This window comes from Gobio gobio, assembly GCF_949357685.1.
Source record: "Gobio gobio genome assembly, chromosome: 6".
Classification (NCBI taxonomy): domain Eukaryota; kingdom Metazoa; phylum Chordata; class Actinopteri; order Cypriniformes; family Gobionidae; genus Gobio; species Gobio gobio.
The window spans coordinates 40,611,963-40,756,141 of NC_137102.1; the positions used below are offsets into that span (position 1 = coordinate 40,611,963).

The 144,179-nt window shown below is 40.8% G+C and overlaps 2 protein-coding genes across 3 annotated transcripts; both read left to right on the plus strand.

The window, feature by feature from the left end:
• Positions 1–1,039: 1,039 nt before the first annotated feature.
• On the plus strand, positions 1,040–47,663 carry tns3 (tensin 3). Of its 2 annotated transcripts, XM_079819777.1 has the most exons (28): positions 1,040–1,296; positions 11,699–11,848; positions 11,938–11,988; positions 12,321–12,443; positions 12,608–12,672; positions 13,051–13,134; positions 13,504–13,607; positions 13,846–13,906; positions 15,102–15,177; positions 15,553–15,679; positions 17,122–17,187; positions 17,500–17,598; positions 20,111–20,827; positions 22,032–22,283; positions 24,328–24,434; positions 26,093–26,210; positions 26,329–26,406; positions 35,293–35,416; positions 40,971–41,338; positions 41,411–41,497; positions 41,583–41,714; positions 43,142–43,234; positions 43,355–43,432; positions 46,122–46,199; positions 46,367–46,535; positions 46,698–46,766; positions 46,864–46,893; positions 47,026–47,663. In XM_079819777.1, the coding sequence occupies exons 2-28, from the start codon at positions 11,699–11,701 to the stop codon at positions 47,165–47,167; spliced, it is 3,648 nt and encodes a 1,215-aa protein (XP_079675903.1). In that variant the 5' UTR covers positions 1,040–1,296; the 3' UTR covers positions 47,168–47,663. The 2 variants fall into 2 exon arrangements, with proteins under 2 accessions (XP_079675903.1, XP_079675902.1); XM_079819776.1 differs by having other exon boundaries at positions 40,971–41,497; positions 47,026–47,415.
• An 8,858-nt stretch (positions 47,664–56,521) lies between these two features.
• On the plus strand, positions 56,522–59,154 carry LOC307127748 (uncharacterized protein). Its single transcript, XM_079819169.1, has 2 exons — positions 56,522–57,001; positions 57,724–59,154. Exons 1-2 carry the CDS (start codon positions 56,688–56,690, stop codon positions 58,616–58,618), a joined length of 1,209 nt encoding a protein of 402 aa, XP_079675295.1. The 5' UTR covers positions 56,522–56,687; the 3' UTR covers positions 58,619–59,154.
• The last annotated feature ends 85,025 nt before the right edge of the window (positions 59,155–144,179 follow it).

Here is a 144,179-nt window from a genome sequence, read left to right on the forward strand (position 1 = left end):
TTTCAAAACACAAAACCCAATAAAGAATGTTTAGATATCTGTACTGTAAAATAGACAAAAATACTGAAGAAGGAATTTTTTTTTTCAGTGCATAGAGCAAAATGAGTCTCATTCTCATTTGATGGGAAATGTTTGAGCAGTGAGTTTTGAATATGAGCACAGATTGAGACACTGTTGAGATCTTCTGAAACGTGAGATTATTTGAGTCATTTTCATAAGAAACATCTGAGATTTCCATATGATCTCAGTGATGAGAAGCAACTTAAATGTTAACGAGAACTAATTTCTTGATTTTCTTATTTGTAGTGTTATTTAATTTAATTTATATTTTTTATTTTGTAAAAATATATATATATTTTTAAATGTGTTGTTACATTTTTATTCTTAATGCACACACACACATACACATGTATATATATAAATATGTTGTTATACTTTTTGTTATAATTTTTTTTATTTTTTAAATATATATTTTTATTATGTTGTTATATATATATATATATATATATATATATATATATATATATATATATATATATTAGTTATTAGTTTCCTTTTAGTTACAGTGTGTACATTTTTTAAGTAATTACAATGTTATTAGTTTGTTTCCTTGTAGTTACAGCGTGTACAATTTTAAAATAATATTTACCAAAAAAAACCTTTTAGTTATATGGTACTTTTGGTTTCCTGTTAGTTTCATCTAAGTTTTGATGTGTTGCTGAAATTATAACAGCTTCTGTGAGATTGTTCCTTGTTGAATGATGTGACAATGAGAGCTTGTGTGTTTCTAAGCACATCATATTGATGGTTCAGTGAGTTTGTGTTTGACTTGAACATCTCATTCGGCCAATCAGTGTGTGTGTGTGTGTGTGTGTGTGTGTGTGTGTGTGTGTGTGTGTGTGTGTGTGTGTGTGTGTGTGTGTGTGTGTGTGTGTGTGGAGGAATCTGTTGGTATTGTTGGAGTCCCTTCCCCCATCCTCATGTGTGTGTGTGTGTGTGTGTGTGTGTGTGTTTGAGGGAGGGAGGGAGGGAGGCTCATGGGAACAGCCAGGGAACAGCAGTGGAGGGAGAACGAGAGCGGAGGGAGGATCCGTCTTTCTTTTCACTAACTCTGGATCCTAGTTGAGAAGAGACTAATGAGAAAGCAATGAGCTGCTCGGAGATCCTGGACTAAAGTTTGAGTCCCTTTCCTGCAGCCTGCAGCAGATTTATAACTAAACTATGACACCGTGAAGTGAGTTTCCTCTCCCTCTCATCTCACGAACACAAGACCAACTAACTCTCCAGCCAGCCAAGGTAAGCAGCAGCTCTCTCACTCTCTCTGTTCTCATGAATCAGTCTTCACACTGCGTTCAGAGGTTTTATTGATTCTGATGACAGCTGTATTGAATGATCTGTGTCTGCTCAGATGTGTGTGTGTGTGTGTGTGTGTGTGTTGTAGGAGCAGTTTTCACACAGCTTTCTCTTCCAGAGCTTCATGGGTTTCTCACTTACGTCTCATTCAAGTATCAGAGGGTTTCCCCCCTAAAATCCCAAGACACAAATGAGTCCGTAGTGTCCCAACTAACAAACATATGTTCTAAGAACGTTTTGCTAACATTCCCATTAAGTTATGAAAACCTTATTTCATTTTTTTTTTTTTATGTTTTAAACATGTTTTTTTGTATTGGTTGTGTGAACGTTAAGGGAACATTCCATTGTATCATTCTTCAACCATTATAGGAATGTTACTTTTGAATGTTCTCTGAATGTTCTGAAAGTAGTATCACTAAAAAACTAGGCGAACACCCAACTGAAACATTTCAGAAAAAGCACTCCATGAAGGATGTATAAATAATGTGTATGTACTAATGTTTTGAGAACATTGTTAAAGATCAGATAATACTGAACGAACGTTCTATTAACATTACAGGAAGAATGTTTGTTCATAACTTTGAGAGAACCTTGACAGAACGTGAGCTAATGTAAGAGTTCTGTTAGAGTTCTGATTGCGCTCATTGAGATCTTGGTGAATCTGAGCACAGTGTGTTTGTTTGTAGACTCTCTAGGAGGCAAGCTTCTGTTCATCAGGAGCATCCTCTGAGACACTCGTAGAAGTCTCTGTTTGAGCTCACTGAATCTCACTGCTGTGCAGGAGGAATAATGGAGGCTTGGTTGTTGATCTGTGTGTCTGAAGTGTCTGCTGTCCTCAGGGTTGGGCATTTAATGACAAGTGCTGCGTGAAGCTTTACTCCAGGAATGTTCAGTGTGTCTCCACCCATCCACACACACACACACACACCCTTCACTGCCATCACAGTCACTTTCATTGATAATTCTCACTGCAGATCCTCAGTTTGACCCAAGAAGAAGTGGCTGTGTCGAGTCTTTGTGTTGTAGTAATAAATCACACATAAACGAGGAACACATGTACACCAATACAGCGGGACGGAGAGGAACGCTTCAGACAAAAGCCAGACAGATGAACTGCAGCGGATGTGAAAGAAAGAGTTTGACGCAGAGAACAAAGGGTTAAAGAGCTCTTGAGATGCAGTGATTTAACAACAGGACGTTTTCCACTCATGCTCTGTGTCTGAGAGGCTTCAGAGTCAGACCTCCATGTGTTCAGACTGAACTCGGATTGCACATCTGCAAGTTCACTATGGGAAGAAACAAGAAAATAAGTGACCAATGAATTAATTTTATACACAAAACAGTCAGAACTTGCCTCACCTGTATTCCATCAGTGATGCTCTACAGAATGATCAATGAATGAAGCTTTGATTGAGCGTCTGTTAGCCCATGAGCCCCATATACTGAAAGACATTAAACAGTTATGACAGGCTCATTCATATTAAGAAGCAAAGTTGTAATTATTCAGTTATTCTACAAACACTTCCAGTGTCAGTCCCTAAAACAACAAATGGAGTGATCTGCACTGGCCAACATTGATTATAATCATAAATGTTTCTTGAGCATCAAATCATATTAGAATGATTTCTAAAGGATCATGTGACACTGAATACTAGAGTAATGATGCTGAAAATCCAGCTTTGATCATAGGAATAAATTACACTTACTATATATTCACATAGAAAATGGCTGTTTTACATTGGAATAATATTTCACTTTTTTTTTACTGTATTATTTATCAGCCTTGGTGAGCAGAAGACACCTTTTTCAGAAACACATTAAAATCTTACTGACCCCGAACTGTTGACCGCTAGTGTGAGTAAGTGTGTGTCCAGGCGTCTGTCAGAGGCACAGATGTAAACAGTGTGTGTGTGTGTGTGTGTGTGTGTGTGTGTTCACCTGTCCTCTCAGCTGCTTCAGGTGTGGGATGGCAGGATTGCGAGCTGTCAATCACAGGTTGTTGTGTGTGATCTGGCCATCTGCTCCTCTGCCGTTTCTTATGAATATAAATCTTGTCTGAAGCATCCAGGTGTGTTTGCATTATGTTGTCCTCTTTTCTTTATGGTTCTGCCTTGGTCTTCTTGGAAGTCCCAGCTAACAAAAATACATTCTAGGAACGTTTTTATTAAGTTACGGAAACGCTTTTTATGTATGTTCTCTGAACGTTCATAACGTCCAGTTTTTAAATGTCTTAAAATGTGTTTTCTTGGTTATGTAAACGTAAAGGGAACATTCCATTGTTTTCTTAAAACATTATGGGAACGTTACTTTTGAATGTTCTCTGAACGTTCTGAAACAATAGTAACATTAAAAATCATTACATTAATGTCTGAATAAAACATTTTTAAAGACCAGATAACTGAACAAACGTTTCATAACTTTGAGAGAACGCTCTGGGAATGTTCCCTGCCGTCTGTGATGTCGTGGTGTTGTTTGCTGGGTTGGACTCTCATCTGCTCATTCGTGTGTGGGTTTGTTCCAGTCCTGTGCGTTTTATCTTGCTGAAGGCTACAGAAACCTGATCCAGCAGCAGCTTGTTTTTACAGGCCCGGATCTCCGCCACACGTGGTCTGCTGTTTCTCGTGCCTGCAGGAGGTGAATCTCTTCCTGAGGCCGACACACCTTCATCAAGGCATGTGCAGCTCATGGCAGGCCTGTGGAGGCACGTCTGAGGCTGCGTCATAGAACACACTCAGTTCAGACCACTCAGATCAATGAAACAACACAGTCGATGTGCGTTTGGGAAGTGTTATGCTGAACACAGTCCTTCAGATCAGTCTTCCTTTTTAATTTCATCTGCATCATATACAAATGCCAGGACATCAGGCTGCCGATCAGGTGATGATCTTGGGCTTTCAGATCAAATAGATCCGCTTTAGTCTCCTCAAGGCACAAATATTTTCAAGGCAAAGTTCTTATTCGTTCTTCTCTTAGGAGTAAAAAGGAATTTGAAATACTTTTGCACTGTGATATACTGTTAGCAAACATCCCGATGGTGTCCACATTGAGATGAACATGTAAATATGTGCTGCATGCTTTCCTCTCGATAACAAAATAAACACAACAAAAAAGCCAGCGGTGAGAAAGCAGCTGTTCAGAAAGCATCATAGTGATGTGTCACATTCATTTATAAAGCACTTTAGGCAATAGATCACTTTAACGCTGCAGCTTTAAACATGATAAACAGTGTAAGTTAGAATCACAGCTTCAGTTTCTGCTATAAATCGACTCTAAGTGTGTTCATGTTTTTACTCGCATCTGAACAGAAGAAATGAGCCAGAGAAGATTTACTCCTCAAAGAAGGTGGAGCCTCAGAGCCACACCCACCTATTACATCATCTCCTCAGTTCAGTGGTGTTTAGCAGCCGGAGAGAACTTTACTGCAAAGTGTTTCAAACTCCTAACGAACTTAGCAGCCTGATTTTGTTCGAAATTATGTCACAGCAGTTAATTCTTTGATTTCACTTAAAGTATATCAGAGTCTTCAGACTGTAAATGTTCTGTTGAAGGTTTTCAGGTCATTCACACGGTCCAGCTCTAAATGAGCCGCTCTTGTCTGGTTTCCTCAATCTCTGGCCTTATTGTCACACCACTCATAGGGATGTTAAAGGGTTAGTTCACCCAAAAAATGTAATTCTGTTATTAATTACTCACCCTCATATTGTTCCAAACCCATAAGACTTCCGTTCATCAGAACACAAATGAAGATCTTTTTGAACAAATCTGAGAGATTTCTGACCCTTCACTGACAGCTATGCAACTGAAACTTTGACGCTTCACAAAGTTCATAGAGAGATCATAAAACGAATCCATATGAATTGAGCAGTTTCATCCAAATTCTGACGAGACTTGATCGCTTTATATGATGAACATTGAATCTAGGCCTTTATTCACACATAAACATTGATCAGTGAGCATAAACAGAAGCTGAAATAACCTTGTGTTGTGCTGTCAGTGGACTCGTCTTCTGTTCTTTTGAATGATTTGTCCTACAGTGTTTTGATCATGAGTTATTGGTTTTCATAAAATATCTAATTCAGTCATGAAACTCTAGAGGGCGCAGGCTGATGGGCCTTTACATGCCGTACTGCAAGCAACCTTATCATTACTGCATGACACAAGCTGATGGCCTCTGCTGATCCTGCAGCCAATGAGAGGCTTTCTCAATATCAACTAGTCTGGTTAAGTGTTTGCAGTAAACTGGTCCTGCAGTTCCTCTGAACCCCTCCACCTCCCCAGCTCCAACTGCCTACATCTGATACAGTATTTCTGTGTGTCAATATGTGCAGCAACAGAAGATCTTACACGCTCATTGCAATGTCTCTGTGTGTCAATTAGCAGTAGCAATAATCAACAGTCTACCAAGACCAACTGAATAAAAGTTTTGGAATAAAAGCCAAGTAATAGTAATTGTGCCGGTATGAGGTGCTGTCAGTCTTACTTCTGATTTAATCACATGCTACAAAAGCAAAATCCTTGTTTAATTTGCAAGCCACAGATAATGGTCTGGTGTTGTTACATTTGAATGACCTCTTGACCCCAACACACACACACACACACACACACACATGTTTACTCAGCTATCTAAATGAAGACATTCCACAGGCTTCTATTATCTTTATATAGAGCTAGTAAAAACTAACCCTAACCCACACATTAACCCCTTACAGAAAACCTGCATTTTTACAATTACTGTTTTTGTAATACTTTTGTTTGTCACTTTTGTCAATACAAATTTGTCCCCAAAAAAGTGGGTACAAAGTGGTTCTCTCCGTTGCCTTTGATTGTTTTCTGACCCTAAACCTAACCCTTCACCAAAACCCTTTTACATTTTTAGACATTAGTTAAAAAATTATTTAGTAAGTTTACTCTGCTGTCCTCGTATGGTCTGATTTCATGTTTTCTGAAGCCCTCAGTTTACACTCCAAAAAATGTTGGTGTAAATTTAAGTTTTATGTATTTAAATTACATTACAATTGTCCATTCATTTGGATTACATAGTTTTTACATAAACAAATTCATAAACTTAATGCGATTCATATTTGTCAGTCATACATAAATTAAATAGGTAAGTTTTATGTAATAGTACACAGCAAAATGCCCATGATAAATTAACACGGCCTAGTGTTCATGTGTGTGCACACTAGAGAATTAAAGTACCATTGAAGCAGTGTTGAAGTTAATGAGATAATTAAATGACGATTGAGCATTATCGATGAATACCTGCTGTTAACTAGCAGAATAACTGAATCAAAGAAAACCAAGAACAGAAAAGAGAGAAAAACTTCCAGCCACAGCCGAAATCAACTGAAGATAAAAGAAGACATTAGATCTCTGAAGATCTCAGCAGAGAAGGATTAAACAACTCCACATACAGCATTACCAGCTTCACTTATTATTACTAGTTTGACTTTATTTCTGTCATTCGTCTACAGAAGCTCTTATTGAGATTAATAGAGGTTTTGATGATGATGATTTATTAAGTTTAATTTGTAGTTACCATTATCGAGATCAGTGTTTTAGTTGGGCTCTTGACCCTTGACTTTATAAGTGTTTTGTTATGTGTCATAATTCACCAGTGTGAGTGTCCGTGATTACCAGCAGAGGGCACTCCACCCCGGACTGTCACTCCTTCATAGACTACATTACCCATAATCCTTTGCCCGGACTCATTAGCACTCACTGTTTCCACCTGTGTCTCATTTGCCTGTTCACTTCACGCTATAATAGCCTGTTTATCTCAGTCATTCATTGCGAAGTCTTGTCTAGTGTACAACTGCATTGCTGAGCGTTTTCCCTGGTTTCTTGTCTCTTGGTTTTGTGGATTTCTTGCCTGTTCCGTGGATTACCTGTTTGCCTGTCTCTCCTGTTTTGTTTGCCTGTTTGGACTGCTTGCATGTGTATTTGTCTTTTGACTACTATTGTGGATTACCCTCTCAATAAATACTGCGCTTGGATCCTCAGGCTCTTGTCTCAGAGCAGTAACGTTACAGGATGGGACAAAAGTCAAGAGAAAATATGGTCATGTGTTGATGATTATCATTTAATGACCTGATACACTGATCTCATTCCGAGTTTAATATCTGATTAAATGGGTGATGTGTTATTAGTTGGTATTATTCATTATAGTAGAACTGTGATTCTACAACATTAGAGCCAGCAGTGATAACAATCAGATAAGAAGGATTTTACATAGTTTGTGTACGGCAAGTTTTCATCTGGTATCACTCGGACATCAAGAATCAGGATATGAATCTCAAAAATGGTGCAGTCAAAAATGTCTCATACTGCAATGGATTCTGGGAGCCAGCATAGCACAAAACTCATCCGTGGCTCCCAGCGTGCATTGCGGCATGAAGCATTTTTTGATTGTCACCATTGTTGAGATTCATTTGCTGATTATTCAAAATAATTAAAATATTTCATATTATTCAATTGTCACACTGCTTGATCTCATGCTGTAGAATCACAGTTATACTATAATGAACCAAGCTAATAACGTATCACTCATTTCATCGTATATTAAACTCTGAATGAGATCAGTGTATCAGGTCACTAAATAATAACCATAAACACGTGACCATATTTTCACTAATCTTTTGTCCCATAACAAATGTATTTTATATACACACAGTTACAGCAGTCAGAGAAAAGCTAATGTTATAAAGTCAAGGGTCAAGAGTCCAACTTAAGCAAACACTAATCTTGATAATGGTAACTACAAATTAAACTCAATAAATCATCATCATCTAAACCTCTGGTAATTCTCATAAGAACTAGATGTCTAACAGAAATCAAGTAAATCTGGTTAGTAATAAGTGAAGCTGGTAGTATTGTGTGTGGAGTTGTTTAATCCTCCTCTGCTGAGATCTTTTATCTTCAGTTGATTTCGGCTGTGACTGGAAGTTTCTCTCTCTCTTTTCTGTTCTTGGTTTTCTTTCATTCAGTGATTATGCTTGTTAACAGCAGGTGTTCATCATTAATGCTCAATCCTCACTTAATTATCTTATTAACTTCAACACTGCTTCAATGGTACTTTAAGTCTGTAATGTGCACACACATGAACACTAGGCAGTGTTAATTTATTATGGGCATTTTGATGTGTACTATTACATAAAACGTACCTATTTAATTTACATTTACGTATGACTGGCAAATATGAATCACATTAATTTTATTAATTTATGTTAAAACTATGTAATCCAAATTAATGGGACATTTTTATGAAATTAAAATACACAAAACTTAAATTTAGACCAACATATTTTTGGAGTGTAAGTTACAAACAATCACTGAGGCTGTTGATCTCTCATCTCATCTGATCTGTGTGTCCAGTGATCTCCTCATGATCTCCTCTCACTGATGTCCAGTGGTTTCATGAGCCTCTCCATGTCCTGCATGTGTGGAGATTCAACTGACACACACCAGCTAGAGAAGTGTGTGTAAACTAGTGCACGACTCTCCTGGTGAAACCAGGGGTTTTCATGCACTGGTCAGTTTTGAGTTCTTGGTCTTTTTTGCTTCAATAGCACATTTTATTTCAGTCTAGTGGAAAGAAAACATCCAGAATACACATTTAAATGTTTATTTTATTGCACATTGGCCCAGTTTCACAGACAGGGTTTAGATTAAGCCAGGATTAGGCCTTAGTTCAATTAAGTAGCTTTTATAAAGGTACCTTTAAAAAAAAACACATTACTGTTGTGGATACTGAGACAAAACAATGGCACTGACACACACACACACACACACACACACACACACACACACACACACACACACACACACACACACACACACACACACACACACACACACACACACACACACACACACACACACACACACACACACACACACACACTTATATATATATATATATATATGCTTTCAGTTAAAACAGATCAAACTTGAGTTTTAGTCTGGGACAAGTTTAAGCTTTGTCATATAGCGTCTGTAGATTTCAATCTCAATCCATCTCGTTGAAGACAATGAGTTTGAGTAAGAAATCCTCATTTCAGCAGTTTTACACACACCAAATTTTACAGTTTTATTCATATCTATATTCTGAAGGTTTGATCAGATATCATTCACCTGATTTATACAGCGTTTTACTCCTTAAAACATGGTGAAAATGTATTTGTTTTTTATGTTACTAATGAAATTATAAAAAGATAAATCTAGAATCCCCTCAGGAAAAACCTTTAATATGTCACAAAATCAAACAGGAATTATAAATCTGGCTTTATCCAATGTTTTGATTTCAGTTCTGGAAATATATGCAAAGCATAAGTGCATATTTAATTGGATAATGCCTCATTTACATATTTAAACATAACATTTCTCAAAACACAAAACAATTATTGTAATGTGTGATTAATCCGCTGGTGAACCCTACATTAACCTGTGAATAAACCCTGAAAATGGGATCATAACTCTGATGCTCAATCTGCAAGTGTATCTTGTCTGTAAAACTGTAAATTTAATTGAATGCAGGAAAGGGGGAATCTATGCAGAAATAATAGATATGTATGTATCATGTGTATTGTATACTCATCAAAAAGTTGTAAATCATGTCTCCCGCTTCAGATGAACAAGCTATTTCTGCATCTGAATTCTGAATGCTGTGCAGTTACTCTGAAAGTAATCAGAGGCACACACATTCATCTGCTCATGATGGCGATAGATCAGTAAATATCTAGATGATATATCTAGTGTTCGTCAGAATGATCTTTGAACCAGATGCTCAGAAGATCAGATATAAAGCTCAGCTCCAGACACACTGAAGTCCAATATTTATATTGGTTTCCATTTATTAACACACAGCCCTTTTGAATATTATTTGGATTGGTTGAAAGAATCACAAATTAATCCGTTCTGTTCTACCCAATCGGTCAAACGGGTTTGCAGAAAGGTCTGAAATCATGAATCAATCTTCATTCAAGCAGTTCACTCACACACTGATTCATTTGCAGTGGTTTCTCACGCCGAAATAGAAATGGGATACTTTATAAACCTGAGACTGAAAGATATTCTGGAAACAAAACAGGGAAATGTCTCCTATCATTTGTTAACCTACTTATTACAGAAATAATATAGTGCGATGTGAATGTAATGCTTTTGGACACTTAATTGCATGTTATTTACAACTAAATTAACATGTACATCTCATGTCATTTCAATTTAATTACTTATATTGTCTTTGAATATGCTGACAAGCATTTATGGTAAGCTAAAATATGCTTCAATGTCAATTCTATTGAAACTTGTGTGTGTCATGCATTTAAATAAATTTGGAATGATAAAGTTGCAATGTAGTACTACATTTAACATTTATTAACTTATCAGATAACAATATAGTTAAAATTATAATCAAGTTCTTTATATGTGCTTTAGGATGTTAGTCAGCACATCTAGTGTACTTTAGATTATTAAACTAAATGCTGCTCGGTCATTTTTGACCAAATTACTTCTTTTTCTTGCATTTTGTATTTCATCGGAATTGTACAGAAACTGGTAAAGGTTTCGGCACTTGCTGTGTGAACACAAAAAAACCATGGACATGATTGGAAAAGGTTAAATGGTCCTGAAAAAAATGTGTCACTTGTATTGTTTGAGGTTAAAAATGAGTGCATTGGAAATTAATGGGAATTCCTAGTGGAAGCGTTTGGTACAAACTCTCACTGGCCCAAACAAACTCTCACTGAAAGCTAATTATTTGAGATATCAACCTCAAATTTGGAACACAACTTGTTTAGATTTATGGCTTTGAGTTTGTCTGAGTTTTCTCTGAGTTTTCTCAGGGTAAAACGTATTTTGGAAAATATATAATTCATATAAAAATGTAAAATAGTATTTTTGTGTATTTTTCATTACAATAAACGTAAAATTCTATAATTTAAAGTTCACTTTTTTAAACTTTTTTCACTTCAGCAATAATCTGCCAAGTGTCATCTTTGAAAACAGACCAAACTTCAGTCTGATCCTTGATTTTCAGGTCAAAAAGTGAATAAATGGATTATAACTACTGCATGAATATCATAAAAATCCGCTAAAAATACAAAATATTAAATAAAAAACATTATTCAACTAAAATATGGTACAATAATTTAATTGAAAAACAAATTCAGTCATTTTGCAAAAAAAAAGTATAGGCTACTTAAGTGTGTGAAGAAACATTGATGAAAGTGTTCTCTCTTTGAGTGGCCTTTGGTATGAACACATACGATCAGATGCTGAACATCAGTGTTCTCCTGAGTGTTCATGAGTTCAGCTGAGGCTCAATCCTCCGTCTCTCTGTTTGCAGATGGAGGAGGGATACGAGCTTGACCTCACCTATGTGACGGAGCGCATCATCGCGGTGTCCTTCCCTCAGGACGGCTTTGAGGAGACATACCTGCGCAACCTGAGAGACGTCACACGCATGCTCAAGTCCAAACACGCAGACAACTATCTGGTGAGAGCAGCCATGATACGCTTTCTCTCATTACCTTCAGAGCATACACATGGTCTGGGTGTCTTAACTCTCTGTCGTTGGGTTTCCAGGTGATTAACCTGTCGGAGAGAAAGCAGGAGCTCACTAAGATGAACCCTAAGGTAGTGTGAGGATCCGCTTCACTACATGCTCATACTGAATTCACACACACTCTTAAAAGGGGGAGATGCCATAGAAGAGCCATATCAGCTTCCCTAAAGAACCTTTCAGTGATCAGTTTAAAAAAATTAAAATAAAAATCTTAGTGCAAATAACATTTTAAGAACCCTTTTTCCACTTTAACCTTGGAAAGTTTCCATGGATGTTGAAGGTTCTTCATGGAACCATTGATGCCAATAAAGAGCCTTTATTTTTGAATAACAGTGCTGATGTCAAAGGCACGTGTATAAATGAACTGTAAACACAGTGTTTGTGTGTGTGATGGTCTCCTCAGACTCTGGACACGGGGTGGCCAGACTTCCACGCGCCACCTCTGGATAAGATCTGCACCATCTGTAAGGCCATCGAGAACTGGCTGAACGCCGACCCGCTGCACGTGGTGGTCATTCACTGCAGGGTGAGACGCCTCTCACACACACACACACACACACACACACACACACACACACACACACACACACACACACACACACACACACACACACACACACACACGTGATGCTGTGCAGATCAGTGTGTGTGTAAGTAACTCTTTGGCTTCACCTCTCTCTCATTCACCAGGGTGGGAAGGGTAGGATCGGAGTCGTCATCTCCTCCTTCGTTCACTTCACAGATGTCTCTGCCAGGTACTAGTGCTCTTCACACGCCTCTCGCTCACAGGCTGTTTCACACTATGAGCACTGCCATGGGGAAAACACAGGAATCCAGTCATAAAATCTGAATTTACTGTAACAGAATGTCACAGAATTTGGCAACATTTGGATGAATGAATCAGATGTGGGATGCACACTTAATCAAGTGGGGATATACTAGAAAAGTTTGTATGAATACGAACAACTGCTGTGTACACAAACTTTTCTTTTTTTAGATTTCAGTTTATCAACGTGTTCTACTAACTACAAACAAACAAACACAAAGTCACACAGTCTTGACAGTAGATGGCGTTTGCTGTGATGTTTAGTGATGGCGCAGATGTACTGATGTGAATGGTCTCATCCTGACAGTGCAGATCAGGCGTTGGACCGCTTCGCCATGAGGAAGTTCTACGACGACAAGGTTTCTACGCAGATAACGCCGTCTCAGAAGAGGTGATTACCTTCAGACACCTGTCATCAGATCCAGTTTCTGTGATGATGGGACGTCTCACAAACCTGTCTTTCTATTGTTTTTCTGAAATCAGCAGTGTTTCTTTTTGTCAGTAACATTTCTGCAACTATACTAAAATACTTTTACTTGATAAAAGAGTCTAAATTATCAATCAGATGACAGAAGGACAGGAGGAGATTGTGTGAGACAGGTTTATCAGAGCATGTTGATCATTTAGAGGCTTTATAGGACCAGGGACGTGTGTGTGAGTAAACAGGAAGCATTTTGAGAAGGACAGAAGAGCTGTGATCTCCATCATCACCCACACACACAGGATTATATGCTGTGTGTTTCTGCTGGTGTTTGTTCAGGTACGTTTGGATCCTCAACAGTCTCCTGAGCGGCTCCATCAAGATGAACACATCTCCTCTGTTCCTGCACTGCGTCATCCTTCATGGAGTCCCCGCGGGGCAGTGTGAGTCTCAGAATTATCACACTGTAGAGCGGCTTGACAGACCGATCTGAATTTGTCTCATATTTGACTTGACTTGTGTTGTCTTAGGTTACGGTTAATTCACGAGAGAAAGTGCCGAAAAACTGTGTCTTAATCTAACGTGACTGCTGCTAGATTTGACTTCAGTAAAACACCTGAATCAGCTCAACACTTGTTTTCCAAAGTGATTCTCAATCTAATCCTGTTGTTTCTCCTGCAGTGTGTCAGCCATATGTGAAGGTGTATCAGGCGATGCAGGTGGTCTACGTCTCAGGAATATAGTGAGTTTATTGACATCAGCTGAATGTCATCATCACTGCATACCAGGGCCATAACGACCATAGACATTGAGGGGGACAAGTCCCCCCGAATAATTAGAAATGGACAAATTGTCCCCCCAATATTTGATATTGTTGATGCTGTTCAGCTATACTCCATTACACACTGCTCTGTTTGTTGCTAGGATGACAAAAGTAAAATGTTACATTTTGAGGTTGGTCTTTCTCAGTGGTTTAACAACTCTCGTCACTGTCAGAATGAGTGAGATGGCCAATCAAATCAAATAAGGCGGGGCTTACTGTTAGTGAGATTTCCAACACAACACTTTAGTTATAGCAGCGAAAGAGTGTCGTAAGATGTAAGTGGCTAAACATTTAATATTTGAATAACTGTTTTAGGATAAAAACTTTCAGTGACCAACAGTAATATCCAGTGATGCAAAACTACTTGACATTTTTTAATGAAATGTTATAATTTTGAATTGAAAATAGGACATTATTTATGTAAATCATAACTTAATTTGATGTGAAAAGAAACTTTTTGCATTTTTACATATTAGGCTGACGAAAATAAGAGTGAATGTGTGCATATTTAAAAAAAGATTTATATTTGCCTATAGTATAATAACAATAGAACTGGAACTTTGACTATTCTTATTTATTTTTCTTTATTTCCTAAATCCCTTTTAATCATTTAATCATTTAATTCCTTTAAATAAGACTTATGTTAGTGTATGGGTTTTCACTGAAAATTATAAGTATTGTATTTTACTTCTAAAAACTGTAAAATTATATGAAATGTCCCGTTAGATTCATTAGTGTTTCCCCACTTACTGTTAACCAATTACCTTTTTACAGTTTTACCATCAACATTACAATACATTTGTGTATATCTACAGGTTTGATTTAAAGGATTAGTTCACTTCAAAATGAAAATTTCCTGATAATTGACTCACCCCCATCTCATCCAAGATCATGTCTTTCTTTCTTCAGTGGAAAAGAAATTTTTATTTTTTTATTTTTAGGAAAACATTCCACAAAATGGACTTCAATGGCAACCAACGGGTTGGAGATCTTTGAAACTGCATTGATTTGGACCTTCAACCCATTGGTTGCAATTGAAGTTGATAGCTGAGGTTTGACTGACATGTATTGACATGTGTTGTTGACATGACATATGATATTTGATATTTCCCAGTCACATTGGAGCTGGTCACAGAGACAGGATCTGTATGGCCCTGGAGCCGGCACAGCTGCTGAAGGGAGACATCATGGTACAGATAAACACCAAACACACCTTTAGCATGTCAGACATTGAGTGACTGTGAGTTATAGAAAGAATCCATGCACAATAACCCAAAGTAGATTATTCCAAAATATAAGAACATTACAGAGAATAAACAGACAAATGGATAGTTTCAAACACATCGCTGAGTGCTTGTGATGATGAGCGCTTCGGATAAAGGAGGGTACATTTTTTCTATGGACACTGGAGCAGAACCAGCTGAAGAATAAAGTGATCTTCAGTGATTTGGTAGTTCATGAACGTATGGAGATTGTGCATTAGAGTAGCACTGCATCCCATCAGACAAGACAGATGACTGTGTTTTTTCTCATGACGGTGTATTAATATTGCTCTATGTCTGCAGGTGAAGTGCTTCCATCATAGCAGCCGGTCTGAGCGAGACGTTATATTCAGAGTTCAGTTTCACACAGGAGCGGTTCAGGCCTACAGCCTTGTGTTTCAGAAGGACGACATGGAGCACGCCAACAAAGGTCAGCGCGAGTCACCTGACCACAGACGCTCGCTGTAGACATGAGTTTGTCTGGAATTACAATCTAATATAAAAACATTATATGGAAACTTTGGCTACAATTTATTTTGATGGTCCACTTTATACATTCTACTAACTACATGTAAATTTGCAACTACATGTCAACTAACTCTCATTTGAATATTAGTAGACTGTTATGTTCGGGTTAGTAGAATAAGTGGACATTTACTTGCGAAGTTACTTATAGTGAGTTAAATGTCTAAAAGTGTAAAGTGTTACCATGACTTTTTATCACACAGTTCTGATATATTAGATATAAATTTGCAATTGTGAAAAATAAAAGTCGCAATTACCTTTTTTTTATTTTTGTGGCATAAACCAGCATCTATAGGATTGTCATAAACAGTACAAAGCCTGAAGGCCTAAAACTAAATTATAAACGTATTAATTATGCCTATAAAGCATTTATACAACGTCTTCATATAAATGTGAAAGCGAGTGTCTTCTTAGTAAAGCGTAATTTGTCCGGCAGCCGCTATTTGCATAGTGAAAATAGCATATTTGGTAACACTTTATTTTACAGTTTCATTTTTGCATATGTTTCATGTACTTTACCAGAAAATGTATGCATAACTACATGCAACTAACCCTCAACCAAACCCTAATCCTACCATAAGTACATGTAGTTAATTATTATTCCTCAGTACTTAAATATATAATTACACTGTAACAATGTCACCTTAAAATAAAGTGTAACCGCATATTTTCTTAGCGATAGCTGCTATTTACACTAAGTTTAAATAGCAATAGATTCTATTTACACTATGAAAAAACAGCAGTATTTTCTTTGAAATAAGTGTATATAGTAGTTAGATGCGATTTATACTCATAAATAGTGGCAGAAACGATTTGCACCTCAGTGCTGTTGTACATTAAACGGTATATTATATTTATTAAAATTATTATATGGATGCCACCTTATTGGGACAATAAAGCCCTCCCTACACCTAGCCCTAACCGATAGACACTTTATAATTAGACACACATTAGACACATTATCCACTTTTCATTTTTATTGAATATAAATGCCTTTCCAATCTGAAATGTGATGGGAAAAGGGAGTAAAGCAAGTTCGGCAAAAGACGGATTCAAACTAAAATCGATTTGCATCAAAACTATCTACCTCACGCCTTACTCCTACACTACTGCTACTGTTGATAGACCAGCGTCTTCCATAGCTTTATCTGGCCCAATCAGACGTCAGTGGGCGGAGTTAGTGTACATAGACCCTCCAAATTAGTCCTAGGTCTTAAATGAGGTATGAGTTCAGTTCAGTACACACGGCTATAGACTGAAGGCGATATCATCAGATAGTTTCAGGACAGTTTCTTTGTGTTTCAGCATGTGTTGTGTTGTGTTGATATTCTGATGTTTCCATTTTAGATGCCAGGTTTCCAGATTATGGCAAAGTGGAGCTAGTGTTCTCTGATGGCCCTGAACGAATTTCAGGTTCGTTTTTTATGTATTGTTGTCAGCTAATGCTAAAATTGTTGAATGCTAACATTTCAACATCTGCACTTCATGTCCTAAACAAAACTGAATTGATCTGAATAATTACACTATTGTTTTCTGTAGAGCTGCTTTACGGCTGAATTAGAATGATGAACTTTGCAACATTAATTCCTTTATTTTCCTGTTTATTATTGTAAAATTGCTTTGAACCCATTTGTATAGTATAAAGCGATATAGAAATAAAGCTGACTTGACAATGTCGACGTGTACGTCTTAGGGACAGCTGTTAAACGTTTCTTTATCTGACAGGTTCAGAACGCTGGCTGAACGGTCCAGATGTGACCATCGACTACACCAGCACAGATTCTCTCTCTAAATGGGACTCCTATGGGAACATCTGCAGTGATGGTAGGATCCGAATACTTATTTGTAAAGGACATGTACTTGAGATGATGCTGAAGGAGCTCTGGCTACGCAAACACACTCATTGGTTGAGTGAATGATTCAATTACTTACCAATAAAGACATTCTTCTTTTTTTGTGAATGAATCAGTTTAGTCAATGATTTGTTTACTGAGACTTTTACTGAGGGTCTTTTTATTTGATATTTATTTAAGGTGTAATTCCTGATACCAGTATTGTTTCTGTTACTCAAGTTGACTTAGCCTCATGCTTTATAGTGCATGTGCTGCCTCGATATGTTGTTTTGCATAGTTGGGCAAAACTCAGTCTGTGTCTTTTTCTGTACTGTGGCTATGCTGTTGCACACACACACACACGCACGCACGCACACACACACGCACGCACGCACGCACACACACACACACACACACACACACACACACACACACACACACACACACACACACACACACACACACACACACACACACACACACTGAAACCACCCCAGAAGTCCAGGCATCTTTTTCTGACTGTGGTGAGGCATATGGCAGGACTTCCATGTCCCGCAGAATTCACACCCTTCTTAAACTGGCAAACACAGGAATAGTTTGCCCAAAATCACAGGTCCCCCACAGCTGTTTTGCATAAAACATATTCATGGAAACTAGTTCCAGCACCTTTAATAAAGAGGGTTTCATCAAGCACAAACAACAACTGTGCATTCCTGCGGCAGATTCAGGCCTTGTTTTCACACGCAAACGCTCAAAGCTCACAGGAATTCAACATCTCCGTACCGTCTCTGTCCTGAGGTTTGCATCTGTTTATATGCCGATGGGTTAGAGGAAATAACACAGGAAAATGTATAGTTTGATTTTAGTGCTGCTTTCTCAGGCAAGTGCACTACTATTGCTCATAGTTACTGAAGTGATTTGAACAAGTATGCAACCTAATATTAAGTATTGGAGATAATATTGGAGCCGTATTGCAACACAGACATAAGGACACCGTATTTCCATGTAATGCAACGTTTGCTCTGGCTTGTTTCATACAGAGAGAGCAGTGTGTTCATCGGCGCAGTGTTGGTTTAGCTGAACTGTGGCCGGTGTTGTTGACTCACACGGTTGTGTTGCGGAGGCTTTGGCAGGAAGAGCGACTGGAATTGTAATTACAGTGTTTTGTTTTTGCTTGCTAATTCTGGCTGCTTCGGATGACAAAACACAGGAAAAACACCATATAACTTCCTCCCATGGCCTCCCTCAAGATGCATCTGAAAAGCAAATTTAGGTGAAATGCTAGACTGACCTTGACTGAACGCTGATGAGATTTCTACAGTGAGTACTTCTGGAATATTCTGGGTTCAATCCCAGCAAACCTAAATATGTTCTATATGTTCTAAAAATCTGAGCTTCACATTCCTACTTTGAAAGCCTCAGAGTTGCTGAGCTTGCATTCTTCAGCTGTCAGTGGCTTGTTTGCAGACTGATGGACAGTCAGAGGTATTTTCTGTGTTAATGAACACTGATGGAGCTGAACTCACACTGAACCCGGGCATTCCTCCAAGCGTCGAGCACATCTGCTCCTCTGAGTGACTATAGGGTCTGTTAATTGAAGGCCTGTATGATGTGTTTGTTGGGGAAGAAGTTTGCTTTCATCTTCGGATTGAAGAACTTCTACTTTGTCATTTTGCATCCCATTGTTTTTTTCATCTCAACTTTACGGGACAGTCCCATTGAGTGACGTCTGATTCACGAACCTATCAATGTTTTGAACCAATTCTTTTGAAAGATCCGCTGCACTATAAGGAATTACTTTATTATAGTAAATCAACAGTCAAGGTAGCTATTGGATGGCATATTGATGTCTGATGTACTGATGATTTTTTTCCATAACCATAACACCAAAAGTTATAAGTATGGTTATTACAATATATTTCATTAATTTATATAATGTTGGTAGCCGTGTTGGTAAAATTGGTAGCCGTCTCCTTGATCAATGTACTGATAACCATTATAATAATACAGGTGGTACAGTAGAAACCATAATGAATTAGAGTTCATCAAAAGTTGCCTGCCCATAAAACAAGGCCAGTACTTGTGCAATATATAGAAACAAACACGGATAAAACATCTAATATAATATAAATAAATATTACTGTTTAATGTTACTTAGAAAAAATGAATTTCTCAGAATACACAGAAACTTTGACTAGCTATCAATGGAGAAATGTACCAGTCTAACCCTGATTCTCTGAAATGAGCTGTACGTCTCAGCACTTTCAGTGTTTTAACCCTCATGCACCGTTCATTTCTCCAGAGACCCCAGGCAATAAAATGGGATTTTGTTACATAATAATGTTGAAACAAATTGAAATGAAAACAGAAAATGTAAAAAAATACATTTAATTACAAATATTAACAAAATGCCATGAACATCATGAGTTGTCATATTGCTTGTTTCCTTCATGCTGTGTTTAGCTTGTCAATCAGTGAGTCACGTCTGTTTTTTTCTTCCCCAGTGGCTCCAACCCTGGACAGATGCTTGCTGAAGAGAGACAGCAGCAGAGGCTCTATTCCCTCCAGAGCCCAGCGGAGCCCCGATCACACGCTCTCGGCCAGCACCGACTCTGGCCTCTCCAGCGTCTCACTGCGCACCGACTGCTGGCCCGTGCCAGGGCCGAAAGCGCCGCAGCCCAGCCAGCAGGAGCGAGTGGAGCTCAAGCGACTGCTCAGTGGCTTCGGTCTGGACGAGGCGAGCCGAGGCGGTGCGCTGACCACCGGCCCTCCGCAGATCCACATGAACGGACGCTCACGGCCGAAAGAGCGCGAGACGGACATCTTGGATGACGAAGTCCTGACCTCACGGCACGACCTGTACAGCGTGGACAGTCTGGGCACACTCTCCTCGTCCTATCACAAGAGCAGCCAGAACTCGCTGCTGTCCGACGGCTTCGGCAGCCCCGGCCGTACAGACGAGTCCGTGCAGCAGCAGCAGCAGCACACGACGGCCATGGATGAGTATGAGCGGAGAGCCGGCTTCGCTCACAGAGGCGCGTCCCTCCCCATCAGCTCTCCAGGTCCCAGGCATCTGTTCCAGCACGGCGGGTACTCCACGCAGACCTGGGTCCATCAGCAGCAGCTGGTCGCTGCGCAGCAGTATCTGTACCTGCCAGAAGAGGACGGAGTTGAGCGGCGCTTCCAAAGCGACATGCAGGAGCTTCTGCCCAAACCCGCCGGTGAGCACACTAGTTTTTCAGGAAAAAAAATAAATAAATAGATTCGTATGGAATATCAAATGCAACACATGCTGATACATGAAGACTGAAAAACAGTGGTAAAAAGAGGAAAACAAGAGGTTAAAAAGGGTACAGGTGAGGCTGATTAATTGTCATAGTAACAAATAAGGGTAACTATGGTAACAAAGGCAGACAGGGGCTGCGTCCGAAATCTGGAACAGACACAGGACACATTTCAAGGCAGGAAGGCATCAAGACACGTCCAAATCTAATGTTAGCTTCACTTCCTGTTTCCTGAGATACCTTCATCTGATCGATTTTTAAAGGCAGCATAAATGTATCCTTCGCTGCTTTTGATATCCCACAATCCTGTGCTTTCCATTCTGTGACAGTTGAGCTGGGAAAAAAAGATGGCGTCCAAAAGTTGCGTTTGCTGGTCAGTTTGGTTGTAAATGTACGTTTTTTTTTTTTACCAACATTTTCCACTTTTGATGTCATTTCTAGCAAGAAATTACTAATGTAGTAATTAAATATTTGTTTAATTTTCATCAAAGCTCTCTCTATTTTGCTGTAGATCATTAAACGGTTACACTGCCTAAGAAGTCTGTCCGAAATTAGTTTTGTGAAGTGCCTTCAAGCACAAACACTGTCTTACAAGCCATTGTCTGATAAGGCAGCGAGGCAACGAGTCAGCTGCCTAGGTTTTCAGACGCAATGAGGGACTAAATGCAGGAAGAGAACATGGGCACAGCAAGACAAAAGAATATCAAAATAAAAGTCTAAGAACTCTAAACACAGGGACAGTTACTTAATGCAGGTCAGTATAATAATTGTTTGGCTTTTTACAACTGAATGTAACCATAAACTGAAGCTAAATTAGCTGTAAAACAAAGATTAACCTTAGAAGAAGAAAAAAGTTTGCTTATTATAAATAAAGTTAATGTTTGTTGTGATGTCTTCTCAAAATATGCTTCACATTTTTGGTTATTGGCTAACAAAAAAGGAAAATCATAAAAACAAATAAAGTCAGTAAAGCTGCCAATGTGTTCTGCACATCAAGACAAAAAAATATTTAAAGAAAGTTGTTTATTTTACTTTTTTCTATGGGGAGTGTTAATTTGCTTTTTGACAAACTGAACAAAACAGGTTTAAACCCTGATTTAGCTTAGACCAATATAAATGACGGTCATTTGTCTGTTTTCAGAGCAGAACAAACCTCCAGCGAGGCCTGAAACCCCTCAAAGCCGTGAGCCCGAACAGAAACATGACGAGGAGTTCAGCTCACTGACGCTGGACATCGACAACTCCATTCATCAGCTCAACCAGCTCATTCTGGACCTGGACCCCACTTTTGTGCCCGTTTCCACCAAATCCAGCTCATTGAAGAGAGCCGGAGCTCCGGACAGTAACGGTAACATGCAAAAGGATGGTGGCAGAGAGAGGAGTCATCAGATGGGTAAGATCTTACTGATCACACGCTGCCTTTCTGTAACATTCGTAGACTGGATCAGATTAGTGAAATATACCTCGCCATTAAACTGGAAACCTTTGAGTAGCAGCTCAGATCTTTAACCAGTAAACCGGTGTATTGGAGTGTAACACAAATAAGCACACAGAAAAATTCATATTCATCTGGTTATCATAAAATCAGCCTGAAAGAGTTATTGGGAACATGAAGCAGATGAATTCCATTAATAATTATTATATAATGATTTTTATTCTGTGTGAAGAATTGACCAGTCAAGTCAAGTCACCTTTATTTATATAGCGCTTTTTACAATGCAGATTGTATGGTGACCCATACTTGGAATTTGTGCTCTACATTTAACTCATCCAAGTGCACACACACCATGAACACACACCCAGAGCAGTGGACAGCCATATTGCTGTGGCGCCCGGGGAGCAGTTGGGGGTTCGGTGCCTTGCTCAAAGATCTCACCTCAGTCGTGGTATTGAGGGTGGAGGAGAGCACTGGTTATTCACTCCCCCGACCGACAATTCCTGCCAGACCTGACACTCCAACCCGCAGCCTTCGGGTTACAAGTCCGACTCTCTAACCATAGGCCACAACTCCATCCCAAACTCCATCAGGTGACATAATGGAGAGAAAAAAAACATTGGGAGCACAGTGTATGTTTATGATTCATGCAAGCATTACAAGTCAGAAGTCATATTAGATCGGAACATTCAGAATAGCTTGTTATCAAAGGTCCTGATTACACCTGGTATTAAGATGTGTTTTGGTCGATCGGATCACAGGTGTAAACGGGGTCTAAAACGTTTTGAGCTTGTCCACTTTCGACCATTTCCAGAGGTAGCAGAAAATCGTTCTGTGTGGTCTTGTCTGTCAGAGCAGAAACGAAAGCTGATGTTCTCTGTGTGTTTTTCTATCGTGAGCTTATTTTGTCCATTAGATCAAACGATCTGAAAAAGCCCATACATTTACCTGCCCATAGACCATCTCCTTGAAGATATCAGGACAGTGGTTGAAAGTGGACAGAAGAGACAGATTACAACACTAGGTGTAACCGGGAATGTGTCTCCCTCGTCTACTTGTGATCCGATCAACTAAAATACCAGGTGTAAACAGGGCCTCAGAGCTTGTTTTCAGTGATTGTCTGAGGCTCAATGTGTTTCGAAGGTCGTTCACACAATATACATCAATCAGGCATAACATTATGACCTAATACACTATTGTCTTGGTGCCCCTTTTGCTGCCAAAACAGCCCTGACCCGTCGACCCCTGAAGGTGTGCTGTGGTATCTGGCACAAAGATCCTTTAAGTCCTGTGAGTTGTGAGGTGGGGTCTCCATGGATCGGACTTGTTTGTTCAGCACATCCCACAGATGCTTGATTGGATTGAGATCTGGGGAATTTGGAGGCCAAGTCAACACCTCAAACTCGTTGTTGTGCTCCTCAAACCATTCCTGAACCATCCATTTTTGCTTCGTGGCAGGGCGCATTATCCTTCTGAAATAGGCCACAGCCATCAGGGAATACCAGAACATCAGAGTCCACACCACAACTATAATGATAATGACACTGAGAAATAATATCACAATATCACCACGATTTTTTCCAGCTGACGATAAAGACATTGACAGCCAACCAGAATCCATCCTGCTCTAAAGAGCTTGAGCATTTGAAGTGGCAGGCGACAAAACTGCAGCGCACTTATAATAAACAGAATTATATTGTCTGCTGGTGTGACGCTAATATAGTTAGCCTGTCTTTACAGTTATGTTTCTTGGTGTGAACAGGCCTTTGCTCTCAATACAGTTGAAGATCATCTTCGAAGACCTGTTAGAGGAGTCGAGTTGGCTGTGGCTGTTATTACTCCACAGTCTCCTCTTTATTCGTGATACTCTATGATCCAAAGAAATCAAACGATGATTGATGCCAGATGAATGTTTAGTGTGATCAGTCTCGTCCTCATTGTGTGTTGATGGTTGATAATTACGGGGCAGGACTGTGACTGTGTTTCCTTTGTGTTTCCTCAGAGGCCGGTGTTGTGTCGGAGCTCAGTGGAGCTCGTGAACACTCGTCCTGGACTCTGGATCACAGACACGCACTGACGCCGAGCACTGACCGTGAGCCTCACACACAGGTAGAACTCCTCCTGTCTGCGGATGCTTGTCCTGTGTCTAATGCCCTTCAGTTTTTATCAGATTTAGTCAACCTATGTTTAGTCAAGCTTTAGTTTGCTAAAATGCATTTTACTAGTCAGTGAAACTTTTAAACACGCTATATAACGGTTAAAAAGCCCTGATTCGGAGATTTAAACTTGTGAGATCTGGCAACCAATAGCATGAACGCTTTTCTGCTCTTTTTTGTTGAAGAAAATATAGAGGGGTTTTGGTCCCCTCTTTTTTTGTCAACAATATTGCATGTTGATTTAGTCTCAGATCGTGTTTAATGATGTCTATGTCATCTCGTCATCGTCTTGTTTTCGTTAATTACATTAACACTATGCACAGGAGACTCAACACACTCTGTGATTCACTACTAACAGAATCACATTCTAGTTCAGGGATGGGCAACTTGTGGCCCGTATAGGGCCTGTAATGTCTTTGAATACGGCCCGCTGGACAACTTGGATGATTCATTTGATACATTTGAAAAGTAAGTAATGAAAAGATTGAATTCAGATTATGATGTTAATACTAAATCAAACCAGAAGATTTCCAGTCAAGATATACAGCGTAGGATGTGCACACTAATGTTAAAGTTTACTAAAATTAGCAAAAATAAATGGAAAATTGACAATGAAAATTGTGTTTTCCTGTCAAGAAGGTAAATGGCCTGTCTTTACCAAGTTCAAGGGGTCACCTATATGTTTGGTTTGTTTGAAAATTAAATCTGTAATGAAAGATTTTAATGTAAATTGCCATTTCGCCACTGCTCTGTTCACAAAAGTGCTTTTCCACTGTCGGGCCGAAAAAGTGAATGGTAAGGAACAGTTCCAGTTGTATTTCCACTTGAGCCTGGTACGGCACGTTTACAAACTAAACATGCTATTTGAGCAACATGAACACACATTAATAATACAATTTAAAGAAATATCTGATATTTTCCATGACACATTCATGATTTACATCACCTATCGTGTGTAAACTCTTGCATTATCAAGACAACGAATGGCTCCTTTGTATTGCATTCCAAAGATCTCCGTTATCAGCCCCACAGTGGAAAACCTTTTTGCCATATGCATGACAGAAATATATGCACATATTTTTATATTATTATGTTCTTAAACATTTTTTAAAATAGTATTTTTATTCATGGTAATATGTGGATGTGGATTATGGTAATTCCATTTGGAACAACTATTATTTGAATAAGCATTTTTCTGTTCTCTGAGGTTGAGATGAGTATTCTCTAGGCTTGGAAACAAAATTAGGACATCTGCACATTTGTTGCAAACTTAAAGACAATGCATTTGAGATGTTTATATTTGCTTTTGGGGGGATATTGCCTGTCAACTGACAACAAAGTTTTCCATTTGTATTAGCATAATTGCATAATTTTTATATTTAATAAAATCTTATTGTTGGCAAATACATTGATTTCCCTTACTAAAAAGTATATTGCGTAAAGCGGTGTAAAAGGTGGGAGTGTGGATTAGTAATCTGGCCCCTTGGTATGTTGCCCATCAAACTATCGAAGTTGCCCATCCCTGCACTAGTTCAAAGCAATTTAGAAAATACTATTCCTGCATTAGGTGATTTGGCCATTAACTCGAGTGATTGTGTTTGTGTGTGTCAGTCTGCATCAGTGTTCAGAACAGATGGTGTTCAGTACTCATCTCACACTGCACTAGACGCTAGCAGTGACGTGATGCCCTCAACCCCAGCTTTCCCCATCTCACCAACCACTCCATACGGTAACACACACGCGCGCACACACACACACCATCCATATCTGCACACATCCAGGGTTCATATGTTGACTGTGTGTACTGTAAGTGTGATTGATCTGTTGTTATGTGTGTGTTGATCCAGTGAAGAACATGATGATGAACTATTCACCATTCAGACAGACTCCGTCTCCTTCATTTGGATCCTATCGAGTTGAACACGGTAAATCACACCTTTGTTTTAAGATGAGATGTTTTGTTCCAGTCGTTTTCTTTTTTCTAAAATGCTCGTTAATTTTATCGTGTTGGACTAAAACTCAAGACCTTGCTCGGACAGGGTATAACAACTTCCCCATCTTTTTGTCAACTTGTTTTCTTTCAAGTAGCACAGGTTTCGTATTTCTTTGATCTGATTGATCATATGCCTGAGATCATGCTCTTCTGTGTTTTTGAGGAGAATAAGCTTGAATGAACTGTTTTACCTCAAACACTGAGGTGAATGAGCTTAGATCAATGAGGCCTGTTACTAGTATGATGTTTTGGATGTGTTATGTACGCATGTGCGGGATGCGGGGGGGGGGGGGGGGGGGGTGTTTAGTAAAGCTTCCATGTTATAAGCACACTGTCTACTGTCCGTTCCTTACTAATAATATAACATCGTGTCAGAAGCGGACTTACCTCACTTTAGTGTTAATTTCGTCAGACGAGACGAGACTAAATATGTTCGTTTACGACCTTTTTTTCCATGACAAAGACGAGACGGAGACTGCACCAATGTCCAAAAACACTGACTAAGACTAAATTAACAGGCATTATTGTTGACGAAAAAGGATGAGACTAAAATGTTTTGCATAAAATAAAAACTAAGATAAAATCTCTCTTCATTTTCGTCTACAATTGTCTCTATTTTTTCTCATGAGATGAATATTCAGCTGTTCAAAATATTCCGAAAGAGTTCGCGCTGTTGCTCGAGTAGGCTACAGGTCTCTCTCATACTCCGCCTGCGCGCATGGTCACGTGGTTCCCGGAGCGCTCAATACTTCTAGCGCTGTGTCCTTACATGTGAATGGCTTAAGGCCAATTTATACTTCTGCGTCGAGTGTACGCCGTAGGCTACGCGCGTAGCCGATGCCGTCGTGAGCATTTATACTTCTGCGCTGTTGTCTGCGTCAATGTGCAATTACACATGCAGACGCTAGGAGGCAGTGTCCTCGGGCATGTTGGTGTAATCAAGACAACAGCCGAAGAAGAAGCAGCTTGATGTGTAGAATCTGTACATTCATGTCGGAATATCAGCAGCAGTGAGAGAGCGGCTTTTCTTGCAGCTTGAGTTGTTGTATCTAATACAAATTTAGCATCTCTAGTTGATTAGTAAAGTTAAATAAGGCGATCTGGCGCTGGAATGCATTTGTGAAACTATGCGGAGCTCGTGGCCGCTGTTTTCAGCAGCAGTGGCTCAGCAAGCGATTGTTGTTGCGGAGACTTCATAATATACCCTAATGTGTCCCTGTTCTTGATATACAATTACTGATTAACATGTTTGGTTTTAATGAGAAAATAAATAAACTATATTCAGCGGATCTATGTATTTATTTACTACCATAAAGAATCGCTGGACTGCAAAATAGTGTGTTATAGCAGACGTAAGGAACTATCATCCAATTTCTGGACACACACACACACACACTCCTATCGCAGATTTTTTATTTATTTATTGACCTGAGGGAAGGGTTCTGGCAGACCAATCACAGCGCTTGCGGTCCGCGTAGAATTGACGCGTTGTTACATTTTTGGAGAGGTGCGCGTCAGGCTACGGCGTAGGGTACGGCGTATCCAACGCGTCTATGCGTAGGGTACGCCGTACCCTCTGCGTGCACTCGACGCAGAAGTATAAATTGGCCTTTAAGCCGCGAAAGTTACACAACAGCTTCACTATACAGGTGTTTGCAGCAATTTTTGGTAAACCATACAGCATAGTGTGCGTCAGCCACATTTACAGTATCATTTTATTTTGGAGAGTGGTAGAGATGCAACATTGTTAACATTAATATTAATGTTTTTCTTGTATTTAGCCCTCAGGTATTCCTTACTAATTAAGTCACACTTGCTCATTGATGGTCAAATGTGACCATACACCTTAACTATTTTAAAAATAAATAGCCTACATTTTAATTCAATAATATTTATTGAATATTTTGAGGAGATCTTTTGGTACTAAATACTATTTGTGCAATACTTATGGTCCATTAATGACCACTTAAAATATTTTTCTTCTAATATTTTTATTATTTATATTACAATTACTGTGTTAATTAAGGTTAAAATAGAGAATTCCACTGCAAAGAGGCAAATTAGAGCCATTTTGTGGCTGGAAAAATAAAAAAATTCACTTGTAATGCCATTACCCACTGGTGCCTGTATGGCTCTTTAATAAATATACATGTAGTCTAGTTGCTCAAAAAAGTATTGCAGATCATAACTGCTTACTTATTTGTGAAATTTTGAAATGTTAATAATAGTGAATAGTAAAGAATGCAAGCAAATATAATATAACCCCAAAAAAGTGTAAAAAAAACGTATTTTTCCTTATATGTACAGTCGGCTATGTACATATGAATTCATACTGAATCAAGATCAAAAATCAATATTTGTGCCCATCATATCATAAGCTAATGCTGATTTTAGGCATCTATGCTGTAAATCAACCAGTTAGCTATGGTGTTGTGGCACATTATGCAGGTTATTTTATGTAACTTATTTTGCCACAAAATATATTGAGTTTTCCTTTGACTAAGGCTAGACTAAAATGACTAGACTTTTGGTCGACTAAAACTTGACTAAGATACCTTGAGTTGTCTTTTGACTAAAACTAGACTAAAATGACAAGACTTTTAGTCGACTAAAACTTGACTAACAAAAAAAGATATGTGAATGACTAAATATGACTAAAACTAACAAGGACATTTGGCACAAGACTAAGACTAAGACTAAATTAAAAATAGGTGACAAAATTAACACTACCTCACTTTCCAAGAGATGACAGTCATCCACACCAGCTCGGCAAGTATAAGAGTTTGTAAGTGTAACGTACTGCTCCGAGAGACACAGGTAGTGGATCCAAACGCAGCTTTATTGAAAGGATAATACACAGTCAAAACACAGTCAGGCAGTCCAAACAAACAAACAAACACAACAAGGCAGGGAACACGGGCAAAAGAGTAATCCAAGAACAGGCAGGTAATCCAAAAACCGACAGACAAGAAACCAGGGAGAATGCTCAGAATTGCAAAGAATGACTGAGATAACCAGGCTTATGTAGGTTGAAGTAAACAGGGTAATGAGACACAGGTGAATGTGATCAGGGATGATAAATCCGGGCAAAGGATTATGGAAAATATAGTCTGAGATAGTATGGCAATAGTCCGGGGTGGAGTGCCCTTTGGTGGTAAATCACGGGTACTCTCACTGGTGATCATGACATAGCCCCCCTCCTAAGGAGCGGCTTCTTCCTGTGGAGCGGAAGAGGGCCTGGAGACTGAGGCAAAGCAGGAGGCCAAGGCAGAGCAGGCTGGGCAGATGACCAGGGTGGCGCAGGCCGGGCAGGCGGCAAGGGCGAAAAAGGCTGGGCAGATGACCAGGGTAGAAGGGCTGACCACCATGGCGGAACAGACAAGCCCCACAGCAGTGCAGATGGAATTGAAGACCCCCATGGCGGAGCAGACGACACCACAGCAGTGCAGACGGTCTTGAAAACCCCCACGGCGGAGCAGACGGCCACCACAGCAGCGCAGACGGGTTTGAAGACACCCACGGCGGAGCAGGTGGCCCGGTCGGAGTCCTCTCTGGACTCAGGGCAGGAGACGGAGTCTTCTCTGGATTCGGGGCAGGTGGCGGAGTCCTCTCTGGACTCGTGACAGGAGGCAGAGTCCTCACTGGACTCGTAACAGAAGGAGGCGGAGTCCTCTCTGGACTCGTGATGTAAAGAGGAGGAGCTCTCTCTGGACTCTAGCCACGGGGTGGGACTGGAGCCTTCTCTGGGCTCTGGTCAGGGGCTGGAGCCCTCTCTGGACGCTGGTCAGGGGCTGGAGCCCTCTCTGGACGCTGGTCAGGGGCTGGAGCCCTCACTGGACACTGGTCAGGGGCTGGAGCTGGAGCCATCTATGGGCACTGGTCAGGGGCTAGAGCCATCTCTGGATGCTGGTCAGGGGCTGGAGCCATCTCTGGACGCTGGTCAGGGGCTGGAGCCATCTCTGGACGCTGGTCAGGGGCTGGGGCCATCTCTGGATGCTGGTCAGTGGCTGGAGCCATCTCTGGACTCAGGGCAGGAGACGGAGTCTTCTCTGGACTCGGGGCAGGTGGCGGAGTCCTCTCTGGACTCATGACAGGAGGCAGAGTCCTCACTGGACTCGTAACAGAAGGAGGCGGAGTCCTCTCTGAACTCGTGATGGAAGGAGGCGGAGTCCTCACTGGACTCGTGACAGAAGAAGGCGGAGTCCTCTCTGGACTCCTGACGGAAGAAGGCAGTGCCCTCTCTGGACTCATGATGGAATGAGGCGGAGCCCTCTCTGGACTCGTGACGGAAGGAGACAGAGCCCTTTCTGGACTCGTGATGGAAGGAGGCGGAGCCCTCTCTGGACTCGTGATGTAAAGAGGTGGAGCTCTCTCTGGACTCTAGCCACGGGGTGGGACTGGAGCCTTCTCTGCGCTCTGGTCAGGGGCTGGAGCCCTCTCTGGACGCTGGTCAGGGGCTGGAGCCCTCACTGGACGCTGGTCAGGGGCTGGAGCCATCTATGGGCACTGGTCAGGGACTGGAGCCATCTCTGGATGCTGGTCAGGGGCTGGAGCCCTCTCTGGACGCTGGTCAGGGGCTGGAGCCCTCACTGGACACTGGTCAGGGGCTGGAGCCATCTATGGGCACTGGTCAGGGACTGGAGCCATCTCTGGACGCTGGTCAGGGGCTGGAGCCATTTCTGGATGCTGGTCAGGGGCTGGAGCCATCTCTGGACGCTGGTCAGGGGCTGGGGCCATCTCTGGATGCTGGTCAGTGGCTGGAGCCATCTCTGGACACTGGTCTGTAGCTGGAGCCATCTCTAGGCCATCTCTCATAAACTAACAGACAATTGCCAGAATGGAGTCCTTCAAGACGAAATGATAAGAGACATACCGGTAGTTGGAATACGAGATCACAGACCTTCAGAGAGACTACGGCTTGACCCTGAGCTCACACTCAGTAAAGCAATCACAAAGATAAGACAAAGTGAAAAAAAAGCAGCAGACGATCTTAAGACAAGCAAGTGGTGACTCAAATGAGGTAAACATGGACATGCTAAATACAAAGTAAAACCAAAATTCGGGCCGCAAAGATGACCAGACTGTATAACATACAATGAAGCCAGCAAGGGATGTGGCAGATGTGGAAAGCCACAAGCACACTCACTTTTCAACTGTCCAGCGAGGGAGGTTGAGTGCAGGAAGTGCAAGAAAAAAGGCCACTTAGCAGAAAGAAAGAAATGACTGGATGAAATATATAATTGTGATGAGACAGAGAGCATAGAGAATGTGTTCTTGGGAGTTGTAAAGGCTGTTAATTCAACGGATATCTGGCAAAAGTCCATTGCAGTGAACGGTGAGCAAATTATTTTCTAACTGGCTACAGGAGCAGCAGCAACAGCCATCCCAGAAAGTATGTACTCATAGTGGAGCCACAGTGTTCTCAAAAAAATCTGTGTGGACCAAGCAACATGTCAATACAGGTGAGAGGGCAGTCTGAAGCATTAATTTGTCATCAGGGAAAAGTGATAAAACACCCAGTGTTTGTGATACCAAGACTTGTGTCCCCTCTCCTTGGACTACCTGCCATAAAAGAGCTGGACTTACTTCACACAGTAGATGCAATTCAAACATCTGACACAAACTACAAAGATCGGTTCCCCAAAGTATTCACAGGACTTGGAATACAGGAAGGAGCATGCAAAATCAAACTCAGAGTCAACCACTATATTTGCTCTGTGGGTCCCTCGTTGACTGCCCTTGCCCTTGATGAATAAAGTCAAAGAGGAGCTGATAAGAAGTCATAGCACCCATCGAAGAAGCAACAGAGTGGTGTTCAGGTATGGTGATAGTGCCGAAACCAAATGGCAATATTTGAATCTGCATTGATTTAACACATCTGAACAACAATGTCTGCAGAGAAAGACATATTCTTCCTGCAGTTGATGAAACACTGGCTAAACTATCAGGCACAAAGTGTTCACTAAAATGGATGCTTCTGCTGGATTCTGGCAGATTCCGTTGCAGAAAGATTCGGTCCCACCTTCATTATGCCTTATGGAAGATACTGTTTTCACTGCCTTCCGTTTGGCATTTCCTCAGCACCTGAACACTTTCTGAAACGTCTGCCACAGCTGCACGAGGGCCTGGAGGGCAAGTTGTGCCATGGAGATGACATCCTGGTGTTCGGTGCTACATGCAAAGAACATAATGCAAGGCTTCTCAAGGTGCTGAGCGTTTGGAACGGAAAGGTTTGACACTGAAGGAAAAATATCAATTTGCAGTGCCTCAAGTTAGGTTCTTAGGACACATCGTCAGTGCAGAAGGCATACGAGCGGACCCAGACAAAATAAAAGCTATCAAAGAAATGCCAGAGCCTAAAAATATGGCTGATGTCAAGAGATTCCTCGGCATGGTGAATTACATCAGAAAATTTTCACCCAACATTGCAGAGCTTACTGGACCCAAAAGAGACCTGCTCAAAGCTGAAAATGTCTGGGCGTGGGGGAGTCCATAACAACAAGCTTTTGAAAAAGTCCGGCACAAACTCAGCTCTTCGGAAGTATTAGCACAGTACTGTCCAGATCGACAGACCAGAGTTTCAGCTGGTGCTTCTTTCTTTGGATTAGGTGGAGGACTATCTCAGCTGCAGCCTACAGGTGAATTGAGACCTGTTGCCTTCATTTCAAGGAGTATGACACCTACGGAGAAAAAGTTTGCACAAATTGAGAAGCAGGCCCTTGCAATCACTTAGCCTTGTGAAAGATTCCAAACCTATCTTCTTGGACTGGATTTTGAGGTCAGGACTGACCACAAGCCACTAGTCATTCTACTAGGCTCGAAACCGCTGGATGACCTACCTACACGATCATGCACATTGCTGGGAAAAATCTGATCACAGCAGACACGCTCTCCAGAGCTCCACTCAAAGGAAATTCATCTGAAGCAGACATAAAAAGAGAGGAAGAGGTCAAAGTGTATGTTGATCATATCATCCAACAATTGCCAGCAACAAGCTTGCTCAAATAAAGAGGGCTCAGGAAGAGGACTAAGTTTGCAGACTGGGAAGTTCTCTTGTTCGCATGGGCTGAGATGGACAAAAAAAGTATTCCACCACACCTAGCATTGTTTTGGCACCACAGACATGACCTGCTCATTGCAGAGGGCTTGCTGATGAAAGGAAAGAGACTTGTGATACGTAGCAGTATGCAAAAAAAAGTCCTAGAGAAGTTGCACCAGGGACATCAAGGCATCATGCTTGGCAAGAGTACTTGGCCAGGTATAATAAAGCAAATCAAAGACAAAGTGTGAAACAGGTATAAAAAAACAGCTACAATCACCCAGAAATCCTGTTGACGATTCCTTTACCTTCATGACCAAGGCAGAGAGTGGCAGCAGATATTTTCCACTGGAAAAAGGGTAATTACATTCTACTGATTTAATTTTACACACTCTACATAGAAATTGCTTCACTCACTTCAACAACAACAAAACAAACAATGGAGAAACTTAAATCGATGTTTGCTTGCCACAGGGTCCCAGAAGTCCTAGTTACAGACAATGGGCCACAGTATGCAGCATCAGACTTTGCAAAAGACTATGATTTCCATTATGTGACCAGCAGCCCACACTATCCTCAAAGCAACTGGGAAGCAGCAGGAGCAGTGAGAACTGTTAAAACACTACTGAGTAAAAGCGAGGACCCTCACAAAGAACTTATGGCTTACAGAGCTACGCCATTAGCATCAGGAGCTTCACCTGCTCAACTCTTGATGGGACGGAAAAGCAGAACTTCTCTCCCAGTGAGTCCTTCCACAGTGAAACCAGCCTGGCCGAACCTCAGCACCTTCAAGAGTAAGGACAAAGAGTTGAAGTAAAACAGTCTATGTGGTACAATAAACGCCACAGAGCACATACAAAACCAGCTCTACAGACTGGGCAATCTGTCTGGATTAAAAATGTACCAAATTCAGGTAGAGTCACAACTCCTGCTGATACTCCACGTTCATACATCGTAGAAGGGCAGACCGGTAATCTGAGAAGACATCATTCCCATCTGAGAGCAGTTCCTTCACAGCCATGAGAGATTTGGAACTGTGTTAGAAGCAGAGTGGGTAGTTGAAAGAAAAGAAGTTGACAAGAAGATTGAATAATTTAGCATAATGAAAGATTTATAAGTATTTTAAAAGGTCTGTCATTTTTGACCCAGAACAAATGGTACCAAATGGTTACTCTCAACAATAAGGTTTCATTTGTTAACATTATTTAACATGAAATAACAATGTAAAACACTTCTAAAATGTATTATTCTTAGTTAATGTTATTCTGAACATTTACTGATACATTATTAAAATAAAAGTCGTATGTGTTAATATTATTTAATGGACCTATGCCAACATGATCTAACAGTTGTGTTTTTATTAGCTAACGTTAAAAAATATTAATTAAAAAAAAAATACTGTAACAAATGTTTTGCTCATTGTTAATGTGGCAGGGTCATCAGGTAATGGAGAAGACGAGGGTACACTCTGCTACATTAATATTAGTTAATGCATTAACTAATGTTACAGCCAGTTTAAACATGCTTTTAAACAGAAGCCAACAAATGGCTCCGCCCCACCCTCACCTCATTGGCCGGGCTGCCAAAAGATGGCTCCGCCTCACCCTCACCTCATTGGTCAGGCTGATTGTGACACTCAAACAAATGAAAGTGTGCATGGAGTAACAGAGAGGCAGTGTCACAGTGATGCTAATGTACAGCTGTGATTTCACTGTTGACACCACATTTAATTGTTTTATAAGCAGATGTGAAAGAGCAGTGCACATGTTATTCTTTCAGACACAAGAGAGAATGCAGGATTTATGGGACACACAGCTTCAGATGAAACTTTACAGCATCCCAATCACAGAGCGTACGTCCAGCCCGCCATCTGTGAGATCATGTCATTCTCCGACAGCTACAGGTACATTCATTCATTCATCATTATCTTATCTTATCTTATCTTATCTTATCTTATCTTATCTTATCTTATCTTATCTTATCTTATCTTATCTTATCTTATCTTATCTTATATTATCGTCATTGCACAGCTACAAATTCAAGTGCAACTCCTTGTGGTAAAAGTAGCACACAACAAGCAAACTCGACATTGCAGCAAGAATAGATAAATAAATAAGCAGTTAAAAGTATATTGCACAATCCCATGTGTAATATGTATTGCACAGTCAAATGTATTACTCAGTCTCTTAAATAATTATGAGTTTAGTTCTTTTATGGTACTTGGATAAAAACTGTTCATAAGTCTAGAGGTGCGGGCCCGAATGGACCTGTAGTGTCTCCCCGAGTGAGAACAGTCCTTGATTATGACTGCTGCATGGCACAGACATCTGGCTCTGTATCAGTCACTCTCCTCATTGTCCTCAAAAAGTACAGTCGCTGCTGTTCTTCTTTCACAAGGGCATTGGTGTTCACAGACCATGTGAGGTCCTGAGAGATGTATTTTCCCAGGAATTTAAAATCATTGACCCTCTCCACAATGCCCCATTGGATGTAAAGAGGGGTAGGTTCCTCCTTCTTCCTCCTAAAATATATCACCAGCTCCTGTTTTTGAGTAGTTGAGTGCCTGATTGTTGTCAGAGCACCAGGCAGTGAGTTTTTAGACTTCCATCTCTGTAGGGAAACTCATCGTTATTATATCAGTCCCAATACGGTAGTGCCGTCTGCAAACTTGATGATAATGTTGCTATCATGGATTGGTGCACAGTCATGGGTGTATAGAGTGTATAGCAGAGGACTCAGTGCATAGCCCTGAGGGACCCCAGTGCTGAGGGCCAGGACCGAGGAGTGATGGGACCCCATCCTTGATCCATCTGTAAGTGTGGTGGCTGGCACCCAGACTGTGGAGTTTGGACACCATTCTGCTAGTGGGTGATGATATTAAATGCAGAGCTAAATACACAAACAGCTTTCTCGCATATGAGCCGGGTTGCTCCAGATGTGTTAACACAGTGTTGATGGCATCTCCTGCTGACCTATTGGCTCTATATGTGAACTGGTGCTGATCCAAACTAAGAGGGAGCAAGCACTTAGGGATAGTTCACCCAAAAATGAAAATTGCCCCGTAATTTACTCACCCTCAAGCCATCCTAGATGTATATGTATATTATCTTCTTTCAGACTAACACAAACATGGCAATCCTGATTTTGAAGTCCAAAAAAGCACATCAATCCATCATAAAAGTAAACCATACAACTCCATGGGGTTAATAAAGGCCTTCAGAAGCGAAGCCATGTGTTTGTGTAAGAAAACGACAAAGTATTTAGGAGTAGTGTAAGCTTTGAAGCCTCTCGCTGTTCAAACAAACTCAAGCTTCTCTTATCTAATATCGAAAACCTCCAATATTTCTCAGAAAAAAATCTCCTTTTAAACTTCTAATTTGTGACTGGTGTTTTGTTTTGCTCTATCCTCTGCGCTTCTGCGTTCGTCAATCCGTCATTCGTCGGGTCAGGGGGTCGCTTTTGGCTATGGATATGTTTCTTACACAAACGCATTGTTCCACTTCAGAAGGCCTTTATTAACCCCCTGGAGCCGTATGGATTACTTTTATTATAGATGGATGCACTTTTTTGAATTTCAAAATCTTGCATTATCTTGCAAAATCTTGGATTAGCCAGGATATTTTTTTTACAAACTCTGATTGTATTCGTCTGAAAGAAGAATGTCATATACACCTAGGATGGCCTGAGGGTGAGTAAATCATGGGGTAATTTTTCACTTTCGGGTGAACTATCCCTTTAATGTGCATTAACACCAACCTTTTAACAACTGAAGAAGTGTGTATCTCCATGTCTGCTACATTTTGGCTGGTGACTCAGAATATTTTTGTGTTGTTTGTTTGGGAGCGGAGCATGCACAGCTCTTGAGGGGGCTGACTGCATGCATTGTGAGTGTCTCTCTGTGAGAGTGCTTGGCTCTTTTCTCTGAAAAAGCTCATGTTCCCATGGTTTGAGTCAGGCAGACACGGCGTCTCAGATCAAGGGGGTCAGAAATGGAGTTGGCGGAAGAACTTGAGATGGGCTCTGCCTTTTCGCTGTCACCTGCCAACCCAGAATTCTTTGTTTAAGATCCAGAAGCACGCCTGGCAGTTTCTTCTAATCTGAACGAGGGCCCTGTGTTGCCTATGTCTGGCTCTTCCCTCTCCCCACTTATGCTGAGTTATTGGAGGTTGTGACTCGAGGTATGGTTACATTGAGTCTTGACTGGCTAGCCAAGGAGCATTAGCGTCATCGAGAAAGTAAATTAGATGAACACTTCCTCTGGCAGAGCACATACTCCGCTCTAGAGCCTGACATTTTTTCCTGCATCTCAGAGCTCTGTTCACAGTAAATGCTGCTCCACACAAACTCTCTCTTCATGTGCCATTTGTTTGTTTTACCAATAATGTGCATTTTGGAATGGATATAAAGTCAGACGTGCTTTGTTTCACTTTGCGCAAAGTGTTGCACTGTTATCATTTACATGCGTGGACTGGAGCATCTCAGCAGCTCAGTTAACAAACTGCTGTGAGTTTGTGTTGCTTGTAACATTAATTTGGACACAAAACGAGTGCCATTTCACCAGATTTGTAACATAAATCATAAAAAATCGCCAACACAGGAGAATACAGCCATATGTTTCTAAATATGCAAATTGTTGTTCATCGCGATTTCAAAATAAAAGTTTAAACCCTCGCTCTGAGTTTGCCATGTTTTGATGTCCACATGTTCTTGTTCAAGAAATTATAGTGGCTTTAGGATTTCTATTGTAAAGAAGTGGCCAAATATTAAAGATTAAGTGAAAATTTGAATTAAATGTTGTTTGGCCAATATTAAGAATTTGATCTGCTGTAAGGTGTGACAACAATCACCAGGTTGTTGGCGCCCTCTGCAGGTATTTGTTATAATACATACATAAGATGATTGTTTACATTATGTATATTACATTATATATTTTAACAGTGTTGTTCAATAAACCACATGATTATTTCCTTTTGACAGGGCCGTAACCACAAAGTCCCCCTCAATAATTGGAAATGGCCAAATTGTCCCAAAATTTGATATTTTTAATGCTGCTCCCCTTTACGCACCGCTCTGTTTGTTGTAGTCTAACAGCACTTGTCAATTTTAAAATTATGGCCAATCAGGTCAAAGAAGGCGGGGTTTAATGTTCACTGAATATGTGTGACTTCCAATGCCACGCTTTTAGCTTTTCCAGTGAAAGAGTGTGTGCGTGGTAAGATATAAGTAGCTAAACATTTAATATTTGACAACTTTTTTTACGATGGATATGTTTAACGACTCACAATAACATACAGTGATGCAAATTACTCAACTTGTTTAATGTAATTTCGCTATTTTGAATTGAAAATATAATTTAAAAGATGTCTTTCATCAATGATGTCATTCATCAATTTTTGACCTATTAGACATAGAAACAAGTGAATATGTGCATATTTTTAAATAGATAGATGCTATTTACACCAAGTGCAAATAGTAATAGATGCTATTTACACCAAGTGTTAATAGCAACTAGATTCTATTTACACTCAGTAAAAATAGCATATTTTCTTAATGATAATTGCTGTTTACACTAAGTGCAAATAGCAATAGATGCTATTCACACCAAATGCAAATAGCGATAGATGCTATTTACACCAAGTGTTAATAGCAACTAGATTCTATTTAACATATTTTCTTAGTGATAGATGATATTTACACTAAGTGCAAATAGCTGTAGATGCTATTTACTAAGTGAAATAGCATACTAAGTTGATATACTCTATTTACACCATATAGCAGTTATTTGCAACATGTGTAAATACACTCTAAAAAATGCTGGGTTAAAAATAACCCAAGTTGGGTTAAAAATGGACTAACCCAGCAATTGGGTTGTTTTATCCCAGCAATTGGGTTGTTTTAAGCAAACATTTAACCCCACCGCTGGGTTAAAACTACCCAATTGCTGGGTTAGTCAATTTTCAACCCAGCTTGGGTTATTTTTAACCCAACATTTTTTAGAGTGTAGTAATTACATGTAATTTATACTTTATTTTGACAGATACATACTATTTGCACATCAGTATTGTTGTACATTAACAGGAAGCAATAATAACACAGAGTGTAAAGATTATATTTATTAAAATTATTAAATGGGACAATAAAAGGCCTCCCTACACCTACCCCTAACCAATAAATGATTTTATTATTATTAAACATTTCGTCAGGCACTTTATTTCCACATTTAGAACATTTTCTTAATTTGTATTAATAGTAAATGCATTTCTGGTTGGGTTTGTCTTGAGAAAATAACAAACTCTGCAAAAGGCGGATTCAAACCCAGTCAATCGCGTCAAAATCAAGATCCATTAGCCATACACTTCACTGATTGCACCCCTGAAGACGTTGAAATCGAATCGCTATTTTAAATCTTGTTTGTCCCAACCAGGCATTGTTAGGCAGAGCTATTTGCACTTGATGTGAATAGACACTCCGTTTTAGATAAAGGATTATTTGCTTTAATTTACAACTATATAGGCTATATTTTGAGCTAGAACTTATTTTACGGTTCTATTTCTCTTTATTCCAATAAATCCCTTTTAATACTTTAATTAATTAATTTCTTTAAATAAAAAGTAGTTTGAACCAATGTTCAAGACATGGTTATGGCCTCGATGCTTTATTTTGATAATACAAACTGATTATCATTGCCTTATTGTTATTATATTATATATGTATTTTAAAGGCTATTGTTCACAGGTCTATTACAAAAAAAAGACCTTCAGATCACTCGATTACCAAAATAATCGTTAGTGACAGCTTTACAGTCAATACAGTCATCGAGAGGTTTCAGGAAGCTAAAAAGCAGTTGGCCGTTTTCTCATAGTTTATCCTTGCCGTGTCCAGGCACCCGGGTCTGTTTCCCAACCTGAGTGGCAGGTGTACACAACAAAAAGAGAGCAAGGGTCCTTGAAGCCCCCTCAGAGAGCCTGGGGGTCGAGACAATGCTCTCAGCCGCAGTCTTCCTGGGGAAGGCTCTGAGGAGTGTCATTACTTCTTGAAGCTCTGCTGGCAAGAAGCCCTGACTCCACCATGCTAAGGGCTTCGAAGGCTGGTCCCCCGAGAGCAGTTGGCCCACAGCAAGTTTCAGTGTGCCAATCACTCTCGGTGCCTCGAGAAAATCTGTCTCCTAACCATCGGGCACAGTGGTTTCCAGCAGGCCAGTTACCCAGTATCTGCCCGAGAACAAGGCAGAACTGGGATGCCTGCTTCTTCTGAGAATTATATTCGTCCATGCTGGCACGTCGTTTCAGGGCACACAATGTATTACTTGCACTAAGGTTGCACTTGCAGCGATTTTATGCCTTAAAAGAAAATTGCAGCTCTGAATGATTTGAAGTGTCAAAATGAGGTAACAAAATATCCCCAGTAGTGCTTGTTTCGTAGTGTGATATCAATAGTGTGTCTTGTGGTTGATGTAGGTCTCCACAGTCGATCTCTGCTCCTCCCTCGGACTCTGTGAGCTTCGCTGTCCCGTCACAACACTCTCTTCCTGCTCCGAACGCCCACAGCTCTCCTCTCAGCTTTCAGAGAGCCAAAGTCTTTCAGCAGATGTTTGAGGAGAAGTTCAGCCTCGGTCCAGCGCTGGAGGGACTTGACTACCAGCCGCCGACACAAAATCCCCTGCTCGTGGCGTTTGACGGCGAGAACTCGCAGGGTTCAGAGTCTACGTCTCCCAGCGGCTTCTCCAGTCCTCACAGCGGGAGCTCATTGAGTATCCCGTTTCCCAGTGTGCTGCCGGAGCTGCAGACCCGAGCCAACGGCAGCAGCTCTTCCCTGGCTCTTCCAGGTGAGCAGATGCGGTTGCTGGACCTCACGTGTGCACTCGATATCCGAGCTGAACGCTGTGTTGATGTTGCAGATGTGCTCTCAAGCAAGCAGTTGACGGTGAAGTTCGTCCAGGACACCTCCAAATACTGGTACAAGCCAGACATTGCGCGGGACCAAGGTACCGATCGAATCCTGTGACATCTGACTTCTGTTTTTGACTCTCATCTGATTTCTGGCTTGTGAATTCCCCCTTTCTCACACAGCTATAGCGGTGCTGAAGGACACAGAGCCCGGCTCCTTCATTGTTCGGGACAGTCACTCTTTCCGCGGTGCTTACGGGCTGGCCATGAAAGTGGCCACAGCGCCTCCATCGGCACTGCAGCAGAGCAAGAAAGGTGAGCAGAGACCAGGACAGTCAAACCCAGCGTTTCCTAACATGTGCTGTCTTTACTTGCTCATGCTGAACATATGAATATGCTAGTCATAACTGATGTGTGAATATACAGTGTTTACCAAAAGTTATGTACAGAGGGGGTATTTGTCTTTTAATGACCCTACAATTTAAATAAAAATATGAGGAAAATATTGTATATTTTTTATTATGAGGGGAGAACAAAACACTAAACTTACTTAACTTAACAAAGGTATTTATCTGACAAAATTATTTGGCAAAAAATGGCAAACTACACCTACAGGTTTTATTTTACTATACAATTTTTTTTTTTAAATAATGCATAGAAAACCAAAAAGCTGACAGGAAAAAGCATACATTGACAACAACAGAATTAGTTATTAATATTCCGTTGATTCTTTCTTGTTTTTGCACGTTCATAATTTCTGGACAAAAATTATGTCACAATTTGTCATGTTTCATTGCATTATTATCACAAATAAAACAACTGACTCCAAGCGCAACTGCGCTGTATGCTTACAAAACATGTACTCATGATGGAAAAATATACATTTAAACATAATAATAATAATACACATTTGTACTGTAGTGCAAATTGAATGTAATGATTTTAAACACTTAATTGTGCATTAACTGCAATTAAATTATAATGTTTTATAATTCTATTTATATTAAATGTCATTTTAACTTTAGTTCTTTTTCACCCACTTATGTACATCTTTATCCGTAATTTCAAAAGCACTTCTATTGTCTTTAAAATATTGTTAAAGTGTACTACAGTATGTAGTGACAAGCATTTAGGGTAAACTAAAATATACTGTAATGTAATTTCTATTGAAACTGGTATCATGTATTTAAATACATTTGTAAAATTATAATCAAGTACTTTACATGTGCTTTACTGTTAATCAACACATCGAAATAAGTCCACTTCTTTACAGCACAACAAAAGATTATTAAAATGTAATAATTTAAAATGTACTTTAAAGTAAAACTTTTGATATTACTGCAAAGTGCACTTTGTAAAAGTATATTTAAGTATGTTAAGAAACAGTCATGAAAGTGTACTCTCTTCAAATGGCCTTTTATTACATTATTATGCTATCTGAAAGTACTGTTTAAAAAAATATATACTTATAAAATTTGAAGTACACTACAAGTGCCCATGCAGTACAGTTAAGCACACTTGATGGCTGTCCTGATGGAGCCTTGAGTGTATTTGAGCTGTAATGACAGACTCCAGATTTGTGTCTGCTTCAGAAGGGTTTCTGTGAGTGTGAAGTTAAAGCCCTCCATTACTGTGTCTCTCCTCTGTAAACCCTTCTGAAGAACGCTGTAATTCCTCACAGCCTTCTGAAATCTGAGCTCTGAGTTGCTGTTGGGTCACATGTGATGTATGTGATGTTTCAGGAGACCCGTCCAGCGAGCTGGTGCGGCACTTCCTCATCGAGTGCACACAGAGGGGCGTTCGGCTCAAGGGATGCCCTAATGAACCCTACTTCGGTAAGTCTATGAAACCTGCCCCTGATGGTCACTCTGAGCGTCCTACTGTGGGAATCAATCATTCATATTGATATATGAGTACTGTTCACGTCAGCTGTGCGTGTGTGTGTTACTCTACAGGCAGTCTGACGGCTCTGGTCTGTCAGCACTCCATCACTCCTCTGGCTCTTCCATGCAAACTCATCATACCTGACAGAGGTACAGTAGGACAGCTTAATTTATATGTTATAAAACTATAACAAAAATTGTGTCTGATTGAAATAAAGTCTAAATAAATGAAACATTAAATGGAAACTTAAACTTAAAAAAGAGAGAGAGAGAAAGAGAGAGATAGACGTTGGCTGCGTCTCATTTCACATTGTGCATCTTGGTCCATCTTAAATAGTATGCAGTGCGTCCCAAATATACTACACTCAACTATTGCACTGATGTACTGTTTCAGCGGTGTTTGTAAAGTTTAATTTGAGCATCACTAGAATTGAGGAGTCTCTTCCCTTCACAACTGAAGTACTTTTAATGTGCAGTGGAAGTGAATTCAGATGCAGTGTTTTTTACTATATCAAAAGTTAAATATTTGGTCATGTAAATTGGATGCTGTCCAGGACTGTTCACATTCAGATGCAAGCACTGATGTTAAATACTGATCAGTTTGTTCTAGTGACGTTATGACTCACCACTTTGCTATCCATGATTATAATATGACATGATTCTCAGACTAACAGAGAGCCTGGAGAGAGGGACTGTGAAACCCTGGACTAGTGATGGGAGAACGTGTTGGTTACTGCTGTAACCTCCAGTCCCTGATGGAGGGAATGAGACGTTGTGTCGAATGAGTTAGAAACTAGGTGTCACTATTGGGAGCCACAAACACCTCTGATGAATTCTGAAAAGGCCAGTGGAATTTGCATGCCGGACCACTCCCCGGACACAGGGGTATTAAAGGAGGCCAGTGTGCACCACACACTCTGGTTTGTGATGAGGAGCCGAGGCGGTGTCTCGACCACTTCAGCGGTAGTTCAGTTTACTAGAGCTCTGGTAGTGAATTCCTCCACCGAATCACCACAGATGAGTGCTAGGAGGTTGTCAAACCTGGGGAACTCTCTGGGGGCATATTACCTCCTCAGAAAGGGGAAGGGCACCGATGCAAGCATTAAACCCGACCAGTTGTCAGAGTTGCACCCAAGACTTGAGACAAAACTGGTTCCCTGCGGAGATGATAAAATCTTGCGAATGCGTTGGGTGTGGCCCATGAAAGTGACCATAAAAGTGACGTTGGCCATATGGCGTCTGGTTCCTGGTTGTCTGCTGGAGACCCCTTGCCAAGGCAAAATGTGCTTAATAGCCTCTGCCTGCTTTTTTTTACTGTTGAGAACTGCTGAGCATAGTCCTCGACAGTGTCGCCGAATAGGCCACCTTGTGCAATGGGTGCGTAGAGAAAGCGCACTTTCTCTGCATCCCACATCTCCATAAGGTTCAGCCATAGGTGGCGTTCCTGAACCAAAAGTGTGGACATCGCCTGACCCAGTGCCTATGACCTTCGTAGTCCGTAGGGCATAGTCTGTCACTGAGTGCAGTTCCTGCATTACCTCTGGATCTGTGCTACCCTTGTGCAGATCTTTCAATACTTTGGCCAGATATACTTGCAGGAGGACCAACGAACAAGGGGCAGAGGAGGAAATTACCTCTTCTAGATTGCCACTGATGCACCCATGGGAAGCCCCTGCACTTATCTGTCTAAAGAGAGAGAGACTATGGTATGTGCTCAGGATCCAGCAGTGTGTTTTCAGAAGTGGATGGAAATGTGCTTTTCTTATGCAGAAGAGACGCAGTGCTTGGGCTCCAAAGAACAAAGCTAAATGTGTGGTGCCCTTTTATACCCGTATGCCCAGGGAGTGGCCAGGCATGTATTCTGAATATGTCAGAGGTATTTGGGTCTCCCAAGAGTGGAAGTGAGCGACAGAAAGGGAAACAAAGCTTTCAAAACATTGAATCAGTTGAACCAATTGTTTCACAAAGCAATTAACTGTTTTGAAGCATTTAAAACTCCACAGGCTGGTGACCTCTGCTGGTCGGAACTGTGTAAATGCAGCAAAAACACATTAAACACCTTTTACAAACCAATGGAAAATATTTTGCGGACAGTGTAATCTTTAAAAATGCAATTAAAGGATTAGATCACCCAAAAATGAAAATAATGTAATTTATTACTCACCCTCATGCCGTTCCCCTCCCGCAAGACCTCCGTTCATCTTCAGAACACAAATTAAGATATTTTTGTCGAAATCCGAAGGCTCAGTGAGGCCTGCATAGGCATCAATGTAATTTACACTCTCAAGACCGATTAATGTAGTGTTTTGAAATCGGTTATCACTATATAAGTCGTTATTTAGTTTTTATTGGTGCGTGAAAAATATTCTCTTCGCTTTATAATATTAATATTGAACATTGCACAATAAAATATGAAGTGTCTGTTTAATGTGTTCTTGTATTAAATTGTAGGGCTTGTTTTGTTTGTTTTGCGGAAAGCCTGATTAATCAGCCCAATAAGAGGCTACTACAACTCTTCCATTTTATTATACAAATGTGTCATTAAATGTTGAAAACATGTTTTTGAAATCCAAAATAAGCTAATAAAAATCATACATTGACATGACATGACATGGTTCATTGGTTCACAGAGATCATCGCCCCTAGTGGCGAACCTAACTTGACTTTTTAAAATGTTTCGTAACAATTTCTTGTTTACTGAAATCAAATGACTTTGGCAGTTTGATACACATTCCGAATCACTGGTTTCAAACAAATGATTTGCAAAGGTTTCAAAGCTTCACAGAGCACCCATCACTGCTCTGGATGGTTTGATCACATGACTGTTGTCTCTCTTCAGATCCTCTAGAGGATGCTGTTAGTGCATCTTCACAATCCATCACCAATTCTGCAGCTGAACTCTTGAAACAAGGAGCAGGTACGTCCAAAACACATCCACAACCGCAAACAATTTGCAGTAATGTTAACTGAGTGATATCCACCACTGACAACATCGATCAGTGATCGATTCCTCTGTCAGACAGATGACTGCCAAAGTCTCTCTGACTTCACCTACAGATTGCTTGTGTGATGTGTGTTTTCCAGCCTGTAACGTGTGGTTTCTGGGTTCGGTGGAGATGGAGTCTCTGACGGGTTATCAGGCGGTGCAGAAGGCCGCCAGTGAGATCCTGAGTGCAGACTCGCTCCCGTGCTCCACCGTAGTGCACTTTAAAGTCTCCTCGCAGGGAATCACGCTCACCGACAACCAGAGAAAGTAACTCACTCTTACTTTACTTTACATTCTTTGAGTTTGAGAAGGTCATATAAACAAACAAACACTTGCTTTGCTTTGATCCATTGATTTGTGCGGGTTTCAGCCCTTGTGAATAATATTCATGCATGTCGATGGAGCTGATGAAACCTGTTGTCTTTCTAGACTGTTCTTCAGAAGACACTATGCTGTCAGCACAGTCATATTCTGTGCTCTGGACCCTCAGGACAGGAAGTGAGTCCGTCCTGCTCGATCAGGACACTTTCATATAATTCACAGTGATCTTGTGTTTCTATAAGTATTTTCATTGCTTCTCTGTGTTCATTTACAGATGGAAACGAGATGGCTGCACCTTGGCAAAGTGAGTATGGCCTTCATGTGACTGTGTCTTAGGTGTAACCCAGAACTGTTCGGAAATTCAGTTGACATTTATTATGGGACTATTTAGGTGGTCTGTCCTCTAGCCTTTCTGAACTACTTCCTTCCATGGCAGGATCTTTGGATTTGTGGCACGGAAATCAGGCCATGGCATGGAGAACGTGTGCCACCTGTTTGCTGAGCACGACCCTGAGCAGCCTGCCAGCGCCATCGTCAATTTTGTCTCCAAAGTCATGATTGGCTCACAGAAGATGTGATGTCATTAAGAGGGCGTGGTCTGTCGAGCAGCTCAGGACTAGTATTGATCAACAGATTTCCTCCAATGAGCTGAAAGCCAGGGTGATGCTGGACTCTGGGACTGTTTTTGATCAAATGACAAACCTTCTGAAATTAAACATGTACAGTATTTTGTATATTTATGTATTGAATGTGTATGTATCATGTGCACAGACTCAAAAGAATTATTCTTATTGAAAATAAATCTCCATATATGTGTATGAACAGTAATGCTTATTTTAAATATTATTACATTTTTCTGGGATTTACTGTTTTCTACTGCTGGATGACGTAAACCAAGAATGTCTTTATAATGTCATTGCATTTTAGATATCTATATATTTCGTATTTTATTAACTTTTTTACGCGTAAACTTCTATTTGCCAAGTTGTTTTCTAGAGGGGGAAAAAAAATCTAAATAGTTTATACTACATAGCTAAAAGAAAACGTTATGTATATTAAATATTTTTAAATGTCTATGGTTTCTCAATGCAAGTCTTTCCTAATGTCTTCAGTATTGACGTTCAGCATACTTACAGAATCAGTCCTCACAACATCTGCTTAATTTCATCTGATTTCTCACTTTGATCAAAGTGCAGGTCAATTAATATTTGGGATTGAAAACTCTGATTTTAGTCTTACAGCTCAAAAGGCATTTGTGTATCCTTATCTTTTCTTCTTATATGCCGTTTTTATATGAAGTGATAACAGTAGTGAAGGAGAGGCGGCTGCATTTTCACAGTCATGTAGCTTCGGTTATGGGATGTAAAGGAATATCTATATTAAGTTTGTTGAGAATTGGGCTTGGATTTATGATTTGTATTCTTCTGTTGACTAATGGATTCTTTACATTAGCTGACATAGAATTGAGCCAGTGAGCAGCTGTCATATATAAAATATAAATATTTTTTTCAGTCTGTTAATATATAAACAGGATGCATTAATGTACTGACTACATTGACACACTACAGTGAGACAAACAACTTTTAAGGGCTCTCTGAAAGTCACTGAAACACACACACACACACACACACACACAATCTTTGAGTATTGAACAGAAATAAATATGGATCAATGGATTAATTAATCTTTGTCATTAGGATATGTTCCAAACATTTTTAAGTTGGCTATTATTAAACCACTTATTAAAAAAACGCAACTTGATCCTACAGAATTAGTCAATTACAAGCCAATCTCAAATCTACCCTTTCTGTTAAAAATACTAGAAAAGGCAGTGTCTTCACAACTATGCTCCTTTTTAGAAAGAAATGGTATCTGTGAGGATTTCCAGTCAGTATTTAGACCGTATCATAGTACTGAGACTGCTCTCATTAGAATTACAAATGATTTGCTCTTATCATCCGATCGTGGCTGTATCTCTCTATTAGTGTTACTCAATCTTAGAGCTGCATTCGATACTATTGACCACAACATTCTTCTGAATAGACTCAAAAATGATGTTGGCATTAGTGGAATTGCATTGGCATGGTTCAAATCATACTTATCTGACCGTTATCAGTTTGTAGCAGTAAATGAAGAGATGTCACACCGATCACTAGTTAAGTATGCAGTACCGCAAGGCTCAGTGCTTGGACCGTAGCTTTTCACCCTGTACATGCTACCAATGGGAGATATCATTAGGAAGCATGGCGTTAGTTTTCATTGTTATGCTGACGATACTCAGCTCTATATTCCTTTGCGCCCTGACAAAATTTACCAATTGATTGGTACACAAGATTGACGGAATTCATTGTTGATATAAAACATTGGATGACTAGTAATTTCCTACAACTTAATTCTGAAAAAAACCTAAGTTCCTCCCTATCTAACGGAGAATTCATCCTAATTCATACGAATGTATTAAATCGTACGATATCCTAAGATTTTGTACATCTCATTCAAGAAGCCAACTCTCGTTTCAAAACATTGCAATATTTTTCAGCAGTTTACCCGCGCTCGCGCTACAACTTGGTGAGTACTAGTACTAGAGTCAGGTGTGCCTTTTGATGTTCGATATAAAGTCCATTATATGTTCTTTAATAAACAGTTTGGCTCCTTAATGTTACGTCGCTGCATTTTATCTGTCAGCTCTACTTATGCTTTAGACTTTCTATTCGTCCCAAAAATTTTACACCAACAAATATTATTACTAGCAAGAATTATAGCGTCAGCTTTCACGTAACGTGACATCTTCGACCATGTATCATATTCATATTAGGTTAAAGGAAGTCATAATTATCACTTTAGTTCCTCTGTGGTGTGGTAGTAAAAGCACAGCAAATGCAACCCTCACCATGATTTTACCACATTAACTGTTGTTCGACTCTTTTATGTATAGTAAAAGCACAGCTACCACAAAATTCCCATGCTCTTAATACATTTTATGTAAAATCCAAAAGTTGTTCATTAATTCATTTTTTTTTTGTCGTGCAGTTACTTCACATACATCAAAAATATTGCTGAAAATATTCAGCAATACTGCTGAAAAATATTGCAATGTTTTGAAATGAGAGTTGGCTTCTTGAATGAGATGTACAAAATCGTAGGATATCGTGGTAGAATGCAATTTTACAGATGCTATAAATGTGGCTTTCAAACGAAAGATTGGTATCAAAGAGCACACTCAGGTTCCTCACTGATGACAAGGACTTGACAGAGCAGCCATCAAGTGTTAGACAGTATTCTAGGTTACTACTTGTGGAGCTTTTTTGTCCAATAATTATTATTATTATTTTTTTCTGAATTGAGTTGCAGGAAATTATTGGTCATCCAATGTTTTATATCAGCTATGCATTCCGTTAATCTTGTGAATTGGTAAGTTTCTTCAGGGCGTGAAGCAATATAGAGCTGAGTATTGTCAGCATAACAATGAAAATTAACACCTAATGCTTCCTAATGATATCTCCCAGTGGTAGCATGTACAGGGTGAAAAGCAACAGTCCTAGCACTGAACCCTGCGGTACTCCATACTGAACTTGTGATCGTGTGACATCTCTTCATTTACTGCTACAAACTGATAACGGTCACATAGGTATGATTTAAACCATGCCAATGCAATTCCACTAATGCCTACATAATTTTCGAGTCTATTCAAAAGAATGTTGTGGTCGATAGTATCGAATGCAGCGCTAAGATCGAGTAACACTAATAGAGAGATACAGCCACGATCTGATGATAAGAGTAAATCATTTGTAACTCCGATGAGAGCAGTCTCAGTACTATGATACGGTCTAAATCCTGACTGGAAATCCTCACAAATACCGGACCAAGAGATGTCTTAAAGATAGAGTATCAGAGCACAAAAATGCTATCAAAAAAGCCAATTTGGATTATCCTATGGCAAAACACTTCCAAAATGCACATAACAGCAATCCAGAAGGCCTAATGGTTGAGGGTTTAGAAATTATCAAAAAGAACATTCGGGGTGGTGACCGATTAAAATTACTTTTACAGAGAGAAACATTTTATATATACGAATTACAGGCCACAGTATACCCGGGGTTGAATGAAGAAATAGATTTAAGTCCTTTCTTGTGATCATTGTATTTTGTTTTTGTTTTTTTTCTCTCTCTGTATATGTATCGATTTGGGCTTAACTTGTAATGTAGCCACCTAGTGGACTCTCTGTTTGTGGACATTCACGACGTATGTCCACCTAGTGGATTGTTGTTCTTTATTATTGTCTTTCGTTCTTTATTTTGCATGTGAACATTTACAGCCTGCCACCTAGAGGTTTGTTTTGTCATGATTCATGTGGTAATTTACCATGTCACTCAGGTGTTTCTAATTAGTGCACACAAAAGGGGAAATTGTTTGTTTGGGAAGCACACCCTGAAGAAGGCTGTCTGTGCCGCTACGCGTGGGTTGTGTTTCCCCCCTCCCCATGTCTTTTAAATTTTCTATTATGAAATAGCCAGTAAAATAAAGGCTTTTTAATATTATGAAGAAGAGTGCCTTGGATTTTCCTTTTTTTCCACATTCATTTGAATTCCCGACCCCAAAGAGCACCTTCATACGTCTTATTGAACTCCCTGAGCACCCTGGACTTCTTTGCCTTTCCTCACAGATACCATTTCTTTCCAAAAAGGAACATAATTGTGAAGACACTGCCTTTTCAAGTATTTTTGACAGAAAGGGTAGATTTGAGAATGGCCTGTATTGACTAATTCTGTAGGATCAAGTTGCGTTTTTTTAATAAGTGGTTTAATAATGGCCAACTTAAAAGTTTTCGGTACATATCCTAATGACAAAGATGAATTAATGATATTAAGAATAGGATCTATGATCTCTGGTAGCATCTAGTTATAATAGCCTAGTTGGTACAGGGTCGAGCATACATGTTGTTGATTTTGATGATTTAACGAGTTTAGCAAATTCTTCTTCTCCTATAGCAGTGAATGAGTGTAATTTTTCCTCAGTGACACTACAATGCTCTGTCTGATGTGATACTGTAGTAGACAGCTGCATGGTTAACATTTTCTTCCTAATATTATCAATCTTACATGTAAAGAAGTTCATAAAGTCATTACTGCTGTGCTGTTTACAAACATCAGAAGTTGAAGCTTTATTTTTGGTTAATTTTGCTACTGTATCGAATAAATACCTAGGGTTGTGTAATGTGTTTGTTTTCTTCCAAGAGAAAGAACATCTCTTAATTTACTGCTACAAACTGATAACGGTCACATAGGTATGATTCAAACCATGCCAATGCAATTCCACTAATGCCTACATAATTTTCGAGTCTATTCAAAAGAATGTTGTGGTCGATAGTATCGAATGCAGCGCTAAGATCGAGTAACACTAATAGAGAGATACAGCCATGATCGGATGATAAGAGTAAATCATTTGTAACTCCGATGAGAGCAGTCTCAGTACTATGATACGGCCTAAATCCTGACTGGAAATCCTCACAGATACCATTTCTTTCTAAAAAAGGAACATAATTGTGAAGACACTGCCTTTTCAAGTATTTTCGACAGAAAGGGTAGATTTGAGAATGGCCTGTATTGACTAATTCTGTAGGATCAAGTTGCGTTTTTTTAATAAGTGGTTTAATAATGGCCAACTTAAAAGTTTTCGGTACATATCCTAATGACAAATATGAATTAATGATATTAAGAAGAGGATCTATGATCTCTGGTAGCATCTAGTTATAATAGCCTAGTTGGTACAGGGTCGAGCATACATGTTGTTGATTTTGATGATTTAACGAGTTTAGCCAATTCTTCTTCTCCTATTGCAGTGAATGAGTGTAATTTTTCCTCAGTGACACTACAATGCTCTGTCTGATGTGATACTGTAGTAGACAGCTGCATGGTTAAAATTTTCTTCCTAATATTATCAATCTTACATGTAAAGAAGTTCATAAAGTCATTACTGCTGTGCTGTTTACAAACATCAGAAGTTGAAGCTTTATTTTTGGTTAATTTAGCTACTGTATCGAATAAATACCTAGGGTTGTGTTTGTTTTCTTCCAAGAGAGTCGAGAAATAAGCAGATCTAGCAGTTTTTACGGCCTTTCTGTATGTGATCATGCGCTCTTTCCACGAATTACGAAATACCTCTAGTTTTGTTATCTTCCAGCTGCGCTCCATTTTTCTGGCTGCTGTTTTAAGGGCCCGAGTGTGCTCGTTGTACCACGGCGTTGGACTATTTTCTTTAATCTTCTTTAAGTGCAGGGAAGCAACTGTGTCTAAAGTACTGGAAAAGAGAGATTCAATAGTTTCTGTTGCAACATTGAGTTCTTCTAAGCTATCTGGGATGCTGAGGAGATGATACTGATGAGGAAGATTATTTAAAAAGCAATCTTTAGTGGCGGCAGTGATTTTCCTGCCATTTTTTTAAATGAGGGGGCGGCTTTGCAACCTTAACTAAATTAAGTATACATGATACTAGGTAATGATCTGAGATGTCATCGCTCTGCTGCAGAATTTCAACGGTATCAACATTTATTCCATATGACAATCTTAGGTCTAAAGTATGATTATGGCGATGAGTGGGTCCTAACACGTGTTGCCTATCTCCAATAGAGTTTAGAATGTCTTTAAATGCTAATCCCAATGCGTCTTTTTCATTGTCTACCGGGATATTAAAATCACCAACAATTAGTAATTTATCTACGGCCAGTACTAACTCTGATAAAAATCAGTAAATTCCTTCATAAAGTCTGTATTGTGCCCTGGTGGCCTGTATACAGTAGCTAACACAAACGTTAAACAGGTTTTATCATGTATTCTACATAACGTTACATAAAGCACCAAAACTTCGAAGGAATTCTATTTGGACTAGAATTCTGAGTAATACTGAAGATATTATTATAAATTACAGCAACCCCTCCCCCTTTACCTTTCAGATGTGGCTCGTGTTTATAACAATAATCTTGGGGGGTGGACTCATTTAAAGTAATGTAGTCGTCAGGTTTTAGCCAGGTTTCTGTCAAACACAGCACATCTAGATTATTATCTGTAATGATATCATTAACAATAAGCGCTTTTGGGGAAAGGGATCGAATATTCAGCAACCCAAGCTTTATCAATTGTTTATCTGTATTATATCTATTGTTTATTTGTTGGACTTTGATCAATAAAAAATGTAATGTTGAATGGTTTTGATGTTTTTTTGTATTTACTAATTCGGGGAACAGACACAGTCTCTATGTGATAATATCTAGGTGAAAGAGTCTCTATGTGCTGGGATTTATCTGACTCCGGTGACGTGAGACAGCTAGCAGATGGTCGGTTTAGCCAGTTTGTCTGCTTCCTGACCTGGGCCCTAGTGAGTCAAGGTTTAGCTCTAATGTGCCAAATTACTAGAAAGAAGAGCACCCCAGGAGGGATGGATGCCATCCTTCTTCAACAGGTCAGGTCTGCCCCAAAAGCTTTTCCAATTGTCTATGAACCCTATGTTATTTTGAGAACACCACTTAGACAACCAGCCATTGAGTGATGATAGCCTGCTAACTATCTCATCACTCCTTTTAACGGGGTGCGGACCAGAACAAAAAACTGCATTTGACATCGTTCTAGCGAGTTCACACACCTCTTTAATGTTAATTTTGGTGATCTCCGACTGGCGAAGTTGAACATCATTAGTGCCGACGTGAATAATAATCTTAGAGAATTTACAATTAGCTTTAGCCAGCACTTTTAAATTTGCTTTGATGTCAGGCGTTCTGGCTCCCAGTAAACATGTGACTATGGTGGCTGGTGTCTCTATTTTCACGTTTCGTGTAATAGAATCGCCAATGAACTAGGGCACTTTCAACATGCCGTCTCACCGTCACCCAGTTTCCCTGCTGCGGGGGCCCTGCAGCCGGAACCGAAGAATGTACAGAGTTCCCTAAGCTATTCGCATCCAAATCAGTGTCTAAAGCTGTTACATCCCCACTACTCTCAGATAAAGAATGGATGCGTGTTTCTAATTCTGAAATCTTCTCTGTCAGCCTAACTATCTCCTTACATTTATCACATGTGAAGCCCTGTTCGCCAACGGAGAAGCCTATACTAAACATGTAGCATGCAGTACAAGTGACAATGACAGGAGATGACATGGCTTACCGTGTTTGTTGATTAATCCAACTCACCACGGTTGTTTCATGAACTCAGAAAACAGGAGACCCGGGTGCAGAGATGACAAGCTAACAGGCTAGCGAAATACTAACGTGTGATGGTGATTTAGATTAAAAGCTAGCAATGTCAAATTTAAAGTGATAGGCAATATTTAAACAATATATGGTGATGAGTAAGTTATATTTAGCAGTAGGCTAGAACAAAGAAAATATATCAAAATAGAGATTCAAAAGCAAGACTGTACAGAGCTACAAACACTAGCAGGAGGCAGACAGGAGCAATCGATCGAAGATTCACTTCAAATTATTTAGCAAAAGACAAATATTTGTTCCAGAATTTAAAATTGATCTGTAAGAGCCTTCTCATTTGTGTTGTTTCACCTCTAGGTGGCAGCATGCTCTAACATTGCAAGCTGTCATTCCCATTAAGTGACTAATAAATCAGCTTTGTGTGCTTGTTCTGGGTGAGTTGGAGTGAACTGCGGTACTAATAGTCTCACGAACAGTCAAGCACAGAATACAGCCAAGATCATAATTTTTGTTAAATAATTCTTAAAATTTCGGTTTGTTTTTTATCAAACCCCATCGTAAACTAGCCTGGCTCCGCCCTCCTACGTACTTCTGCTAAATTTTCATTTTCCTTCAGTACTCAGTATATTCTTAGGTTTTCTCTGAAAAAATGTTTACCGGTCCAATCAGCGAACAGAGTGAGTGGCTGAGAATGATGACGTTGATGTTGTGCGCTAGTTTGAGTTGTAGTTTAGTAATGGTGGCTGAGAAAGATGCAAGCGAAGCCATTCATTCCGTTGTGGCACCGCTGCCAAATATCCAGAAGATAAAGCCTTTCCAGCTCGCTCCGTTAGTGGTGAAGAAGTTGGCTGAAGCCCTATTCAGACGGTAATTGTTTCTCGTGGGGTCGGAAGGAATTGTCATCATTTACAGGGGCTAGTCAGTGATTTTATTGCCGTCCGTCTCCCCAGGGCTGGCGTTTGCTATAGGCGAGCTAGGCGGTTGCCTAGGGCGACAAATTTGTTGGGGGCGCAGCCAGGTGCCCTCTAGTGGCGCCTTTAAACTTACTTCCCATTAAGCATAGAATTAAAACAAGCGAAATAAAACATACTGTTTATTAAACATGATCATCCTTGGGCGCCCCCTCAGCCACACGTTTAATTACTTAACCTGATTATTAGATTGAATTGATCAGGCGTTCAGGCAAGTGTTCATCACTGGCGCGTTCTTCAAAAAAGAAGCGGTCAAAACCCTCGAGTGCACAGGGACGGAAAAAGAGAAAGGCAGACGATCAAAAGAAAGCCCAGTATAGAGGTAAGTCTTCTCATCTCAGTCATAAAGGTGTCAAACTAAATAAATTTACTTCGTATTATCGATATTATCAACTAATATTGGACAGCATTGGACGTTTCATTGCTGTCACTAAGGTATCACTAGCTAGCTGGTTATCTACATATTACTACCCATTTCACTGACAATAAGGAAATCCAGACGAGCCAAATTTTAATGCTGCGTCAATTTTGAAGGTGAATAGAAATGCCAGAAACAACTGTTCATCTTTTATTATTTAAGATAGGGATAGAGCTACAAGAACTTGTATATTTTAATTTTGTAGTGGTAAGTACAGTGTATCCATAATAGCACTTTTGTTTGTAGAGGGTATAGTTAATCCAGTTTATGGGTCATAATTTGCTTAAGTGTCTTTACAGGTGCTTGATGCTGCGTTCACACCAAACGCGAATTGAGCGTCAAAATCGCGCGTACCGCGTCTAGTTTCACGCGCGAACATTTTGAATGCATTCGCGCGTCAGCCGAGAATTGGACGCGCGTAGAAATCGAGCGCTGGAACCGAAATTGACGCGCGTTCGAGGCGGAATTCGCTTCTTGTAGGAGGGGCAAGTGCTAGGTGCTTGTCTGTTTGCAAGATGGCGGATGTCGATCGCGCTTTCGTCGAGAGAGTGACCGCTCTGTATTTGCTCTGGAGAGTAGAACAGCGGCGTAGGGGTCAGCGTCGCCGTACTTGGGTCCACCAGACCCTCCGGAGGCGTACCCAGTTTGGCGAGTTTCACCATTTGCTCCAGGAGCTGCGTCTGGATGACGGCCGCTTTCAGCGGTACTTCCGCCTGTCCCGCGGTCAGTTTGATGACCTGTTGATCCGCATCGGAGCGAGGATCACCCTCCAGGACACCAACTACAGGCGCTCTATCCCAGCAGCGGAGCGCCTGTCCATCTGTCTTCGGTTAGTAAATGTATATGACATTTTAAATACAGTATATGAAATATATGCTATCCCACATGAAAAAAGAGTGTAGTATATTGTAGTAAAATGTATTTTATAAATACTAATGTTTTTTAAACATACTACAGTACATTTTCGTATTTGCTACAATTTGTTACTTTACTGTGGTACAGTTACTAAAGTATGGCTCAAAAACACCATAGTATTACTATAAATGTACTGTGATATACTACATTACTTTTACATGTGGGAATATATGCTATTAATGTTTCTCAAACTGTGCTACGGATGACACTGTTGGTGACTCAGGAGGTGTTTGTATTAAGTCCTCATTTGCACCTCATTTTGTTCTGGTGTTTAATCGTGGTTTAACCCTGATTTCTGGTTTACACCCTGATCAGTCACAGTTTAATCCATGTCAACTTTTCATGTAGGCTTCCTAAAATATAAATAAGTTGTACTATTGCAGTTAACGGGTAAGCTAAAAAATACAATATTCTCTTGGCAGTCGTGAGACTGTCATGTGTCTGTCTGTAAGCAATATGGATTGGTTGCTTATTGGCTATTGGCTCAGTAGTGATTTTAATAAACAGATTCAAAACTGTCAGACGACAAGCAAACCAACACATATGGTGCATTTCAGTGAAACAGACTGCTTATTTTATGTAATTGAATATGTAACTACAAGTGTACTTCTAATAATATTTATAATAATGTTTTAGGTTTCTTGCCACTGGGGACTCATTCAGGACCATAGCGTCCAGCTATAGGGTTGGAGTGTCAACGGTGTGCCAGATCGTCCCCCAGGTTGTGACTGCCATCTGGGACTGCCTTGTGGAGGACTACATGGCTGTGCCCAACACCGATGACTGGAGGTCCATCGCAGAGGGATTCCAGGAGCGGTGGAACTTCCCTCTGTGCTGTGGGGCGCTGGACGGGAAGCATGTCGTGATCAAGGCACCCCCCAACTCCGGATCCCAGTTCCACAATTACAAGGGAACCTTCTCCATCGTTCTTCTTGCAGTTGTGGATGCAAAGTATCGCTTCCGGGTGATCGATGTTGGGGGGTACGGCAGGACCAGCGACGGTGGGATTCTGGCCCACTCCACCTTTGGACAGGCTCTCCGGGCTGGCACACTTCATCTGCCTCCTGACCAGCCTCTACCCGGTGCTGAAGAAAGAGGACCCCAGCCCCATGTCTTCGTGGCTGATGAGGCGTTCCCGCTGCGGAGGAACCTCATGCGGCCCTTCCCTGGACGCACCCTTCCTCCAGAGAGGCGTGTGTTCAATTACCGGCTGTCCAGAGCCCGGCTGGTGGTGGAGAACGCCTTTGGCATCCTCTGCTCACAGTGGAGGATGTACCGCCGCCTCATCGAGGTCCACCCTGAAGTTGCGGAGAAATGTGTGAAGGCGACGTGTGTTCTCCACAATTTTATGAGGTCTTCAGAGGGGAGAGAGGCACCTGCTGTGAGGGGCGCGGGACATGCTGGAGAGGAGCCACTGCCAGGTCTGGGTCGGCTTGCAGCAAACAACTCCTCCAGAGAGGCACTCCGGGTGAGGGATGTGTTCATGGCACACTTCTCGGCGGAGGGAGCAGTTCCATGGCAGCCACAATAGTAACATTTGAAGTCCTTCTCATGACTTCCCCACAACGGCTCTTTTAAGAGCCACCCACAAACCTATAAAGAGCATGACTACCAAAAAATAGTTCTCCTTTATTAATATTATTATTAGTATTTTTGCTATTATTATCATGAATACTATTATTTCTTTAAATTACATGGTATGTGTCATAATTATGTACAACTATTGGTTTGTATGTTGTTTGCTTCTGCCTCTGTTTGCAGGTCATGGCTGGTCTATCTGCACCTGCACTGCTGATGCCTTGATGCTGCCTGCTGCTGCACTCCTATTGTTAATATAACATGCTAAAGAATCACATAGGTGGACTTTCTTCATCTCATTCAGAAATCGATGACTGCAAGTGCTTAGCGTCACATTCATAGTTCACATAGCTGAACAATGTCATTCCTCCTTTGATGTACTGATTAATTGTATAGGTCTGTGCCATGTCTGGGGTCCGGTTATTACTGTAAAATATTCTGTCATTTATTTTGGTTTTGATGATAAATGGAGGCAGCTTTGAAAAGTTATTACCTGGTACTGTTTTTTTTTCTCTTTGTTTCTTCGCACACAACACTGTACACACACAAAGTATGTTCACCTACACCAAAGTATGTTTTTTTTTTTAGATTTTACTAATGTGTCGTATAATCTATCTGTAGATATGGAATAAATAGCATTCAATACAAATTTCATCTGTCATACATTCAAAGAAATATTCAAAAAATGTGCTTTGTTGTGCATTACCACCACACCAGGCATTTTTACTGATTAACACAATTTATTGAGGCAACACACAAAATACAATATAAAATGTACAATATGTACAAACTATTTACATATAAAATGAAATGTAGTGACATACATGTGCACAAAGTATATTTCAATAATAAAATCATATTAAGTTACAAATGTGTACAAACTAAACTGTGCATACAGACACAGGAATGAAAAGGACCTCGCTTGGAAGGTGGAACAGCCGCAAGGAAGGAGGGCATTCTGAGTTTCCTGCAGAGCCTGCTGCCTCATTTTTTTAAAGGTTACTGTGGGGGGGGGTCCAATTGATCCAAATTTAGCACAATGGTGCTGTTTTCCATAGCCAATTTGTACATTTGAAATTTTATTATTTCCTTTCTCTGAGGCGGCATGCTCTGCAGAAAAGGCAGAAGGCTGAGGAGGAAGTGCTCATCAGCGGACTGTGGTGGGTGTGGTGGGGGTGGAGGTCGCCTCAGGAGCTCCATCAGGGTCTGCTCCACCTCCGATGGAGCATCCTGGGGCCGCACACGAGTCCGCCGGGGTGCTCTCCTCCTCTGTTGCCCTGTAAAATAAACAAACACAACACAGTGCATTGAGAAGGCAGAACAAAGATACGTGCTTGTCATGGTCACAGTGACGGCTCAAAATTTCAATTGAAACATCACATTTATCTACATATTGCCCGAATAATATGTCTGCCTGCGTGAGTGACGTGCTTACATCCAAGTGTGAATTGGTTTCAACTTGCATTAACATACATTAACTAATTACAGTTATACTTCACACATACATATAAGCATTTAAATGAACTAGCTAAACAGTATGCAGATGATTGGTGGCATACACTGCAATGGAATTGTATTGCTATTTACAAAAACAATGAGGGGACTCATTCACCAGCTTCTGTGACTTTGTGTGAATGATGAGTGGATACTGTACTAATGTTGAAATATTGCTTGTACTATTTCCTTCACACACCTCTGGGTTCAGCAGCAGGGGCAGAGGGACCAGGGAGTGGGGAGACAGGAGAAGAGGCAGGGGATGTTGGATCAGGTTGTTCATCATCATTTGCCTCTGGCAAGACATTATGGAATGTTAAAACAACACACTGGTAACAATAGTCATACACAGAGTACATTATACTGTTGATCTGTAAACAATGACAGCATATATGCCTTGTAATGTGCCTTCACTGGGAACACACCTGCCTCCGTCTCCCCTGTTATTGGTTCAGACTCTCCCTGGTCCTCGGGGTGGCTGTCCTCTCTGATCTGGGCCTCGACCCCCCCCATGTTACTGGTGGTCTCACGTGGGGTGACGAAGGGGTCAAGGAATCCCAGGATCGTGGAGTATTTCCACCTCTTCCCCGACCCTGCTGCTGACCCACTCCTCTTCTCCATGTCCTTCCTCTTCTCCTTCAGGTACGTGTCCCTGAGGCTTTTCCACTTTTTCCTGCAATAGTCCTCTGAATAAACACATTATGTGGTTAGCGAAAAATAGCTGTATATTACTGGGAAATTAGTTGTAAAATAGCGTCAAGCCAGCTTGCTGGTTAAGCAGGGTCTATAACAAAAGTTTAATGTGTAATTAACTTACCAGGTTGCCCAATCTCCTCACTGACAGTCTTCCAAGCGAGGTCCTTTTTATTCCTGTCTCTGTAGAAATATGAAGTGCTATCATAAAGCTCAGTGTGACTGGTCACCGCCAAAATCAAACGCTCCTCCATGATTCCTTCAATGAATGACGAATTAATTAATGAATGAGTCCAGGCGGCCCTGCCCCCGTGAATCACGAGCAGGCTCCTGATTGGTTAACGCGGCGCGAATTTGACGCCAAAGTTCAGATTTTTCAACTCGGGCGTCAGACGCGAATTCGCTTCAAACGCGTGAATCAACAAAATGCACAAAAAGCACCACTCGCGCGTAACGCGCGTAACGCCCAAGACGCTCAATTCGCGAGCAATTCGCGTCATTCGCGCGAACTGGACGCGCGAATGAGGCGGATTCGCGTCCTTCGCGCCGCGCGTAACGCGCCTTCCGCGCCGCGGGACCTCCAGACGCGCGTCAACGCGCCTTTCCATTGACTTAACATTGAAATCACTCGCGCCTGACGCTCAATTCGCGTCCGGTGTGAACGCACCATGAGAGAGTTTTTGCACAGTTTATGGAGTTAATATTTGGTAAATATCCTTGAACATTCTTTCTAGCATTTGTGTATGACCAATTTATTGCAGTTGATCCTTCAAGTCTTAATTTTCTTGATTAAGTGTTGGAGTGACTATAAAAGCATTTTTGTTTGTTCATCCATAGTTTGAGTCATAATTTGTTAAATATCCTCCAACGTTCTTTGTAGCATTTTTGTATGTGCAATTTATTAGAGGGTATCATTTAAGTCATAATTAGCTTTTTAAGTCTTGGAGTAACTATAGGAGCATTTTTGTTTGTATAGTTTTTATAAATACTTAACCCATTTGTGCCCAATTTTTTCTGAATGGCATGTTCTGCATTTATTTTCCCCAGGTTTTTGTATTTTTTCTTGAAAATCGTATTTGAATCTGTGGCAACTATAGTTGCCGGTGGGCAAATATGTTGTATGCACCCCTTCAATGTCAAATATGAATAAGAGGAGAACATTTAGCATCTAACTCAAAATAACTGCTTTCAACAGAAATCAACAGCGCAAAACTCAATCTCGCCTAGGGCAACCAAAGAGCTAGAGCCGGCCCTGCGTCTCCCACCACCCCGCGTAAAAATCCCAGGCCGAATTTCCTACTGTTTTAGACAAACACCAAGGTCGTGTGGTAATTTAATTGCTGTCCAAATCCACATCTCTGAGTTTTCAAGAATATATCACTTCAAAATGCACTGTTTATATCCTTTTTGACCACTGCAGACCACCGTGCAGTTGCTCTGTAATTTGGATGCATTTCTAGACTTGTATTTCTTTAAATGCTGGCAAGTATTTACAAGACCAATATATTTCATCACCGCCCAAAAAATAAAAAGAAGAAAAGCACGTAAACATTTGAATTGGGCCGTTATTTTTCAGCAGCCTTTATTCTTATCATACCAAGCATATGACATTTTATTTACAGCATACAATCATGTTACGGACCACATGAGCAGTGTGTTCCCGATCACAAAACTCTCCCCTCCACTGTGAATAAATCACAATCCGAATGCAAAGTTTTAGGTTTTATCACTGAGGTGGCGTGCACAATCTGAACAGTTATTTTTACGGATTGCCATGTGAGAAACAGAGGCAAATGGTACATGAAAGACGTCACGACCAAACGTTAGCGATTGGTTATGGCAGATCGTAAGTGGCTCTTGGCAGATCCAATAGTTTTAAACTTCAACAGAGTACCCGCCTTTAAGGAAGTTAACTCGTGTCAATGGAGAGTGGCCAGAGTCTCTGTACAAATGAAATTTATGAGAGTCTGGTCAGACCAGGCTAACCGTGAACCCCCAAAACACTTGAAACATATACATGATCATTCTGTGATACTTACATTCTGTGAACTCTCCCTTTAAAGCCAGTTATCTGCAATGCTTTGTGGTGCAGTTTAGAAATGTACAATTCATTCCAACAGTGTTGAGGTGCTGTGATATATGGTGCATATTTATCTGGACCTGGAAAGACAATCAAGGTATATTGTTTAGACCTACAAAAATGTGAAAACAAAAGCATAAGGATGTTTGTGAAGTTTACTGATACAAAGATACAGAATCCAATTCATTCTTATCTGAAATATGGCAATCTGCAAGTGCTGCTGCTCACACCCTTTCCTCCTTTCTGCATTTGGTGACTAAGCTTGCAATATCCATGACTCATTGCCATCAATGAATCAGGCATTTCACATGACCAAAGTACATCCTCAAATTTTCTTTTCTGTGAAAAATAACTGCATCACTGACTGAGGGTCTTTCCTTTCACCAGTTTCTTAAGCAAACGATTGTGTAGGAGCCATTTTAAAGCAATGCATGTTTTGTCCATGGGGTGTCGCTCTAGTAATGCTGTATATGTAAAGCACTGGGTTAATGAGACGACAGGTGTGTTTGGTGGCAGGAAGGTAAACAGTTTTTGACCGTGCTTTAACGCACAGATGGGTGCTTACCAGTGATGGGAATAACGGCGTTATAGATAAACGGCGTTACTAACGGAATTATTTTTTTCAGTAACGAGTAATCAAACCAATTACTGTTTCTCCCGTTACAACGCCGTTAGCGTTACTGAGAAAAAAAAATGCAGCGTTACTATAATTGAGCTCACTGAAGCGGTTTTCATCCGAACAGGCTCTCTGTCAGTCGGACCTGCAACGTTTTTTTTTCTCTGGTTGGTGTGTGTGTGTGTGCGGGCGTGCATGCCATGCATGTTGGGGAGTGGGTGGGGTGGTACACATAACTGATGATGATTGGTGGGTGGGAGACAAAGTTGAGGTTGATAGGTTGAGTTCACACGCACGCATATGCACAGTCACACACACCAAGCAGAGTCCTGCACGGGTCCGATTTTGAAAACCCGCACCCGCCCGTACCCGCAGTGCTTAAACCCGCATCCGACCCGTTTTCCGACAACAGCACTAATTAAAATCCGCACCCGACCCGCTTAAAATAGAACCGACACCCGACCTGCACCCGCAATAAAATCAGTTTAGCATATCACATTATGGACACACTTACAAAAATGTTTATTGCCAGCATACAGAAGTTATTACACGACCATTAACACAAGGACAACTTCTGCCGGGAGCTTAACATGGCTTAATGTACTGTTATTAAGAGACCAAACTCAGTAAACATAATACTAATAACGTATACTATGTACAAAAAATCAGATGAGCCCAGAATATGAATGCAACGCGTATAATTACACGTTAAACGTTTTCCTACCATAGAAAACCATTATAAAAAACACTTAACGTGGCTTATATGTAGGCCTACTAAGACAGTGTTATTAAGAGACCAAACTCAGGAAATATAACACAAATACTGTTCGATAGAACTGCTTGTGCTTGGTTTGTTACCACAGTTATCTGCGTGCTTCCTCAGCGATGAAGTTCCACATTTGCGGCTATCTTTTCTTCAACTCCTCATGATCCATCTTGACGGCTGCAGTGCAGGCAGAGCGCGCGCGCGCGCGGTTGTGATTCTTCTGTGAGGGCACGCGCGCGCCGTGCGGCCACAGATGAACTGATGTGGATTTGAAATTATTTTATCAACTTGGAATACAGGCAAGGCATATTTTTTTTAGGAACACATCTACAATATACATGCATATATTGTTTATATATAGGCCTATATTCGTTTGCACGTGACTGTTTAAAAACCGTGTTTAGACCCGTGCTTCTCCCTTGTCCGACCCGACCCGCACCCGCATCCGACACAGTAGGATGTTTTTCACCCGTTTCAGCAATATTCGCGGGTCACCCGTCGGGTACCCGCGGGTACCCGCACCCGTGCAGCACTCTGACACCAAGTCCAACGACTTAAAAGGTAGCTTTCGCTAACTGGAAGTATAAGCGCTACTTTTCCCTCGTTGAGGAGAAAGGTAAGAAGTTTTATGTAACTTGCAACTTATGCCCAGGAAGAAAGAGTCTCTCCACGTCGGTGGCAAGTAATTCCAATCTAATGAAGCCTCACATCATCACATGCCGTCACAGAATTAGTGGCTAAAAACCCAGGTGATAACGTGAGCTCCACTACCAAAGGAATAGTATAGTACTGATAATATTTACACAATATTTACACTATAGTAGGTCTACTGATAATATTTACACTATAGTAGGTCTACTGGGAATATTATTTTCAATAATGTATTGAATTTGATAGGTGTCTCTCACATTGTCCCACAGCAACATTACAATAGTGTACATTAATGTACAATGTTTTATAATAATAATGTATTCTATTTAGTGTCCAATTCATTAATTTAACATATTTAATATTAGGGGCATCCAAGTTTTGAAAAAAAAAAAAGTAACTCAGTAGTTACTTTCACTGGTAATTAGTTACTTTTATAATGATGCAACTCAGTTACTAACTCAGTTACTATTTGTAAGAAGTAGCTATAACTAATTACTTTTTTAAAGTAACGTGCCCAACACTGGTGCTTACTGACCGTGTCAATGGATTATGGACAAGTGTTTGTTCTGGCTGCAAGGTATGAACTTCACAAACTTTGCTCGTGTATCATGAATAATAAAGAACGAGAGCTCACGGTTGAAGTTAACTGGAATTGATTATTGATTGGAATAAAATAAAGAGACACTTTTTTAGAGAGTCTGCATTTAACATCGGTGTGTATGGACTTCATTTGCACGCGTACTTTACTTGCTTACTTCTGTCACTGACACCAGCGGCTTAATGGAAGGCGTAATATTAGTGAAAAACTTAGCTTCACAAGTGAGCATTGTAGTAAAAGATCTGCTACTAGGATCGGCAAATTCGCTCCAAAATGAACTGAGAGCTGGATGCGAACGACACTTTGAATACGAAGGCTTCGTTGATTTCAACGCAATGTGTACCTGCTTCGTGGACATTGGATTTCGTTGTGGAAACCCGAGGACGAACTGTGGATTATCTGTTGTTCCTGTTGGATTCGTGCTGGATTTACTTCACTGTCCCTGGATGAACAGTTGCTGTTGGGACATTGCATCGGCACTGGATTAAAGGTACTGTTACAGCAAAAACGTTTAATGGCCATTAACTCTGTGTGCACACAAAGCTCGCGTAAATCCAATGCATTGGTGGCAAACAGGTTAAAAACATTTCTTTCTCCTGCTTGGTGTAAATGCGTGTAAAATGGATGAACAGTGTTTGGCCGCAGAGAAATCCGCTGTGGCAAAACAAGAGCGTTGTGATGAAAATTAGCCTTAAAGGCAAAGGAGGACAATTAAACCCTCAGTAAAGGCTTTGGTGGAAAAAATGTATTCACTACAAAGGCTTAGAAAAGCAAAACTGAATAAAACGCACAAGATGACTGAGACTATTAAAAGGTTGATGCCAGATAAAGAATATAAATCTGAAGTACGAAATTTGTATGATAACTTCAATGAGTTGTGTTTGGAGGCTAAGAATGCACATGAATCATTGTTGACTGTGTTACCTGACAATGAAATTGAGAAACATGATATATGGTTCAAGGCAAAGATGGTTACAATTAATGAGTTTTTAATGAGAACATGTAAATGTATGGCTGTCTAAACCTGTAACATCTGAAAGGGTTGATGTAAACGTTAATGATGATGATATTCCAGAGGACAGTGTTTCAAATGTATCCAAGGGAGTTTCTGGGTTAAGTAAGCGTAGTTTAGGCAGCATTTATTCATCCACTGTTTCGGCACGTATACAGGCCGAGGCAGAGAGGGCTGCACTCAGACTCAGACTTCAAGGGATGTGACAAGAAAGGAAGTTATTGATTCTACAAGACCAAAGGTGTTGAATCCACAAGCTACGGAATACGTGCCAACGAGTCAAATGTCAACAGGGATCACAACTACAGCTGGAGTCATCAGCAGTGTTCCATTACAGTCAGTTGGTGCTTCTTGTACTGGCATAACACAATCAACATTTAATAACTCACCCCAATAGGGTTCTAATGGCATATGGTCCATTACCATAACTATTACCTCCCATGGCTCCATCACCTTGGATGCATTAGCTCCAATAAGCAAATCAACATTAGCCTCAATGTGTGGGATCTTTACTCTGTCCAGATATAGCCATTTGGATATTTCCTCCTGTGTTATGATGTTGTCTGAATTGACAGGCATTTTATTTTGTGTGTACACTTCGGAAGGGAAAAGAAACTATCGCTGTTAAGTCCACCAACCTTTAATCCAGTAACAACATTACAAGATACAGCCTGCTCTTGTCCCATGGTACGCAGACAAATGTTGACCCCTTTACCTCTAATGTTCAGCTCATTCATCAACTGTTCCGAGCAAAAAGTAGCTGTACTCCCAGGATCCAGAAAAGCATATGTTTGAATCAGTTTGTCTCCATTGGCTGATTTTACTTGCACTGGAATAATTGAAAGCAAGTACATCTCATTACCGGCCCCTGTATGTCCACAAGTTTGTGCAGAAATTAAACTTCTCCTTTGTCCCCCTCAGCTGGTTTGCGATGTATGTGCAACACTGAAGGACGTGTCTGATTGCAAACTTTACACACAAGGCAGTTGTCACATTCCATGCTTACATGTCCAGTCTCCAAACAGCGGAAACAAACCCCTTTTGTTCTTAAAAAGTTAAGCTTTTCTCGTTGTAACCTTCTTTCAAAAGCATCACACCTTTCCAACACATGATTGCCAGACCAGAACAAGTGAGATCTTTTGTCCTTTGGTTTATACACTGAATGATCCCTCAGTTGTGATGTTACATATCTCCTTGGACCTTCAGTAACAACATTTGTAGCAAAACGATTTCCTTTAAAGGGGTTGCTTACATTCATTGCACTTGGTTGTTTGTCTTGAATACATCCAAATACAGGATCTGATACCATCTTTGCTTGTCGTTCAATAAACTCCACAACATGTGAGAATTGGGCTCCACCTTGATTCCGCTCCATAATCTCACAAGCCATTTCTCTCCAGCATTCTCTCAATTTGAAAGGTAACTTCATTACCACAGTTCTCATATTGTTTGGCATGTTAAGCTCTTGCATACGAGAATTCTCATCATGAATGTTACTGCATGCACGTGAAAACAATGAATATGCACGTAAACCTTGGGCGTCCTCGTTCTTTAATGATGGCCAACTCAAAGCTTTTTCCATATACGCAGCAGCAATCTTAAACTCATTACCGAATTACTCTTTCAAGAACTTCTTGGCTAATGAATAACTCACGTCTGGATCACAATGCTGACAACTCCGAACCAGCTCTTTAGGTTGTCCTATGGTGAATTGCTCCAGAAAATACAAGCAGTCTCTTTTATTGCGAGTCTTTTCTTCAACACAATACTCAAATGCTCAGATGAATGGTACGTTCTGAAGCAGATTACCATCAAAGATTGAGATTTCTCTTCTAGGAAGCATATGAGGTTGATGGACCTTCAGAAAAGAACAGTGATTTTGAGAAGGATACTCGTACACCTTCTGTTTCAGTCAATAGGATTTCTATTGGAAGGCTTGAGGAATTGCTTCAATATCAGTACAATCATGATTTTAGTGAAAACAAGGTTGTTGAGAAGGAAATGTCCAGAGAGGATCATAGGTTTCTAAAAATAATGGACAAGTCCCGTAAGGTACAAGATGGACATTATAGTCTCAAGTTACCCTTTCGAACTGATGATGTGTTAATGCCCATCAACTTGTGTGTCGCAAAGCAACGGTGCAATGGCTTGAAATGAAAACTTGAAAGGAACACACAGTTTTATGAGGAATATACACGTTTCCTTTCTGATGTTCTGGATGAAGGGTATGCTGAAAGGGTGGCCGAAGACCAGGTCGACTGTGATGATGGTAAGGTGTGGTATGTGTCACATCATGGAGTCTTCCATCCAAAAAAAGGATAATTGAGAGTTGTATTTGACTGTGGGGCAACATTTAAGGATACGTCACTCAATAAACAACTATTGCAAGGTCCTAACCTTACAAATTCACTGCTGGGAGTTTTAATATAATTCAGACATGAACCTATAGCCTTAATGGCTGATATTCAAGCTATGTTTCACCAGGTCAAGGTGTCAGAAGAGGATGTTCATTTTCTCTGATTTCTATGGTGGCCTGATGGAGACTTGGGACAGCAACTGTCTACTTACCGGATGACAGTTCACCTGTTTGGGGCTGTATCCTCTCCAAGTTGTGCATGTTATGCATTGAGACAAAATGCAACAGACAATCAAACACTCTTTTCAAAATAAGTGATTAAGACAGTCTTCAAAAGTTTCTACGTAGATGATTGTTTAAAGAGTGTCTCCTAGGAGGAGGTAGCTGTTGCTATGGTACAGATACTGATACTGCTCTTTGTCAAAAGGGTGGGTTTTGTTTGACCAAGTGGAGCAGTAACAGTCGAAAGGTATTGCAATCAACAATCCGGAAGCAAGGATATTCAGTGTTCGGATTTAGTTCAAGATAAGTTACCTGTGTAAAGGACTTTGGGTCTTCAACGGTGTACAGAAGTTGATCCATTTCAATTTGGACAAGTGTACAAGAAGAGGAATTTTGTCTACAGTTTGTTCCGTGTATGATCCAATGGGGTTTCTTGCCCCTGTTATGTTACCTGCTACGTTACTTTTACAAGAGTTATGTAGACTAAATCTGAGCTGGGATGATACCCCCGATACTTCAAACACAATGGAATTGCTAGTTGGATTTACAATGTGGATAAGTGTTGTGGCAAAATTTCAACTATCGCCGCATTACTGAATAAGAGACAAAACCTTGCCCAATTGTCTTTATAAAGATTTAGGGTGCTTTCACACTAGCAGTTTTGGTGCGCACCCCGGTTCGATTGATGTCAGAGTTCGCTACATTTGGATGATGTGAACGCGGTCTTCCGAACTCGGGTGCGCACCCGCGAACCGTACCAGAGTCCGCATAAAAAGGGTGGTCTGGGGTACAGTTCATGTGAACTCCGGTACGGTTCGCTGCTGATGTGAACGCAATCCTACTAAATCGCGGAAGTGAACCGCTATTAATGACGTATGATTTGATAAAGAGGTGTGTTTGTGTGTGTTTCACTCATTTTCCTGACAAGCATGACTGACATACTGCAAGCAGAGAGCTGTAAATCTCATTTCGGCTCGTCTTCAGCGTTTTTGCGGCATATAGACGCAAGTGCCATTACGTACTGAAGCTTTAGAAACAAAACCAACAGTTAAAAAACTAAAATATAAAAGTGAGGTGAGCAACACTATGCATTTCGCCGCCTTCACGCTCGCTGTCGTTACTAAGCAACCGGGTAAACAGCTGCTGCTTTGATGACGCAAACGCACCCCGGTTCGGAACCAAATAATATAATATGAACACAGTCCAGCGGGGGCACGGGGAGGGGGGAGCAATCGAACTCGGGTTCGGTCCAGGCAATCGAACCAAGTGTGAAAGCACCCTTAATTTCTTGCAAGAAATGAGTCACAGTCATACAGCCATCTTCAATGTCTGCAGAGTGCACTAACTAGACATAACAGCACTCAGCTTTTATCAGTTTCCCAAACAAAGTCACTCCTCCTGTAAATTTCCACACATGACAAGAAAAGCAGCACTTGCTCAAATCCCAAGTGTGCTGTTCATTTTAACTCTGATCCCTACGTTTAGGCCATCCTGACCCCTGAGTGTCAAATCCCAGTCCTCATGTCTCCTGTACAAAACATGTTTTCCATGTGTAAGTGTAGAACGTGTTCTCTATATTCTGTATATGACCTTTTACCTAGTAAGCTGGTTCTGTATGAATATATGCAAATCATTAAACATTTCATGCGCAATATTTAATGTATAGCTATGATAAAAATTTCCCATAACAATAAGTTAACCGAGTTTCAAGTGGATCGATGCATAAAACCTAAAGATTTTGGACAAATAATGCATGCCTGTTTACATCATTTTTCAGATGCGTGCGAAAAGGGATATGGTGTGGTTACTTAACTTAAGTTGATCAACTGTAAAGATTAAGTGCATGTGACATTCTTGCTCAGTAAGGCCAGAGTGGTGCCTCTTAAACCGATAACCATTCCTCGTCTGGAACTAGCAGCAGCTGTACTTGCAGTAAAAGTGGACAACATGGTGAGAAAGGAACTTGGACATGTCAATTTTTTGGACTGACAGTCAGACTATGCTTAAATACATCAAAAATGAGAATAAGCGCTTTCAAACCTTTGTGGCAAATAGGGTCTCTTACATAAGAGACAGGACACTACCTCATCAATGGAGATATGTGTCCACAAAGGAGAATCCTGTGGACGATGCTTCACGTGGAATGCAGATAAAGACCTTTATGCAGAACAAACGATGGATTAAAGGTCCTAGTTACAGTACAGAGTACAGAGGGCTATCAGCCACAAAGGAATTAAATTAGTATTCAAGAAGATGATCCAGAGATCAAATGAGAGCATAAGGTAAATGCTGTTGTTCTGCAAATGACACAAAATCCAACCAAGTATTTAATTTTTTCTTCTTCCCCCAATGTGGCCCACCTGCCCTTAATATCATTCATTGAGCCTAAGGAAAAAGTAGATGCACAGAAAACTTAACACTTTAGAGTCAGTAATGAACTCTTGTAATAAAGTAGCAGTGGCTGGGACTTATTTTAAGTATCACCTCAAGATGCAATCTAATCCTGTTTACATTAAATAAGTCTGCTCCCGAGCAGGTTTAAGCTTACGGACCTGTTGCTATGAGTGGAAGCTCCATATCTTCTCTTTCCTGCTGCACTATACACTGTGACAATTAAGTTTTCATCAACACGTTACAAACACGCTCAGTTTTTCCTGTTGTAAAATACATTTGGCCAAAATCTCTTTTTATAAAAGATGAAATGCTACTGTTGCTATGCACAAGCTATTTAAGTGTAGGCTATTAGCTAATGCCTCTCTCTCCGGTCCCACATGTCTCAGAAACTCAAATACAGAAAATATGAGCCTTTATAGACATAGTGTTTCTTGCGTAAAGAAAACGCTGTACTTATTCAAACAACAAGATCTTTATCTACCCTTGCACGATTTTGTTCAGCTGCTGCAGATCTTCAGTTCATTATATAGGGAGGGGGGAGTTATGAGGTTTACTGACAGTTCGAGGATCCAACTAGAACAAGCTCTTTTTTTTCCCTAACCTTTCATTGGCTAAACTTTTGTAAAACAGACGACATACGTAAAGGGTGACCAATAGCATTGATTTATTGAAGAAGGGGAAGAAAAAAAACACCACCACCAAAAAAGGGCACTTGGGAGTGTAAGGGCAAAAAGGGCATGTGCTCTGCACAGGTTGAGCCCTACCTGTGCACGTGCCTGCCTGGGTTGTAGCGGTGCAACACAAAAACATCACCGTTGCAAACATATCTCTGTTTATGAATGTTCGCTCCAACTTACTTCAGTCAGCTCATTTGGATCTATGTTCTGAATGGATGACAATTTCTCCAAATAACGGTCCCTGGCATCTTTATTGAGTTTATCGCGGTACGGCTTTTTCTAATTTTTCGTGTGCTTCTCCAGTTTTGTGAGTTATTTATTTGTTATCTCTACTCATATAATCTTTTCAATAAGAGTCAGTCAGTTAGACTGGGTAAACCCAGCCTGATCTGCCGGTGATTTGATTTCGCCCTGCAACTGGAAACCTGTACATTCATTTCTACTGCTTCTGTTACACATTTGCGGGAACCAATCACAGACGGGCTTATCCACCTGGCGCGCTATAGAGCTCCAGAGGTCACGTGACCCGTTCTGTTTACGACGCCATTTTGGCAGGCAAGAACAGCCTGCGCCAGCATGAGTTTCAAGGCAACGGAGTTCACTGCACACTTTAATTCAAAAGACATAGGGTGAGTTGCACCAACAAGGATTAAATTAAACTCAGTTTAGAGCTAATCTAGGATTTGTTGATCTAGGCTTTATTTTAAATAATATTAAATTTCCTTCTTTATTGACCACCATAAACTCTCTCTGACATAAGTAGCTCTTGCCAATAAAGGAAATAAACTTGTAAAATGTCAGCTGTCTTTATAAAGCGCTATGTAGAGAGACCGTTACTGATTAAGCAATGAAAACAGCGCGTGCGTAAATATATATATAGTATCAATTAATAATGGAGTAGGCTATATTGTGGCAGCGTAATTTATGACAAAACAACTGTCATGATTGGACGAAGTGACTATCTCCGCTCTTGACAGCGCCGCCCATCCCGTTTGATCGCCAGCGCTCACCTCAACTTCACCACTGCCTCAGTTCTAAATATACTCCTCTTCTTTTGTTTGTCCGACACCCAGGTGCACCTACAATTCACCTACCGTGAGTTTACGCCTGCTATCGAGTCCGGGATGGGGATCCGTCACTCATCTCGGGATCGCCACGACCCTCACACTCCGGCTCAATTCGCTTTATTTTTCATTTTTATTAGTAATAAACACCTCTCTGAGACCTGACGACACACCCACTGTTTCTATCTCTGTTCAATCATATGCATAGTTCAATTGTAGGTGCACTTTATTTTATTTAAACCTCCTCACATGTAAGTTTAAAATTAATCCATAATTGAGATTTAAATCTGAGTTTAAAGTTATGGAGCAACAGGATTAAAGTTAATCTATTTTAAATATAAATTAAATCCAGGATCAAAATGATGGTTTAAATGTAAACCTGCTTATTTTTAAACAAGGTTTAAAGTTTAGTGCAACAGAATTATTAGATAAACCTTGATTTAATCTAGATTTAAGATTAAAGGGTTAGTTCACCCAAAAATGAAATTTCTTCCATTAATGACTCACCCCAATGTTGTTCCACACCTGTAAGACCTCCGTTCATCCTCGGAACACAGTTTAAGATATTTTAGATTTAGTCCGAGGGCTTTCAGTCCTTTGAATGTAAGTGTAAGCACACTTTGCTGTCCACGTCCAGAAAGGTAATGAAAACATCATCAAAGTAGTCCATATGTGACATAATTTGGTTAGTTAGACTCTTTTGAAGCGTTGACAATACATTTTGGTCCAAAAATAACAAAAACTAAGACTTTATTAAGCATTGTCTTCTCTTCCGGTTTTGTTTGAATCCGCGCCTAATGTGTAGCCTGACAGAAACTCACCATTGACATGGCTCAATCCGAGGGGCGGGATAAACGGTTGTCTTTCAAACTCCCTCTGCACACAATTGGATAGCGCCATGAGCACCACAACCAACCAGAGCGAAGAAGAAGGTGAGGCCGAGCCAGAGCTCTGGGCCGAGCTAACGCTAGTTGACAGTCTTTTGCCGTATCCGGTAGGCAAAACTCTTAAGAAAGACTTCAGTGCCGTTCTTTGTTCTTTTCTCAAAGAAAAGCATAACTCCAAGTCTTCCAGAGTCGCGGCCAAAGCCGATTCAAAAGACCGCTGTTCGTCAGCTTTGTTTACGAGTAGCACGCAGAACCTCCGCTACCGTGACGTGCCGTCATTATGTTAAGCCCGCCCACCGACTCTACACACACTGTGATTGGCCTGACCAGAGTTTGGTTTTTCCAGCTCTCAGGTCTACCGAGAGTTGCTAGAATACACTTGCGGCAAAATAAATGTTCTGCCGCTAGGGTGCGTCTAGATTTCTAGGCTAGTAAATGTGGTCTTAGAGAGAAAATAAACATCTGCAGGTTTATTTTAGAAGAGCTAAACTTGATTCAATAGAACAGTGGGTCTTACAGGGTTAAAGTGTAACAGCATTTGAAGTTAATTATTAATGCATTTCTTTTAGTATCAATATCATGCCTTTTGTGGTAGTTCTGTGAACAAAACCAACCTTAAAATGTTGCTCTGGGCACCAGTAACAACACAACCTTGAGATTTGAAAAATGTGTCTATATGTGTTTTACCAATGTTATGTATTATACATGTGTATAATCAAATTCAAATCGCAATAGCATGTTCCTGTGTCACTTAGGGTAGTAAAACCGACTGAAAGCAGTTCTTTTAGGACCTAATAGACACAATAGACCTAAACACGCATTTTGGATTTGGGAATGAGTGTTATAATGGGTTCTCAAAATGTAAAAGTTATTAACATTATTAGCACTACTGTTATTTCCCCCCATATGTAACATTAACATTGTTTTTACCAGGTGAGAATTGAGTGTGTGTTTCATTTAATTTTTTTCAGGAGTAAGGCAAATGAATAAACAATCAAGCGTTTATCCTCTTCAATTTTATACTTTGTAGACTCTTCTTCATCACATTAGAAAATGTATAGGTTGCGATAGAACAAAGCCGATTAAAACACAAACTACATTGTGTAATCTCTTCTACATTTTAAAACAATTCGAACACAAATTGTTTATCCTCATGCCTTGAAGTGTTTCGAAACTGAATCTCTGACAAATGTCAACCGTCAAACCAACTTTATCTCGGTCCCTAAGACAGTCACACTTCAAACCAAAACTATACGCCCTTGAATAATTGGCCTTTATATCGCCACTGTACTCATGCCAAAGCAAATTTATTTTTTTTATCAACAAATTTGAAACAAATTATTCAAATCACTAATTCAGGAATGCTTCACAGGACAGATATCACATTCTCAAACAAACATTAGCAAGTCAAACAAAAACAAAATATACAACAATAACGAAAAGAAAACAAAAAACAAAGCTATAGTATTAATGAAAAAAAAAACAAGCTAAATATTTCTTTTTCCTATTGACACATTCAAGATTCATAGAGTTTAGTAAACAGTGGGGACATTACAATATAAAGAATTCCTCCATAAAGTTGAACAAAATGTAATTATTTTTATTTTTAATTAACTTTGACTTCAGCGATTCCATCTCTTTTAAGAATAAATTGCATTTAGGTATGCATTTTGCAATTTTTTGTTTCTGGATGTAATATTTACCATGCAAAATGTAGAAGTTCACCACATATTCAAACATTTTGCTTCTGTGTGTGAAAAAAACACATTTCACATTTCTTGGGGCAAAAAGAAAATAACTAACTTCAGACCAAAATTTTAAGGAGGAATCACAATTGTAAAACAAATGAGCCAAGTCTTACTTGTGTACAGTACAAAAATAGCATTTGTTGTCAATGTCCATGAATTTTGATAACTAAGCTTTACATGTGTAGATTTTGTGAAGTATTTTAAAATGTACCTCTTTAACTTTATTCAGCATACAACATTTATATGGATTTAACCATGCTTCTTTCCAATGGATATCAGTGATTTGTGCATTCCAAAAAAATCACCCCAGAGGGCAGAGGTGGAGCTGGGGTGGCAGAATTTTTAGGCTCTAACTCTGGTTTGTGAGGTCAATGTGAGATGAGACTAGGATCAACACCAGGACTCACGACCAACTTTCCATTAGCTCCAACCCGGATTAAACACACATGCCTATAGCTTTCTAGTCATCCTGAAGACCTTGGATTAGCTTGTTCGGGTTTGTTTGATTAGGGTTGGAGCTAAGCTTTGCAGGAAAGTGGATCTCGAGGGCTAGAGTTGTCCAGCCCTGATCTAAATCCAAAGCAGCATTTATTAAATGAAAACAAAACTCTTAGGGACACAAGAAAACCGCAGGAACACAGTAAACTAAACCATATATAACAGACAAAGAATGGAACCAAACAGGGAATAAATACAGAGTCCGAAGCCGGAGCTTTCCCCATCCAATCTTTTTTTTTCCTTGTTTCAAGAAATATCTGCGTACACACGAGAGCACTGAAACCGACTCAAAACGATTTAGTATACATGCCAGACCAGTATGTGGCACTGTAATTCCCGACTCTAAACCTACCCTTACAATAATGCAAATACAGTAATTAAATGACGCAATATTGATGTGCACATGCCCATTGCCCGTAGTTGTATTCCTTTCTAGTCTTTCCCGTGCGGGACGTGGTGTGATGACATGACCGTTTCACAAAATATACGGATTGGCTTTACACATGAAAACGCAAGGTGTCGTTTTCAGATTTATCCACTCTGGGACCCGGTTTAAATTTTTTTTTTTTAAAAACACACAAAAAAAGTTTCATGCTCCCAAAACGCCGGATCCGTGTGGACGAAACGCTGATACGGTAAAAATGTTTTACGTATACAGCGAAACGCTTCTCCATGTGGACGGAGCCTAAATTAAGGATAAAACAAGTAACAGGTGGGGATAATCAATTAACAAATGAGTAACTATGGAAACTAAACAGGTGTGTACACATAAAGATAATCGTGGCAATTTTGGGCTGATTTCTCCTCTTCCGACAATTCTAGCTAAAGTCCCGATAATCTTGATGGTTTTACAGATTATCTTATCAGATTTTCCTGTGGTGTGTGTTTAGAGTGATTGAACCTGATCGGAAGAATATCGGAGCCACCTCGATCTAAACATTTTCCTTCCCCTTCACTTTTTCTCGTGTTCACAGGCGGGACTCTGTTATGTGTGAATGGAATCTGTTTGTGTGTGGTGTGCTTTCCTGGTCACATCGCAGCCCTCCATACACTAGAGGAACAAAACGGTTAAATCTATGATATCTTATCGTCATGCTTGTGGTGTCTCACATTTTGAAACTCTTATAAGAGTTTAAAAATCTTTTTGTGTGTACCCAGCATAAGGGTATGTTTACACGATGACTTTTCGCCATTCATTTACACAACGTGGTTTTGAAAACGATGCCTTTACCGTCTCCATGTAAACAACAAAAATGTGATTCTGTGAAAACAGTGATGCCATGCGCAAGGGTAATACATGTTTACGTATGCGTATTACGTGTGTGCAGGGTCTTTCTTGACCAAGTGTCAAAAGTGACATTGCCAACTACTGGCATGGAATGCATAATACAGGGTTTTTTTAAGTCATTTTCGCAGATTTGTGTGAACTGCAATTGTTTTGACAATGTTGTCATCTGTATTTAGTATGTCGTTGACATGTAAACATACCCTACACTCAAAGAACTAAAACAATGCTAACTATATTGGACAGTTGTTAAAGAAAAGCGTCCCTTCACAGGCATGTTTAAATAATTTGTATCATCTGTTCTGCCTTTCTCATTGCAGGTAATGCGTTTTAGTAAATAACCCCATTATATTGCTCTTTTGGGACACATTTGCTCCCGAGGGCAAACCATGACCTGAGGCTACAGCTTGGAGCATGAATTTTTCTAGGGGTCTGTATTTATTATGTATGGATGATTTTAAATGTCCCTGAAGTGTAGTCATTTGGGTGAAACTCCTCCCACATGGAGCGCAGTGATACGGCTTCACTTCGCTGTGAACGCTCTCATGGACTTTCAGGTGTGACGCCTGCCTAAAAGATTTTCCACACTGAGGACAGAAGAAAGGCTTCTCACCGGAGTGAGATTTTAAGTGAATATTAAAGTATTGTTTCTGGGCAAAACTTTTCCCACACTGCGAGCATGTAAAAGGCTTCTCTCCAGTGTGAGTTTTTGTGTGCTCCTTAAGGCTTGATCTGTGTCTGAAACTCTTCCCACAGTGAGTGCATGTGAAAGGCTTCTCTCCAGTGTGAATTCTTATGTGTTCTTTAAGGGATACTTTGTGTCTAAACTCCTTCCCACAGTAACTGCATGGGAAAGGCGTCGCTCCAGTGTGAATCATTTTGTGATCCTTTAGGCTTGCTTTAGTTGTGAGACTCTTTCCACACTGAAGGCACGTGTATGCCTTTTTAGCTCCTGTTCTTTTAGTTATTTTATGTGACACATTCTTCAAAGATTTTTTTCCAGTTGTGGAATTCTCAGATTTCTGATGCTCCTCTTCCTCTTCACTCAGTTCTTCACTTTCCTCTTTCATCAGGTCTAAAAGAAAAGAAAAAAAAAGTTAAAATTTGATTAATTGAAAATACTGGGGAAACAGGATTAAGATAATAAAAGTGACTCCCAATTTAATAGCACAATACAACAGAAACTGGCGCATGTGGTAAGGGGCAGGACATTTCCCAAACACTCTGGAAGCACTTGACCAATCACAACACACTTCTCCAGCCGACCAATCAGAGCACATTGTGCTTTTCAGAAGCAGGGCCTTCATAGAGACAGGAACTAAACAGAGCATTACTGACAGACTGGGAAGAGCCCAAAATCAAGGGCATTACAGGGACTCTTTTAAATGATTACTGTGTACATCACATTCAGTCGGTTGGGTTAAAAGATTTTAAAGGGGCCATGAACTGAGAAATACAATTTTGATAAGAGATAATCACACTATAATAATATCCATTAAAGCTGCCTTTCCACCTGTAGTGGAAATTAATTTAGCTTTATGCAGAATGTATTTACTTTATATCATGTATTTCTTTGCATAACAACAGACAACTGATCTTAGTGGAAAATTACTGTGTATGTGTGCTTGCTCATGTGTCAGACAAGATGAACTGAAATTATGTAGGTGTTAAAAGGTCAATAGACATCCTGCTGTTTTTTTTGAAGTGGCTCCTCTATTCGGGGGCCTAGAGAACGAGAGATGGGTTTTGCCTCCTTATATGGTACAAAATCTTCAATTCTTATTGTGCATCTCCTTCTATAGTACATATCTTTAATTCCTATTTCGCATAACAGAAACACAGCATGGTGAGAGGTAACAACGTATATAAGACAGCCCACACTGGGCGAGTTATGTAAATAACTATTTGATCAATCAGAGACTCATCAGAAGGAGGGGCCAGATCAGATCAGGTAGGCTGACTGCAGGCATTTTACATTACAGAATACCATGTGATACAATCACCTTACCCAGGTAAAGACTACTAACCTACACTTCAACTACAGTATAGATTATGATACAGTGGAAACATTTACTGTTTTGACAGCATACTCTGTTCTAACTCGAAAACTCCTGGCCATGTCATATCTTTATCACACTGGATAGATACTATTACAAACGTTATACATTATGTAATTTTACATTAGGTAATGGAAATGTATTTTCCTATATGGCAACTGTAGTCAGTATTAATGTAACATCTTTGATTCAGCAACAAGGGTGATTTGAAATATTCAGAGAGTGAGTTTCTATGGCTACTAACATACCCTGAAAGTTACCTCCGTTTTTGGAACCGAAAGTTGAGGTTCTCCGCTTGCTTACTCTTAAACATACCAGCTCCTGCTCCTTAAAACCACTAAAGCCATTTAATAAATGAGATTTACCACATTAAATACTTCCAAAAATTGTCATTTATTAATACAATTAAACTGTATATTCCAGAGTGATTAATCCTAAAGCCAACTATAAGCTGCATTGGCATAACAATACTATATATGAAATGGACAATAAATTAAATGAATAAACAAAGCAAGTCTCAATTTCAGTATATTGTCCATAAACACCTACACAAAAGCTAGTCTCGGCCTCAGACAGCACGCCCACGGAACGTTGGCTGTCTGATGCATATGGCACACTTAGCTGGAAACACTTCAGGAGTTTCAAAGTCGTCATCTGATTGGTTACATTCTACAGGATGTCCGGGAGACGTGTGTGTCACTTTCTTTAAGGGTTCGCCTGGAAACAAATGCAGTGATGGCAAAGAACGCTGTCGTGTTTACAGCTGTGACAATGAGCGCTTACCAGGATCAACTAAACGCTGGATTTTCAAAAGTATGTGAAGTTGGCGGCTCCATTGATGCAGTAAACTTGCTCAACGTTCTTGAATCAATAATTTATAGATGCACGCCGGTCTGTTATTGCAGGGACATTTTCACACCCCTAAACATGACGCAGAAAAAAACAAACTGTGATTGGTTGCGTTACATGTCAGTCAAACGTCCCCTTGGTCGGTCCTTGGCCAATGAATGCTGCAATAGAGTCCAGACCTTCTATACGCAAGACTACACAAAAGCTGCCAGGTCCCAAAAATACACTATTCACCCTACAGTCTATAATAAATAATGACCAAAACAAGAACACTGCCAGCTGATGGACTGTTAATGTTGATGAATGGTGGTTAACAAAATAAATGTAAAAGAGGCGCATTAAAAACACTTATCTCAGGGAAGACATAAAAGAACTATCTTAAAGATCTGCTAATTGACTTAGGCTGTTGTGCACAATGTGTAAACTAGACATTCTGACGGTAAGACTGAGATGTTATAGATTGCTGCATTGTTATAAATTGATGCATAAACAACAATCTGAGTGATAAAAAGAGAAAAAACTGTCACTCTGATAGAGCAAGCATTAATCTCGGTTAGCTTGTCTAAGATTATTTGAGAATAAAATAATCTGTTGTAAAGCACCGCTCACTGTTCAGCCCTTCAGCAGACACGCGATGATAAGATGCACGAGCATCAGGCGCATTCTCTACATGACGTTCTAACCATAAATAGCTATGCTTCAAATAACGCACTGGTTCTATCACTGACGGACACACATAATCTTCAGGAAGACTGATATTTCTCTGTTCTTGCTCCACTTCATCTGCCAGTAATTGCCTTGCTCTAATAGCTCTGCTGCCGCCATGTTTCCAACATGGGGCAGGGCGGTGCGGGGCCTTGATTAGCTCAGAAAGCCACATTGTATTTTGCTACATTCATTGCGGGACATATAATGAAAATGCAAATACCATGTATCTTAACTGTGAGAGTAAATGCAATTAAGAAAAAGAACATTTAAATGATCATTTTGCGACAGTTTTTGCTTGAACATGTTAAAAACATCTAATGATTTCTGTATTACATTTTAATTTTGCAACTTATAAAATGTTAAAATATGTGTTTAAATGATATGTAAAAACTAGTGTAGGAAATAGCAAATATAAATTACATTATTGAATTTGAATGATCATTTTGCTCCAAACATTCCACATATAGTATGGAAAAATGTAAATTTAAAATAGAAATGCATTGCCATTTTCCATTTTCCATATTCAAATTGAATATAGTTTCCCATATGCTTCATATATTAGGGGGGTGTCAATGGCTAAACAAAAAGGTTACCTTGGTTCCAAACGCTGTAACTTTTGATTACTTTATGATATCACCAAAAAATGTATCCAGATGCAGCTCACATGCAGGGGAACAGCTTCAGAGTGGCAGTGACACCTTGTGGTGTGACCAAACAAAACACAAAAGCTGTGCGGACGTGCCTTTACAAGTCAAACAGGGAATGAATAACTTAGAGATGGGTTATATGGTCAAATTCCTATATCACGATTTAATATCACCCTAACTCTGTGTATAAATGGTGACCACACTTACTCTTTATCCCACACATGACTGAAACATCGACCGGTCGGGATTTCTACAATGTCTTGGCCAGTGTTGTGTTAATGCATTTCAAGCAACTTGAGTAAAATAATCAGATTACTTTTCTTAAGTTACCAGTAAAGTAACACATTACTTTTAAAGTTGCATCAAAATATCGGAGTTACTTTTCAAATAAGTAGCGCAAGTTACTTTGTTTCCCCATGTATTGACTGACAGATCTGCTGTCCTCATGTTGAAGGAATCATGAGTAAGTGCACAGGCGTTGTGTGTAAACATGATGGGTATTGTAGTTCTAGAGTAAATGTGAGCGTGTATTTACTCATCTCACTTAAGTATTCCTCAAAATGAATAAAATCAGTGAAATGCTAAATTAGATATTTTAATGCAAAATTCCAATAATTAAATATGTTAAATAAAACAAATATTTTTATGCATTTAATCTCACTTTATTAACCAGTGTTCTTGCTGCTGACTTTCGATGATTCAGATGACTTTAGAAATTACTTTAGAAGTAAATGTTAAAGAATTTGGATTTTTCTTCAGCCTGAGGCTTATTATTTACATTTTGGTGTGAAAGACCATTTATATTTGCCCCCAAAAATAGAACTTTTGTTATAAAACAAAAACAAACAAACAAGCCCAGCCCAGGTGAGAAAAAGTAAGGCAAAAGTAACATAACATTCCTTTTCTTAAAAAGTATGACAAAATTAGTTACTTTAAGGCAACATTGTAATGCATTACTTTTCAAAGTAACTTTCCACAACACTTGTCTTGGCACACATGAACAGAAATGCTTCTGATACACAGACACAGAAGTGGGTGTAATAAGACATTATAAAAGACCAAATTCAGCACACAAATTATTTTAAAAAAGCATACTATGTACAATCAAGCAGATTAGCCCAGAATCAATTGGGTGTTAACCGTTCTCCTCACTTAGAAAATGCTTAACGTGGCTTAATAGACCAAGATGGTAATATAGAAGTATCAAATTCATTTTTTTTAATAAGAGATAGGTCTACTATGTACAGTAAAGCAGAAGAGCCCAGAATATGAACACAAAGCGCAGCACCTGCTGGCCTATAGATTTCATCATCATTAAGGTGTAGCTACACTGAATTTGGTCTTTTAGTACGGTCTCAATGTATTAAACCACGTTAAATGTTTTCTTTAATCAGAGAGAAGGGGCGTGCAAAGGTGTCGGGCTGAGCAAATTTGATTAGGACTCTTTACTGCTCTAGTACTTCAGAAATCACTTTAAGTAAAAGCGACACAATGGCCTTCTTCATCAATGCCTATCTAACTGATATGTTGATTGAGGACTGTTGGGACAATCCAGCCACAGGACGGGTCTGTCTGGAGACGCTTTCATCTCTAATACACATCTGCACCATCTGCTTCAAAGGACACATGTGCTTAGCTTTCCACCACATTCTGTTGATCCACTAGTGTGTTCTAACATGTTTGGTCTCATCTGACAATTTATAAACTGAACTGAACTTAATACAGATATTAAAGTATCCTAATGTACTAACTAAGTAGTTAAACATGCATTGAGCAGAATATGTTAATGTATAACACTCATGTTAAACAATGCTTTGCTCAGGGTAAGAAGGAAAGATGACATAACCTCACACTACTCGTCTGCACAGCACAGCATTATTTCTTTCTTTCGTCAGCTTTGGCGCTCCACACGATTTGTCTCTTATTTCTCTAGACAGAAACGGATTTCTGTGACTGATGCTCTTCTTCACTCTCACTCGCACAAAAACACATTCAGAGTTCAGGAAAACGCACAAACAACTTCGGTAATAGCCTATACTTTATGACTTTATACTTTATGTTTTTGCTGCTGACCTTCGATCAAATTCATCCATAATAATAACAACCGTAAATAACTTATAATATCGCTGAAATGAAAGTATTAAACTTGAAAAAAGTTGAGTAAAGTCGAGATCAAAGTCAATAAAACTAAAGCTTTACTGTAAATGTTCTTCTGTAATGAAAAGTAATGGACACCAACCTTCTTCCTCCTCCGATTCTTCATCTGTCGTTCTGCATGTTTCTGAGTCTCTCATGTCTTTATCAAACTCCATCTTACAGCTGTTTCTCCTGGATCTTCCTCACCCAGCTCTTCTTCTCCAGTGGGATCAGGATCTTCTGATTCTGTGTTTACCTGTTTACGAAGAGCGGCTGTGGGAGGGGCTTCACTGATCGATTAGCCAATGGAAACTCTGCACTTTCCCAAACATTTCATATTGTACTGTCAATTGGATTATTTGCGTGTGAGTTGGTCTGAGGAGTCAAAATGGATGTAATTCCCTATGGTAATTCCCTAAACGGGTTAAACGGGTCACTTCAGCAGCTCAAACTATTCAGACCTCAGCTAGTTCAGGGAACATCATGGCAGGTTTCTCTGACAGAGATTACAGGGTGCTAAATTTGATTGATGACCCCTCATAAAATATGTCCATAAAAATTCCTCACACCACCCTTCCCTCCCCTCCTTCCACCCCCATCTCAACACCTGGGGCACATTCAAGCTCAAACCGGTGCGCAACGTTTTGCTACGGTTTCCGGGTTGAACTAGACTGGGTAAACTCAGCCTGATCTACCGGCAATTTGATTTTGCCCTGCAACTCAGTCTGGAAACCTGTACATTAATTTCTACTGCTCCTGTTACACTTTTGCGGGAACCAATCACAGACTGTCTTATCCACCTAGCGCGCTATTGGTGGGTTTAACACGACGACGGATAGAGAAGCAATGGGTCTTTGCCTGTTTATCACGCGTCTTGTGGTCTGATTGGTTGATCCAATTGCGTACAGAGTAATTTCACGTATGCTCGTTTATCACGCCTCTTGTGCAGTAGAAAATACAGAGCAGACTCCCCAGACCAATGTTCTTAAATTGAGCTACATGTTTTCTGGAAGCGGTGCGCAATGGGTTTGAGATACGTTTTCTCTTGTTTGATGGGTGAAAATGTCAGCCCAATCAGCAACAACATGCATATAAACCACGCAGGGTGCACAATGGGTCCATAAAAATACTATAAATATTTATATATTTTGCTATTGTAATTGTGGAGTGACACTTTCATAAACCTTTCTATACTCCTCTGATTATGGTAAATACTACAATATCATAGCACAACAGTGATCAGCAATAATTATATGCCTAAAGCTCACAATAAAAAAATAAGGTCATATAGATCATAACACAGTCTCAGAGGAAAGAAGTGGGTTATCCTTCACCTGAAGTGTTTGTCATCCTGAAATGCGAGGCAAATGTTGAATCACAATAATTATGGACCACAGTTTCCACAAACTCCTCCACTCGATTGGGATGTTCTCTTTTATTCTGCAACGGAAAGGCAGTGACTGTAACATCGAGCGCGAGCGTATTTTTACTCCTGCGTCATCAGAACAGGGTGTTCAACGCACCACCGTTTCTGTTTAAAAACGTTTTTCAATGTTTTGTCTGTTCATCCCCCTCCCCCCTCAATGGAGGATTTCGGCCCAGTGTTTGAAATGTGTTCTGGAAGGAAAACGGCACACTTTAAAACTGAAATAAGGTGTTGGTTGTTTAACAGAGTGAACAAGAGGATGCTTTTATTAGACATTTAAAGAATGTTTCACACATGCAATACTTTCACATACAACTTTAATAACTTTTAATAAAAATTATGCAGACTGTTAAAAGCAAGGTGTTTTGGTAAATATGACAATTATGTAAAAAACTATGTGCTTTAAACTTTTAAAATGGCAAACAATATAATAGGAATAAACAGAGCAATCAAATGTTTTTATTAAATAAACGTTTTACATACAACTTTAAAAACCTATAAAAAATATTAGATATGTGGGCAAAAGTTTTTGTCTCAGTGCATGCATTGTTTTAGTTTGGCAGGGTTGCCGCTAGCTTAGCTTAGCATAATGAATGGAATCCTATGTTGCCAGCTAGCATGTCCCGAGTAAAAGTGATCAAAAAAAAAACCCACCTAATTACTTAGGTCCTGCGTATTCACAACGAGTACAAATAGCGATGCAGATTAAGACTAGGTGATTTCCTAGGCAGATATTGACTTGGGACTATATTATGGGGAAGCACAGGCAAAGCACTGCTACTTGGGCGCAGAGATATCACGCAACACATGAAATCTCACAACTTCCATCAACATACCGGCTTGAATAGTAGCTGGCTATTTTTCATACAGTACATGAATGGCGATGAACATGGCTGATTTTGTGAGAGACGAAGAGGGTTACTTCTTAGACAGTCAAGATCCAGAACCATACCTCAATGAACCAGAGTTTTCAGAAGAGGAGCTACGCCTGCGTCCTTGGGAAATAGAACGACAGGAGGAGGAGGTTGCGATCGCTCAACAGCCGAACAGCACATGAATGCAATGTCATATATGTCAACATATAAAATGTACATAAACATTGAAGACTGTTCTGCTACTTCCTTTGGTCTAACTGCTTGTAACCTTCTCTCTAGTAGTTATATTAAAACTCCTGAGTCAAAAGAACCAGGCCAACTCGGTGAGAGAAATATAGCTAACTTAGCCCTCATTCATTTAATTTCACAGGTAAGAATGACATCGTTTTTAATTTTATTTTAGTTTCGGTTGTTCACGCTAACAGGTTGAATTCAACGTGAGGTTATACTAGAGGAGGCTAACTTTATTTGAACCGTAGTCTATATACAGCTTCTCAGCATCTATCTTACAACCGATTAAAGACAAACAATAACATAATGAAGAGTAATAAAAGACAACTTTGTTCTGCCTGTGCTTTGAAAAGGGATGGGACGGCCGTATCTTTCAGACGTAGTAAGTTAACGTCTTTCTTGGCCCATATTGCATTTTTTCAAAGTAGTCCTCCGGTGCAAAATTCTCTTCGTAAACACGATACTGTTTAATTTTGTAGAGAGGCGTTGAAGTACAGATATCCAGAGCAGCTAGCCATTTATTTCTCAGTTTCACATTCGATGGAATTCTGTGAAACATTACATTAGTGTATGTCCGTTGCTTGTTCTCACAACCTTTTACTACCCAGGCAATTACCATGTTTGCTGTAACTGTAGCTGTAACTTCTCAAAATAAACAATCCAAAAGATAAGACACTCAGGTCACGCCGGTATGTTATACTTTTTTTTGTCGCCGGTCTGTTGACGGAAGTTTGGGGATTTCCATAGACTGTGTTGCGTGATATCTCTGTGCCCAAGTAACAGTGCTTCGCCTGTGCTTCCCCATAATATAGTCCCAAGTCAATATCTGCCTAGGAAATCGCCTAGTCTTAATCTGCATCGCTATTTGTACTCGTTGTGACTTTTACTCGGGACATGCTCGCTGGCAACATAGGATTCCATTCATTATGCTAAGCTAAGCTAGCGGCGACCCTGTCAAACTAAAACAATGCATGCACTGAGACAAAAATGCATTTGCCCACATATTTAAATGTAGAAAAGAAGTTGAATAAGCCCTATTTCTAAAAACGGTGGAGTGTTCCTTTAAGAAAACAAAAAACAAAAACGTCTCGGTTACGTATGTAACCTTGGTTCCCTGAGTAGGGAACAAGATGATGCGAGCCATCACTATGGGAACACCTTCGGTGTGACGAATGTCTGAAGCCCTTATACCATCACGCCATCTTATTGGCTAGTAGCACTAGCACCTCCCTGAGAATAAGCCAAACATCTCTCTTGCCCTCTAATTTCACAAATAAACCATTGCTATAAGTGTGAACATACAATTGGTTCAGCCTTGCCATTTATTGTCACAGTTATGTAATATATAAAACATAAAACTGCATAAAAGTTATTTTTGAGAGTAACTGAAATTATAACGATATCAAAATATTTAAAACTCCAAAAATATAAAAAATGTGTGATTAATCGCGATTAATTACAGGAAACAATGCGATTAATTAGTGCATTTTTTTAATTGATTCCCAGCACTAATTTTTTAATTAAAAAAATGACTTGCACAAGTACCTTTGGAACTTCTGCATGGCGTGGATTACTGACTTCATCACTACGAGTTTAGGTCTAGTTTATCAATCATCAACATGAATGATCAAAAACAAATTGCAATGATTATTTTAAGGATTTTAAGGATAGACATTCTCTTAACACTGTTAGTCACACTAGCTGTTCATAAGTTGGAAATTACCATTTCTATTTTGAACTATGATTTACATTTTTCTATACCTCCCTAAAAGTACATGCAAACAAAAACCCAGTAACACGTTACTATAAGGCTTCATAAGTTATATGAACTAATAATGAACAGTACTTCTACAGCATTTATTATTCTTTGTTAATGTTCATTTCAAGATTTACTAATACACATTCAAATCAAAATCATTTACTGTGAACTAACATGAACAGCTGTATTTTTATTAACTAATACTAACAAAGATTAATAAATACTGTATCAAATGTATTGCTCATAGTTAATTAAGACATTAATGTTAATTGAAACCTTCTTGTAAAGTGTTACCCTAATAATACAATGTTTTGCCTGATAGAGACAATTATGTTGTCATGATTCACCAGTGAGAGTGTCCCTGATTACCACCAGAGGGCCCTCCACCCCGGACTGTCATTCCATCAAAGACTACATTACCCATAATCCTTTGCCCGGATTCATCATCACTCATTGTTTACACCTGTACCGCATTTCCTCTGCCTATATAAACCATGTTCAGCTTGTCATTCACTGCAAAGTCTTGTCTAGCATAACAATGCAATTCTCCCTGGTTGCATGTCTTTTTTTTTATTATTATTATTATTATTGCACGCACTCTCTCTCTCTCTCTCTCTCTCTCTCTCTCTCTCTCTCTCTCTCTCTCTCTCTCTCTCTCTCTCTCTCTCTCTCTCTCTCTCTCTCTCTCTCTCTCTCTCTCTCCCTCCCTCTCCCTCTCTCTCCCTCCCCCTCTCTCTCCCAACCCCCCCCCCCCCCCCCCTGGATTACTCTTTTGCCTGTGTTCCCCATAGATATGTATACGTAGATGCCTCATTCGACCGCTCCAGGCACGTTGACGCGCCGCCATTTTAGAACTGTCAACACGCGTCAACACTTCCGATGCTGTCAATCATCACTCGCCTTAAAACAAAAAAAACACTGCGCAGCCTCTGTACAACCCAGCATGATTTAAATTCCCAAAGAAATTGGATAACCTTTCAGAGGTGATGTCACGTTCTTCATGTTCTGTGTTAGTTTAGCAATTATAATGTTTGGATCTACACAAAAACACGTAACATTTGTTAGTTAATAACAGGCTTCATGGTTCTTGAATTTCAATTTCCAGTATTTAAGGACTGGAAAATGTATGTGAAAACAAACATTGGCCTTTGAAAGTGCTTAAATTAAACTAAATTTAAGAGTAGATAAAAAAAGAGACACCGACATTTCTGCTGTTCCATAAGCGCGCCCTTCTGTCAGGGGGTGAAAGTGCATTTTCATTCAACGAGTCTGCTGCGTTGTTGTTCAAATGCAAAAGATCGACCATGACGAGCCCTATTTTTACACAGCTTACACACAGTGTTGTAAATGTTAACTGTTTAATCGATAAGCTATATGCATTCAAATAATTTTGAATAATAATGTATCTAGAATATTTTATAACGTTAATCATATTTTAAATAAATGCATAATTTATCATTTTGACTCCTGATTTATAATTTTCCCTGTTCTTAAATTGTTTAAATTCAGTTATGTGGTGATATGTTATTGTATAAAGCGTTTTTATAAAATTATTGCAAAACAGGATAATTTGAGGATTTAAGCTTTCAGATAATACCTATGATGATTACTTAAAACATGAGTTGAATAAATAGGCTATATTGATGTTTACACCTTACTAGCTAATTTACTATTTTATGATTTGTTTATTTTGATGGCTGATTGGTTGATGGTTTATGATTTATTTCCAATTAACTTGTTTATGAGTTCACTGCTTTCATGAAAAGCTGATCAATGTGTCTGTATGGGTTCTCTGATGATCAATAATATTAAGGATATTAAGAAAATGTAAAGATCTTTAACCAATATACCAATAATGATAAACTAAATCCTATAAAATCATCTGCTTCAGTCTATTGATATTCATTTCATACACACATGCGTATAATGACGGTTGCAGAGGCACATGGAACATTTGAATGTTCACACAGCGCGTTCACGACCGGCTTTGACCGTTCGAAAATGGCAGACTTCTAACGTATAGCGGTCCATAGAAACTATATGTATACGTAGATGCCTTATTAGCGACTATAAGGCATCTACGTATACATTTCTATGGTGTCCCCTGCCTTGTGTCTTTATGTTTGTATTGCCTGCCTGTGTTTTGACCTTGCCTGTACTTTTGACGATTGTGGATTACCCTCTTAATAAAGCTGTGTTTGGATCCTCAGCCTTTGTGTCTTGGAGAATTTACGTTACATATGGTTGATAAAACTCTCAGATTTAGATAAGACTTATTTAGTAACCTTATTTTAAAATGACATCTTTATCTACTAAAACATTTATTCAGTTTTCAATTCAGTTTCAATTTAATTTAATTTGTCAAGGGCTTGGGTTCACAAGTCAAACAAAAAAAAAGAAAAGAGAAACCAACACAAATTTATTTTTCTTTCTATTCATTCATTCATGCTGTAGTAGCAGTCCATAGAACATAACCCATCAAACTCTTTGTCTGAATCGTTTAATTTCATATTTAAAGGTGCAGTAAGCAAATTCTGAGAAACGCTGTTGATATTTAAAAATCAGCAAAACAAACACACCCCTACCCAAAAGCATTACACCCCAATCTTGATAGCTCTGTGGTCAAATTCACAAACACATACAGCACGGGTATCTCCACCCTGCTGATTGTCTTTAGTGCTTTCAACAGTGTTTCTCATAAATTGCTTGATACATCTTCAATAAACTACAATGAAAATACACTTCACCTTCAGTGTCATCGGCTCATTAATAAGCCTTTACTCAGTTACAGGAAGTTCAGATGCAGGATTAGGATTTCTATTGTATCAATAGAAATTAGGATTTGACGAATTTACTTTTTCCCATTCTATATTTAAGACAGTGCCAGACTTTCTAGTATTTTGTCCAATCCAGGGTGCCAAAAGATGGAAACTTTTTTTGTCCTGATAGTTTATACATTCAACAGATTTTAAACTCATGGAATTCATCAAAAAGATATTCATTTGTGTTCCAAAGATGAACAAAGGTCTTCCAGGTGAGTAATTAATGATCAAAATTATTTTTGGGTGAACTTAAGACAAGGTAAGATAAGACAAACACCTGTGTCTGTGTAGTACTTTGACCCAAATTAATAAAAAATCAATACAAACTTACTCTGCACAAGACCTCTTGCAATGATTTCCAATCTCAGGGAATTCAAAAAAGCCTCTACATCCACCTGTCCATCAAAGTTCGCTGGTAGTTCTTCAATTTCACTGAGGCCTACTAAACAAAATAAAATTACAAATACAATACAGAGATTTAACATAGATGGACTATAACAACTAATTTGATGAGTCACCCTCGTTGAGTACCGCTGTTTAAAATACATTTCAAGACTAGATAATTTCTGAACTCAACTTCAATTGATCATAAATTCTAATAAATTCTATGCAGGTCAGGGTTTTTCAAATTCTGATTAGATCTGTATCATACCTGGCATACTAACTCCCTTTCGATAAGCATCCATGATAACAACAGATGGATGGAATCCTCACTTTAAGCAGGAAAATTGGTAATCTTGATCACTTAAAGGGGCCATGAACTGGCTTTTTAAAATGTTTTTATACTGTTGTCTGAGGTCAACTTATTGCGTTTGCGTGGTTTTTACATTCAGAAACATCTTAATGAATAAGTAATAGGCTATTTTCTGACCTGGTTTTGAGGCTCTCTCAAGACACGCTTAGTTTTGATGGGCGTGCCATATCTTGGAACTTGGAAGTAAAATTTGCATATTTAATGAGCTTCTGCTCCCCTTGTCAGTGACAGCGTGTAGCAAACGGCAACCGGAATGAATCGCCCAGCCCACAGCCAGGGCTCACAAAATGTCTTTATCAAACAAACACCACAATGATTAATCTCTCATCCACCCGCGAGTGATTGGAATGATATTTTTTTATTAACGTTACTTGGCCTGCCCAATCGATGAATATAACCGAGAACCGTACACACACGCGGGCTCACGCCCCCTTCAAATTTCAAGTCAAGAGAGTGAACAATGCACATCAAGACAGTAATGAACCAACATCACCACAAATAAAATATTCTCCAGCCTGTGACAGCGTGCTAAGGTATGTTCTGTTAGACAAATACACATAATCCATAGATATCAAACGATCTGTAACAATGCAATACTATAACATATAAAAAAATGTACTTTTTAAGTTCTGTCGGCACAACAACAACAATCAGGAAGCAGTGGTTCTTGAAATGCGCCGCTATGCTGAGTAAAAGTTGATCCCCAAAACCATGACCCATTCGTTTGGAGGAGAAAGGAGCAAACCTTCCCATCTCTCAGCAAACTAGCAAAAAATATATTGGTATCACTGCATCATCTGTCACTTCTGAAAGAATCTTTTCAAAAGCAGGGGAGTTGATCAGTTAAAGAAAAAGCAGGCTAAAGGAGAAAAATGTCGACATTCTATTATTCCTTAACAAAAACCGGTAACACTTTAGAATAATGGTCATTAGTTAACATTAGTTAATGCATTAACTAACATGAACTAACCATGAGCAATACATTTGTTACTGTATTTGTTCATCTTTGTTAACGTTAATATAAATCCAGCTGTTCATGGTTTGTTCATGTTAGTTCACACTGCATTAACTAATGTTAACAAGATTTTAATAAAGCATTAGTAAATGTTGAAATTAACATTAACAAAGATAAATAAATACTTTATAAGGGCAGTTCATTATTAGTTCCCTTTCAGTCGGTCACGTTCGACGTACGTCGAAACTGACCGACGAATTGGGATCTGTTTCAGAGACCAATCTACTTCGAGTGTATTAAAAACGAGCCAATGGACATTGGCATGCGGTGCACGCATTCCACGCACCGCCCCGCATTGCGGGTATAAATACGGAAGTGGAAGTACCGCATATTGCTTTCAACTTCGGAGCCGAGCATTACATGTTCCTACGAAGAGTGTGTTTACACAAACTAAACGAGTCTCTACGAGAAGATCAGCTTACCTGTTCCAGTGTCGGTGTGACGGCGCTTTACAGCGGTGGTCGCGAGCAGAAGAAATCTGTCGGTTCGCTGGGCGTTTCCTCTGAGTGCTTACAGTGGGCTTGCACCTTTAAACCACTGTGAGCCGCGGCTATTCCCCTGTGTGCCTCGGCACTTGTTGGAGCGGTTCTCTCTTCTCTCTATCACTAAAAGAGCAACACGGTTTGACCCTGCGTCTTTTTCAAGATGTCATTCAAACCGTGTGTTTCTGGATGCGGTTGTTTCCTGTCCTCATTTGACGGCCACGATCTCTCTCACATATAAACATGTGAGATTGCTTTCGTGGGTGATTCATGCTCTCTCAGGAGAGCATGGTCACGTCGGCGCGTTGTTCGTCTCCCCTTTCTCGTAAGGGCTTGAGCGTTCAGCGCGCCGTGTGCCGTCGTGCGCCGGCTGACAGCGGGGGTTGCCACGGCAACCCAGCGCGTCACTCGGCGCTCTCTAGATGCGCGGTCCAGACTATGAAACCTCAAACGGGGTTGAGTCCCTTTGCTTATTCCCTGATCTAGTTTCTTTTCTGGTGCTCCAGAAAAGGATTATTTTGGTTAATAAGCCTTGGTGACCTGAGGATTACAGTGGGGCATCCCCGCCGGGTACATCTCTTCGGGCCCCCACTCCTCTATCGCATCATGAGCATGTTGAGACTTTGTTCGTGGGTGGTTCATGTTCTCTCATGGGGACATGGCCACGTCGGCGCGTTGTTCGTCCTGCCCCTTTAATAGGGGCTTGAGCGTTCAGCGTGCCGTGTGCCGTCGAGTCTGGCGGCCACGCCCACTGTCTCTCATGCCTGCTGGTAGCCCAGATGGGATTGCTGGTCCTTTTTAAAAAAAAAAGGGGGACCCAGCATTTCATTTGTGGCTCTGGCAGAGGACAGATGTCAATTGCTGCATCGGAGAGAGGGCTGTTATGCGCTGGAGATGATGACGCTGAGTTTCCCACTATAATAGTGTGTGCTCATGCTGAATCAGATTCAGTGTTGACAGCCATGCCTTCCAGGGTGGCTGCCTGGATGTGCATTGGAAGAATTTAGCAGTGTGGAGCTTTTGGTGTCAAAATATGGAACGCCAAAAGGGCCATAATCTGTATGAATTTTTTCGCTCTCTCACTACCCTCTTTCCTGCATGCACGAGGGTAGTCTTGACTCAGGGGTTATGCAGGAACTGCGTGCAGTGATGGACCTCGCTCTCCGGGTGACAGAAGTCACTGCACGCTCCCTGGGTCAGGCGATGTCCACGTTAGTGGTCCAGGAAGCTGGGGCTAGACCTGGCAGATATGCGTGAGCCTGACAGAGTTCGGTTCCTCAACGCCCCTGTCTGTCAGGCTAGCCTCTTCGGCGACGCTGTCGAGAACTCGCCCAGCAGTTCTCGGTGGCCCAGAAGTGGATGGAGGTTTAAAAAAAAAAAAAAAAACATCCTGCCCCGACGACTAGCTGCTGCCTCCACCCAGTCGTCGGCTGCAGCACCTCCATCTGCTTGTCGCCGAGGGTGCCCCCCCTGCGTCCGCCTCCGCCCCTGCTAAGCCAAGCAGCAGCCTCCACCCGGGCAGCAGGTGGCCGGGCGCAGGGGATGTGCCCAACCCGTCCAGGATACCGCGAGTCCGCTAGCAAGCACATGGGCGAGCGGCCCTGGAACGGGCAGCCCAGCGAGATGGCAAGCTGCTCGGGGAGAAGGTGTCCGCACCCCTCCCTCCCCCGGAGGAGGACCGGGGGGAGAATATTTTTTCGGTTCGGTCCTGCCGCTGGCTCTCCGGAGTCCAGCGGTACCCACATTCTCAGAGCAGTTTCCTCCCTCCCTGGGCTCTGAGAGGGTCAGGTTGGCAGTGTGCGACGCCCCCGGGCCTTGCCACTCCTTTCCTCCCCTCTCCCCCTTCGCCAGGGGGCAGCAGTGTGGGCACCGAGGACGCCCCCGGGCCTTCTCACCCACACTCTGCCCCACCTGGAGTACTCAGACAACACTCCGGGCCGCCTCCGGGCCTCCCGAGTCGGGTCTGAGTGCTCCACCTCGCTGCCTCACCCCGGGTACGTCTGTGGTGCCGATGATCCCGCTTGTTCGGTCTCTGGGGGCCTGGCTAAAAGGCCTCCCCGGACCGTCATGCTGGCTCATCTGTACCATCAGACTCGGCTATGCGATTCGTCGCACGCCGGCCTCCCAAGTACAGGGGCATCCTCTTCACCTCAGTGTGGAGCTCGGATGCCCATGTCTTGCGGTCAGAGATCGATGTCCTGCTGGCGAAGGGCGCGATCGAGCCGGTTCCTCCAGCCGATATGAGGTCGGGGTTCTACAGCCCCTACTTCATTGTACCCAAGAAAGGTGGTGGGTTAAGACCAATCTTGGACCTGCGCATTTTGAATCGGGCCCTGCACAAGCTCCCGTTCAAGATGTTAATGCAGAAACGCAATTTTCAGTGCATCCGTCCCCAAGATTGGTTCGCAGCGATCGACCTGAAGCCCTTCGGGCTGTCCCTGTCGCCTCGCGTCTCCACGAAAGGCGTAGAGGCAGCCATTGTTCCGCTCAGAGAACGTGGCGTTCGCTTACTCAACTATCTTGACGACTGGCTTATTCTCGCCCAGTCTCGGGAGCAGTTGTGCGAACACAGGGACATGGTGCTCAGTCACCTCAGCCTGTTGGGACTTCGGGTCAACCGAGAGAAGAGCAAACTCTGTCCCACGCAGAGGATCTCTTGTCTCGGTATGGAGCTGGATTCGGTCAGCCGGACGGCGCGCCTCACTCCGGAGCGCGTCCGGTCAGTGTTGAACTGCTTGAATACGTTCAATGGCAGGACAGCGGCCCCACTGAAACTTTTTCAGAGGCTCCTGGGGCATATGGCATCCGCAGCCGCGGTAACGCCGCTCGGATGGCTTCATATGAGGCCGCTTCAACGCTGGTTACACGACCGAGTCCTGAGATGGGCGTGGCACAGCGGTCAGTACCGGGTCCCAGTGACTCCTTACTGTCGCCAAACCTTCAACCCGTGGTCTGACCCCTCGTTTCTCCGGGCCGGTGTGTCCTTAGAACAGGTGTCGAGGCATGCTGTGGTCTTCACGGATGCCTCTTCCACGGGTTGGGGGGCCACGTACAACGGGCACGTAGGTTCGGGACTGTGGACGGGACCCCAACTACGTTGGCATATCAATTGCCTAGAGCTTCTGGCGGTAAGTCTTGCCCTGGCCCGGTTCAAGAAACCGCTCCAGGGCAAACACGTACTGGTCCGTTCGGACAGCACTGCGGCCGTTGCGTACATCAACCGTCAGGGTGGTCTACGCTCCCGTTGCATGCTCCGGCTCGCCCGCCATCTCCTCCTGTGGAGTCAGAAGTTTGTGAGGTCACTTCGTGCTATTCACTTTCCAGGTGCGCTGAACCAGACAGCCGACGAGCTCTCTGGCCAGTCGACACCTCCGGACGAATGGCGACTCCACCCCCGGAGCGTCCAGCTGATATGGGACCACTTTGGGGTTGCGCAGGTAGTCCTGTTTGCTTCCCCGGAGTCGACCCATTGCCAGTGGTACTACTCCCTGACCGGAGGTACCTTAGGCATAGATGCACTGGCGCACAGCTGGCCCCGGGACCTACGCAAATATGCGTTTCCCCCAGTGAGCCTTCTTGCACAGACCCTGTGCAAGGTCAGGGAGGACGAGGAGCAGGTCTTGTTAGTTGCGCCCTATTGGCCCAACCGGACCTGGTTCCCCGAACTCACACTCCTCGCGACAGCCCCTCCCTGGCCGATTCCCCTGAGGAAGGACCTTCTTTCTCAGGGACGGGGAACTCTATGGCACCCGCGTCCAGACCTCTGGAAACTCCATGTCTGGTCCCTGGACGGGACGCGGAGGTTCTAGATGGCCTACCGCAAGCTGTGGTAGACATCATCGCTTCAGCTAGAGCCCCCTCTACGAGGCGCCTCTATGCTCTGAAGTGTAACCTGTTCGTCGTTGGTGCTCTTCCCGCCAGGAAGACCCCCGGAAGTGTTCGATTACGTCGTGCTTTCCTTCCTGCAGGATGGGTTGGAGCGGCGGCTGTCTCCCTCCACCCTCAAAGTGTACGTCGCTGCAATAGCGGCGTATCACGATGCAGTAGACGGTAAATCCGTAGGTAGGCACGACTTAATCGTCAGGTTCCTCAGAGGTGCGAGGAGACTAAAATCCTCCTCGTTCTACCTCGTTACCCTCTTGGGACTTAGCCCTGGTGCTTAGAGCTCCAGGGTCCTCCATTTGAGCCTTTGCAGTCAGTCGAGCTAAAAATCCTGTCCGTGAAGACAGTCCTCCTGACCGCATTGGCCTCAATCAAGAGGGTAGGGGACCTGCATGCGCTTTCGGTCGACGAATCGTGCCTAGAATTCGGGCCGGCCAACTCTCACGTTGTCCTGAGACCCCGGCCTGGATATGTGCCCAAGGTTCCTACCACTCCCTTCCGGGACCAGGTAGTGAACCTGCAAGCGCTGCCTTCGGAGGAGGCAGACCCAGCCCTAGCTTTATGTCCCGTCCGCGCTCTTCGCGCTTACGTTGACCGGACACAAAGCTTCAGATCCTCACAGCAGCTCTTCGTCTGTTACGGAGGTCAGCAGAAGGGAAAGGCTGTCTCCAAGCAGAGGTTGGCCCACTGGATAGTGGATGCCATTGTCTTGGCTTACCAGTCCCAAGACGTACCTTGCCCGTTCGGGGTGCGGGCTCACTCAACAAGGAGTGTTGCTTCATCCTGGGCGCTGGCTCAAGGTGCCTCGCTGACAGACATTTGTAGAGCTGCGGGCTGGGCGACACCTAACACGTTCGCTAGATTTTATAGCCTCCGTGTAGAGCCGGTATCTTCCCGCATCCTCGCCCCCCAGGGCCAGTAGCGCTAAGTACCCGTTCTAGTGTCGGCTTGCAACGCCACTCCCGCCTCCGGGCCGGATACGTGCGTCTATTCTTGCTCCAGTTGTGTTCCCCGGGAACGGCTAACCCTGTGAGTTCCTCCGTCACCCCTGCGGTGCCAGACGTTGCGGCCGTCTGGCGCCAGGCCTGCACCCGTATGCTTGTGGAACGTGTGTGTAGGCTGGGTTCCATATGTTGCGGTCCCCTCACGGCTACCCCATATGTGTATTCTCCACGGTATCTGCTACCCTGCTCGGTTAGCCCCGTGTCTTTCCCTCGACAGAGCCCGCTCTGTCATCTCTGGGATGTGTTCTTCCCCCCCTGGGATCAGGTTGGGTCCACCCCAGAGATTTTCCATAGTTGCACTACCCTAGGTTAGGTTAGTCCTGATGCGTATTTCCACCTCTCCTTCCATTGAAGGATGTGGCTCCGCAGCGTACCATCTCCCGAGACGGGCACGCTTTCCCAGCGTTATCCAATAGTCACGCTGAGTGGGTCTTGCAGGAACAGCAGTGACTGTCCTTCCCTGCCGGGAGCCCTGACTCCCACTCCAACTTAGGAGTGGTCCAGCGAGCTCAGGCAGGGCGCTGGAAGGGCCAGCATCCCTGGCGTTTTGGTAGGGATCCCAATTCGTCGGTCAGTTTCGACGTACGTCGAACGTGACCGACTGAAAGGGAACGTCTCGGTTACGTATGTAACCCTCGTTCCCTGAAGGAGGGAACGGAGACGTACGTCCCGTCGCCAGGTGCTGTGCTTCAGCTGAAGGCCCGAGCCACTCTTCTCGGCTCCTCAGTTGAAAACAATGTGCGGTACTTCCACTTCCGTATTTATACCCGCAATGCGGGGCGGTGCGTGGAATGCGTGCACCGCATGCCAATGTCCATTGGCTCGTTTTTAATACACTCGAAGTAGATTGGTCTCTGAAACAGATCCCAATTCGTCGGTCAGTTTCGACGTACGTCTCCGTTCCCTCCTTCAGGGAACGAGGGTTACATACGTAACCGAGACGTTCATGTTAACTAATGTAGTTAACTAATGTTAACTAATGACCATTATTCTAAAGTGTTACCCAAAAACCTATAAATCAGTTATAAATCTGTGTCAGTTTCATGGATTACACAAGATGGCTGTTGATCAGTACATGGAGAAATTAAGATTCCAACTTAAATGTATGATTGAAACTTAAATTCAGTTAATTTGACATTTTAATCATTTTAAGTGTTACGCCTCACATATATCCCTGGTTTGGATTTCAGTGCAAATCACAGACATTCTTTTTCAGGGTTTACGTTCTCTTTTGGCTCATGCACAGTCTTCACACACAGACGAGCACGTCAATCTATCGCTTAATGCCGTTGTGGAGAGAGACTCTATTCTTTCCGGTGAAGTCACAAAACAAAATGCACACAAAGTGTCCCTGCTCTTAATATACAATCATTGATGAACATTTTTAATTTTAATGAAGAAGAAAAAAAAAACTATATGAGAGCGGATTAGAACCCAGAACCTTTGACACAGTTTACAAAAATTCAACCACCAGACCACTAGGAAATTCAAATGTTGACAGCGGATATATGCATTTATCACTCATGCACGGAATAATAATATATTTGACGCAAATTAATGCAAAAATTGTTTGCAAATAGTCCCAAAAAGATTATTTCCCAACTAGAATTAGACCTAGAATTTCGTTCACTGTTGTTTGACCTGGTTACGGCCTTGCTTTGAATTAGTATATCATTTTAAATAAAATTTAAATCATTCATGACAGTTTCAGTACAGCTTCAAAGGGCTTTAAATGATACCAAACGATGAAAAAGGGTCTTATCTAGCGAAACGATCCGTTTCTGCGAGAAACCGAGCAGTATTTATGCTATCATTTTACCTCTTAACAGACGAACGTGATCATCTCTGAGCTCAGCCATTACTTCCGCCAAGTGTGGTCAAATACGATCGTGGTCATAGATATATCGATCGTAGATGCCTCATTCTACTGATCTGTGCAGGCGCTAATGAGGCATCTACGTATACATCTATGACCACGATCGTATTTGACCTCACTTGGCGGAAGTAATGGCTGAGCTCAGAGATGATCACGTTCGTCTGTTAAGAGGTAAAATGATAGCATAAATACTGCTCGGTTTCTCGCAGAAACGGATCGTTTCGCAAGATAAGACCCTTATTCATCGTTTGGTATCATTTAAAGCCCTTTGAAGCTGTACTGAAACTGTCATTTGGACCTTGAACCGTTTGGAGCCCATTGAAGTGCATTATATGGAGGAAACCCCTGGAATGTTTTCATCCAAAACCTTAATTTCTTTTCGACTGCAGAAAGAAAGACATGGACATCTTGGATGACATGGGGGTGAGTAAATTATCAGCAAAAGTTTTTTTAAAAGTGAACTAATCCTTTAAAGCTGCAGTCAAAATTATTTTTTGAGCAAGTACATAACCAGCCAGTGTTCAATACTATCTGCTTACCTTAGCTCAATTTACAACGGTAAGCTTGTAATAATGTTTTTAATTCCAGTGGTACTGGTGGACTTCCGCGGGAAATTCAAACATGTCTTTGCGTCATTACGTCACATCTGTACACATAAAGAAGGTGTCCCGGCTAGTAGGCTATATTGCCTGTGAGGATGTTGGAGGTGGAGATGTATAGCCTTTTCTCACAGCACTTGATATAATTGAACCTTTCTGGATCCGCCATCAAATTGATAAGTTTAAACACAATCACCAGTGACATCTAGAGATTCACCCGTTGTAAAAGGCAAAAGACTTCGGACTTTCGGGGTGCATCTCATTTAGCCCCCTAGTTCAGTAGTCAGGACACTGACCAGGACATAAGTCAATGGGCTGATCCCTGATCAGTGCCCTGACTACTGAACTAGGGGGCTGAATGAGATGCACCCTTGGAGTGGCTACAGAAAACAAGAGACTTCAACCGGACCTATGTGAAAACAAGGATCAAAATGGCTTTTGAAATGTGGCGTGTGGAGTTCAAAACAGACGCTTTTTTCTGCTGGACAAGACATTTCAATGGTTCAACTATGTAATAGAAGCACCCTTGTTCGCTTAATTCATACAGTTACAGAGTTTTCTTTGTTGTGCCTTTCTCATTTTGCTATGTGCATTATGGTAAATATCAATTATTTTGCACTAGCTATGATAGGGAGCAATTCACCTCTACTCCACATTCAATTGATGGTATTTGACAGTTAGAAATTAGACTGCACAGAAATGGAAACTAAACTACAGGTAGCCCTAATACACATTAAATGTAGTCACGCTATGCTGATGTTGTTAACATTAAATATTTATAAACAAAGTATAATTTAAATGGTTTGGCGTGATATGATAAGCGGTAGTTCGATTTAATCATCGCAATTTACTGCATTTACTTTTTTCCCCTTAGTTGGTCAGAACAAACGTACTTTTTCAGATGACATTTTCCGGTGAAAATTCTTATGTTGGTCATACTTTCAAAAAGTATAATCTGTGATTCTGAATGACAGTATCCACACCACGCGGTGAACAATTCTCCTCAAAACAATGGATTCCTCCACGCTGTGCCGTGGCACAATTCACGTAAAGTTGATAATTCCGCGAATAACTGCAATTGCAGATTTCGAACAGAGATAGCGACAAAGAGGAAAAACTACGGACTACAGATTTAAAGCTGCTGTCTGTAACTTTTTTTGTGTTCAAGATTTACAAAAATTATATGAGAATGTACAACATGAATCCATTTTCCAAACAGTGTTTTTGTCTTACCCTGAATCATTATGGTTCACTTATAATAAGTGTTTATATTGGGACTATTTCAGACCGATCTGATAGGAACCGCTGTGGAGGAGCACAGTCACTGCGCGACTCGCCATAGACATAAACAGAGAGAAGTAGCTCCAGTTGCAATGTTCTTCCGCAAGCATGAAGTTCTGTTTATTAACTGCTAGAGCGCAAAAAGTTACAGACTGCAGCTTTAAGTAGAAATTTTGGGTATCTATACTTTAATGGTATAATTATTTTTCAGCCTACTTTTTACTTCTACTCCTTACATTTTCACGCAGTTATCTGTACTTTCTACTCCTTACATTTTAAAAATAGCCTTGTTACTCCTATTTCCTTTCGGCTTGTTTTCATTCTGGCTTGTCATCGTAAAAAAAAAATGCGTTCATTTTCAATGGCCATATATGCGGCTGAAACAGGTAGCCTAGTTGTCTGGTTATCACCAGACCAAGCTCAATCTTTTCGGGGAGAACATTGCTCTGTTTTTTCTACTCAACAAGAGGCGTGATCAACGGGCATCGTTCAAATGATTTTGTACGCAATTGGATAGTCCTTCAACCTCTGTACGCAATTGGATAGTCCTTCAACCAATCAGACCAACGATCCATCGCTTCTCTAACCATCATCGAGTTAAACCTGCCAATAGCGCGCCAGGTTTTTTTGAGGAGATGGGGTAGGGCACTATTGGCCCCTGTGGTGTGGCCTAAGCTTTTGTCCTTAATGGCATTTTTTTCTCCTTACATTAATTTTACTATTATACTTTAAGTAGTTTTGAAACCAGTACTTTTACACTTTTAATATGACTTCTGACCTGTAAGTTTGCCAGAATAATAATCATACACTGTTTATTCATTGGCCAGAGGAGAACTGGCACCCCAACTGAGCCTGGTTTCTCCCATGGTTTATTTTTCTCCACTATGCCACCTGATGGAGTTTTGGTTCCTTGCCACTGTCGCCTTTGGCTTGGCTTGCTCAATTGGGGACACTACATTTTCAACTAAATATCCAAATAAATGTAATTACTAAACTAAATTAACTATATCAACTAAATTACTGATCTGCCCACATTGTCACTATATGATAATTGAAATGAGCTAGATGACATCACCGTTTTCTCCAGAGCAGCTGTAAAGCTGAATCAAATTCTGTTGCATTATTTTCCTGCTTAACACTGTGAAGCTGCTTTGAAACAATCTACATTTTAAAAAGCGCTATATAAATAAAGTTGACTTGACACTTTTACTTGAGTAAAAAGCTTGAGTTGATACTTCAACTTCTACAGAAGTCTTTTTAAAACTTAATCTATACTTCTACCCGAGTAATGAATATTACGTGATATGGACACAGTTGTTAAAGGTCCTGTTCTTTGTGATCCCATTTTTCAAACTTTGGTGTGTAATGTTGCTGTTAGAGCATTTATAATACCTGTAAAATTATAAAGCTCAAAGTTCAATGCCAAGCGAGATATTTTATTTAACAGAAGTTCCCTTTCAAAGCCTACAGCGAACGGCTGGTTAGGACTACGGCCGGTTAGGACTACATCCTGGTATTTCCTGCTTTAATTACGTCAGTAGAGCAGTATGTTGACTAAACTCCGCCCACAAGAACACACGAAAAAGGGGGCGTGGTCTTGTTGCTCCCGCGTGGAGAATAGGAAGTGTTGCGTTCGGTTGCGTTCGTATAGTTTGTTTGTCGCCATGTCGTCGAGACGCTGTTATTTTCATCCCGGAGTCAAATCACCTTTGTTTGGCTTTCCCAGGGACGCTGTACTTAGAGATCATTGAGCGCATGCATCCCCGTTATGGTAAGAGGCATGAGCTTTCCGGTAACGTGCGCTCTGCGTGCCCTAAGCTGCTGTCGAATCACAACACGGGAACCGCTGGCACAATCAGAACTCGTTACATATTTCTGAAGGAGGGACTTCATAGAACAGGGAAATCTTTCAAGCCGTTTTGAGGACAGTGAAAACAGCGGTATACAGATAAGTAAATTGTGTGAAAAATACTGTGTTTTTTTACACGCGAAACATGAACACATGTTATATTGCACACTGTAAACACAATCAAAGCTTCAAAAAAACACGAAAAACGGGACCTTTAAGGATATACATGTAAACATGAAACATGAAACCGTACACTAGTCGTTGCATTCTTTTAAAAGTGTTGTTGTAATGGTTGGTGCAAGCCAATGAGAGATGAGGATCTTGAGACAAAGTGGGATTTATTAAATGAAAACACGAAAAAATTAAGCACAGTCAACCAAACCATATTGATGGGAACAAATAACTGAACAAAACAGGGTATAAAGACTTATGCCGAGTTCAGACTGCATGATTTTCAAACTCATCAGATCGCAGTTCTTTTCACACTGCATGACTTTCTGGTTTAGCATTCAGTTGCTGCTGTGTTCACACTGCACGATGGATCTGCGACAGGGGGTTTCACATTGCATGACAGTACAAGATGAAGAATCACCAACAACTCTGTCCCATTCGCAAACTACATTTCACAACCAAACACTTTGTGAGAAAAAAAAAGAAAAGCTTGCAATCCAAATGGTCTGTGCACTGATTTGCAGTGAAAAGGAGGGAAAGAAAAATAAAATTATGAAGGAGGAAATTGTTGGGGAGACACAGGATAGTGTTCTGCAAAGAGAGTTGGAGGTGAATAAAAATTTTGCAATGTGCTGCTGTTGTGGCTGGCCAAGCAAATGTTTGTGCTTTGTTTCTGTTTGATATAATTGTAAATAAATCTATTAAAAATACTGATATTCTGGTCTAGAACTCCTCCACAATCAAGCTGCCAAGTATCCCGCTCTCTTATTGGTTGTAGGTCATCGCCGGTGTAATTTTCAGTCAGAACACATTTCACACAGCAGAATTAAGAATCGTCCACAGGTCCAGATATTTAGCATGCCAAATATCTCACAGGCATCTGCGATTCTCTCGGATCGCATCTTTGATAATTCACACTGCGTAATTGTCACTCGCGTGAACAAGCACCGATTTGATTTCGGGAATTCCGCAAAACCTGTCGGCGAGTAGAGTGGAAGACCACCCAGGGAGGGATGGAGATCTGCGGTGGAACCGGAGCAATGGAAATCTGAGGTGAAGCCAGACTAGATGGAGACAAAGGCAGAACTGGGGGATTGGAATACTGAGGTGAAGCTAGTGGGACTGAGGACTACGGAGGAGCCAGAAGGATGGAAAACCTAGATGGAGGCAGAGGATCAGAGAGCCAACGTGCAGCTGAAGGCTTGGAGACAGGGAGCGACAGTCCACGTGAAGTCGGAAGGACGAGGGACCCCGGTGGAGCAGAGGGATCAGAGAGTCACAGTAGAGGCGGAGTCATGGGCCCTGAGGGCAGAGGTGGAGCTGGGGTGGCAGAACTTTTAGGCTCTAACTCTGAAAATCATAGTGGAAGTGGCTGGCCTTGAGATCATCGTCGTGTTGGGGAAGCCTGAGGCCTGAGGAGAGCCGGCAGAGCAGGAGGATGAAGAGGACACAGGGAACTGGATGTAAACACGGAGTTCTTTGAGCTGGACGAGGCAGCAGAGGAAGGGCAAGGGAACTGGACAGAACCAAAAAGTAAATCACATTGCAGGAGTACCCAGTTCACATACTCACAAAAGGTCCCTTGAGGACAGACATGCCTTTGTCTGTATACTCTAGGGTAGTGCAAAATGATCTAGCAGTGGTTTTTTTGGGGGCCCAAAAAAAACAATTTTGTCGACGCACACTTCGATTAGACTGGATAAACACATGCAGCCTCTTAATTGTTAAGAAAATGAAATGAAATAAATGAATAAATCAAGCCTTTATTACATAAGACTATAGGCTATATCATACAGCATTCAGAAAAAGAACAGTTTGCGCTCCTAAGGGCTTTCACACTTTTCCAAAAGTGGGCCTTCTCTCAATTGACTAACCCGCTGATGAATTCTTCAAGCAGGGTCGAAACATAAACATCGCATTCATCAATAATATGCATCTAGACAGCTGAAATGGAAAATGATGGGCCGCCTCAAGAACTGCCTGCTCTCGCCGCTACACCTCTGAGCGCACCACGTCAGGGCCTGGAACATTTTCTCAATGGCCCAATGACGCTACAATGAGCATTTACTACTTTTAAAAAATGCGGGTCAGGAAGCGGGTCGGGTACAATATTTTCTTCTTTTTTTAGCGGTCCGAGTTGCGGGCGGGTTAGATAAAAACGTTGGTCGGGTGCGGGTTGTTTATACATTGACCCGCGCATCACTGATGCATATGTTTCTACATATGCATATGTTATGCATATGTTTCTTGACAAAGTGACAAAAGTGACATCGCCAACTACTGGCCTAGAATGCATAATACAGCCTTTTTAGTCATTTTCGCAGATTTGTGTGAACTGCAATTGTTTTGACATTGTTGTCATCTGTATTTAGTATGTCGTTGACATGTAAACATGCCCTACACTCAAAGAACTAAAACAACACAAACTATATGTGACAGTTGTTAAAGAAAAGAATCCCTTCACAGCACCAGGCATGTTTAAATCATTTGTATCTTTGTATTTGTATAATCTGTTCTGCCTTTCTCATTGCAGGTAATGCGTTTAAGTAAACATCCCCATTATATTGCTTTTTTGGGACACATTTGCTCCTGAGGGAAAACCATGACCTGAGGCTGCAGTTTGGAGCATGAATTTTTCTAGGGGCCTGTATTTATTATGTATGTATGATTTTAAATGTCTTTGAAGAGCAGATTTATTTCCGAAACTCCTCCCACATGGAGCGCAGTGATACGGCTTCACTTTGCTGTGAATGATCTCGTGCATTTTCACGAGTGCCTCCTGACTAAAAGCTTTTCCACAGTGAAAACAGAAGAAAGGCTTCTCACTGGAGTGAGATTTTAAGTGAATATTAAAGTATTGTTTCTGGGCAAAACTTTTCCCACACTGCGGGCATGTAAAAGGCTTCTCTCCAGTGTGAGTTTTTGTGTGCTCCTTAAGGCTTAATCTGTGTCTGAAACTCTTCCCACAGTGAGTGCATGTGAAAGGCTTCTCTCCAGTGTGAATTCTTATGTGTTCTTTAAGGACTGCTTTGTATCTAAAACCCTTCCCACAGTAACTGCATGGGAAAGGCGTCTCTCCAGTGTGAATCATATTGTGATCCTTTAGGCTTGCTTTAGTTGTGAGACTCTTTCCACACTGAAGGCACGTGTATGCCTTTTTAGCTCCTGTTCTTTTAGTTATTTTATGTGACACATTCTTCAAAGATTTTTTTCCAGTTGTGGAATTCTCAGATTTCTGATCTTCCTCTTCCTTTTCACTGATTTCTTCACTTTCCTCTTCACTCAGTTCTTCATTTTCCTCTTCCAACAGGTCTAAAAGAAGAAAAAAAAAGTAAGTTAAAATTCATTTCAAGGAAAATACTGGGGAAACAGGATTAAGATAATAAAAGTGACCCCCAATTTAATAGCACATTACAACAGAAACTGGCGCTTGTGGTAAGGGGTGGGACATTTCCCAAACACGCTGGAAATACACTTCTCTAGCCGACCAATCAGAGCACATTGTGCTTTTCAGAAGCAGGGGCTTCATAGAGACAGGAACTAAACAGAGCATTACTGACAGACTGGGAAGAGAAGAGCTGCAACAATGGAGAATATGGGGAAAATAATCAACATTCAAGCAGGAAAACCTGTTTTAGTAGAGCCCAAAACCAAAATCAAGGGCATTATAGGGACTCTTTTAAATTGGTGTTCAAAAGAAGATTTTACAATCTGTACATTTTCAGAGACAGAAGAGGAAATATTCTGAACATTACCATGTACAGCATATTCAGTAGGTTGGGTTAAAAGATTATAAAGGGGTCATGAACTGAGAAATACAATTTTGATTAGGTCATCATACTATAAGAATATCCAGTAAAGCTGACTTTCCACCGTAGGAACTTTCCCCAGGAACTAGGGACTTTATGGTGGTACACTCTTAGGGTGTGCTTTGACTGCAGGGACCAGGGTCTAAATCATGAGTGGGGAACGTTGATCCTGGAGGGCCATTCTCTTGGAGAGTTTAGCTCCAACCCTAATCAAACACACCAGAAGCTAATCAAGTTCTTCAGGATAACTAAAGTTACAGGCAGGTGAGTGTTTTTTTCAGGGTTGGAGCTAAACTCTGCAAGAGAGTGGCCCTCCAGGATCAACGTTCCCCACCCCTGGTCTAATTGAAGTTCCGGGTAAAGATTTCCCCCTCCGAAAGTCCCTGCTCCTGAGGTAGTACTTTTTCAAAGACCAGGAACTTTCAGGTTTGGGACTTGGGCGCTGAACATGCTGACTGGTTGAGTTCAATCAGCATTTTGATTGGTTGAGTCCATGCAGCATTTTATTTCAACCACCATTTTAAAAAGTTTGTTGCGGCGCGTGCAGTAAGAGTTGTTTGCTATTCGAATCCTACCCGACGACGAGTTTCAGGCTTTATAAAGCTTATATGCGGAAGACGAAATCCAGCGGGAACTGTAAAGTCATGTGCAGTCCTACGTCACCGGACTAATTTGCCTAATCTTCATGGTACTTTAGACCGCAATGAAAACACAGACAGCAACAGGTCTGGGTTGAAAAAAGTTCCTTGGAAAAAGGTTCCTGGGACAAATTGTTCCGGGTAATTTCAGTGGATACGTGGCTTAAGTTTCAGAACTAAAAACGTCCTAGTCCAAAAACAGCTTTTATTGTAACCAAGCCCAGAGAATGTCTTTTTATGGAATGTCCCTGTAATAGATGGTGAAAGACCCCCTCTGCAGAAGAAGATCAACGACTGCTTCACCATCGCAACTTTGGCCCCGCCCACTGGAGTGTTAGTGAGATTACGAGGAGAGAAGAGCGATACAGGATCACTGGACTAAAAATAACATTACCTTCCAAAGGATCCTAATGCTAGGAATGTGCTTATTTATTTTCAACAATGTGAATGTCTCAGTTGAGCATTATTTATTTGTATTCGCTACATTTCACTGTGGATTATTTGGTAAATCAGTCGATATTTCGGTGCAGACTTTACAAACTTTTACGATATGGACCCGACAGAAATGCCACAACATGCAAGTAACCATGTTCTTTCTGATGAGATCGCTGCATTCACACGCTCAACATGTCTGTGATCGGCTACAGGTGAAGTGAATAACACGTATAACACGTAAGTATCTCTTCATCATGGCACCTGTTAGTGGATGGGGTATATTAGGCAGCAAGTGAACATTTTGTCCTCAAAGTTGAAGTGTTAGAAGCAGGAAAAATGGGCAAACGTAAGGATTTGAGCGAGTTTGACAGGGGCCAAACTGTGATAGCTAGATGACTGGGTCAGAGCATCACCAAAACTGCAGCTCTTGTGGGGTGTTCCCGGTCTGCAGTGGTCAGTATCAAAAGTGGTCCAAGGAAGGAACAGTGGTGAACCGGCGAAAGGGTCATGGGCGGCCAAGGCTCATTGATGCACATGGGGAGCGAAGGTTGGCTCATGTGATCCAATCAAAAAGACGAGCTACTGTAGCTCAAATTGCTCAAGAAGTTAATGCTGGTTTTGATAGAAAGGTGTCATCGTAGTTTGTTGCACATGGGGCTGCATAGCTGCAGCGGCAACAGTGGGCAAGTGAGCATCAGAACTGGACCACGGAGCAATGGAAGAAGGTGGCCTGGTCTGAGGAATCACATTTTAAACACATTTCTGATTTTTCGATATACAATGACTCACTGACAGGGCGCAGCTGTCAGAAAGAGCAGAACACGATTGGCTACTTGCGTGATGACGTACACCTCAGACAAGCAGCCAGTGATCAGCAGTAGTAGGCTAGATCCAGCGCGGCAAGTTTTACCTACGAGTACCCCTGACCGGAGCACAAATGTGACTGAATGAGCTTCCACAAGTAAGGAGAAAGCAGAAGAAATAGTTGATAAGAGAGGAAAGACTAATTCAGTGGCATGGAAGTGGTTCGGCTATCTAAGATCTGATAAACATCAGGTTTCAGTGTGCTGCAAAATATGTCGGAGAGTGGTGCCGACTAGGGGTGTAACTATACATCGAAATAGGTTGATGCAACGATCTAATGTCTAACAACACGATGCATCGATGCCAAGCATTAAAAATTTATACCTGTAGGCTATTTATATATTTAAGAGGCACATTTGTTTTAACACTCACATTTTCACACAATGTCAGTCTATGTATTATCGCCAATGCTTTCATTGTCGTTTAAATTACCTTTCAGAGCTTGTGAAAGGCGCTCGGACAGTGATTCACGAAAGTTTATCATTTGTTTGTGCAGCGTGCACTCATCTCAAACAGAGCACAAATAGGCCACTGAATTGAGTCTTCTTTTATTTATTTTTTGTGCTTCAGTAGATAAAGGTCTATGGTTTTGCATATAAGGAGAATAGAGTGCTCAGTGTTTCCCCTACCATTGTTTTGGGGGGGCGGCCCCCCCGAATGAATCAAAATATTTGTCATTACGATCGACAATAAGAATAGCCCGATGGTCCAGTGCCAGCGAAAAAGACACTCGGGCCAATGCTGCATCTTCACGGAAACTGATCATTTGCACATTTTTAAGCCTTGCCAATTTAAATATTCAAGCGCACATAGACGAGAAAGAGTGTCTCTCAGTGTGATACTCGCGAAGTGCAGCAATAACACACATAAGCATGGCCACGCTTTACAGCACGCAAATATTCACACAAAATGATATCAAAATGCCTGTCTTGTTGAGTATCATCGTAAACATAGTTGGTTAGGTCTTTTAAATGAACGTAAACATGAAATTTGCCAGTCACCGCCAGCATTTATGGTCATTTTCAGAAGTTTCATGGCCCACAGAATATCTAAACATGCAATACATCAAAAGAAAGAACAGACCCACTGTTTTATTCCAGCTTCATACATTACCTTTTTAATCAACACTTGAATGTTGCAAGTTTCATGAAAAAGCAACATTTTGAGCATAAAGCTGAGAAAATCACGTTTTTGTAAAAGACTAACGTTACGTCCGAACGATGAACAAAACACAGATGTTGTAGATCGAGTCCATCAACACCCCAAAGCTTCACAGTCCTATAACTCGTCCTGGGTTGACATGTCATTCAATAACATTAGGCAGTTGTGATTTATATGCTGTTTAATGTTGATGATCGCGTTATTTTACATATGCATCTGCTTACACATGATATCGCACGTTGCTGCTTCTTCAGCTGTGTTTTGATCAGGAGATTTTGTTCTCGTCCAGTAAATGTGCTACAGCGCCCCCTACCGTATAACAGTGAAAACATGGAAAGCCTGATATAAATATCGTCATTGGCTATATAAATATTGAGCTAACAAAAGACAAAAAAAATCACTCACTGCTCATGACTGAATAACTTTTAATAAGGGGTTCATCTATATTTATATGCAGTGACATATAATTTTATGCAGACTATGCAGTGATATTTTACATTTGATTACTATTTTTGTACCTGACAATCTAGTTTAGACCTATTTGTAAATATTTGTTCTGCTGTATTTATTTGTGCTTTTGCTCGTAATTTGATTATTTGTTCTTATTTTATTACTGACTGTCTTTAACAATATAAAAAAAAATATATGAGTTAGGATAATAGTTTTTAGAATCATAACCTTATTTATTAAGCTTACATGGCTCAAAAACAATACTAGGCCTATTTTATTTTATTTATCAGTTTTTTTGTGGTGGGGCTAGTGAAAATTCTGACAGGGCAAGTAAAAATTTGAACCCCTGAAAAAAATCCTTAGCATTGAGCCCTGAAATATATTCCCCCAAAAAAACAAGGATTTGCGAGTAGTAACTTTAGAGGTAAAAATGGAATGATTTTAGTGGTAAGAATGGAGAAGGTGACGAACCTAAACAGGCAAAAATTTGCTTTTTTTTCCCTTAAAAGCAACAAAAATCCGGAGAAACAACTTAAGCAAAGCCAACCTCTTTTGTGTTGTAAATAGTTGTGTGATGTATAAATAAATGTTGTTTATATTTATTTACCAAATTAATTAATTTATTAACTCCACGTATCCGTAACACTCCAGCTCTGCGACACTAGTAGTTTCGGGAGGTCTATCAAAATGTATCCAGATGCAGCTCACATGCAAAAATAATCAACCATTTAAATATAATGATTATTAGTAGTAGAGACATATTATTAGGGCTGTAATGATTTGACCAAAAATAAAAACCTCGATTAATTGAACATTTTACCTCGATTACGAATAATGAACGATTATTTTGCTTCTCTTTTTTTTGCCCTCGTAAGTTCCTGATAAGGTTTGTACTGTAAATATTTTCTACTATTAGGCTAAAGGTGGATTTTTTTTTTCTAATGAAAAAGTGCATTTCTTTGTGATTTTAAAACACTTGAAGGAAACGGTTCTCTTTCAGCAGTTGTTGTCTATGGGGCATATTTCTGTTTGTTGTACATCAGAGACAGATAAATGGACACAGTAGGCCTACATTATGTAGCGTCTGTAGGAATTGTGGACGCAGACACATAGTTTAATGAATCTTCCAAATGATTAGATCAAATGAACATCCCCTTCACAAAGCCCAATTCAGCTCCAGACCCCAGGAAATCGACCATCGATCACAAGAGAGATGGAGGCTCCATTCTGCCTGGAGCTACTAGTTTTAGATTATAAAAATTACTCGATTGCCTATGGACTTTTGACCAAAACTTAGAAAAAGAGGACAAAAGACTCGTTGTGATCACAAGACAAAAAAAACAAACCAGATCTCTGTCTTTTCAATGACCGGTAAATGAACTCCACGTGACACAGCTAAAACTCCAAGCAAACTCACAGAAACTGTTACATATGGAGTGCATCAAATCACTGATTATTAGACTTTCATTCAAATAGCCTTCGACATAGCTTGATAGTGTGTTTACAACTGATACGCGTGACTATTATGCATGTACATCACTCCCAATTCATGCAATTATGTAACTATTGAATGAGTGGATGAAAAGGCACCGTGTTTGATATCTTTTTGTTCGTATGGGTATAATCCAACAGATGAGCTGAATGAAATCTTTATAGAATTGACCATGTCCTTATAGTAAGAAATTATGTCTAAATTTACTCTCTGCTTAAGAGCAGGAAACTAAATTACCATAGATAATCCAATTTTATGGGAGGGGTGGAGACACAGTCACCCCTGAACCCTAATTGGCCAGAACCCATCCAGGGGATGGGAAAATATTTGAGTGTTAATCACAGATCACAGACGAAGAGTGTCTGTTCACAGCCTGTTCGCAGCGAGTTGAGAGCCAGTTCGAGAGCTAGTTCAGAGCCAGCAGTTCGCGGCCTGTTCAGGCCTGTTCGCAGCCAGTTCGCAGTTCAGAGATGAGTTGAGTCCTAGCAGTTTGACAAGAGTTGAGTTCTGAACGGAGAGCTCCCAGGAGACGATCTGACGATCGTGGCAGACCAAGATCAGAGAAAATGGGTTAAACAACGATTTCATTCAGGCCATCTGCTCTTCTCTCACTTTCCTTTCTTTTACTTAAAGTTTATTTTCTTTCCGTTAAGTCTCGGGTTCTGTTAAGTTTCGCAGCAAAGTTACTCAACTAGTCTCCACCAGCGCGCTTCAACTTCAAACAACGCCCACAAGACTTCCATCCAGCCGCCAACACGCCACGTGATTGGCTTCCCAAGACGTCGATCAAAGACACGACCAGACCTTCAGCAAATCAAAGACCCGGGAAAACCCCTCTCCAGCGGGGAAAGAGAATCCCCTGTCTGAGACGACACACGAGACACAAACGCAAGTAATACCTCTAGATTTCGAGCTGAACTGGTGCATTAGATCAAATGTAATAACCCTGCCTAAGAAATGATAGGAGGTTAAATTACTGATCAATGGTGTCATAAATGCATATATTGCTTGGGATTTCATATTTTCTCTCTCTTAAAACGTATTCTTTTCCTGACCTTCTTCCTTTCTGCAACGTGTGTGAATGTGCGAGTGCGTGTGTTTATGTTAGATATTAGTTTGATGTGTTAGAGTAATCAATAAAGTTCTGTTTGTATTCAAAGATAACTGTTCTTATGTTATGTGCTTACGAATTTTATGTCTTGAACTGCCGATCTAAGTTACCTGGCTGTTAAATAGTGTTTCACTATTGTTCGGATATTAATATTCGCTGCAGAGTATATATTTACGGCCCGTTCAAATGAACGCTGGAAGAGTCATTTGCTCGGCTGTAAAATAGACGCTCAAATTTCCCTATGAATTCATTCATTCATTAATTTGAGCTAAATAGACCCGTTTCCCTTTAACAGAGTCCCCTCTAAGTTCTTACATATCGGTGGACGAATAAGTTAAGGTGTAAACATTAATTCTGAATTATTTATAAAATATAGTGTCATTCGAGTCTCTTTCATTTTAATTCAAATTCCCCGTTGAGTTATTATTATATCTGACTCATAGTTGCTACAATTACATTTATTTGAATGCATTAATGAGAGAGTGATTGTCTGTGTGAATTACTCATACCGTCTCTATTCATTATGAAGCTGTGGTTTGTACTTACTTCAAAGGTATTAAAATATATGCTATAACAGTTGAGTTTCCAAGCTACTTTAGTGACTTTACTTTAATCACAGCAGGACAGCGTTGACACTGCGTCTCTGCGCTCCTCTCTGCGCGCGATCTTCACGTGATGTGCGAGCTTCTGTCTGAGTGTTCGTTTGTCACAATATATCAGGCATTAGTTCAACATAATACACATCTGATGGTCTAAACTCGCTTTAACACTAGAAGCGCCAGAATTCCAAAACTACTAGAACAGCCGTGAGGGGTCATTTTGACCGCTATATTATAAACTCTATAATCTCTAAATAAATTGCCCAAATGAGAGATTAATGTATTAACTGTGTTAGGATATCTTTAAAAAAAACAAATAACATCAACATGTACATTTTTTATTTAGTTAAAAATGATAATTATACATTTAGAAATATTCGCGGCATTTCATGGTAAAATGTAATTATTGCATATTCAGTATTTCTCTGTATTTATTTTACATAACTCAGAACAACAAAATAACATTTAAAATGATCTATTTGATTTTTTTATTTTTTTTTAACAACATTTATGATACATTATAACACAGAACATAAGCTGGAAACAAGCAGCTCTAAAGTTAAAAAGAGTCACGAACGAAGTTTGGAACCATAAAACAATTACGCTACAAATTAAATATATTAATATTAAATAAATATATGACTATATGAGGCTATTTAAGATTCACAGTCAACACAAGTTACTTCTGTTCTTCTCGCACAATTTCCACACACGGGTTTGTGGCATTTGCAGCAGGTGTCGTGCGTTTTATTTTGTTTGCAGATTCTCCGCACCTGGCACTGTCTCCGTTTTGGTGTCAGTTGCGGGGGTTGATTTTGTTTGGGACCTTGTGTCAACTGCGAAGCTGCCCTTTTCCCCTCCATGAACTCCGCTCTCACCTCCTCCGCGTATCGCCTTTCACAGAGTATGCCCGTGCCATCTGATCTAGGACATCCACCCCATACTTGGTGTTGCAGGGCTCCAGACTAACTTTTTTCACTAGGAGCACAGTGGCCCCCAACTGAAAATTTTAGGGGCACAACCAGAAATTTTAGGGGCGCACACCGTAAATCAACATGCTAACCAAATCTACTAATTTCCACTGTATTACTAATAGGGATCGGAATCGTTAAGGTTTTAATGGTATTACTACTCTTACCGATACTGCTTATCGATCCGGTACTTTAACAGTATTCTTACCGGGTCTTTTTATTATACTTTATTTATTTTATTTTTATGGAAAAAAAAAACATAATTAAGAACATAAATAACATGGCTTTATAATCTGAAAAGTAAAATATCTATAGCAAAAGAAACCGCAAAGTTTGAACAAAAATATAAACATCCATTTGTAAATGGACCAGTGTGCAGGCGTTCAGAAGGTCTGCTAACATTAATATTACAGTAAAGAACAAACCTACAAAGAAATCTAATAAAGTAATGCAATGTAAAATAGCACTGCATAGTTTTCACTGTATAAATTAATAGATTAATGCTTATAAAAGCTAAAGTTATTAATTCAAGAGATGTGAATATTTTCTATTTGCCTTTTGTTCGATTCTAATTAATGGCTCAATCGTCAGCAGGTTTATTAGACGCTGACCCTTTAAGACAGATCGAATGTAGAACTAATAATATCATATTCTCCTATTTCTCCAAACTATTTACGCCCATTTAAGATATAAACTGTTCAAATAACTACTCTCCAATCCGGTCATTTTGACACCGGCTATTTGTTGTTTATTTGATGGTTTAGACGCGCACACGAAGCCTAAAATATTAAGTGCAAGTCGGTCCATTTCGCAGCACACACACATAAGCCGCCTTGAAGTTGGAAACAGCGTCTCTTGCGCGGATTATTGTGCATTTAATAGCTCTTTATTATCGAACACATCCCGCAGTTTAGCAACAGTAGAGACCGCAGTTTACAACAATCACTGATTCTGACGTTAAGTTTAGGTTTAGGGAGAAATGACAGCGCAGCTGTGAAGGGAAGCATGATCTCGACGAGCACGGCTATAGGAATAGTTTTACCTCATACCATCTTTTTATAATTCTTGGAAGCCAAAATCGAAAATAAAATTAGATTAATATCACAGCACATCCCTAAAGTTTAAGCAGACTAAACTTTTGTGTAGTTCTCTTGGCCTACGTCACTCATTAAGCTGACTGTGGTGTTGTGTTCGCTGTAGCTCACTCGCTTTCTCTCTCTTCTGGATTGCGAATGGCAAAAATGCATCACGGACAAATGGTTTAATATTCTCTCATATAGAAACGGCTGGCAAAGATAGAATTTGCCAGACATAACGTCTATCAATTATAATTAGTAAGTGTATTTTCTTAATTTCTCCAGTACCGACAGCAGGCAAATTTACTGGTCGCACATGTGCGACTGGATGTAAAATTCAGTCACACTCTCAAATTTTAGTCGCAAAATGCGACCATTTAGTCGCACTCTGGAGCCCTGTGTTGTTGTAATAGGTCACAGACTCCGGCTTTGCTTTCGGCCCATCGGTGATGCCCACGCTTGTGTGCACGGAGCTCAAAATGCACACATTCTTCCTCGGCTTTCCCTGGTATATCGTGAACGTCGCAACCGCACATTTTAGCACTTTTGTGTTATACAACTCCGCTTGCTCTTTTGCGGAGGGGGGCAACTCGCGCTTACTTTTTCCCATAGTGCCAACCAGGCTGGTCTTCTTGGCCTGTAAGGCGGTGGCCAGTTTCAGTGAAGTGAAGAAATTATCCGTTGTAATATCTCTTCCCTTGCCCAAGAATGGTTCCACCAGTTTCAGCACCACACTCTCTCCCACAAGCTGACCTCTGCTCCGTTCCTCTTCTTTACCCAGATACGGAGCCCCGTTCAGCATGTATTTCGAACGGACATCAGCATCCAGCCAAAATTTGATGCCAAATTTATCAGGCTTATTCCCCATGTACTGAAGAAATCTGCACCGGGCCTTGGTGGGGAACAGCTGCTCATCTATGGTTATGTCGGCACCGGGCTTGTAACAGGCTATGCTGTTCTGAATAAACTTGTTCTAAGTGGCCGATACTAGGGATGGGCGATATTTTATCGTTTGCGATATACCGGTAAAAATTCTCCCCACGATAAGAATTTGTCTTCCCGCGATAATAACGATAAAGCCTAGTTGATGGCGCGACCCATCCGCACATACACTTTGTATAGCTGAACGGGGGATGGAGAGAGAATTTTCTTGTGGTGCCCCCCGCAGCACTCGGAGTCGGTGCCCTAAGCGCCGCCCAATGGGAGCAGCGGCACTGAATCCGCATCTCACGTGCAGAGCGAAAACAGCGAAAGCTGCGGAAGAGTTCATAGCTAAACGAGGGGCTACCTGAGGGCAATCTGAACCTGTACACAGATGTATTTTCACTCGCTGAGCACTTGGACTGAGTGCTTAAGAGATTCGCTCTCTCTCAATCGATCGGTAAAGCACACTATTTCAGTTAATCTCAATGAATACGAAGTGTATTTGACGCACATTAAACACTAGTGTGAGGCACGCGACTGAGAGCGTTCAGTGTTTCACACACACTCAAAGAGAGAGCGAGAGAGTCTTACACAACACAGAATTGACGTGCTACATGTAAACAATATCCTTTATTGTATTTTCCTGTAAAATAATGGCGTTTATTTGGAATTATTCAGCCTTTCATGAACAGGAAGAAACGAATGCACAAACGGGAACCTCATTGGCTGGCGTGCACCTATTACTGTGCCTGTTTTGATTTCAGCAAATCAGTTTGAATGAGCGCTGACAACGTGATTAATATTCATGAACCCAGAAGCTCATTAATCCTTAGTGCAGTTTATTTTTATTAGTTGAAGAATTCGTGGTATTATTATCTTATCAACTCAAATTACTGAAGTTCTATCATTAAATCATTATTTGTAGCTTTTTTGTAATCTGAAGACATTTTTGGGATAATTACTTTTGCTGTTTCTGCTATTTTTACCACTGTTTGCACCATGAGTGTATGAATAAATACAGAATCGGTTTACATTTAAAGCTTGTCATTGATTTGAATTATTATTGTTTGTATTGTGTGATGTTTTTCAGCACAGTTGCACTATTTAAACATTACCTGCACTTTTACAGAAGACAATTATATCTGCAACTTTTCCATTTCTGAAAAGGCTGGTGTGGAATTTTACATAAAAAAAAATAAATGTATATATATTATGTATTATAGGAGCCTATTTGATGACAGGTACGTTTTACTTAAGATCATTGTTTGTTTTTCTGAGTCTGCTGCCTGCATGATACTACATTTATCGTCATTGACATCGTTATCGCAATAAATACTAGAAAATATCGGGATACATTTTTAAGTCCATATCGCCCATCCCTAGCCGATACCAGGGCAAACCTGTCATCCTGCAGACACACACGTCGGGTTTCTTTTTTATCGAACTGCAGGAATCTCATTATCTCCCTGAAACGATTTCTGGCTATGGTTTCTTTGAAAAACGGGAAGCCCCATTTCTCCGACCAAAGGCTCCCCAATTCCATGTTCTTCGCACCCTGTGTTCCACGGATATACAACAGAGCTATGAAGGCTTTCAGTTCAGCCACTGTCAGGTCCCATGAGCTGTCACCACGGTGCTGATGTGCCTCAGCCACAGTGCAGTCCCTGAAGTGTTTCAACATGCCATCGTCAAACAAACACAGAAAGGCAGTGAGCGCATCTTCGATGTTGCGCTTCTCGTGCGCGGTGGGACCGGCAGCTTCAGTCAGAACATTTTGGCTCTGCCTTCTCCCTGGATGTTCAGTTGACTGAAGGATGGTCCACACCGTCCCATCCTTTCCCTTTTCCACAGCCACCTCCGGCCGAGATGACTCTAAGGGTGGGCTGAGCACTCCAGCTGGCTCAAGTGCAGGTACTGGTTCAGGAAGGCCTAGGATATCTGGTTCCCTAATCTCTGAGGAAGGTAGCCGCGTCTTTTTCCTTTTTACGGACTTTGACTCACTCTCTGATGAGGATGAACTGTTGTCGAATCTATATCGTAAAGTCTGTTTGTAAAGCCTGTGCTGACATAAACTGAATCCATTTTCTCCGAATGCTCTGGGCGGGCAAAGCAGAGGAAGGGGAGGTAACCTTGCCTGGTATGACGTCATAACAGGAAAATTCCAGATCAGCGCATCTGAGCTCTCATTTTCTCAAAGGCAGAGACAGACAGCCAGAACTCGGTATACACCCATCAAAATTTCTAGCCACTTGGGGACCATATACAGGCTAGGGGAACTCATATTAATGTTAAAAAACCTCATAAAATGACATTTTCATGCCATGGGACCTTTAAAAATTATATGAGAATTCTAGTAACCAGATCGGCCAGAGACTAAGATTGGTGTTTTTTGTAACAGATTGCCTCGGTTTTGATTTAATTTGTCCTATTGTGTTGATTCATTTGAATATATTTCTAATTTGATTTATGTTGAATTTGTTTTCTTTATTTGAAGTTTTGGTAGTGTATTTCTTTTTTTCTTTTGGGTCAAGTAAGAATGTCAACAAGGTTTTTTAAAGAATCCTGGTTAATAAAATAAGTATTTGTTAAGAAAGTGGAGTACCTCGTGGTCAGTCCAAACCCCCACACAACATATGTTTTGAACTTATCTAGCCTTTGGCTAAAAATGACGGAGCATTGTCATAAAGGAAAAAATGCCGGCGTTTTCGTCGGACAGAGGGTTAAAGAAACGTAGCCTATTTAGTTTCATAGTTAGGCTATGTTTACATATTAGCCTATTATATTATTTTTTTAATTTCATATGTTGATTATGGAAAGTGAGCAGCATGAGCAAGACGCGCAATATGTCTGCAGACATGGAGTGGGGTCAGACATGATTTGTGTTGAGTTTTGTTTTTTAGAAAGTCTTTCTTTAAAGTGAATTTCGTTTTCTATAAATTGTATTTTAATTTTGATCAAGGTTTCATCTAATTGCCTGTATATTTAATAAATAAGAAGCAAACCAAGAACGCAATGGCCTTTGAGTAATGCTGCGTTCACACAAAATGCGAATAGAGCGTCAAAATCGCATCTAGTTGGACGCTTGAACATTTTGAATCTATAATTTGTTGTGTGCCAAATCATTTTGACTGCAGGGCAAATTTTTTAGGATATTTAAATACATGCAGTGAAGATAATGACCACATTTGTGTGGTTATTAATGTTAAATAGCCTATATTTTTTAATGACAATGAAAAGAGGCAGAGTAGTGTTTTATGACATATTTCTCCTGGAGCGCCTTGAACGCGTGTCTATTTCGCTTCAAACACTCAATTTATACAGGCGTTCAATAAACTGTGGACGCGAATGGATTCAAAATGTTCAAGCGGTAGACGCGATATTCACGTATGGTATGAACATAGCATAAGGCTGAAACTATCGTCTTTCTGTTTTTACAACAATTTCGTGCTATGGGCACTGCCACTGATACAGGCAGCGGATGAGCCTATTTTACGCTGAGCTTGCTTCTGCTTTTCAAACAAGTGTGACAAAGGCATGGGCTAAATAAATTCTCTAATGTGGATTAGACATGTGCCGGTAAACGGTAATACGATATACCGCAATAATGAACATGCACAATATTGTTATCGTGGGCACTTCAAAATACCGTGAATAATTATTTATTACGAATTATTCAGATTTTTTGAATGAATTTTAAGAATACTTTACCCATCAACCGTTTAAAATGAAAAACACGTCAAAGAGGAACGTGCACTGATGTAAATAGACCGTGCATGAGCCGAGCACATGCGGAATGAGGAGACGCTGAAGTGCACATTCACTCTTCGACAGCAGAGGGCGCTGATGGAACAGCAGAAATGCAGCCGTTTCTCCAGTAATCACATAACCTAATACATAATACTTAAAGACTTAAGGCTATTCATTTTCAAACTTGCATTTTATATTTTAATCTGGACTAAATTACATGCCCTAGATATTGTTTGAATATGTTCTGACTGTTGTTCAATCACACACTTTACAAGGCTCCAGTATTTAACATTAGTTCCTTCATTAACAAACTGACAATGAAAAATACTTCTAAAGCATGTATTAATCTTAGTTAAATGTACATTTCAGCATACCTATTGTTCTTTATAATTCTTTTGCACTTTAATCTGTTTTAAATATTTGTTTACTTTATACATTTTTGTGTATTGCTTTATTGTATTTAAATGCTTGGTTATTTTGTTATAAGAAAGTGATTTAACCTGTTATAGTATGACAACACTTTTTTTGCAACTTATTTCAATATCGTGATAATACCGTATACCGTGATAAAAGCTTCAGCAATTAATCGCAACATGAAAATTTGATACCGGCACATGCCTAATGTGTATACCGACATATATACACACAGCACTATACAACACATGCCCTTATTAGGAGAAAATATATGTTGTTCTAACGAGAAAAATATGTCGTTTTAACAACATATGATCTCATTATTACAAGAAAAGATGTTGTACGACATAAGATCTCGTTATTACGACATAATTAAGTGGAAAAAATAATATGTATGTGGCTGCAATGCATCACCGTAATAAAAGACCAAATTCAGCACACAAATTATTTTAAAAAAAGCACTATGTACAATCAAGCAGAAGAGCCCAGAATCAAATGCATGTTAACCGTTCTCCTCACTTAGAAAATGCGTAACGTGGCATAATAGACCAAGACGGTAATATAGAAGTATCAAATTCAGTTTATTAATAAGAGATAGGTCTACTGTGTACAGTAAAGCAGAAGAGCCCAGAATATGAACACAAAGCGCAGCACCTGCTGGCCTGTAGATTTCATTATCAGTAAGGTGTAGCTATACTGAATTTGGTCTCAATGCATTAAACCACGTTAAATGTTTTCTTTAATCAGAGAGAAGGGGCGTGCAAAGGTGTAGGGCTGAGCGAATTTGGTTAGGACTCTTTACTGCTCTAGTACTTCAGAAATCACCCTTCTTCATCCACACCACAGTATCTAACTGATCAATATGCTGATTGAGGACTGTTGGGACGTTCCAGCCACAGGACGGGTCTGTTTGGAGACGCTTTCATCTCTAATACACATCTGCTTCATAGAAAACATGTGCTTAGCTTTCCACCACTGTTGATCCACTTGTGTGTTCTAACATGTTTGGTCTCATCTGACAACTTATAAACTGAACTGAACTTAATACAGATATTAAAGTATCCTAATGTTCAAGCTAGGTAGTTAAACATGCATTGAGCAGAATATGTTAATGTATCACACTCAGGTTAAACAATGCTTTGCTCAGGGTAAGAAGGAAAGATGGCATAACCTCACACTACTCGTCTGCACAGCACAGCATTATTTCTTTTTTCTTTCTTTCGTCAGCTTTGGCGCTCCACACGATATGTCTCTTATTTTTAGACAGAAACGGATTTCTGTGACTGCACTCTCACTTCAGGAAAACGCACAAACAACTTCGATAATAGCATATACTTTATGTCTTTATGCTTTATGTTTTTGCTGCTGACCTTCGATCAAATTCATCCATAATAATAACCGTAAATAACTTATAATATCGCTGAAATTAAAGTATTAAACTTGTAGAGATTACGGACAATGAGGTGCTGCTGGTCTACTCAGTGTTTCAGCGAAACAACGCAGGTAAAGTTGAGATCAAAGTCATTAAAACTAAAGCTTTACTGTAAATGTTCTTCTGTAATGGACACCAACCTTCTTCCTCCTCCGATTCTTCATCTGTTGTTCTGCATGTTTCTGAGTCTCTCGTGTCTTTTTCAAACTCCATCTTACAGCTTTTTCTCTTGGATCTTCCTCACCCAGCTCTTCTTCTCCAGTGGGATCAGGAGGATCTTCTGATTCTGTGTTTACCTGTTTACGACGAGCGGCTGTGGGAGTGGGTTCACTGATCGATTAGCCAATGGAAACTCTTTAAATTCACTGATCATTTCTTTTATAAGTGAAAATACGTGTGTGTGTGTGTGTGTGTGCGTGCGTGTGTGCGTGCGTGCGTGCGTGCGTGTGTGTGTGCGTGTGCGTGTGCGTGTGCGTGTGTGTGTGTGTGTGTGTGTGTGTGTGTGTGTGTGTGTGTGTGTGTGTGTGTGAAATTTGAGAGCATTCACTTAGAAAGCTTAATTTGGCCACATCTGAATGTTTGAAGGTGAGGAGTGGGTAACTGTCGATGTAATTTCCGCCAAAACTGATCTCACACATATAAAACGATTACAGTAACTTTACATTTATTCTCGTTATTGCATTGAGGCTGTTTGCTAGTTTAATTGTAGCTATTTTTAAATTGTACTTGTTTAAATATATTTATTCCTAATTTTCTGTCGCATACTTGCATACAATCCAATATGGGGAAAATGCTTCAATGTTTATATTGAAGACAATGCTATTTTTAAATAACCATTAAATTGTCCTCAACACCAGGAAGATTTTGCTTTTTTTTCCTGCCAGGGCTTATGAAGATTAATAGATTAGAAGATTTAAAAGAGCAACAGTCAAAAAAGGCAAAACTATTACAACATTCTCAACATGTTTTAATGTATAAATATGAGGCTGTAAACCTGGTTGGTTTGAAGATGGAGGGAGTTCAAGTGTGGAATTTGGTCAGTGGTTTGAATGGCATATCTGTGGACTATGACCAGTTACCTGGGCCCATATTCATGAAAAATCTTAATGCAAAGAGTAGCTCCAAGTGACAAATTTTCCAAAGTTTTTTGGCAAATTAATGGCAAATTTTCCAAAGTTTCCTCTTAAAATGAGAGAAAAAAAACCTTGTAAATAAAGTAATTCTGAAAGCATCTTAACCCTTAAAGGATTAGTTCACTTTTAAATAAACTTTTGCTTATAATTTACTCACCCCCATGTCATCCAAGATGTCCATGTCTTTCTTGGACTGTTTTCATCCAAAACCTTAATTTCTTTTCGACTGCAGAAAGAAAGACATAGACAACTTGGATGACATGGGGGTGAGTAAATTATCAGCAAAAGTTACTTTTAAAGGAACTAATCCTTTAAAAGAGGTCTTAAGGTCCAAAAGTGTTAGGAGTAGGCCTACAGACAAAGACTTTTAAGAGGCATAAGAGTTTCTTTAGCAGTGGAGAAAATAGACGAAACTCAAAGAGGGAGAAGAAATATGTTGCACACAATACATGAGTGAGTTAATAAGACACTGCACATTAGATCAGGGATCATGTTTGTGACCCATCTTATTAGAGACACGCTCAGAGGCGTAGAAAGCTTTTCAAAAGTGTGGGGGATGGATGTGGTTTGTTTGTTAACAATATAAGCGATGAATACAATGACAGAAGGGTACAAAAGGTATAACATACAAGATATACAATATATATTTTATACATACCTCGTTTTTTTTAACCACGGTGTTTGGTTGGGTTCTGATGGCTAGTCACATCGTTTTTTTGCTATTCTATTCTTAGGCGACAGGAACAGAAAGAGGTTAATAGTAATAGTTGTATACAGTTGTGAATTCAGCATTTCGAAGGCTACACACACACACACACAAACACACAGGTTTCATTTGCGGAGTTGAGTTTAATTCATTTTAAGTCATGGTGATATGCCTTAATAAGTATTGAATAGGAACATGTGTTCTGGTAAAAGCACTATTTGTACCATTATATTGCAATGTACAATTGTTACACGCCACGGTTGTCCTGGACTCAGTTTCCCATGATCCTCCCTGTCCCACAACTGAACTCACTTCGTCATCCTCTCTCCCGCACTCCCCGGATTCCCTGCACTCCCATTATATTGGACTCACTTCCCTGTACTCCTTGTCTATTCTTATTGATATGTTTACTATGGTTGGTATTGTGTGTTTGGTTGCTGTGTTATCCCTTTGCTAAGTTCTGATTTCTTGATTTTAGGAAAAGGCCCCCTCCATTGCAACCTATCATTATTCATGGGACACTCATTGAAACAGTGGAGGAGTATACGTATCTGGGCACTATTATTGATCACAAACTCACCTGGTCTTCTAACACATTGGCACAATACTCAAAAGCACAGCAAAGGCTTCATTTTTTAAGGAAATTGCGCAGTTTTAATGCAGACACCACAACTCTGACATTGTTTTATTTAACTTTTATTCAGAGTGTGGTGACTTTCGCCATCCAGTGCTGGGGGGGGTGCTCTTTCTGTCCAAAACAGAAACATGCTGGACAGGGTGACTAAGATGGGCAGGAAAATCACTGGATCCGAAATAAAAAACATAACTACCCTCACCGAACAGTATACCCACAATCTGGCCCTGAGGATACAAGATGATCCATCCCACCCACTTTTTTCAGAGTTTTTCCCCCTGCCCTCTGGACGTAGATTCAGAATGCCCCGGACTAAAACCAAACGTGCCATTATATCTTTTGTGCCAAGGAGCATACAGTTACTGAACAAATCAAGCTCAGGCACATAGATATTTTAAATGTGCACCTTTTACCATTTATTATTTACTTAATTTTATGCATTTTTAGCTACTGGACTGATGCGCTGTCATTACTGTGTTCATCTTGTTGTTGTTGATGTCAATGTTCTGTATTCTTTACCTCAGTGTGGTTAGATGTTTGTTGTGTCTTTTCTTTTACTATTTATCTATTGTTATTTATTGTTGTTTGTGCTTCAATGTTCAATGTGGCTCCACTGAGTGCAAGACAAATTCCCCTCGGGGCAATAAAGGTTCATTCATTCATTCATTCATTCATTCATTCGTTCGTTCATTCATTCATTCATTCATTCATTCATTCATTCATTCATTCATTCATTCATTCATTCATTCATTCATTCATTCATTCATTCATTCATTCATGCATGCATTCATTCATTCATTCATGATATCACTTAACTTCATGTTATGATTGTGTCTGACCATTCTATACACCCATCCAAAAACATTTATGGTAGTATAAATACTATGTAAATGATGAATACGGTGGTTTAATGCATCATCTGATTAAATCAACCAAATGCTGTATACGAACCAAGAGATGTGTAGAACATCAAATGGTCGCTAGCATTACAGCTAAATGTTGGAAACGTAGTTTTAGTGGAAAGGGGATAACAAACATGCACATAATTACTATTAGGCACAAAGAAGAATGGTGATGTTTAAAAAAATAAAGTGGTAAAACACTGTTTCAGAAAAAACTTGAACAAAATCAAATAAACTTTTTAAGCAAAAAATAATAAGCGCATGAGGACGAGTACAGCACCCCTAAATGTTGATAACGTCAAGATATTCATTCTTGCCTATTCATTACCATAAAGTTTTGTATGTTTATATTTATTTCACTGCATACCATTAATGAGTTTGCCTTAATGACTCTGAAATGTTTTATTAAAAGACGTCACAGAGGACCGCTTGAGTAACAACCTAATCACGTCTCTCATTTACTGATAAGTTGTACCGGTCAACAACCCAGAACATGTAACAATATCATAATTATATATAAGATATCATGCATGACACCTTTGTAAATGACTAAAAACTAATATTTAAGTTGAACATATATTACAAATTGTAAAAAAAATTAAGAGATGTTAAACAATTCTACCGGTTATTGAATAATTATTGAGACAACCATGACGACACATTGTAATGTTGTTTTTGTTCCCGTTTCATAGATCAAACCTAAAAGGCAGATGCCTAAAAGATAGTTTTGGAGCGTGGGGAAAATAAAACAGCCTGAATCATCTACCTTTTTACTTAGAATGACTAGTTATCAAGGTTACTTTTTATTGAAGTTCGCATATTATAAAAACAAAAGTGGTACCACATCATTCTCAAATGTAAAATGTTGTAACTAACTGTAATAGACAGGAGTGTTTTAAGCGCAATAGTGGTAAATGTAACAGAAATGTGTCTTGGCTTGTGACCACTTCCTAGAAGATAGACCAGAAAGACGATCTGAAAGAACATCATAGTTTAATTTTCTTATGTTGGATTTTGTTTGACCGTGCTCAAAGAGTAGTCGTCATCTAAAACCAGTCGTTGAAAGTGATTCATAAAACTCAAAATATTATTTTCACAAAAAAATGATAAAACTGTCAACTTTCATATTCAAGTGTCCCATGAAAGGAACAGATCATATACTAAAATACATATAGGCTATAATTTGCTAGTTAGTTCACATGCATTATTTTACACACACTCAAAAAAAATGATACGTTGGATTTACTTAATTTTATGTCAGCAGGATCCACGTAATTGGGTTATGTTGGATTTAATTAACATTGTTTATTTCAGTAAACTTAAGTTTTTTACATAAGATTAATTCAATGCCATTTACTTAAATCAGGTTAACATTCCTAATTTTGTCCAAACTATTCAATTTAATTATTGTAAAATGAATATATAAACATAACAAATAATACAGTTGTATTGATTATTTTTATTTAGTGAAGTACTATGTTTACAACATTTACAACACCTAGATCTTATTGGCTAGCCAGAAGATGGTTTTGTCACATCCGTGGCGTGCCCAAAGCAGTTTGTTCTTATTGAAACAGCTTTAATTGTTATTAGCAGATCCTCAGCCCAAGCACACGCTCTACACTTCACCACAATAACCTCCAAACATAACACAAACTTTTAAATACCAACATAACAAAACATTAAGCATTAAAAAGTCTCTCCATTTCTCATCTCATATTTTATTTGTTATTTGGGGTCTTGAATTTACATGGTGTGTTGTACACTCATCATTTTTTTTCTTCTCATTTTGTCTACGGGTTTTACCAGAGTTGTATCTTTGTTTAACAACCTCAAACTTTAATGAATGTGTAGCTTTCAGTACAACAGTCAGATGTGATTCAGTTGTAATTGTTTTAAGTGTAATATGCACAATTTAATTTGTGTTGATGCTTCATGCGACCCCACATCATAAATAGCTGTAAAGTTGTTCAAACCTTCTCAAACAGAAAAGACTATTACTTAAATTCATTATTTTATTTATTCCAATAAACATTGAATGTTGACAGCTCTCAAAAAGAGTCTTCACCTAAAAACACATACAGTCCAATGCATAAATGTGTACAGTGTCGTCTGCTTTCTGAACAAGATGACTAAAAACTTGTCTAACTTGACAAAAACGTAATTTACAAAAAAAAAAAAAAAAACATTTGCAAACTTCCAAAACTACTCACAAATGGATTTTGTATATTTATTATAATTGGTACTTCACAATATGTGCTGTGCCCTCTTTTGAATTTTACATGGATGTTCTAGATACACATAATTCCTGTGTAGAGTTTATGTTTGAAAGTTATCTTAGCCTTTACACGAGTGTGGAACTTTGCATCACAGCGTTGTGACATTTCCCTGACAAAATATGTAGGTGTGTAAAAATAAAAAAATCTGATTTTAGCACAACTACTGGGTAATCAAGAAGGTATTCCCTGTGGTTGTTAAACACTTCAGGTAATTAATTTGAAATGTAGGTTTTCTGCTTTTGTGACACAACATGTATAAATGTTTAAATCGACTTTGGGTCACTTAATTGAAATCCATGGTGTAGAGCATCATGGTTTTAGTTTTGAAAAATACAAAAATAAAGGAATAACTATATGGCTTACTGGGGGGGAAAATAACTGTGGGTGTAAGTGAAAAATCCTACTTTTTGTCTTGTTTTAGTAAAATAACCGTACTTGGTCAATCAAAAGTTGCATTAACGTTTTTATTATGTCTAATCAATTTCTTGAAAGAAACCGAAAGCTTTGCAATGCCAACCAAAGTTCACAATGCCATCTAGAGTTCACAATGCCAGACCCTTGCAGATTTACCAGAGCTGTGTTGTAAAACATCGCAAAACATCTTTAGAACATGTTTTACAGCCTTCTACGTCCCGACCAGACATCCTTTCTCGTACACAAAAACAGAAAAATATACAAAACAGCATGATACAAAGTATTTACATTCTGTATGATGTCGTAAAAGTTTAGACGTTCAACTGTCTGTGCGTGTGTGTGTGTGCAAGGTGTTAGATGGTTGACAGATCAAAGAATGAGTAAATAACTAAATTACCTAAAAATAACATTTTAAAACGATATTTGGTTAAATTCTGTCTAAAAAATCTACACTTTGCGTGGGCCTACCTTTTACTTTGGTCGGGGAGATACAGCTATACACGCCAGTTCTATCCTGCTTGTCGTTTGTGCGTGATGACGTCTCAAACAGAACAGATTAAGCTATTTGATGTTAAATGTTAAAAACTGCTCGTTGGACAAATTAAAACTACTGTTGCGTGATATGTCTAATGCTTACGCATTGTAATCGTCACTTACAGTAACTTACTGGTGCATCTGTTCATCTGGTACCTTTCATGGCAACGGAACATTTCAACTTTGCATTAAACCTGGTTTGAAACAGTGGTTTAGAAACACATTTTACCTCTTCTGAAATTGTTTACATCATGTGAAAACATTGAACCTATCCTGTCTTGACTTTTTTGTTTTTAGCATTTTTAATGTTGTTTAATGTTTTAATGGGGAACCACTCTTCAAATGTAGGCCTGTGTGAAAGATTTTTTATAAAAACAACCCTGATTGCAGTGTTTAACCTCAAAAGTTTCACATTTAAAAAGCATATAGTTTTATACTGTTTCAGAAACACATTTTACTTTTCTGATAAATGCCTGAATATTTTAAATTTTTGTATTTAAAGGTCTGCATCACTTTAAAGTTTTAAAGTTATATGTGAAAGTGTGTGTGAAAAACTTTCTTCAAATGTAAAAAAATTTTTTAATTTAAAAAAAAACCCGTCGATCGTACTGTTTGGAGACAAAAGTATAAGATTTTTAATTAAAAAACCTGAATCAGTGTTGAATCTCAAACTTGTTTCACAATTTTACATTTTAAAGCGTTTCAGAAACACATTTGACTGTTTCTGATAACATTTTACAATGCCTGAATAGTACGTTTTTGTTTTTAACTATATGTATCGCTTTAAAGTTTTAGTTGTGAAAGTGTTACATGTGTGTGAAAAATATTCTTCAAACGTATGTAGTCAACAAACACTTTCTTTAGTAAAAACTCCCCTTGATCACACTGTCTACCAACTGTATGGGGCAAGATTTTTTTAATAAAAACAACCCCTGAATCTTTGATCTCAACCTTGTTTCACATTTTTACCATTTTAAAAATCATATAGTTTTATACTATTTCAGAAACACGTTTTACTTTTTCTGATAAATGCCTGAATACGAAATGTTTTAGTTGTTAATGATCTGCATCGCTTTAAAGTTTTAAATTAGTATGTGGAAATGTTAGGCTACATGTGTGTAAAAACTTTCTTCAAATGTAAGAAAAAAATTTCTTTAATAAAAATCACCATGATGATCGCCATGTTTACTAACCGCATTTCGCGCTTTTAAAGTTTAAAGCGCATAGTTTTGAACAGTTTAAACTTGATTTTTTTTTATAGTAAAACACTATTATTTTTATAAATGTTATTTAATTATTTTACCACCATTGAAATCTACGTGTGTGTGTCATTTGTTCAATTATTTTACCGTTATATTAAATCTGTATGGACTGGGGTGTATTCTTCTGCGCCGAGGGGAGTGTAAGGGGGGCGGAGTCTGGAGGGGTTTACGCACAGCTCCCCAGAGTCCATTCATGTTTCATCGTCAGAGAGAAAGGATGTTTCCCTTTCAAGGGAACTCGCGCTGCGGGAACGCCCCTGCGTGATGCGTCATGAAGCACTCGTAAAATCAGTCCAATGGTGTGGCTGGACGTCGTAGGCGGGTGACGTCATAGACCAGGAAGCTATAAAGCAGCCCTGAACCAGACAATGTCAGCTTCTGTGTCTTCACAAGCGCTCCATGTGAAATCATTTGTCCTTGTATGAAAGAAAGTGTGTGTGTCTCTCAAAAAATAAGAAAAAATGGCGAATCAACAGTACAGACAGTGTGTTACTCCCTGCCCTCGTTTCATCACGGGTGGGGATACACACTTGCTCTGTGTTATGTGTTTGGGACCGGAGCATGCACAGTCAGCTCTCGAGGGGGCTGGCTGCGAGCATTGCGAAAAGTTATCGATGAGAACTCTCCGGTCCCGCCGTTCGCTCTTCGAGGAGGGCGCTTCGGCTCGCGTTCCCCAGGGTGCAGGTCCCGCTGCTGCTGAGGCACAGCGAAGGCTTTCATCTTGGGGTTCGCAAATGGATCTGATGGCGGGGTTAGAGACGGGTGATCCCCTTTCTCTGCCTTTACCCGTCAGACCCGACGCTTCAGTTGCCGAGTTAGAAGCACGCTCTGCGGTTTCTTCTGCTCGCGCTGAAGCGCAGGTGCAGCAACACTCCAGTTCTGAGGAAGTGGATGTTGTAAGCCTGGATTATTTAGATGAGGTATCGCCGCCTCATTCACACGCTCAAGAGGAGCTTTTGGAGGTTGTGACTCGCGCTGTTGCCAGGTTGCAAATAGACTGGCCAGCCGAGACGCACGAAGTGCATCAGCCCAGCAAGCTAGATGAACGTTTCCTTCCATCTAGATCGCAACCTCCAAAGCGGGGCTTGCCGTTTTTTCCTGATCTCCACACGAGGTGTCGAAATCATGGAAAAAAACAGCATCATTTAGACCATTGAACCCCAATACAGCCGCTTATTCAAACATAGTGGGGTTGAAACAGCATGGTTACGCAGTGATGCCTCGGGTAGAAGAGACGCTCGCGAGCAATCTCTCTCCTGAGTCATCATCGTCGTTAAAAGCCCCGCAGCTGCCCACTAAGCCGGTCAGAACAACTTCGGCGTTAGTGGGTAGGGCGTACTCAGCAGCAGGTCAGGCAGCCGCATGTCTCCACACGATGGCGGTGCTTCAAGCTTATCAGGCTGACCTGCTGAAAGACATTGACGATGAGTGTGAAGAAGTGGGGAGGGAAACGATAGCGGAGATTAGGAGAGCTGCTGATTTGTCTCTTCGGGCCACCAAGGAGACGGCTAGATCCATCGGCCGTTCTATGGCAGCCCTGGTGGCCACGGAGAGACATCTCTGGCTAAATCTTTCAGAGATAAAAGATAGAGATAAGAAGTTCCTTCTCGACTCTCCTATCTCCCCTGCTGGCCTCTTCTGCGACTCAGTTAACACAGTCGTCGAGAGGTTTCAAGAGTCTAAAAAGCAGGCGGCTGCGTTTCAGAAATTTCTCCCCCGCAAATCTCATGTCTTTGGGGCTGCTGGGAGGGAGCAGCCCCAACCGAGTACATCCTCCTCTCACAGAGCGCAACAGCGAGAGAGTGTTGCGACCCGCGCTCCCCCACAGAGAGACTGGGGGCTGGGTCAGCACTCTCAGCCGAGGTCTTCCCGAGGTAGAGCAGATCTGAGGACTGTTATTATCTCTAGGAAGGCCTCTGCGAAGAAGTCCTGACGCCAGAGGCTTCGGATGGCAGTCCCCTCAAGGGGGAAGCGGTGTGTCGAGGCACCCGTCTCCTCTCGGTGCTATCAGGGGGCCGTTCTGCCAACCCTGCAACCTCGGGTGCTTCAGGGCGCAGCGGTCCTCAGCGAGCGCAAATCTCCACGTCCGCCCGGAAACGTAGGGGCGCGGGGATGCTCGCTCCCTCCAAGGAGGGTCAAAAGTGGGTCAGTTCGGTTGCTTCCTGCCGACACGCCGTTTCAGGACACCGGGCTGCTCACACTTCAAAATCCAGAGGCCAGCCCCGAGGGGCTGGTTCCCTTAGTACATTTTCTGGCAGCGTGGAAACTTCTGCCAAATATCTCAGATTGGGTCCTGCGCACAATAGAAAATGGGTACAGAATACAATTCGGGTCACACCCGCCCATGTTCAACGGGGTATTATCCACAGTGGTAAACCCCGAGCAGGCTCTGGTAATGGAGCAAGAGGTACAGACTCTTCTGCAAAAAGAGGCTATAGAGTGGGTCCCTCCCCACTGCAGAGAGTCAGGGTTTTACAGCCGGTACTTCATAGTTCCGAAGAAGGATGGAGGACTGGGTCCTATTCTAGATCTGCGCCAGCTAAATCGGGCAGTAAAGAAACTAAAGTTCAAAATGCTCACGCTAAAACAGATCATGTGTCACATCAGGTCCGAGGACTGGTGTGTCACAATAGACCTGAAAGACACATACTTTCACGTCTCCATCCTTCCTCAACACAGGAAGTTCCTCAGGTTTGCTTTCGGGGGCGAAGCATTCCAATATCGGGTACTTCCATTCGGCCTAGCATTATCAACCCGCACCTTCACAAAATGCGTGGATGCAGCTTTGGCTCCGCTGAGACTCCAGGGCATCCGCGTATTGAATTACATAGACGACTGGCTGATCTTAGCAGAGTCGGAACATCTAGCGGCTCAGCATCGAGATGCTGTGATCGCTCACATGAAGAGGCTGGGGTTAAGGCTAAACACAAAGAAAAGCATGTTATCTCCACAGCAGAACGTCACTTTTGTGGGTGTGATATGGAATACGAAAACCATGAGGGCTTGGCTGACGCCCGCTCGGGTGAATTCGATTCTACAAGCCGCATCCAAGATAAAGCTAGGCCAGTCACTCACTGTGAAGCAGTTTCAAAGACTTCTGGGTCTGATGGCAGCAGCGTCCAATGTGATACCTTTTGGCCTGCTGTAAGTGAGGCCCTTACAGTGGTGGCTCAAGACCAAAGGATTCTCCCCGAGGGGAAATCCTTTTCGCATGATCAAGGTCACGCAGCGATGCCTTCGTGCCTTAGTCATGTGGAAGGATCCTTGGTTCCTGTCCCAGGGTCCGGTGCTGGGGGCTCCTTGTCGTCGCTTAACGCTAACGACGGATGCATCCCTCACCGGCTGGGGGGCGACCATGAGTGGTCGCTCAGCTCAGGGTCTGTGGAGCGACCAGCAGCTCTCCTGGCACATAAACCAGCTAGAGCTGATGGCAGTGTTCCTGGCACTCAGGCACTTTCTCCCGGACCTGAGAGGGCCATCATGTGTTGGTTTGCACGGACAACACATCGGTGGTCTCATACATAAATCGCCAGGGGGGGTTACGCTCGCGCCGGCTATGGAAGCTGGCACATCGAGTCCTAGTTTGGGCCCAGGGCAAGATGCTATCGGTCCGAGCAGTGTACATCCCGGGGTACCTGAACACGACGGCAGACTCCCTGTCGAGGCAGGGAGTGGTGCCGGGGAATTGGAGACTCCACCCCGAGGTGGTGGAGCTCATATGGAACCGGTTTGGTCAGGCTCAGGTGGATCTGTTTGCGTCTCAAGAGACAACGCACTGTCCCCTATTTTACTCCCTCACACATCCAGCCCCGCTGGGGTTGGATGCCATGGTGCAGACGTGGCCGAGGCTGCGTCTGTACGCCTTTCCCCCTCTGGCATTGATACCAGGAGTGCTGGAGAGAGTACGCCGGAACGGGGTTCGTCTGTTGCTAATAGCCCCGTTTTGGCCGACACAAGTTTGGCTGTCAGACATTATATCTCTCCTCGAAGGTCCCCCGTGGGAGATTCCGATCAGGAGGGACCTTCTCTCCCAGGCGTCGGGGGCAATCCTGCACCCGAGGCCGGAGCTGTGGAAACTGTGGGCTTGGCCCCTGAGGGGGCCCAGCTCGTAGACTCAGGTCTCTCTGCTGAGGTAGTTCAGACCATGTTGCACTCCAGAGCCCCTTCAACGAGGAGGCTGTATGCCCTTAAATGGAGAGTCTTTGTCGCATGGTGTTCTAACCATTCTCTAAACCCAGTCAACTGCCAAGTCAACTCAGTACTGGATTTTCTACAAGAAAAGTTTGCTTCAGGGTTATCCCCTTCCACCTTAAAGGTATACGTGACGGCAATATCGGCCTATCACGTCCATCTGGACGGTGCATCGTTGGGGAAACACCCATGGGTTATTCGCTTCCTTCGTGGTACTCTGAGGCTAAGGCCTGCGGCACGCTCAAGGGTGCCGACCTGGGATCTGGCCGTGGTGCTGGAAGGTCTAGCTTTGGCTCCATTTGAGCCTATTGAGGAGGTGCCAGAGAAGTTCCTCACGTTGAAAACTGTGTTTCTCTTGGCTATTTCCTCTCTAAAGAGAGTGGGGGATTTGCAAGCACTATCTGTTTCCCCCTCCTGTCTTGAGTTTGCGCCAGGAATGGTGAAAGCTTTTTTATATCCAAAAGAAGGATATGTCCCAAAAGTTCCTACAAACGTGGCAGGTCATATAATGCTGCAGGCCTTCTCTCCGCCTCCCTTTGAGAATCCAGACCAGGAGAAGTTAAATCTGCTCTGCCCAGTAAGGGCACTAGATGCTTATGTCCACAGAGCTGCCCTGTGGAGGAAATCTGAGCAACTGTTCATCTGTTTCGGGTCCCCAAACAAAGGGAAACCTGCATCCAAGCAGACACTAAGTAAGTGGATAGTCGAGGCAATCTCACTCGCATATGAGTCGGCCGGCCAACCTTCACCACTAAAGGTCCGAGCCCACTCTACTAGGAGTATGGCGGCCTCTTTGGCTCTTCTGTCAGGAGTCTCCCTGCAGGAGGTATGTGATGCGGCAGGGTGGTCCTCTCCGCACACCTTTGTGAGGTTTTACAACCTTGATGTAGCCTCTACTCCAGGTTCTCGGGTGCTTGTAGCTTAATGTACGCTATGAATTTCACATGTACAGGCATTTGAGAGTTATGGCGGCGTTGGTATTGTGTTCCCGCAGCGCTTGACGCAGCGCAAGTTCCCTTGAAAGGGAACGTCTCAGGTTACGTATGTAACCATGGTTCCCTGAGAGGGAACGAGACGCTGCGTCGCTTAGCCATACTCCCGGCACGCCTGTGACCGACTTGTTCGACTTTTTCACAAGCTGACATTGTCTGGCTCAGGGCTGCTTTATAGCTTCCTGGTCTATGACGTCACCCGCCTACGACGTCCAGCCACACCATTGGACTGATTTTACGAGTGCTTCATGACGCATCATGCAGGGGCGTTCCCGCAGCGCTTGACGCAGCGTCTCGTTCCCTCTCAGGGAACCATGGTTACATACGTAACCTGAGACGATTTGCTTCTTAGTGAGTAAGAAACAACTGTTTTTGCCTAAACTAAATTCAAATTTAACAGCTTGGAAGGACGCGTTCGCGCAGAGCTCAGTAAGATGTAATGTTTTGATTGTGTAAGATGTAATGTGAAACAACTTAACATTGTTTGTTTGATGTGATTTTTAACCACATTTCTTTGATATGTTTAATGCATATACTTGTTTGAAAACAGTTTTTTCTCTATCTTTACAAACCGTACGTCAAGTATATTCTCTAACTTGTTTTTATATTTATGAAAAATATTTTAAATGATTGAACATTGACTTTTTACAAAGTTTTATGTGAAATACAATCTTTGTTTAATAAAAACTATTCCCTGATCTTGTCACTGTTATCCCAACATATCTCTCAACATATAACACATCTCTCACATTTTAAAAAGTTTCAAGCACATTCATTTATATTATTTTAAAAGAACAGAATGTTTGTGTGTGATACGCTTCAGACTGTCACGGGCAGTCTGAATATACTCTGGAATGCGGAGGGGGATCCTAAGGATGTAGGCTACTACCCTGCTAAAAGATTATAATTGGGTAATAAATTAGGAGAGATCTAACACATGTTACAGACAGTGCAGGCAGGAACAGGCAGGAAGGCGACGACAGGTAAAGGTAGTTCTCAAACGGAGTTTAATATAGTATTCACAAGGAAGTCAGACAGGTGATCGCACAACACACATAACATAACTGAGATCGGACAGCGACTGAAGGAATGGGAGGAACTTATATAGTGAACACCAAGAGGATAATGAGAACACACAGCTGACACAGATTAACTAATAATGATGTAAACCAGGGAGACAGACAAGAGGCGGGAAACTTAACAAAGGAACGTGATAACAGAAAACCAAAACAAACAGACCATAACTGTGACATAACGCCCACCTCCCGGTAGGCGCGTCCTCGCGCCGTAGAGACGAGGAGACAAGGAGGATGAGATGATGGCAGAGACAGGCAGAGGGACGGTCTGGAGGTGGACGGACGACCGGGAGGAGGTTAAACAAAAATGTCCAAGGAGGAGAGGAAGGTGGGAGGATCCATGGGATGGCCTTGAACAGGGATGTGCGGATGGAGACCCAGGCCCCAGCCAGGAATGTGCCCCAAGGCGGCATCGCAGGAGGGAGGAGCCATGGTGGAGTGATGTACAACGTCACCTTGGGGACGACTGGAGGCGATGACGATGGTGTAGGTGACGCCCACCGCGTAGACTGAGAGCCGACGGGGTGGAGAGAGACCGAAGACCTTGGCGGCCGCGACTGAGCCACAACGACGACCCCCTGAGGTGGAAGCGAGGATCCGGAGGACAGAGGTGGAGCTGGAGCAATCGAGGGCGGAGGCGAAGCCTGAGGGAAGGCGGAGCTTGCCGAAGGGGTGGAGGGCTGGAGAGTAGCGAAAGGCCCGCAAGTCCACAGCGAAGGCATGGCGATGTCTGACCCAGGTGGAGCTGACGTACCGAGGGAGCCCTGCGATGCCGAATGGCCGATGGTCCATGCTGGAGCCGAGGGAGGAAGGAGTGAAGGTGCAGGAGCCAGGGTGACAGGTCGAGGTGGAGCGGAGCACTCAGAGGCTGGAGGCAGAGCCACGGGCTTCAGACATCCAGGTATCGATGACTCCCAGTGGGTCCGAAGAGTAGCCGCGCCACTGAGAGGAGGCTGAGGTGAAGCTGAGGGACTGATGGGAGGTAGCGATGACTGGATTGTAGGAGTGATTGAGGGCTGAATAGGAGACTGACGAACACAGAGACTGGTGACAGGAATTTGGTCGATGATGGCAGTTTGGAGAGGTGGTGGGAGAGGGAGGCTGGATGGGGTTAACAAGACTGAAGAAGATTCAGGTTCTGACAAGATGAAGGGGCACAGGAAATTGGTCTCTCCACGCAAACTGTCCAAAATGTACATAATGCCCAGGCAGTACTCACTCTCAGTGGCGGGAGGGTGGGTGGGGCTCGCTACCATTCCCTCGAACTCCACGAGGACTCCCTCTGCGATAGAAGGGTCAGTCGGCTCGCACACCTGGTCAGACGGGTTCCCCTATGTATTCCACATATGTAGAAAAGCTCCCTCCAGGAACCTCCCCGGACAGCTGTGCACGTGTGGCAGCGTTGAGTCCGACATGCAGGAACGAGCACAGGCAGTAGTCCGGGAAGGTGGTCTGATGGGCGAGATTCAAAAACTCTTCTAAATGTCTCTCGAGGGAGCTTTCTCCCTGCTCAAGGCACATGAGTCTGACTGCTGGAAGGGCCATGGTGCACGCAGGGGAGAAAACGGAAAACAAAACACTGAACACGAAAACAGAAAAGAAACTCCTACAAACACAACACTATACGTTGTTTTCTTCGGTTTTGGTCCGATCTTCTGTTACAGACAGTGCAGGCAGGAACAGGCAGGAAGGCGACGACAGGTAAAGGTAGTTCTCAAACGGAGTTTAATATAGTATTCACAAGGAAGTCAGACAGGTGATCGCACAACACACATAACATAACTGAGATCGGACAGCGACTGAAGGAATGGGAGGAACTTATATAGTGAACACCAAGAGGACAACAAGGTCAAAGGTCATTCTGACATATACCGGATGACCCCCCTCACCCGGAAGCCCCGCCCCTAAAGGTCAAAGGTCAAAGCCATAAATCATTCTGACATAAGGTATAGCATATTATACAACTTAACAGCGAAAACGGAGGTATTTTAAAACACAATTTTATTCATTTAAAAATGTTTTTACAACTGAAGATTAAAGAAAAGCATCCCTTCATAGTACCAGACATGTTTTAATTATTTGTTTATATTCAGAATTAATACATTCATGTCCCCTGTACTGCCTTTCTCACGGCAGGTAATGCGTTTTAGTAAATGATCCCATTATATTGCTCTTTTGGGACACATTTGGCAACCCATGACCTGAGGGTTGGAGCATGAATTTTTCTAGGCACCTGTATTTACTATGCATGAATGATTTTAAATGTCTCTTAAGAGCAGTCATTTGGCTGAAACTCCTTCCACATGGAGCGCAGTGATACGGCTTCACTTCGCTGTGAACGATCTCATGGACTTTTAGGAGTGACACCTCCCTAAAAGCTTTTCCACACTGAGGACAGATGAAAGGCTTCTCGCTGGAGTGAGTTTTTAAGTGAATATTCAAGTTTTGTTTCAGTGTAAAACATTTCCCACACTGCGTGCATGTAAAAGGCTTCTTTTCAGCATGAGTTTTCATGTGCATCCCAAGTCTTCCTTTCTGACTGTAACTCTTCCCACATTGATTGCATGTGAAAGGCTTCTCTCCAGTGTGAATTCGTATGTGTTCTGTAAGGGTTCCTCTTTGTTTAAACCCTATTCCACAGTAACTGCATGTGAAAGGTCTTTCTCCAGTGTGGATCCTGGTATGATCCTTAAGGCTTCCTTTACATGTGAAACTCTTTCCACACAGACGACAGGTGCACGATGACCTTTTAGCCTTCGTTCTTGGAGATCTTTTTTTTGAAACATTCTTTTTAGTCTTTGAGCAACTAGAAGATTTATCTCTAGTTGTGACTTTCTGAGATTTGGGATGTTCTTCCTCTTCACTCAGTTCTTCACTTTCCTCTTCACTCAGTTCTTCAATTTCCCCTTCACTCAGTTCTTCTCTTTCTTCTTCACTCAGTTCTTCACTTTCCTCTTCACTCGGTTCCTTTCTTTCCACTTCACTCAGTTCTTCACTTTCCACTTCACTCAGTTCTTCACTTTCCACTTCACTCAGTTCTTCACTTTCCACTTCCCTTTTCTCTTTCATCAGGTCTGAAAAGAACAAATTAAATTAAAGGGGTGGTAAACCACGATTTCACTATTCTAACTTTAGCTAACGTGTAATGTTGCTGCTTGAGCATAAACAACATCTGCAAAGTTACGACGTTCAAAGTTTAAAGCAAAGGGAGATATTTGCTTTTAAAGAAATCAGTTTCTAAGGACTACAGCAAACGGCCGCTAGGGACTACTACACATTCACCCAGGTTTTGCTGACATCACCAGGCCCAATATTTACATAAACCCCTCCTCCGGGGAATATGAAATAAGGGGGGGCGAGGCAATTTTGTATCGCCGCGGGGAAGCGTTAGTAGGCTGTGTTTTTGCCGCAATGCCGAAGAAACGCTGTTATTTTCATCCGGATTGCAGGTCTGGGGTACTTGCTCTGTTCAGCCTTCATAGGGACGGGGGTGCGTTGCAGAGCGTTTAACACACAGCATGTTATATGCACGTGTGTTTGAGTCAGCGGGGAATCAGGCGCGCGCAGGGCTCCCTGCATCCACCGTCTTCGCGATTTCAATGCCAGATTTGCACAACGTCAGCTGCGTGAAAAAAACACTGCCGGTGCGTGGATGCACGACGCGCGCGCTGCACATTTCACGGAGGACAACACAATCTTCCACAAACTTCGCGAGTTCAATACAGGATATGCACAACGGCTTGTCCTGAAAGCTGGATTTACAAACAGAAGCTGTTCACGGGCCACAACCTGTAAGTCTGATTTATTTTTCATCGATGTGTTTTCCTGTAATAGGTTGTAGCAAGGAAGTAAACAGATGACAGCGCTGTTCTGCAAACAGTCTGTTAAATGCTCATTCATACTTAACGTTATCCGACGAACACCTATCGTTACAAACACTAACGTTAAAATCTCAACAGCGAACCTGGCATTAGTGTAAATGATTCTTTGATTAGAGCTTTTATGTATTGTTTATCTACAGGCATGCTAAACATGGTTCTGTGTGTGATTTGGCTAACTTACTAGTTAAAGCCAGTGCTTAGTGTTTGTTTTGGGTTAGTTCTTGCGACAGATATTTGGCTATAATCGTTCTAAAAATACAAAAGTTAAAGTGCCATTCAGTAGCGATCATTATAGATCCGCAGTCTTTACTCTCGAGGACTGAACAGGTTCTGCTCGATCATCTTCACTCAAATGTTCTGGGTCTGATTCGGGCGGTAAGGGGCGTGACGTTTCCGACGTGCACTGCGGTTAGCGAATCACAACACACTGGGCCAGCTAACCAATCTGAGCCCACTGCGTATTTTTGAGGGACTGGCTTCATACAACCCGGAAAGCATCAGACCGTTTTACAAGGAGGGACAGAGCTGTGTAGAATAAAGGTCAAATATATGAAAAATAAGGCAATTTTTTTTAAAACGAAGCATGAACACATGTTACAGTGCACCCCACAAACACAATCAAGCCTTCAAAAGAATGTGTTTTACCACCCCTTTAAATTAACTTTTTCAAAAATAAATTAAGTTGATAATAAAGATGAAATGATTGTCCCCAGTTTGCAATTTGAAATTCAGACAGAAATTCCTGATTTATCTTATATTGCATGTGATTCTTCAAGATTTGAAGAATCAAAGAATAATTTGAAGATTTAAAGACTCAAAAAAAGGCTAACAGACCAATACTATACTTTAAATGATTTTAAAAATCAGAATAGTAAAGTTGTGGAATCGGGAAAGGGTTAACTGTACTGTGAAATATTTCGCAATCAACATGGTTAAATTAGGCACTCAGGGAAGGGTTCATTAACCAAAACTGTTCTGTGAAAGATGTCACAAATCCACAATAGTGAAGTTAAAGAATCAAAGAAGGGTTAACAGACCAAAACTGTACTGTGAATTATTTCAAAATCACAACAAATCAACATAGTTAAAATAGACACTGGGGGAAGGGTTAATTAAATTAAGGGTTAACACACATTTATAAGTAGAACAACTGACTGTAGAATTGGTTTTCAGATAAACGAGTATGTGAGCTTAGCATGTTTCCTAAATATCTGCAAACATATTATGGTATGCCTTGGTGGAGTGAAAAAGTTACATAGTACAGCACCTTTAAGGACACAAAAAATGGGTTAACAGACCAAAACTGTACTGAGAAAGATTTCACAGAATAGGGGAGAGCAGGGCACAACCTAACGCTTTTTGACCTTCTCAGTTTGTGTAAATCCACTTGGGGTTCAGAATACCCCCACCCCCACATTAATTGCACACGTCTAGTACAATTATATGGTTTTGTTTCATTAATACAGTGTATACTTTTTTTCTTGAAGAATGAAGTGAAATGTGACAACGTGCCCCATAGGTGGGGTACATTGACCAAATGACAGCTTAAAATGTTATCTGATCTAATCAAAAAAATAAATACAAGACAAACAAAAATATGTTGTCAATAAAACACAATTATTAACTTTTTTAAATAAAACAATGGCATTTTTTAAACATTAAAAATAAACGAATGTTTAAGTTTGCAACAAACACACCAAAAAACACAGCTATAGGCTACAGCATAGTTAAAAACATGATAATAGTTAATAACTTAATAACACTGACTCTCAGTCATAATTCACTTTTTCTTATGGTTTCTCAATGGAATTCATAAAAGTATAGAATATAATAGCGTAGTTCTAATAGGGGCACATTGTAACGCACCCCACCTTTAATTAAACCCAGCTCGTCCCTTTTGCTGGTTAGATCAGCATTAAAAAACTATATCAACTGTTAAATAGGGGCGGTTCTAGATCCTTTTTAGGGGGACTTTAGCCCCCTGTCTGTCATGCCAGCCCCCCTAAAACTATCAACTATCATGTTATCAAAATTTATTGAAAATGTAATTTTTCCTTTTTAAAAGAAAAATGACAATAAGAAATGCAGGGCATGTCGATTACATAAAGACTTTGATTCAAGTTTTTTTTATTTAATTTTCTTATTCTCGTTGCTGTTCTGCACATGCGTATCGTGATATCTCTTCGTCAGAAGTGCAACGCTTGTGTTGCATGTCAGCCTGAGGCGGGAGACGATGTAAAATAAATTTCTTTCATGACATCTCGCGGCACATAGGACGTTATAGAAGGTATTTTCTGTGATTTAAAAAAAAAATCTATTAGCCTACATTAATGCATTAAATGTATACAATGCATATTGAGAATTAATTTAATAAACTAACCTAGCTTTCCTAGTAGCCTTCAATAAATTAACGTGTCTATGAAAATGATTCATAAAACATATCATGTTTACTTTCTTCACTGATGAAAATGAAAAAACAATTATCAGTCAAAGCTCAGCTTTATGGGAAGAGACAGGGCAAAATAAAAGCAGAGAAAAAGAGAGTTGCAGGGATAAGAAGAAAAACAAATAATCTACTGCCCACTGACATGGTTTTCAAGCTATTGTTATCAAATTTGTTGGGCCTTCAGAACATCTTAAAATGCACATATGTAGATCATAGAAATCAAAATTTTCTTGGGGGAGCATGCCCCCAAACCCCCCTAACTACCTCCCACATGGGATCTCATTTCATTATAAAAACCCTACATTCCTGGGTACGATTAAGGGATGTACAATATGGTCATGCAGAATAAGGCATTAATATTTGCCTGTATAAGTAATAATAAACAGCCAATATCCTAGTAGGCTAATATGCATGCTAACAAGCTACTAGTTAATATTGAGAATTGGACCCTAAACTAAAGTGTTACCGTTTGTTTCC

Coding starts and splice junctions, on each gene's coding strand:
- tns3 (XM_079819776.1), top strand. CDS start 11,699: ATGGAGGAGGGATACGAGCTTGACCTCACCTATGTGACGGAGCGCATC. Junction 24,435..26,092: donor ACCGTGAGCCTCACACACAG/GTAGAACTCCTC, acceptor TGTGTGTGTCAG/TCTGCATCAGTGTTCAGAAC. Junction 43,433..46,121: donor ACTCATCATACCTGACAGAG/GTACAGTAGGAC, acceptor GTCTCTCTTCAG/ATCCTCTAGAGGATGCTGTT.
- LOC307127748 (XM_079819169.1), top strand. CDS start 56,688: ATGGCGGATGTCGATCGCGCTTTCGTCGAGAGAGTGACCGCTCTGTAT. Junction 57,002..57,723: donor CGCCTGTCCATCTGTCTTCG/GTTAGTAAATGT, acceptor ATAATGTTTTAG/GTTTCTTGCCACTGGGGACT.